This window comes from Hyaena hyaena, unplaced genomic scaffold (assembly GCF_003009895.1).
Source record: "Hyaena hyaena isolate Hyena2069 unplaced genomic scaffold, ASM300989v1 scaffold_289, whole genome shotgun sequence".
NCBI classification, from domain to species: domain Eukaryota; kingdom Metazoa; phylum Chordata; class Mammalia; order Carnivora; family Hyaenidae; genus Hyaena; species Hyaena hyaena.
The window spans coordinates 649,925-794,103 of NW_024080920.1; the positions used below are offsets into that span (position 1 = coordinate 649,925).

At 42.2% G+C, this 144,179-nt stretch overlaps 3 protein-coding genes and 1 non-coding gene across 12 annotated transcripts in view; 2 read left to right on the forward strand and 2 right to left on the reverse strand.

The window, feature by feature from the left end:
• The window catches only part of UBAP1 (ubiquitin associated protein 1), a 61,104-nt gene extending 52,240 nt beyond the window's left edge, over window positions 1-8,864 (reverse strand). Inside the window, exon 1 of one of the 2 annotated variants that reach the window (XM_039247042.1) lies at window positions 8,654-8,864. The gene's annotated coding sequence lies outside the window, so the exon portion shown is untranslated. Of the gene's footprint in view, window positions 1-8,278; window positions 8,442-8,653 lie in introns of those variants that run through there. The other variant, XM_039247044.1, reaches the window with a different exon arrangement.
• Window positions 8,865-41,182: 32,318 nt separating this feature from the next.
• LOC120241770 lies at window positions 41,183-41,287 on the reverse strand. Its single transcript, XR_005530946.1, has one exon. It is a non-coding gene; the product is annotated as a U6 spliceosomal RNA (small nuclear RNA).
• A 16,890-nt stretch (window positions 41,288-58,177) lies between these two features.
• DCAF12 (DDB1 and CUL4 associated factor 12) lies at window positions 58,178-108,211 on the forward strand. Of its 3 annotated transcripts, none has more exons than XM_039247079.1 (9): window positions 58,178-58,442; window positions 60,951-61,205; window positions 81,977-82,183; window positions 83,237-83,297; window positions 87,845-88,038; window positions 89,018-89,083; window positions 90,470-90,632; window positions 92,932-93,110; window positions 93,897-96,056. In XM_039247079.1, the coding sequence occupies exons 1-9, from the start codon at window positions 58,419-58,421 to the stop codon at window positions 94,053-94,055; spliced, it is 1,308 nt and encodes a 435-aa protein (XP_039103010.1). In that variant the 5' UTR covers window positions 58,178-58,418; the 3' UTR covers window positions 94,056-96,056. The 3 variants fall into 3 exon arrangements, with proteins under 3 accessions (XP_039103010.1, XP_039103011.1, XP_039103009.1); XM_039247078.1 differs by lacking the exon at window positions 58,178-58,442 and adding an exon at window positions 59,499-59,852; XM_039247080.1 differs by lacking the exons at window positions 58,178-58,442; window positions 92,932-93,110; window positions 93,897-96,056 and adding exons at window positions 59,289-59,852; window positions 107,648-108,211.
• A 25,783-nt stretch (window positions 108,212-133,994) lies between these two features.
• The window catches only part of UBAP2 (ubiquitin associated protein 2), a 118,845-nt gene continuing 108,660 nt past the window's right edge, over window positions 133,995-144,179 (forward strand). For all 6 annotated transcript variants that reach the window (XM_039247049.1, XM_039247051.1, XM_039247050.1 and 3 more), the window contains exon 1: window positions 133,995-134,051. The gene's annotated coding sequence lies outside the window, so the exon portion shown is untranslated. The remainder of the gene's footprint in view (window positions 134,052-144,179) is intronic.

Here is a 144,179-nt window from a genome sequence, read left to right on the forward strand (position 1 = left end):
CCCCGCGTCGGGCTCTGTGCTGACTGCTAAGCGCTCAGAGCCTGGAGCCTGCATCACATTCTATGTCTCCCTCTCCCTCTGCCCCTCCCCAGCTTGTGCTGTCTCTCTCCCTCTCTCAAAAATAAATAAAACACTTAAAAAAAAAAAAAAAAGATTTAAAACACACTTTTAAAAAAAAAAAAAAAAAAAAAAAAAAAAAAAAAAAAGATATTTTCCTTAAGTTCAGGAAAGGATGAAGGCAAGGATGTCCACTTTCATCACATCTATTTAGCATTGTATTAGAGGTTCTAGCCAGTGCAATAAGACAAGAAAAATAAGTAAAAGGCATCCAGATTGGAAAAAGACAAGTTTTACTTGTCTTTTTTTTTTTAATTTTTTTTTTTTTTTTTTTTTTTATTTATGAGAGAGAGAGAGAGACAGCGTGAGCAGGGGAGGGTCAGAGAGAGAGGGAGAAACAGACTCTGAAACAGGCTCCAGGCTCTGAGCTGGCAGTCAGCACAGAGCCTGACGCGGGGATCGAACCCACGAACAGCGAGATCATGACCTAAGCGAAAGTCGGACGCTTAACCAACTAAGCCACCCAGGTGCCCCAAGTTTTACTTGTCTTTATTCATAGACAGCATGGTCTGTAGAAAATCTACTGGAATCTACAAAAGAGTACTAAAATACAATAGTTTAGCAAGATTGGAGACTCTAAGATCAATACATAACAGTCAACTGCATGTTTATTTTATTTATTTATTAGAGAGAGAGAAAGCTTGGCAGGGGGGTGGCCAAAGGAGGAAGGGGGGGGAGCAAGGGGGAGAGGGATGAAGTAGGGAGAAGGGAGGAGGGGGAGAAAAGGGATGAGGGGGAGAGAAAGGGGGTAGAGGGGGAAGGGGGTAGAGGAGGGGGAGAGAGAAAGGGGAGAAGGGGGGAGAAAGGGGAGAAGGGGGGATAAAGGAGGAGGGGGGGAAAGAGGCGATAGAAGGGGAAAGAAGAGAGAGAGGGGGGAGAGAGGGGGAGACGGGGGGAGACAGGGGGGAGCGGGGGAGAGAGAGTAAAGGGGGGGAGGGGGGAAAGAGAAGGGAAGGGAGAGAGAGAGGGAGGGAGGAAGAATTTAATAAGCAGGCTCCACACTCAGCATGGAGCCTGATACGGGGCTTGATCGCACAACCCTGGGATCATGACCTAACCCAAAATCAAGAGACAGATGCTCAACAGAATAAGTAACCCAGGCACCCCTGAACTTATTATTTTAAAAATGTTTGTAGGGGTACCTGGTTGGCTCTGTCAGTACAGCATGTGACTCCTGATCTTAGGGTTGTGAGTTCAAGTGTGTAGAGCCTACTTAAAAAAATAGAAAACTTTTTAAATTGTAAAATAAATAAAAATGTAGACACGAGGACACTATCAATGAGCATCCCTAGCACCCAAATTTTGACCTCTTGGTATCACTTCTGTGTTAATTCTTAGAGAAATGGTCATTTTCACATGTACAGAAATAATCTGTAAGATTAACCAGTGCCATCTATTGTGTATGAAAGAAATCTTTCAAATATTTTTTTTAACATTTATGTTTTTTTTGAGAGAAAGAGCACAAGTGGGGGACAGGCAGAGAGAGAGGAAGACACAGAATCCAAAGCAGGCTCTAGGCTCTGAGCTGTCAGCACAAAGTCTGGTGCAGGGCTTGAACCCAGGAACTGTGAGATCATGACCTGAGCCAAAGTCAGACGCCCAACCAACTGAGCCATCTGGGCACCGCTATATTTCAAAGACTTATAGTTCATGGGGTGCCCAAGTGGCTCAGGCAGAAGAGCCTGGGGTTGTGAGTTCAAGCCCCATGTTGGGTGTAGAGATTACTTAAATAAAACTTTTTTAAAAATTATAGTTCAGGGGCGCCTGGGTGGCTTAGTCGGTTAAGCGTCCGACTTTCGCTTAGGTCATGATCTCGCGGTTCGTGGGTTTGAGCCCTGCGTTGGGCTCTGTGCTGACTGCCAGCTCAGAGCCTGGACCTGTTTCAGAGTCTGTGACTCCCTCTCTCTCTCTGACCCTCCCCTGTTCACGCTGTCTCTCTCTCTCTCTCCAAGAAATAAATAAAACATTGAAAAATAATAATAAAATAAAAAATAAAAATTATAGTTCATATCAAAAAGCTACCAACCTGAAATGGTTAGGGTTGATCGAAGATGAAACAACTTGTGCATCAAAAAGAATAACTACAGGCAAACATGAGACTCCTGGATCTCAGGGTTGTGGGTTCAAGCCCCATACCAGGTATAGAGATAAAATTTTTTTTGAAATTACTTACAAACAAAATCTTAAGGAAAAAAACATGTCTATAATTATTTCAAACACATGGTTTAAATCCCCAAGTTTATGATAATAATCAAAGAAAAGATCCTTAGAAAACCAACAGTCAAAAAAAATTAAAACCCCAAAAATAGCCTACTATAAGAGATGACTATTACACTTTTTGCTTTGAAATTGGTAATTAGAAAAAAAAAAAGATTCATCCTTTTAATTTTTTTTATTGTTTTTAATTCCAGTATAGTTAACATAGTATTATATCAGTTTCAGGTGTACAATATAGTGACTCCACAATTCTATACATTAGTCAGTGCTCATCATGGTCATATACTCATTTACTCCTTTCAATAGGAACTAAACTTTAGCATAAGCCTGCTACTGAGGAAAAGCTCTTTAGAAAAGAACAATACTACATAATATAAATATGACAAAAAACAGCACGATGCTACAATCTCACAACTTCTAATTAAGTAACTGATTCAAGTATCATCAGTGAATTCTAAACTATTAAGATTTATAGGAAATTTTGGGGTGCCTGGGTGGCGTAGTCGGTTAAGCGTCCGACTTTCGCTTAGGTCATGATCTCGCGGTTCGTGGGTTCGAGCCCCGCGTCGGGCTCTGTGCTGACTGCCAGCTCAGAGCCTGGAGCCTGTTTCAGTCTGTGACTCCCTCTCTCTCTGACCCTCCCCTGCTCACACTGTCTCTCTCTCTCCTAGAAATAAATAAAACATTAAAAAAAAAAAGATTTACAGGAAATTTTATAAGAGAAGGAACAGACTGACACCATCTGAACACAATTAGAATCACTAAAAGTAGGACAACCATTCATTAATATACCTCCTGGTGTGATGCAAACAGAAGTACAGAGCACTACCTATGTCAAAAAATAAAAATAAAAGGGCACCTGGGTGGCTCAGTCAGTTAAGCATCCAACTTCAGCTCAGGTCATGATCTCACAATTCATGGGTTCGAGCCCTGCCTCAGGCTCGGTGCTGACAGCTCAGAGCCTGGAGCCTGCTTTGGATTCTGTGTCTCTCTCTGTTCCTCCCCTGCTCATGCTCTGTCTCTCTCTGCCTCTCAAAAATAAACAAACATTAAAAAAAATTTTGTAAGCAAAAGATTTAAATAAATGGATAAAAATAAAAAACATGAACTAAATCAAGTTTACAATCATTAGATTCCATATAAATATGAACCTTATCTGAACTGTGAAAGGAACAAACTGCCTGTAAAGTAACATTTTTTAAGACAATAAGAGAAACTTGAATATGAATGACATTATATTAAGGAGTTACTAATTGTTCCATGTGATAATAGCATGATGGTTATGTTTTTAAAAGAAAACCTTACCAAAGGTTCATAACAACGTATTTACAAGAAAGTTTCAGGTTTGCTTCAAAATACTTCAGGCACTAGGGCACCTGGCTGGCTCAGTTCATAGAACATGCAATTCTTGATCTCAGGGTCATGAGTTCAAGCCCCATGTTGAGATAGAGATTACTCAAAACAAAACATAAAAAACTTACAAAAAATAGCATGTCTGGCAGAAAAGGTTTCCTAACTATGATACAAAAAGCACAAATCATAAAAAACTGAACAATTCAATTCATTAAAATGATGAACTTTTCTAATACCAAAGGACTATCAAAAGATGGGTCACAAATTGAAAACAGATATTAGTAGCCCATAAGTTAAAAGTAATTAGTACACAAAATTACATATATAAAGAAGTCTTTAATGTTTTATTATTTATTTCTGAGATAGAGAGGCAGCGTGAGCAGGGGAGGGTCAGAGAGAGGGAGACACAGAATCTGAAGCAGGTTCCAGGCTCTGAGCTAGCTGTCAGCACAGAGTCCGATGCAGGGCTCGAACCCATGAACTGTGAGATCATGACCTGAGCCGAAGTTGGATGCTTAACCAACTGAGCCACCAAGGCGCCCCACATATATAAAGAAGTCTTAAAAGTCAATCAGAAAAAGAGAAACAATTAAAAACTGGCAAAGAACTTGAACACACACTTCATGAAAGAAGCACAAATAACGAGTGAAGAAATGAAAAGAGGCTCAACTTAAGGAAATGCTAATAAAAACCAAACAGATACCATTTCAAATGCACCAGATTAGAAAAAAATTTAAAAGTCTGACAATATCAAGTGTTGTGGAGGAAGTGAGGCAATCAAAACACATACTGCTGGCTCTTGACTCAGTAACCACAAGATGCACAATTACCATGAGCCAATTCAGTGACTCAAACACTCAAAGTGTTTAGTAAGCAATTAAGCAACTGATAATGACCAATCCAGAATTATGAGAACACATGCAGACTACTGCCAAATACAAATTTGGCCCTTAATGAACTGAATCCAACCTGACACAGCAATATAAGTAAGAAAACTTAGTCTCTTATCCAGTTTATCCAGTTTATTTTGCTAAGTACAAAATATTCAGGTACTCATTTCCTCCTAGAGTACTTAGTGACTAAAATTTTCATGAACTACTAATCATTCCAGTTACACTATACTACAAAGAGAACCAGTAGTTAATGGCTTTGAGTTCATTCTATGTCTCCCTCTCTCTGCCCCTCCCCGCCTCATGCTCTCTCTCTCTGTCTCAAAAATAAACATTAAAAAAATTTTTTTAAGAATAAAATAGTGGCTATACATTTTCAAACTTTTTTTGTTTCGTTTTTAAAAATTTTTGTAACGTTTATTTTTGAGAGACAGAGAGAGAGGGAGACACAGAATCTGAAGCAGTTTCCAGGCTCTGACTGTCAGCATAGAGCCCAATGCGGGACTCAAATCTACAAACCTCAAGATCAAGACCTGAGCCGAAGTCGGCGCTTAACCAGGTAAGCCAAAGCCACCCAGGTGCCATGGAAATAGTGGTTATACTTTAAATTTACTTGATAGGAATTAGAATGGCCCTGTGACTGCCTAAGAGGGACAAAAGTGTAGCAGACATAGTTTGGGCATTGAAGTTGAATGAATTTGAGTCCTACTCCAGACTCTACCATTTTATAGCTATAACCTTAAATTTCTCAACTTCACTGTCCCTCAATTTCCTCAATACCTAAAAAGCATGTGTACCACAAACTGCCTACCTAATCACAACCCAAAGATTAAGAGATTAGGTAAAGTGCTTAACAATGCCTACCTCATCAGCATAGGCCCAATGTTAGCATACTTCCCCTTATAAATTGTTTTTTTTTATCTTTTTTAATGTTTTTTTATTTATTTCTGAGAGTGAGAGAGACAGCGTGAACAGGGGAGGGTCAGAGAGAGAGGGAGATACAGAATCTGAAACAGGCTCCAGGCTCTGAGCTGGCTGTCAGCACAGAGCCTGACGCGGGGCTCGAACCCACGAGCAGTGAGATTGTGACCTGAGCCGAAGTCAGACGCTTAACCGACTGAGCCACCCAGGCGCCCCTCACCTAAAATTTTAAAACCTAAAATTAAAACTCTCAATTGATAGGAAAATATTACTCTTAATTCAAATTATTTTCAATATTACAAAATTGTGCGGTGCAGGTTAGAAAAGGAATACCTGCTTACTTCTTCCTTAATTGAAAGGCTCTCCTTTATTAGATTCTGGAAAAGACCAGAGATTTTCACTTATCTTCATGATATAGAAGCAGGGATTCCCAAGCTATGCCAAAATCTAAACTCAGTTGATTTCTAAGATTCAATTCGAGATTTTTTTTAATTCTAAGAATAAACTAATTAATATTTAAGGTACTACGTACTAATTTTTGCATTTTCTGAAAAAGCCTATCTAAAGAAAAATTACCTGATTAATGATGAATTTATGGTATTGGGATTTTTTTGGTTTGCATGTGGGAAAAAGTTTACACTTAAAATAATCTACATGTTAAAAATCTCAAAACAGGAGGAGCGCCTGGCTGACAATTGGTTAAGCATCTGACTTACGCTCAGGTCATGATCTCCTGGTTCATGGGTTCAAGCCCTGCACTAGGCTCCACAATGAAAGCCCAGGGCCTGCCTGGAATTCTCGCTCTCCCTCCTCTCTCTCTGCGCCTCCCCCACTCAGACTTTTTCTCAAAATAAGTAAACTTAAAAAAAGACAATCTCAAAACAGCAACACCTGGGTGGCTCAGTCAGTAGGGCACACAACTCGTGATCTGAGGTCACGAATTCAAGTTCAAGCCCCACCAAGCATAGAGCTTACTTAAAAAAGAAAAAGAAAAAATAAATAAATAAAAAAGAAAAAGAAACAAACCTCAAAGCATTCAATTTAGAGATCCGAAAAACTTTATAATACTGGCCATCTATACTCTGGGGTAATGAAAACACATTTGTAATGCTGAAAATACTCAAGAGGATTTTAGTCACTGAATTAAACTTCAGGAATAATCATTTTAAATCCCTTACCACATTCAATTTGTAAAAGATGCACAAAATGAACATTTGTCAGTCTAAGAAATATGAACTAATAACCACTGATAAGAACTGTCTACAGACCTAATATTATCACATCAGGAAACTGTCTTCTTCAAAATAAAAATAAAAAATAAAACATTTCAGGGGTGCCGGGGTGGCTCAGTCAGTTGAGGATCCAACTCTTGGTTCCAACTCAGGTCATGATCTCACGGTTCATGAGTTCAAGCCTGTCAGGCTCTGCACTGACAATACAAAGCCTGCTTGGAATATTCTCTTTCTCTTTCTTTCTTTCTTTCTCTCTCTCTCCCTCCTTTTCTTTCTTTCTCTCTCCCTCTCCCTACCCCCCTCCCCCGCTCACTCTATTAAAATATATAAACTAAAAAAAAATTTTTTTAATAAAATAAAATCTTTCAGGGGCGCCGGGTTGGCTAGGTCGGTAGATGATGAGACTCTTGAACTCAGGGCTGTGAGTTCAAGCCCCACATTACGTGTAGAGGCTACTTAAAAAAATTTTTTTTAATGTTAATAAAAATAATTTAAATAATAAAATCTTTCAGATACACATAAAATATGTCTTGATGAGGTCATGAGTCAAACTGAAACAAAAGAAAAATTCAGGAACTTATATCCACAAACTTTCATTTTCTTCCATTGTCTTCATTTCTAAAGTAACTTTTTCTTCCAACGAGGCCACAGCAAGTATTTGCTGTGCAGTGAAAGAGATGCTCACTAGAGAAGCATTAATGTTCCCATTTCCAAAATGAGAATGACTGACTATGCAACACAGAGTAGACATTAAATGTTAAATAAATAACAGGAAAACTAAATAGAATGGATTACAAATAAAAATTTAATTTATAAAACTCCATTTTATAGGCTAATGCAAGAAATGTAATTCTTTTAGACTTTGAAAACTTCTCATTTTTTGGTTATAAAATAATGCATAAACTTTCAATTTAACTAGTTTGGGACATTGACAAGAAAGAACTAGCTATCCCTAAACATTAAGTGACCTGTTTTTCCCACAATCAAATATGACAAAATTCCAAAGAAAAACATCCACCATGTCAATGCAATCTCTCAAATGCTAATAATTACAACTGAGGAAAAACATTAGTAAGTGGGGTTAGAACATAAAGTATTTAATAGTCAACTAAACTACCAAATCTGGTTTTCTAACACTACATGGTGTTTAAAAACTATCAAATTTTTATTTCAGTTTAATATAAAATGTATTTTCACACCCAGTCATACTTTTAAAAGACAAGTCTGGAAACAAGTACGTGTAGAGACAAACAAAAGTCATTGATCCCTGATAGAGATAAAATAAATGAAGTATAACTTGAGGCTCCACAGGAAAGATTTGGGACTGTTTCTGAGGCCCAGATAGACTATACAGGTCAGTCTCCACCCAAGAAATAAACAAAAGAGGCAAAACAAACATAGTGGAGAAGACCAGACACTGTCAAAGATATCCCCAAAGGCCCCTCACCCAGGCTCTGGTTTCCTCTCTTTCTCCCTAATCTCGACGGCTCGGGAGAACTAAATCTGCATCTCACTTCCCCAGCTCACCCTCAACTCCAGATCACTCACCTTCTTTGCTAAAACCCGGATCCTCCTCCCCAACATCCTCTAATTTCCACCGAGCTCTCACTCCAGCCAGATAGACATCTACTGCGCCTGTCTTCCAGCAAGGTATTAGTTCCCTTAATCCGAACTCATTTTCCGCATCCCATCTGCCCTCCGCCCCTTCAACTCGGATCCCCTCACTCCGACCTTTCTCCCAGAATCCTCCCAAGTCAGGGATTTCTGGCCCCTTCTCCCTCCCACTCCCTCAGCTGTAGCTCCTTTCTTCCGGCTCGTCCTCCAACCTCTTCCCAGGGAACCCTCCCCCATCAGCCTCCCGGTACCGGTCCCCTCCCCCAACTCCGCCCCTCTCCCCTTCTCCCAGCGGGAGGCCCCCCTCACCTGAACGCCGCTGCCTCCGCCGTCCCAGAAGCCGAAAGGTGCTGGCGCCGGCCGGCCTCCCAGGCTCGGTCCCCGCTGAGCTCCTGACGGCCCCTAGGGAGAGCGAACGCCACCACCTCCAACTCTGCCCGCCCCGGGCCAGGCCGTCACCGCAGCCACTGCCAGTACCACCGCCGCCATGTTGAAGTCCTACTTCCCTCCTCCTTCCCCTCACCACTCCGCCTCTTTGGGCGTCGGACGTCAAGGCGCCGCGCTCCACCCTCCCTGGGCCAATGGGAGGAGTCGACGGTGACGTAACTAATCTCTCGTCTACTGCCAAACAACTCTAGTTGCCTGGACCGCTACAATTGGAACGAATGGACCCTGCTGACCCGAAGGGAAGGGGGGGCGGGTCGCTCCGAGGTTAAGGCGTAGAAGCTGGAGAAGCGGCGCAGGTGAGAATCTGAGAGCGTCGAATCGTGAAGGGACGCACAAAGACTTACCAATGAGACCTACTTGGGTATGAGAATGTCAGGCTTCTGGTCTCGGGTCAGTGATCCGATACAAGTCCTACCCTTTCCGGACCTCACTTTCCCCATTTACAAAGATTGGGTTGAAAGAAAACCTCTAAATCTTCCATCAGTTGTGACATGCAACGATTTAAACTAGGTTATCCAATCCCAAATATTTATTGCCTTGTGCATTTATTGCGTGTTTCTTGGAATCCGGTGCATGAAGGATTCATAATCGCATGAGATGAATCTTTGTTCCCAAAAGTTCCTATTTGGTGAGATAAATAGAAGCACAGTTAACTCTAGGAAAAATCAGAGTGATAATGGTCTAACAAGTGCATTAATTGCTCTGAACAAAATGGCTTTTGGCTAAGGGATTAGAAAAGATTCACATCTCTACACTTCCTCTGTACATGAAGAATGTGTGCCCTCTCATGCTCTCTTCAGAGCTCCAGAGAAGATAATGTTTGTGCTTTGAAGGGTGCAGCAGTTTTAACTCACAATGAAAGAAAGTGGCCATTCCAAAAGGGGGAAGTTAAAATAAGCAGAGAATAGCAAATCATTAATTCTGGATTATTCGCCTACTTAATACAATAAATAATGGACAACCACAGAAGGTTTGTGAAAGACTACTGAACTGAAAAAGCTTCATTAGGAGAATTAAAATGGTAGCTGTGAATAAAATGGACTGGAGGCTACATGACAGACTTCTGCACCAAGTAAAAGATTCACACTTGAATCTACTGGGGTAAAGCAGAGACAGCAGGGATGGAGACCAGGGGATGAACTGAACCAAGATTTAAGGAATTGATTCAACAACACTCCCATGTAGAGAACTGCTACATGGGAGAATAAATCATAAGAAAAAGCAAGTTCTGGGGATCTTTTTTTTTTTAACAGAAACAAAAAAGAAGTAAGGTTTATTGAAGTGCTATAGGAGATAATAATGAGGTCAGCTGTCCAAATTAAGATGACGACAAAATTTCCAGAGAGATGTTCAGGAGGGAATGTAAACTTGGAAATTAGAAAGAGGTAAGGAGCAGACATGTGTAGTAAACTGATACTCCTTGAGCAATTAAACTTTTCATTCATCATTCAACAAGCATTTACTGAGTGCTTGCAGTATACCAGCCACTGGGGATAGAGCAGTATATAAAAGAGACTTCTTTCCCCCCAAATTCCTGCTCTCACAGAGCTTATATTCTAGAGGAAAATGACTAATAATAATGGCGATAGGTGTTAAGAGAAAATAAAGCAGAGGAAAGGAGAGAGAAGGTATCCAAGGTTGAAATTTATAAAGGATGGCCAAGGAAAGGTGACATCTGAGCAAAAAACTGAATGAAGTGAAAGAGTTGCAGATATTTAGAAGAAAATACCAACTCAAGAGAACACCAAGTAAAAGGTCCTGAACAAAGGGGAGAATACTGGGAGATGAAGTCGGAGAGGTAACGGGACTAAATCACATAGGGTCCTGTAGATCATTTTAAAGAATTTGGCTTTTACTTTAAATGAGCTGAAAGCCATTGAAGAGTTGTCAGCAGAAAAGGGAAATTATCTTTTTTAGCAGGATCACTCTAACTACTCACTGAGCATAAGCTAAAGAAAGACAAGGGTGTAAGAAGAAAGACCATTCAGAGATTATTGCAGTACTCTAAGCAGGAAATGATAGTCCTAAATAGGACTGTAGAGTTGTAGTAGCAATGAAACTGATTAGAAATGCCTAGGTTCTGAGTACATTTTGAATGTAGAGCAGTAAGAATGTGCTCCCAGATTTGATGCACAATGGAAATGAAAGGACTCAAGGTTTTTGACCTCAAATTCTTGCAGATTTGGCTAGAAGAATGGAAAATCAGATTATTTAAAATTCCTGAGGATAGGACCTTTGGGACACTGACAAATAGGGCATGGAAGAGGAAGCAGGGAAGGAGATGGAAAAGTAGTGACAAGGAGAAAAGGAATTAGAAGACTGTGGTGCCAGACGCGTGAGTGGCTCAGTTGGTTAAGCATCTAACTCTTAATCTTGACTCCAGTCATGATCTCACAGTTTGTGAGTACAAGCCACCCATTGGGCTCCGTGCTGATGGCACGGAGCCTGCTTAAGATTCTGTCTCTCCTTTTCTCTTCCCCTTGCCTGCTTGTGCAGGCTCTCTCTCATGCTGTCTCTCTCTCTCAAAATACATAAATTAAAGCAAAAGAAATTTAAATTAAAAAAAGAAAAGAAAAGCAAGACTATCGTGCCATGGAGGATTAGGAAGGGAAAAACTTTGGGAGGTCTGGGCCTGCGCCTCTTAGAGTAGGACTCTCTCAAACCAGAAACAAGCCTCCCCCATCATATAAGGACTTCCTGAGATTTCCCCATCAGCCTATGTCTCCTGATAAGTAATTTTTCCTTCTCTGCCTTCTTGCTTTAAGTGGGAATCAGGTTTCTGACCATCTACTCCTGGACCAGCCTGCTGTGTCTCCCTGTTCCCCATGGACACAATTCATTCTTTTTTTTTTTTTCTTTTAAGTTGTCTTCTCACCCAGCATGGAACCCAATGTAGGGCTTGAACTCGTGACCCTAAGACCAAGACCTGAGCTGAAATCAAGAGTTGAACACACAACTGACAGAGCCACCAAGGTGCCCCAGACACAAGCCATTCTTTTTTTTTTTTTTTAATGTTTTATTTCTGAGAGAGATTGACACTGTGAACAGGGGAGGGGCAGAGAGAGAGGGAGACACAGAATCTGAAGCAGGCTCCAGGCTCTGAGCTGTCAGCGCAGAGCCCGACGCGGGGCTCGAACCCACAGACCGTGAGATCATGACCTGAGCTGAAGTCGGACGCCTAACCGACTGAGCCACCCAGGCGCCCCACAGACACAACCCATTCCTAAGAAATAGAAATGAAGTAAGGACATCACCTGGAGAAACAAATACTTCACCTTCTTAGAAGTGACTCATACTTGGGGCGCCTGGGTGGCTTAGTCAGTTAAGCGTCTGACTTTCGCTTAGGTCATGATCTCGCGGTTTGTGAGTTCGAGCCCCGCATCGGGCTCTGTGCTGACTGCCAGCTCAGAGCCTGGAGCCTGTTTCAGAGTCTGTGACTCCCTCTCTCTCTGACCCTCCCCTGCTCATGCTGTCTCTGTCTCTCTCTCCTAGAAATAAATAAAAACATTAAAAAAAGAAGTAACTTCACCCTTTTAAAAAAAAAAGAAGTGACTCATACTTGATAATTCCCACGTGTGAATGCTGATGGTAATTCTCTTGGGGCCAGAAGAGGCGGAACAAGATTACCAGAACTCCACTAGCCCCGTTCTGTGTCTTTCCTTCCCAGTGCACCTAGACAGTGCCAGCACACCCACTGTCTAGAAGCAGCACTTCCCGCCAAGGGGCATCAGCTTGCACTCCTCCCACTTTTCCTTTTTTGCTCCTCTACTTCATAAGCTAGGCTTCGTACACCTGTCTTCTTTCCAGAGACAGGAAAGACAGCCACTGTCAATTTTAGCCATCCCGCTTGTACTTAGTCTAACCATATGCCAGACACCATGAGTCTCCTCATGAGTACTATGAGATACTCTTAAGGAGGTCAAGTGAAGGAATCAGACACGTGTACATATAATGATAGTACCTGGCAGAAAAGTTTGTCAGTTCCCTGGGTAGCACATTCTATACCTCAGAAGCAGAGAGAGGAGAGAGTTTGGGTAGACTTGAGAAATAAAGGAGGACTGAATGGAAAATTGAAGGATTTAGTTAGAACTTAAAGAACAGGTGGAGAACGAAGGATGCCTAAAGCAATGAGAACAAAGCAGTTTAGGCACAAACATGGATTCAAGAAAGTTCCATGAAAATTCAGAATCAGTATGGGTATATGTAGGAGAACAGAGGGAAAAAAGGCTGGAAGAGGCTTGGCTTGGGTTTAACAGTTCTAAGGCTATAAATAAAGTCACTGGCAGCTTTTCTCCTGGGAAATTAAAGAGAAACGTCTGGGTAAATCCTTAGAATCTTAGAGGTCAGGTTGAAACCATTTGCCCTTCCCTAGAAGCTCAAGGTAACAATTAAGAATTCAAGTCTGGGGCACCTGGTTGGCTCAATCAGTAGAACATGTGACTCTTGGGGCGCCTGGGTGGCTTAGTCGGTTAAGCGTCCGACTTTCGCTTAGGTCATGATCTCGCGGTTCGTGGGTTCGGGCCCCGCGTGGGGCTCTGTGCTGACTGCCAGCTCAGAGCCTGGAGCCTGTTTCAGTCTGTGACTCCCTCTCTCTCTGACCCTCCCCTGCTCACGCTGTCTCTCTCTCCTGGAAATAAATAAAAAAAAAAAAAAATTAAAAAAAAAAAAAGAACATGTGACTCTTGATCCTGGGGTTTTCAGTTCCATGTTAGGTGTACAAATCACTTAAAAACACAACCTTGGGGCACCTGGGTGGCTCAGTCAGTTAAGCATCTGACTTTTTTTTTTTTTTCTAGGGGAGAGAGAGAGACAGCGTGAGCAGGGGAGGGTCAGAGAGAGAGGGGGAGACACAGACTCTGAAATTGGCTCCAGGCTCTGAGCTGGCAGTCAGCACAGAGCCCGACACGGGGCTCGAACCCACGAACCGCGAGATCATGACCTAAGCGAAAGTCGGACGCTTAACCGACTAAGCCACCCAGGCGCCCCGCATCTGACTTTTAATTTTGCTCAGGTCATGATCTCACAGTTCATAAGATAGAGCCCCACATCAGGGCTGACAGCATGGAGCCTGCTTGGGACTCTCTCTCCCTCTCCCTCTGCCCTTCCCCTTCTCTCTCTCTCTCAAATAAATTAATTAATTAAATGGTTCGATAGAAGAATATGGTTATGGGGCGCCTGTGTGGCTCAGCTGGTTACATGACCAACTCCTGATTTCTGCTCACGTCATGATCTTGCGGTTCATGGGTTTGAGCCCTGCATAAGGCTCTGTGCTGACTGCTTGGAGCCTGTTTGGGATTCTCTCTCTTCCTCTGGCCCTCTCCCCAACTCATACGCTCTTGCTCTCTCTCTCTCAAAATAAATAAAGTTTAATATATATATATGTATAACTTGTCAAGAGGCAATTCACCAAAGAAGAAACACAAATAGCTAGTGAGCATATAAAAAGATGAGCAACATGACTGATAATTTTTAAAAATGAAAAAAGTCCCACTTTTCACCAAATTGGCAAAACCCAAAACAATTACATCCAATGCTGTCATGGATGGAGAAATAAGCATATTTATATGCTGTTGATGGCAGTACAAATTGATAAAACCATTTTTGTGGTGCAGTATGGCAGTGACTATCACAATACATTGTGAAGTAAAAAGCAAGTTAGAGAATAATGCATATTGTATCCACTTTTATAAAAAAGAAACAGCTAGATGTATAGATATAACTATAGACATAGATATAAATGTAGGTTTAGGGGAATGCCTGGCTGGCTCAGTTGGAGGAGCATGCAATTCTTGATCTTGGGGTCATGAGTTCGAGCCCCACCTGTGCGTAGAGTTTATTTAAATAAAAAATAAATAAATAAATATAGATTTGGATATTTGAGCATAGATAACAGACTGAAAAGATACACACCAAACTCTTATTGTGGCTCTGGAGGGAGCAGGACATACCTGGAGGGGGTGGGCAACAGGGCTTAGCACCAAGGAGGTAGGGGAAGTGGAAACCAGAGAAAAGACTGCAGTCACTGCTGGAAGATGCTCTCACAGCTGTGAGAGACAAAGGAGGAATTGCCCTGACTTCGCCCTTCCTCCAGCCCTCCAGTCTCCTGCCGTTGCCTCCTACTGATGGAATCTAGCTAGTATTCAGTTGGCAAAATGAGCTGGTAAATGTAATTTTCAGAACAGAGAATGCGTTCCAAAACAGAGATGTAATGACCAACCTCAAAAAGTTATTGAGTGGTTCACAGAATTGAAGAGAGAGAAGGAGAACCAGATATGAAAAACGAGAGAAAACCTAGTAAAAGAGAGCAAGAAGGCTGGTAAGAGTCACCTGTGAAAGAGTTATAAAAGACAATTCCTTAATAGTAAGTAGTAATAGTAAAAGATAATTGTATTAAATTTGTTTAAATGGTGTGGGTAGGCTGTCCTGGCCCTAAGCTAAAAGAGCCCTGAGATGATATACTGAGGTCTACTGTACACCAAATCCAGTGCTACAGTGAGAACAAAGGTTAAATAATACCAGGTTTCAGTCATCAAGAATCTTTGGAGGAACACAAACATAAACAGACAATTATAACAGTTAATGTCAGCGAGCTTGGAGACAAGACCAGCCAATAGGCTAAACTGTGGCTTTGTGCAAAATGAAAAAAAGTCACGCTCTCCTGAGTGGATGCTATGCCAGGGTATAAAGCTTGGTGAGCTGAGTGCAGCTGGATTTTAACCCTCTCTGGACCCCTCAACCAGGCACTTTTATGGGCACAAAGTACACAGCCATACATCGCTGCCCTATTTAAGGAGGTAGAGACTGACACCAAAGGAAGGAGATCAGAGGCAGCCTGTGAGGATGTGTACCTACCTGTGCAGCAGGGAGCCCCCGAAGCCCAGCCTCTCAGCCCAGAACTTCATTAGAAACCACAGTGATTTCATTTGCTTCTGGTGCTACTAACAAGGAACAAGGAATCTGCAAAGAGAACCCTCTAAAAATTTGGAAAGACTGTTTGGAAGGAAAAATTAACAGATGGTGTTTACAGCTTTGCTTTGGTTTTCCCATCAGAGTAAATGCCAGATGTTTTCTTCTGGTTTCCAAGATAGTGTGTGAGATCAAAAAGGTTCCTTTGCCCAAAAATAATGAAATATCAGAATAAGTATGAGCATGTGGGCAAGTGAATCCTGTGCTAGGTCAGCAAAGTTTGATTTGCTGTTGTGGTGTTACCATTTAGTCTTTTCCTTTAACAGCTTCAGTCCCATAATAGGGGGTTGGCTGGATAAATGCACATGAAACAATGTTAGGCAGCCATTAAAAAGGATGTTATAGGGTTGCCTGGGTGGCTCAGTTGGTTGAGCGTCTCTTGGTTTCAGCTTAGGTCATGATCTCACTGTTTCGTGAGTTTGAGCCCCACTCGGGCTCTGCGCTGGCAGCATGGAGCTTGCTTGGGATTCTGTCTCTCTCTCTCTCTCTCTCTCTCTCTCTCTGCCCCTCCTCTACTCACACTGTTTCTGCCTCTCTCAAATAAATAAACTTTTTTTTTAAAAAAGGATGTTATATAAGGATGTTATGTAGACACAGTAAGATCAGTGGTTTCCAGGAGTTAGGGAAGGGGGATAAATAGGTGAAGTACACAGCATTTTCTAGGGCTTTAAAACTATCCTATGTGATACTATAATGGTGAATGCATGACATTATTCATTTGTCAAAAATCCATAGAACTATACAACACAAAGGGTGAACCTTAATGTAAACTATGAACTTTGATAATAATAATGCATCAATACTGCTTCATTAACTGTAACAAATGTACCATACTAATGCAAGGTGTTAGTAAGAGGGAAAACTGGTGGGGTTGGGGAAATATGGTAATTCTCTGCACTATCTGCTCATTTTTTTCTGTAAATCTAAAACTGTTCTAGAAAGTAAACTCTAAATAAAGGATGTTATAGAAGTATGTAAATATGAAAAAATGCTTATAAAACATTGCTAAGTTAAAAAGAGCTACTAACCATATATTCAATATGGTCTTATTTTTGTAAAATTAGACACATACACACAATATAATTTTCAGTCTGAAATTCTGAAGGACATATGCCAAAATATTTATATGGTTAACTCTTGGTGGAAGGATTATGGGTAACTTGTAATTTCTTGCCTGTTTTCTTATTTAAAAATGCTCTGATAGGGGTACCTGGGTGGTTCAGTCGGTTGGGCATCCAACTTCAGCTCAGGTCATGATCTCGTGGTTCATGGGTTCGAGCCCCGCATCGAGCTCTGTGCTGACAGCGAGCTCAGAGCCTGGAGCCTGTTTCGGATTCTGTGTCTCCCTCTCTCTCTGACCCTCCCCTGCTTACATTGTCTCTCTCGCTCTCTTTCTCTCTCTCATAAATAAATAAATAAATAAAATAAAAATGCTCTGATAGGGGGCACCTGGGTGGCTTAGTTGGTTAAGTGTCTGACTTCAGCTTAGGTCATGATCTTATGGTTGATGGGTCTGAGCCCTGAGTTGGGGTGCAAAGCCTGTTTGGGATTCTTTCTCTCTCCTTCTCTCTCTCTGCCCCTCCCCCACTTGCTCTTTCTCTCTCTCAGTCTCTCTTGCTCTCTCAAAATAAACAGTTAAACTCAAAAAGAAATGCTCTAGGGGTGCCTGGGTGGCTCAGTTGGTTAAGTGTCCGACTTCGGCTCAAGTCATGATCTCACAGTTCGTGGGTTTGAGCCCTGCGTCAGGCTCTGTGCTGACAGCTAGCTCAGAGCCTGGAGCCTGTTTCAGATTCTGTGTGTGTGTCTCTCTCTGACCTTCCCCTCCTCACGCTGTCTCTCTCTCTCTCTGAGAAATAAATTGAAAAAATAAAAATAAATAAATAAACATAAAAAAAAAAAGAAATGCTCTAGGGGAACCTGACTGGATCAGTTGGTAGAGCATGGGACTCATGATTTTGGGGTTGTAACTTCAAGCCCCACAGTTGGGTGTAAAGATTACTTAAAATTAAGTAAAGATTACTTTAAAAAGTCTTTTAAAAATGCTCTAGGGGGCACCTGGGTGGTTCAGTACAGTTAAGCATCCAACTCTTGATTTTGGCTCAGGTCATGATCTCACAATTGGAGAGTTTGAGCCCTGTGTCAGGCTCCACACTGACAGTACCGAACCTACTTGGGTTTCTCTCTCTCTCCCTACCCCTCCCCTGCTTGTTCTCTCTCTCTCTCTTTCTCTCTCTCTCAAAATAAGTAAATATATAAACTTTAAAGAAAAAATGCTTTAGGGGCACCCAGGTAGCTGTCAGTTGAGCGTCTAAGTCTCAGGTCATGATCTTGTGGTTCGTGAGTTTGAGCCCTGCATTGGGTTCTCTGCTGTCAGCACAGAGCCTGGAACCTGCTTCAGATTCTGTGTCTCCTTTTCCCACTGCCCCTTCCTCACTTGCACTCTTTCTCTCTCTGTCTCTCAAAAATAATAAGTAAACATTAAATTTTTTAAATAAATAAATAAACATTTAAAAAATTAAAAAATTAAAAATGCTTTAAAACATTTTTACTACACAAAACACATAAATGTTTTTCCATTGTAAATGATTCAAATGATAGGAAGTGTATTTTAGTACTACTGTGGTGTGCTCCCCAGATCTCCACCCTTCAAAACTGTAGCATTCACTTCCCCAGCTGCTGGGAATGTTAGTGGCTGATAGCTTGCAGTCAAACACCCCAGGCAACCTTACCTGAGAACAGCTTCTTCCTTTCAAATCATGCCCTCTTCCCCAGGGGAACTTAAATTCAAAGACTGATTAGTGCAGGGGTAAAAAGGCCCAATTACCCTGGCCCCAAATAGGAACAATACTGCAGGACCATTGTCTCTCCAATGCTCTTTTTTTTTTTTAAGTTTATTTATTTTGAGGGAGAGATAGAGAGAAAGAGAGAGAGAGAGACCTAGGGGTAGAAGGATACAGACTCCATGTCCAGAGAGAGAGAGAGAGAGAGAGAGACCTAGGGGTAGAAGGATACAGACTCCATGTCCAGAGAGAGAGAGAGAGAGAGAGAGAGAGACCTAGGGGTAGAAGGAGACAGAGAGAACCTCAAACAGCCTCAAACAGACTCCATGTCCAGCGTGGAGCCTGATTTGAGACTTGATCTTACGACCCTGAGATCATAACCTGAGCCAAAATCAAAAGTCAGACACTTAACTGACTGAGCCACCCAGGTGCCCCAACTCCTTCTTGTTAAACATTACTTTCCCCCCTTGCTTGAAGATGATAACAGAAATCTCTGTCCTATTAAAAATGTGTCTCCCCATCTGAATCTATCCCAACATCTCAACCTAGCCATTAGACCAATAACTAGGATTAAGGAACAACACGAATGGCCAAGACATAATAAAGGAGGAAGGAACTATGCCCAACAGAGCTGTAGAACATAGCCAATATATACTGACAGAGGCCAGGAGAATGTAAATGGGACTACATTTTGAGAATTCTGAGGCTTAAGTTGAACCTAACATTGGATGGAGAGGTTATCCGTAGGGAAACATTCTGGAGGTGCCCAGGTGGCTCAGTTGATTAAGCGTCCAACTCTTGATTTCATTTCAGGTTATAATCGCATAGTTTGTGAGTTCGAGCCCAACATAGGGCTCTGCACCGATAGTATGGAGCCTGTTTAGGACTGTCTCTCTCCATCTCTCTCTGCCCATCCCTTCCTCTCTCTCTCTCTCTCTCTCTCTCTCTCAAAAAGAATAGGATTCCTTGAGAGCAAATGAGAATGATAGGACCCCAAAATAATATAGGCCAGATGATAGCGCTTAACCATCGAAAGCAATGTAAATGCAATTATTGTAATAAACTATGAGGTTGGAATGGCAACCAGAAGGGCTTGACTTGCAGAGAGATGGCTGATAGTACACAGTGTTCCTAAAGGCAAGATGGCCAACATAGCAATTAAAATAAATCAAAGGTGGAAGATCAAGGGGCTGAGTCATGATTCATTGCCCAGCTTCTGGACTAGAACCAGTTTCCAGACCTGGAACCAAATGACTAATGGAGAGCCCAAGCCTCCAAGAAGAAGGGCCCTATAACACTATGGCAAGTATAGATGGCAATGATACCTTCAATCTTTCCCCCAAACGGGTCTACTACCATTTACTTGGGCAGCCAGCACAGGGGAAAAGGAAATACTATCCAAGGAAACCAAGGACTGTTAGACCACAGGAATTCAGAAGTCTGAGATGAAATTGATAATAGGGCATCAAAAGCATTATCAGGGTCCTGTAGTTAGAGTGAGGACATATGAACTCCAGGTAATAAATGGAGCCTTGGCCCAGATTCAGTTTGCAATAGATCCACTATGTGCACAGACACACCCAATGGTAATTTCCCCAATTCTCAAATATATAAATTAAATTGACATCTTTGATAGTTAACAGAACTACCACATTGGTCCCATGACCTAAAAAATAAGAGGTAACATGCTAGAGAAGGCCAAGTAAAAATCTTTGAAACTTAGGGGTGCTTGGATGGCTCAGTTGGTGAAACATCTGACTCTTGGTTTCAGCTCATGTCATGATCTTGTAGTTCATGGGTTCAGGCCCCACACTGGGCTCCGTGTTGGTGGTGTGGAGTCTGCTTGGGATTCTCTCTCTCTCTCTCTCTCTCTCTCTCTCTGCCCTTCCCCTTCTCACTCTCTGTGTCTCTCAAAATTGATAAATAAACTAAAAAAAACAAATAAAAAATATTTGAAACTTCCCCTTAACCCAGCCAAGATAGCAATAAAAAGCATCACATCTTGTAAGGAATGACAAATTAGTGATACTCTTAAAGATTAAAGGATGCAGTGGTAGTGGTCCTTATCACATTTTCATTTGACTCAGCAGAATCCTAGACAGACTCTGGAGGATGACAGTGGACTAGACAAACTCACAAAAGTATCATGCTGATTGTAATTGCTATGCCAGATTTAGTATATTTGCTAAAGCAGACTAACATTGCCTCAAATATGTGACCATTGATCTGGTGAAGGAACTATTTTCCATCTCAGTGAGAAAGGAGGATCAGAAACAGTTAACTCTGATGGGGAATGGACAATAGCACACATTTATAGTCTTGCCCCACAACTGTGTTAACTTTCATCCCCACTATCATAATATATTCTAAGGAGACTTGAACTATATGGACATACCTCAGAACCATATTGGTCCCAATATTTTTTATTTTTATGTTTTTATTTTTAAGATTTTATTTTTAAGTAATCTTTACACCCAACGTGGGGCTCGAACTCACAACCCTGAGATCAAGAATTGCATGCTCCACATACTGAACCAGCCAGGTGCCTACAGTGGTCCCAATACTGAAGACAAAATATTAATCTGACTGGATGTGTACAAGTGACAAATGTATTGGAAATCTTTGCAAAGACTTGCATGTTCTTTCAAAGGTAAGAGATAAACCCTATAACAACTCAAGGGCTGATTACAACAGATAAGTTTTGGAGGAATCCAGGGGTGTCTGGGTGGCTCGGTCAGTTAAGCGACCAACTTCAGCTCAGGTCATGATCTCACAGCTCATGAGTTTGAGCCCCACATCAGGCTCTCTGTTGTCAGCAAGGAGCCGGCTTTGGATCCTCCATCTCCATCTCTCTCTGCCCCTCCCCTGCGTGTGCACACTCTCTTTCTAAACATAAAACAAACATTAAAAAAAAAGTTTTGGAGGAGTCCAGTGGTCTGAAGAATACTGCAAAAGCCATTCCCCAGAAAAAGACAAATATTTCATCTCTCCCAATTTTTCCTCAGTTGTGAATACTGCTCTGATCAATGAGTAGGTGACACCAAAGGTTACCAGCTTCAAGTAGGGCCCAGATCAAGGAAGCATTCAGAAACAGGCCCAGGCTATAAGTACAAATAGTCCTGCCATGTGGGCCATACTACCCAGTGGAATTTATAGTGGACATCATGTGGAATTTGTGGAAAGCCCCAATAAAAGAATCACAATCTAGATGACTAAGGTTTTTTTCTTGAAAAACATCCCTTAGCCCCAGTAGAGATGGAGTGTCTGACTATAGGACATCAACCACATGGATAGAGCAGCCCATCATGAGCTTAGTTTGTCAGACCCACCAAGTTATAAGGTCAGGTGGGCCCAGCAGCAATCTGCCACAAAAAAGGGGTGGTACATTCAAGATTAGACATAAATAGGGTCAGAGGACACAAGTAAGCTGCAGAAACAAATGACACAGACTCCCAAGTCATCCACTGCTGTTACATTGGCACCTCTCACTCAGCTTAAATCTATTGCCTATATGCCTCTATGAGGAGCTAAGAGGTTAGCTTCATAAGTGAGTACATGCAGAAAATACTGCAGCTGCCTCTGATAGTAATAACCTGGAAAGACAGTGATGAGGAGAAATTTTCCTAGTTGGTGAACTTTGGCAGGTGGACCATCTCCTTTGGTTAAAAGTGAAGTGGTCTGATGTTAGGATGTTTCCGAATCATGGATAGTTGTGAGTGCCTTTGCTGGCTAATTAGAAATATTGAATGAAAAGGACCGTGACTCAGGAATAAGGAGGTCTAAGGAAGGGGGCAACGGCCTGGCTCAGCGACTGGAGCATATAACTTTTTTTCTTTTTAAGTAGACTCCTCAAGGACCTTGAACTCATGAGCCTGAGATCAAGACCTGAACTGAGATCAAGAGTTGGATGCTTAACTGATTAAGACACCCAGGCATCCTTGGAGCATGTTACTCTTGACCTCCAGGTTGTGAGTTCAAGCCCCATATTGGGTGTTAAAATTACTCGAAAATAAAATCTTAAAAAATAAAAAGGACTAAGAGGGAAGCATTTGGGAGGGCATATGGGTAGGGGAATGAAGCATGAAGATCTTTATATCACACGTGTATTAGTTTCCGCGGCTGCCATAACAAACTGAATGGCTTAAACAACAAAAATTTATTTTCTCACAGTCTGGGGGCTATAAATCCAAGATCAATATGTTGGTAGTTTTGGTTTATTCCAAGGCCTCTTTCATTGGCATACAGATGGCCTCTCCTCTGTGCATGGACGTCTCTAATATCTCTCTGTATGTTTAAATTCTCTCTACTTAATGAGGACACCAGTCAAATTGGATTAGGGCCCATTATAACAGCCTCATTGTAAACTCAGTCATCTCTTTGAGGGCTGTATCTCCAAATATAGTCACATTCTATGGTACTGCAGATTAGGGGGTCAACATGGGAAACTTGTTGCCTGGGGAAGCTTAGTCCATAACAACATGTCAATGCATATAAGAGGGACACAACAGAAGAGTCACAGAACAACCAAGTAAACAAAATGACTCAGCCACTTGATAAGTCAGTCTATCATTGACCACCCCGGAGCAGGTACAATGGTACATAAAGTAACCATAGTGGGAATGAAGACTTTTCATGGGTCTAACAGTGGGGATTCCCACTCACCAAGCTTTTCCCATTTCCCCAAATTTTCTGTCAAAGAAATTTCATCAATTTACACTAAAACCAATGTGTATTAAGGTACTTGTTTTGCCGTTTTCTTACCAACATTTTAGTTTTTTCTTACCAACATTAAAATTACCAATCTTTGGGGCACCTGGGTGGCTAGTCGGTTAAGCGTCTGACTTTGGCTCAGGTCATGATCTCATGGTTTGTGGGTTCGAGCCCCGTGTCGGGTTCTGGGCTGGCAGCTCAGAGCCTGGAGCCTGTTTCTGATTCTGTGTCTCCCTCTCTCTCTGCCACTCCCCGGCTCATGCTCTGTCTGTCTCAAAAATAAACTATAAAAAAATTTTTTAAATAAAAAATAAAATTACCAATCTTTGGGGTGCCTGGGTGGCCCAGTCAGTTAAGAGTTTGACTTCAGGGCCTGGGTGGCTTAGTTGGTTAAGCGTCCAACTTTCGCTGAGGTCATGATCTCTCGGTTCGTGGGTTTGGGCCCCGCGTCGGGCTCTGTGCTGACTGTCAGCTCAAAGCCTGGAGCCTGTTTCAGAGTCTGTGACTCCCTCTCTCTCTGACCCTCCCCTGCTCAAGCTGTCTCTCTCTCTCTCTCTCTCTCTCTCCTAGAAATAAATAAAACATTTAAAAAATAAAAAAAAAAAAAAGAGTTTGACTTCACTCAGGCCATGATCTCACAGCTTGTGAGTTCAAGCCCCGCGTTGGGCTCTGTGCTGATGGCTCAGAGCCTAGAAACTGCTTTGGATTCTGTGTCTCCCTCTCTCTCTCCCCCTCCCCCACTCACATTCTGTCTCTCTCTTAAAAATAAACATTTAAAAATTGTTTTAAAAATAAATAAATTACCAATCTTTTAGGTTTTTGCCAGAGAGGTGGCAAATGACTTTTCATTGGATTTTAATTTTAATTTGTATTTCTTGAGTTTATTGACCATTTGTGAATTGCTTGTTATTACTCCTGCCTATATTACTATGGGATTGTTCCCCTTTTCCTTGAGGATTTGTAAGTACTGTCATGTATTCTATAATTTGTAACTAAACCAAAGTGAGTTATCTCCCTGGTGAGTCAGAAACTGTGTCAGCTTGAGTTGTCCCACAAAGTAAACTTCATTTGCAACAAATGAGGAGATGACAGAAAATAGCATCCAAAGCAATGACTCCCCAGGCAACAGAGGATGGGTTCCTTTTATTTAGAGCTAGGCTGATTATTCATGGAAGGAAGTCTTGTCAGCGCACATAGGGGTGGGCATAAGATTGCAGATGAGCCTTAAGAAAACATTCACACATTGCATGCTGTGTAAATGAGGATTGTGCTCACCTCCTTCTGCAAAGATTTTCGTTTTATAATGAGATAAATGTAGTTATCAGTCATTCTAGAGGCCATTTCATGCACAGGCTTGAGTCAAGGTTTAAATTCAAATTGGTCTGGGTGGTCTGGGCCCGCTGGGGGCCTTGTCAGGTTTGTTTAAAGGGTGGTTTTGCTTTCCATTTGCCTGAGTTAAATGATAAGCTGGAAAGAAGAGCTAAAGGAAAAATATGAGGCAAAGGTCAGTACATACAAGCAAAAGGGGAGTAAAGGTCAGGTCTTGGGGTCTAATTGGGGACAATATTAATCATCTGATTTATTGACGATTTGTGAATTGCTTACTGTTGTTCCTGCCCATTTTACTATGGGGTTGTTCCCTTTTTCTTTCTTTTTTTTTAAGAGTTGTTTTAAAGTTTATTTATTTGAGAGAGACAGCGCAAGCAAGGAAGGAGCAGATTGAGTTGGGGAGAGAATCCTAAGCAGGCTGTGTGCTGACAGTGTAGAGCCTGGCGCAGAGATTGAACTCATGAAACCGTGTGATCATGACCTGAGCCAAAAGCAAGAGTCGGGCACTTAACCGACTGAGCCACCCAGGTGCCCCAAGATTTTATTTTTAAAGTAATCTCTATACTCAATGCAGGGCTCGAACTTACAACTCTGAGATCTAGAGTCACATGCTCTCCTGACTGAGAGCTCCTCCCCTTCTTCTTATGGATTTGTAAGAGCTGTAACATATTCTATACATTAATTATCTGTTAAATGCAATATAAAAATATCACTTGTCTTTTAAGTTTAATGGTGTCTTTTTTTTTCCTTCCTTTACTCCAGCCCAATTAAATTAAATGGATTAAGAATTTATGTACATGTGCCTGGGTGGCTCAGTCTGTTAAGCAACTAACTTCAACTCAGGTCATAAATTTTCAGTTCCAGAGTTCAAGCCCTGCACTGGGCTCTCTGCTGTCAGTGCAGAGCCCACTTCTGATCCTGTGTGGGTGTCTCTCTCTCTGGCCCTCCTCCCTTTTCTCTCTCTCTCAAAAAAAAAAAAAAATTAAAAAAAATTTTTTTAAGTTTATCAAAAAGGAGATTCTAACTTCTACCAGAGGAATAAATGGTACTGGGCTTGCCTTCTGGTGATAAAGAACTAGAAAAATGGACAAAATGTATAAAGCAACTATTTTCAGATCCTGGACTAACAAACAGTGTGGGGCTATGACCCTTGAGAGTAGGAAAACAAAGAAGATGGGCTTAAGCTGCACTTAAATAGGGTGAAACTCCACAAGGTTTGTCCTGGTCAAAGAACTTATCAAAGACAACATCAGATACTAGTTAAGGTGGTAAAGACAGATCTTAACAAGTCATATATTATTGCTATAGAGAAGAGAGTCCAGTATGAATTGAACTCAACTTTGATCAGTACAGAGGTGAATGAGTTTTTTTTTTTTAAGTTTATTTATTTATTTTAAGAGAGAGAGCTTGCTCACATGAGAGGCAGAGAAAGGGAGAAAGAGACAATCCCAAGAGAATCCCAAGCAGGCTACACACTGTCAGCACAGAGCATGACTTGGAGCTTGATCTCACAAACCATGAGATTGTGACCTGAGCTGAAATCAATAGTGGGACGTTTAACGGAATGAGCCAGCCAGGTGCCCCCAAATTAATGTTTTTTAATGAAGAAAAAATACTTCTTCAGATAAACAAAAGCTTAGAGTTTTATTACCCTGAGATCTGCCAAAAAATGTTAAAGAAAGTTCTTTATTTCTTTATTTTTTGAAGGTTCTTTAGGCAAAAATATGATGATGCCAGACAAAAAAGAGAACCAGAAATTGTAAATATGTGGATAAAGGGGCGCCTGGGTGGCTTAGTCGGTTGGGCGTCCGACTTTCGCTTAGGTCATGATCTCGCCGTTCATGGGTTCGAGCCCCGCGTCGGGCTCTGTGCTGGCTGCCAGCTCAGAGCCTGGAGCCTGTTTCAGTCTGTGACTCCCTCTCTCTCTGACCCTCCCCTGCTCACGCTGTTTCTCTCTCTCCTAGAAATAAATAAAAATATTAAAAAAAAAAAAAAAAAAAAAAAAAAAAATATGTGGATAAAAACAAAAGATACATAATCTGTAAATATATTTAAAAGAAAGTGACTGTTGAGGCTCCTGGATGGCTCAGTCGGTTGGGCGTCCGACTTTCGCTTAGGTCATGATCTCGCCGTTCATGGGTTCGAGCCCCGCGTCGGGCTCTGTGCTGACAGCCAGCTCATAGCCTGGAGCCTGTTTCGGATTCTGTGTCTCCCTCTCTCTCTGATCCTCCCCTGCTCATGCTGTCTCTCTCTCTCAGAAATAAATAAAACATTTAAAAAAAATAATAAAATAAAATAAAATTTATTGTCTAATTGGTTTCCATACAACACCCAGTGGTCATCCCAACAAGTGCCCTCCTCAATGCCCAATACCCACTTTCCCTCTCCCTACCCCCCATCAACCCTCAGTTTGCTCTCTGTATTTTTTTATTATTAAAAAATTATTTATTATTATTTTTTAATTTACATCTAAGTTAGTTAGCATATAGTGCAACAATGATTTCAGGAGTAGATTCTTTTTTTTTTTTTTAATGTTTTATTTATTTCTAGGAGAGAGAGAGAGACAGTGTGAGCAGCGGAGGGTCAGAGAGAGAGGGAGTCACAGACTCTGAAACAGGCTCCAGGCTCTGAGCTGGCAGTCAGCACAGAGCCCGACGCAGGGCTCGAACCCACGAACCGCAAGATCATGCAGGAGTAGATTCCTTAATGCCCCTTACACATTTAGCCCATCCCCCCTCCCACAACCCCTCCAGTAACCCTCTGTTTATTCTCCATATTTAAGAGTCTTAGTGTTTGTCCCCCTATTATTATTTTATTTATTTATTATATATATAAAATATATATTTTATAATATAGAAATATTATATTATTTTTGCTTCCATTCCCTTAAGTTCATCTATTTTGTATCTTAAAGTCCTCTCATGAGTAAAGTCATATGATATTTGTCTTTCTGTGACTGACTAGTGTTGCTTAACTTAATACCCTCTAGTTCATCCATGTAGTAGCAAATACACTTAAATTTTATAAATGCTTAATTTGAACTAATCAAGTCTTTACATCTAACATCTACTTACAGGAAATAGAAGAGCAAATTTAATAAGCTCATGGAAGCAATCAGAAAAATCCAATAAATGGGACAATATAAAGGTAATTTGGCCCAGGTTCTTTAACAAGCTAGGGTCATGAAAAGAAAGAGACAGAGAGAGAGATGGAAGGAGGAAGGAAGGAAGGAAGGAAGGAAGGAAGGAAGGAAGGAAGAGAAAGAAAGAAAGAAAGAAAGAAAGAAAGAAAGAAAGAAAGAAAGAAAGAAAGAAAGAAAAGAAAAGTATACTCAAAATGGTTAAAGTTGTGGGGCACCTGGGTGGCTTAGTCAGTTAAGCATCGACTCTTGGATTCGGCTAAGGTCATGATCTCAGGGCTCATGAGATGGAGCCCTGTGTCGGGTCTGCGCTGACAGCACAGAGCCTGCTTGGGATTCTCTCTCTCTGCCTCTCTCTCCTTCTGTCCTGCTTGCACTCTCTCTCTCTCTCTTTCTCTCAAAATAAAAAACTTTAAAAATGGCTAGGGTGGTAAATTACAAAATTAAATTTACACTTTCTAAATTATTATTTTAAATTAAATAAAGTACTATGAAAGTATGCAAATTTATCTGAAGTGTGCTCTTGATTAAATTTACTTTTGACCTATATTGTCACTGTAGGTTAGTATTTTCACCATATCTAAATAAATTAAAAGTTGTGAAAGGAACGCTATAGGTCAACGTGTTTTTGTTTTGTTTTGTTTTTTTCAGATGATCTGTTTTTATTCTACTTTAGAGATATAGATCATGGGGACGCCTGGGTGGCTTAGTCGGTTAAGCGTCCGACTTTCGCTTAGGTCATGATCTCGCGGTTCGTGGGTTCGAGCCACGCGTCGGGCTTTGTGCTGACTGCCAGCTCAGAGCCCAGAGCCTATTTCGGAGTCTGTATCTCCCTCTCTCTCTGACCCTCCCCTGCTCACGCTGTCTCTCTCTCTCTCTCTCTCCTAGAAATAAATAAAAATATTTTTAAAAAATTTTAAAAAAAGAGATATAGATCATGCCCACAGAGGAATATTTGACATATTTGTACAGTTTAAAAAATAACAAAATGTATAATAAAATACATTAATAAATGGAACAAAATAATAATTTTGAATACCCTTGCATGTCCCTCCAAAATCTCATCTTCTCCTCTCCAAATGAAACTACAATTCAGATTTTTGTTATTGCTTTCTAAAATGCTTTTTACCACATAAATGTTTTTCTAAGTAACATATTGTTTAGTTTGGCTTTATATAAATTCAGTCATACTGTATATATTCTTTTTTAAATTTAGTTATTTTTTTAAAGTTTATTTATTTTGAGAGAGAAAAAAGAAAACACACATGTATGTATACTTGAGCGAGGTGGGGAGGGACAGAGACAGAGGAAGAGAGAGAGAAGCAGGCAGGCTCCACATTGTCATTGGAGAGCCCAAATCATGGCTTGATCTCATGACTGTGAGATCATGACTTGAGCCTAAATCAAGAGTGGGACACTTAATGACTAAGTCACCTCGTTGCCCCCACTATTGATTTTTTTAATGATTAGATTTTATTGAAGAAGCTATTGTATCATGAATATGATTTTTAAAATTGGTAGCACAAAAATTGGAATGAATGGCTGGTGCTTTGTGTTTACATGGAAATCAATTGATGATAATGTCTCAGGGGTCTGATGAAGTTACTGTTCAATAAAAGCATCCTCCCAGAGGAGAAGACCTGAACATTTGAAAATAATAAACAAACAAATTTGTAGTACAAAAGGATGTACAGTGAAAAGTAAGTCTCCTTTCCACAGACACCCCTGAATCCTCAGAGTTAACTGATGATATTAATTTTTTAAATTTATTTATTTTATGAGAGAGAGACCAAGCATGGAAGGGGCAGAGAGAGAGAGAGAGACAGAATTCCAAGCAGGCTCTGCACCGTCAGCATGGAGCCTGATTTGGGGCTCAGACCCAGAAACCATGAAATCACGACCTGAGCTGAAATCAAGAGTCAACTGAGCCACCCAGGCGTCCCAGATGTTATAAATTTCTTATGTAAACTTATATATCTCTTTTATACAAATTAACACCTATTACATACAATGTACTTTATTTTTTCTTTCTCTTTTATTAATTTACATTGTATCTTAGAGGTCATTACATATTAAGACATTCTACCTTATTCTTTTCTCTCTTTAAAAATTTTTTTTTAATGTTTTGCTTATTTTTGAGACAGAGAGAGACAGAGTATGAGCTGGGGAGGGGCAGAGAGAGAGGGAGACACAGAATATGAAGCGGCCTCCGGGCTCCAAGCTGTCAGCACAGAGCTCGATTCAGGGCTTGGACTCAGAACTGTGAGATTATGACCTGAGCAGAAGTTGGGTGCTTAACCAACTGAGCCACCCAGGCGCCCCTCTTTTCTCTCTTTTTTTTAAATGTCTATTTATTTATTTTGAAAGAGAGAGAGAATGAGTGGGGGAGGGGCAGAGAGATAATCCCAAGCAGGCTCTGCACATTCAATGCAGAGCCCCACATGAGGCTCGAACTCCTTAACCATGAAATCATAGTCTGAGCTAAAATCAAGAGCTTATTAACTGACTGAGCTACCCATATGCTCCCCCATTTTTTTTTAAGTTTATTTATTTGAGAGAGAAAGAGAGGGCACCCGCGCGAGCAATAGGGGGAGAGGCAGAGAGAGGGAGAGAGAGGATCCCAAGCAGGGTCCACACTGCCAATGCAGAGCCTGGCTCTAGGCTCAAACTCACAAACCATGAGTTCATGACCTGAGCCAAAATCAAGAGCCACCCAGGCACCCCTATCTTATTCTTTTCTAACTGTTTCATAGTATTCCATTTTATTAATGTATCAGAATTCTATCCATTCGTTAATTCAACAAGATTTTGTGTTTTTGTTTTTTTGCTATCTATCCACTATGTGCAGAGACCCATGCAAATAGGTGGGGGTTGGGGGACACTTAGGGAACAGCAAATATAAAAAGGTCTAAGACAAGAATATTCTTAACATGAGGGTGCCCAGGTGACTCAGTCAGTCAAGTGTTTGACTTCAGTTCAGGTCATGGTCTCACAGTTCGTGTGGTCAAGCCTGTGTTGGACTTTGGGCTGGCAGCTCAGAGCTCACTTTGGATTCTCTGTCTCCCTCTCTCTCTGTCCCTCCCCTGCTCACATGCTGCTGTCTCTCTCTAGCCCTCTTTAAATTAAATAAACGTTAAAAAAAAAAAAAAAAAGATTCTCTCTCTGCCCCTCTCCCCATCCACTTGCACTCTCTCTTTCTAAAATAATTAATTAATCAAATATTTAATAAAAAATAAATATAGCTGCCCCCAGGCCTCTATTGCTTCTCTTCCTTTTCCTTTGTGGCCTTAACCCCTTTGCATCAGGGAGCCCCCCCCACCCCTGCCTCTTGGGTACCAGACCTCATGGGACCAGACCCCTTGGGACCACATGGCACAATGGGACCTCTGTTGTACATTCCGGTTGGGGGATGAGCATTGCTATTTAATTACTAATATTATTGAATGCCTTAGAGGAGGCCAACGAGGACCCTTCCCGAGGTTCTCTGGCCCTGCAGAGCCTGACAGTAAAGTATTTGTTCCAGCAAAAAAAAAAAAATAAATAAATAAATAACAAAAATGAAAAAAAAAATAAATATAAAACTGATAAGATTTGCTGATAGATTTGGAACATTAGCTGAATCAACAATGTAGACCTGATTCTAGCCTAAATACAACAAAATTCCACTGTTTATTTAGGCTGTCCTGAAGCACTGGAATACTTTATATGTATTGGTGACATGAGAGTATGAGAGATTACTGGGAGTAGGTAGACATGTAAGAGAGAACTAACATTTCTCTAACATCTGTGCAGTAGTGTTCTGACATTGCAAGTACCAGAAACTGATTCTGTCTAAGTGATACAGAAACAAGAAGTCATTGAAAGGATATGCAGGTACTGACAGTCTTGAAAGAACAGCTGAATCACCAGGCCTTAAACAAGACAAGAACCAGGTGGCTCCAGGAAACCAGGTGACAAGAACTATTGGACAGTCTTTTTATGGTGCCTCCTGGCATGAATCAACTCCAACCATTGTCCATCTCTGATTCACCCTTCAAACAATGCAGATTATAGGAATTAATGATCTGGCTAGCCTCAGTTGGGTCATATGCCCACTCAACTAGGGCAGAAAGGCATCTTGACTGACAGATCTACCATTAGAGTATGGAGTGGGAGAAGAGTAGTTTCCCAGGGAAAAACCAAAATGTGCTACTAGGAAAATGGACTTCAGATAATAGTACTGCCAAAAACAATAGATTCCACTACAACTTAGCATATATTTGGCACACACATACATTGTCTCATTTATTCATCACAATAACCCTATGTGATAGATTTTAATATCTCTTGGAAAGGCTCAGAAGTTATGTAATTTATCCAACCTCATGAAGCAACTAGGCAGTTTAACTAGCATTTGAACTAAGGTCAAAATCTTCCTTTCAAAATCCCTGCCCTTTCTGTTACATCACAATATTCCACTGGGTAGAAGATTAAATTTCTACTCTTCCTGTTTTCCCACGAGTAGAAAGAAGTAATTACTTGCTCTGGGTCTCCTGAGTAGCTTGAATATCCAAGCTAACAGGTTGCAGAGTAGCCAGGGCTCTTTTGGAAGTGAGTGGCTAGCTATTTCCTTTATTTCTTCTATCATTGATTAGAAGAGAAGAAGAAAAAAAATGGGCTGGGAGCCCTGACTCAGGGCTCGTTGACACGACTCTGAAATCATGGCCTGAGCTGAAATCATGAGTGGGACACTTAACTGACTGAGCTATCCAGGCACCCCTCAAATGCTTAATATGTTCAAAGCATAGTGCTTTATATCCCCCTTTGCATTTAATTCCTTTAATAGTCCATAAGATAGACAATATTATTAACCCAAATTTACAGTGAAGGATACAGGTTTAGAGAATGGAAGTCATTGCCCAGTATCACTGATTTTCAAACTTAAGTCCCTGTAACTCCAAAACTGGTGTTTTAAACCACTACACTGCACTGAGTTCTCCTGCCCTGTTTGGACTTAGGCTAGAGGACCTTCCCTTTGCCAGCCACTCTTGGGAGGAGGTGGTCTGTTTCCTCACTGACATAATAAGGGAGTCAGATTTGCTTATCTCTGAAGGCCCTTCTAACTCTGACTTCTGCTTCCACTGACAAGGCAAAGGGCTGAGCTTTATGTTATGCAGAGTTAAATTCTGTGTTATCTGAATTGTTTTGTAAAAATTACCTAAAATTAACATTTGTACAGTGCTTTGTGGAGTACTTCAGAAATCAATTCCTCAAAGGATAGAGGTCCTTGCCTCTGTAACTCCAGGCCCCAGAGACAGCCTAGCTATTAGGTGATTGAATGTGACTCTGCTGATTGTAACTCAGGCCAGAAGATTTACCAGGAAAAGGAGGAACACTTCCAACTAGTGAGAGCAATCGGAAGGAAAAACTCTGTGAACTCATGCTGATTCCCTGGGGGCATCACACTCAGAAACAAAATGAATTTCTCATAAAACACAGACAAAGGGCAAAGTCCTCCTTAATAGACTTTGTGTCCTGACCAATCAGGAGCTCTGAACCCAGAGATGTGGCTTATTCCAGTAAAGAAAGGGGTCACCTGGCTGGCTCAGTCCTTAGAGCATGAGATTCTTGTTGGTGGGGTCCTGAGTTCTAGTCCTATGCTGGGCCTGGAGATTATTTTTTTTATGTTTATTTATTTTTGAGAAGGGGAGAGGGGCAGAGAGAGAGATAAAGGGAGACACAGAATCCGAAGCTGACTCCAGGCTCCAAGCTGACAGCACACAGCCCAATGTGGGGCTGGAACTTATGAACCCTGAGATCATGACCTGAACTGAAGTCGGATGCTTAAACGACTCAGCCACCCAGGTGTCTGTAGAAGTTTTTTTTTTTTTTTTTTTAAATTCATTTTCTAAAGATGGAGAGAGATGGAGCATGAGTGGGGGAGGGGCAGAGAGAGAGGGAGACACAGAATCTGAAGCAGGCTCCAGGCTCTGAGCTGTCAGCACAGAGCCCAACATGGGGCTTGAACTCACGAACCATGAGATCATGACCTGAGCTGAAGTCGGACACCTAATCCACTGAGTCACCCAGGCGCCCGTCTTGAGATGATTTTTTAAAAAGGGGGACTCTCCAGGTGCCTGGGTAGCTGACTCCAACCAACCAAAGTATCCGGCTTTGGCTCAGATCACCATCTCACAGCTGGTGAGTTCAAGCCCCTGGAGCCTGCTTCAGATTCTGTGTCTCCTTCTCTCTCTGCCCCTCCCCCATTTGTGTGCACATACTGGCGTTCTCTCTCTCTCTCAAAAATAAATATGAAAGAAAGAAAGAAAGAAGGAAGGAAAGCAAGCAGGCAAAGGGGGGTCTCTAGAAGACTGAAGTAGAGAGGTGGGGGGCAAATCAGTCTTAGAAATGGCTGGGTAGAGTAAACAGTACCGTATAAAAAAGAAATTGAATAAGAAAAGCAGATCAGTTTTTGCAACAAGCAACTCTCTTCCTTGCCTATTCCTCTTGCAGTCATCTTTAGCTCTATTTTCTTTCTTCCCCATATCCTTTTTAAATTAAGTTTATTTATTTATTTTGATGGGGGAAGGGGCGGAGGGGGAGGGAGAGAATCCTAAACAGCCTCCATGCTGTCAGCAATCTCCCCCATATTTTTGGGAGACTAGGGAAGAGTAGATGAAGTTGAGGGGAAATTGTTGCTGAATGGCAAAAAATCCAAAACACAACAAAAACGTAAACAAAAACAAAAACTGAAAATTTAAACCAATTTTCTCCTCATTCTAGATGATAAGTAGGAATTGGAAAAATCCAATTTTGCTGATGATTTTTCACTGTACGGAATATATTTTAACCAGATCAATATACTGTCCTTACTTGAATTCTGCTCTAATGTCACTAGCTTTTAAGCGTAGAAAAGATATTCCCATGCTCACTCTGATGACTCAGCCTTGAATTTAAGTCAGGTCTGCAAAAGGGAGATAAAGCTGCAAAAGTTTCCATGGGGTGGAGGGGTTTCACTTTTTCAGCCAGAGTAGGTTTCCACCCACATGCAGCTCTTGGATTTTGGTTAGTGGCCAAGAGGGAGCTGATGTCAAATGGTCCTCTGATGTTTGCCAGTCCCCAGGGTATCAGGGGCACAGCTGGGTGGGGTGGGTTTCAGCCTAAGGCTCCATCTCCCAGGCCTCTGAAAAAAGTGATCCCATAGCCAGATGGTAGGGGATGGAGAGTGGGGAAGGCTGGAGAAAGGAAGGATTGGCCAGATTACCACCTGGTTCCTTCACCAGAGCAGGGGCTATGCATCAAAGCATGGCACAGATGGTCTTCCAAGTAATTAGAGAAATTAAATCCCTAGTATCTTTAATCCTTGTATAGCCAGACTGCTAAAAAATAAAAATAAAAATAAGAAGGAAGGGAAGATGTGAAAGCCCTTTGAATCTTTTGAATCTTTACTTGGGCAAGATTCTACATCTTGATGTTCCTTTCCAGCAGCACTAGAGTTTCTCATCTTCCTTTTTTACAACATCCTGAATCATGTTTTCTTTTTAATGTTCATTTATTTATTTTGAGAGCCAGAGAGAGTGCAGGGGAGGGGCAGAGAGAGGAAGAGAGAGAATCCCAAGCTCTGTGCTGACAGCTATGGAGAACAAGGTAGAGTTCAATCCCACAACCATAGGATCATGACCTGAGCTGAAATCAAGAGTCCTAAGCTCAACCAACTGATCCATCTCGTGCCTCTGTTTTGTTTTTTAAGTAATCTTTACTCCTGACATAGGGCTTAAACTCACAACCCCATGAGCAAGAATCCCATGCTCTTCCAACTGAGCCCACCAGGTGCCCCTGGACCTTTGTGAATACTGATCACATCACTACAGAGAGTGAACAATGCCTCTAACAGTGTGATATAGGGAAAGATTGAATGGCAATAGATAAGGCTTTAGTCCTGCCTATGGCAGTAATTTGCTGTGTGTCTTTTGCAACTTGCCTTACCACTTTAAACCTTAAATTCCTCTTTATTTTTTTTTTAATTTTAATGTTTATTTATTTATTTATTTATTTTATTTCTAGGAGAGAGAGAGAGAGAGACAGCGTGAGCAGGGGAGGGTCAGAGAGAGAGGGAGTCACAGACTGAAACAGGCTCCAGGCTCTGAGCTGGCAGTCAGCACAGAGCCCGACGCGGGGCTCGAACCCACGAACCGCGAGATCATGACCCAAGCGAAAGTCGGACGCTTAACCGACTAAGCCACCCAGGCGCCCCTATTTATTTATTTTTGAGATAGAGAGGGAGAAAAATAGAGTGGGGGAGGAGCAGAGAAAGAGGGATACACAGAATCTGAAGCAGGCTCCAGGCTCTGAGCTGTCAGAACAGAGCTCAATGTAGGGCTCGAACTCACAAACCTTGAAATCATGAACTGAGCTGAAGTTGAACGCTCAACTTACTGAGCCACCCTGGTGCCTCAAATTCTTCCTCTTTTGAAAGGGGGTAATATTGGGGCACCTGGGTGGCTCAGTCAGTTAAGTGCCGACTTTGGCTCAGGTCATGATCTCACAATTCGAGGGTTCGAGCCCCGTGTCAGGCTCTGTGTGGACAGCTAGCTCAGAGCCTGGAGCCTGTTTCAGATTCTCTATCTCCCCCTCTCTCTGACCCTCCCCTGCTCATGCTGTCTGTCTGTCTGTCTGTCTCTCTCTCAGAAATAAATAAAACATTAAAAAAGAAAGAAAGAAAGAAAGGGGGTAATATTGTTTGGTTCTCAGAGTTTTTGAAAGGCTCAAGCAGAAAAGTGCTGTGATATTTTGAAAAGCATAAAGTTACAAAGTAGAATATGATTTAACCATTTTTTCTTCTAATCATTCCTTTTTATTTTATTTTTATTTTTTGTAAGTCTATTTTTGAGAAAGAGAGAGATAGAGAGCACAAGTGGGGGAGGGACAGAGAGAGACAAGAAGAGAGAAAATCCCAAGAAGGTTTCTCAGTGCCAGAGTGGAGCCCGACACAGGGCTCAAACCCACAAACCATGCGATCATGACCTGGGCCGAAACCAAGAGCAGGACACTCAACCAACTGAGCCACCCAGGCACTCCATTGTTCTTTCATATTTTTAAATGAATAAATGAATCCCTCACCCCAGATCCTTACTCCCAACAGAAGAAAGTTTAACTGGAAAGTGCAGGGATTTCAGAAGGCACCAAGCTTGAACCGAAATGGATCTGAAAAGATATAGATAATAGGGCCATGATTTAACAAGTTTCACTGGATGCATATGTTTACTCATTCACACAACAAATAAGGCAGAAATGGAGGTGTTCTTTTCTGTTCTACAAGCTTTTCTACAACAGCTTGTAAAGGCTCTGGCCAGCTGCTTTATCTAACTACCATGCTGAGCAATCAGCTGGTGGCTGGGGGGATGGGGGGAAGCAGTTGTTATTCTGCGTTTTCTGCAGGCTTTGGGATGCTGGTTTGGAAGATTTTTAAAAACATTTCCAGTTGCCTGGAAGCATCGTTCACAGGTTAAGATATAGCAAGTAGTTGGGTTTTTTCAGACTAGCAAATATATACATACGTTTGTATATATGTGTATACATATATATAAAGATTTATTTATTAAATAATCTCTACACCCAACATGGAACTTAAACTCATGACCCCAAGGTCAGGAGTCACATGCTCCACCAACTCACTGACTGAGCAAGCCATGTACCCCACAGTAGTAAATGTTTAGTTTAATTAAATTTTATTTAATTATTGTTATTATTTTTATTTTAACTAGGCTCCCCACCCAATATGGGGCTTGAACTCACAACCCTGAGATCAAGAGTCACATGCTCTGCCAACTGAGCCAGTCAGGTGCTTCTAGCAAATATTTTATTTATTGATTTTTAATTTTAAAAAAGTTTATGTTGAGAGAGAGTGCAAACAGGTGCTGGGCAGAGAGAGAGGGAGAAAGAAAATCCCAAGTAGGCCCCACACCCAGCACAAAGCCTCACACAGAACTCTATCTCAAGAACTGTGAGATCATGACCTGAGCTGAAATCAAGAATTGGATGCTTAACTGACTGAGCCACCTAGGCCCCTCTAGCAAATATTTTAAACATTAGTAATAGTGTTAGCTAGGATGTGAGAAAATGGGTACTCTCACAAAGAAAATGTAAATTAGTGGAATCTTTGGAGGATTATGTAGCCATATCTGTTCCACTCCACCCCAAAATTCACGACAGAATCAGACTACAGATGGGAAGAGGGATATCCCTAGATGCTAGAAGGCAATTTTATTATAATTCTTAACATATTTAAAGCATTTTACAATTTTATATGCAATCTTATGTGATCTTTAGTATAATTTAATAACACATATATAATCACATATCCATTTGACGGATAAAGAAACCAGGGTTTAGATTTATCCCCTTGATTTGTTCAGAGTCTCACTGTTAACAAAGGGTGGAGGCAGGATTTAGATCCTTAAATTCCAGGTGGTACCCTTTTCCGAAATAACAAAATGGACAGAATACAAAGGAAGGACCTATTTGCTAGAAGGGACCAACAATACTTTCTGGAATAAGTAAATGTTTTTTAGAAGAAACATCTGGGTGGGGTGCCTGGGTGGCTTAGTCGGTTAAGCGTCCGACTTTCGCTCAGGTCATGATCTCGCGGTTCGTGGGTTTGGGCCCCGCGTCGGGCTCTGTGCTGACTGCCAGCTCAGAGCCTGGAGCCTGTTTCAGAGTCTGTGACTCCCTCTCTCTCTGACCCTCCCCTGCTCACGCTGTCTCTCTCTCTCTCCTAGAAATAAATAAAACATTAAAAAAAAAAAAAAAAGAAGAAACATCTGGGTAGGCATAGCATATGCCAAACAGTTACTCAGGGAGTTGAGAAATGGTTTTGATGTCCCCTGTGGAGTGTAAAAATGTGTTTGATTGCAAGTAACAGAAACTCTACTCAAATTGCAGGAGATTCCCAGACAGAGTAATCAGGGGTGGTTTCTATCTCTTGATTCTGTTTTCCTCAGTGTTAACTATATTCTTAGATAGGCTAAGATATCCCATCCCCATGGGATGGCAAACTGATTCCAGCATCTCCAACCTCATATTCTTCTAGTATAATAACCCCTCCATTATGAAAGCCTTTTCCCCAATAACTCCAGGTTTGGCCAACACTAGATTATGTATCCAACTCTAGAGTCAAATGGCTAGGTCAGCTCCAGGCCAAACCATGTGAACTAAAATTAAAAGTAAAATCAGAAGTCTGTTACCAAAAGCACAGTTACTGTGAATATCAAAATAATACAATACCCTGTAAGGTAATGTGGAAAAGTTAGAAGTTTTGATGAAAAAGAAAGTTTTGATGGAAAAAGAGAACATAAGGCATTTGTGATTACCACATTGAAGACTTCTTCAAATTCTTCAAATTCCTGGGGCGCCTGGGTGGCTCAGTGTTTGACTCTGGCTTAGGTCATAATCTCACGGGTTCATGAGTTTGAGCCCTGCGTCAGGCTCTGTGCTGACAGCTCAGAGACTGGAGCCTGCTTTGGATTCTGTGTGTGTTTGTCTCTCTCTCTTTCTGCCCCTCCCCCACTCTTGCTCGGTATCTCAAAAATAAACATTTAAAAAATGAAAAAAAAAAGATGTATTCAAATCCCCTTTTATGGAAGGAGGGAGAGCTTCCCAGGAACAAGACAGCTCCTTTATTCCCCACAAATTTGATTGCACTAGGAAGACAATCTCCTCTGCTCACTGTGACAAGGGAGATGTGTTGTCCACTGCCTGGACAGATGCCTACTGCCTCACTGTGCTCTGAGGAGAGCTTCTGAGGGAGGAAATGGTTTCCATCCTTAAGGCTATTTTACTGGAAGCTGGAATTAGCAGGAAAAACACAGAAGATATGAGTACATTAGTACATCTAGAGCTAAAAATCTGGAGCCAGTGGGATATGAAAGAGCAAAGGTATGTATATGTATATGTTTATGTATAACTCTAACAAAAGGAGGCTGGACTAAAAGAAAGGAAGGAAAGGAAAAAGAGAGAAGAAAAAACAAAGAGACAGTTTAGTTTTCTAAATAGGCTTCGTATTCTCAATATCTTTCTTCCCTTCTTCCTGCTTTTCTTAGTTAGCATGTTGACTAGACAGAGACAGAAATATTAGTGGCTTAATCAAGGTGAAAATTTCTTTCTCTCCCAGGTGAAAGTCTGAGCTGATAGACCATGAAGACTAGTCAGGTGAGAGGCTCTGCTCCCCAAGGTCCTCCTCTGACTTGTTCTGTCCTTCTTGTTACCCTACCCATGGTATTAGCATTCTCATCCACAAGGTCAGAGTTGACTCACCCTTACTACATCTCAAAGAGGAGGAGAAAGGTTAGCAGCTTCCTATTAAATGTGTAAACTAAGAGTTGGCAAGATCATTTCAGCTGACTTCCCTTTTGTCTAGAAGGTAGTCATATTGTCCTACCCAGATGCAAAAGAAGTAAAAAATGTAGTAGAGCTGGGGCACTTGGCTGGCTCAGACAATAGAGCAGGCACCTCTTGATCTCAGGGTTGTAAGTTCGAGCTCCATGTTGGGTATAGAGATTACTTAAAAATAAAATCTAAAAAAAAAAAAAAAGTGCTATAGCTGACTGCCAAGCACCCAGTTAAGCTAAGGGGAATCTATTATCAACTGAAAAATGGACATTTTGGGGAACAATTAACAATCACTGTCCTTTACCCTTCCAATTAAAGCCAGTTTTTACCCATTGTTCTCCCCTGAAACTTTCTACCTCCTTCAAGAATTAGCTTATGTGACCTCTTTTAAAAAGCCGTTCCAGGGACACCTGGGTGGCTCAGTCAGGTAAGTGTTCAACTCTTGGTCTCAGCTCAGGTCTTGATCACAGGGTTGTGAGTTCAAGCCCCATGTTGGGCTCTGAGCTGAGTGGGAGCCTACTTAAAAAAGTAAAATAAAAAGATATCATTCCAGTTCCTCTTGCTCCACTGAGATCCCATAATTCCTTAGACTGTATGATATTTCAGTTAGATGGGTTCTCATACTAGTCTATGGGTTCCTTGAGGGTGAGGATGAGGTCCAAGTCAGGTCTCTGCCGACTACCACATCTACTACATGGTAGGGCCTAAAAAGTGATTACTAAATTACTGAAACTTCTTCTCTTTTATGGACCTTTCGAGAGTAAGCTGGGAATCTTAGAATGCTGAAAAATTAGAAACCTCTAAATTCTTCAGTGTTTACTTCCTAAAAGCAAGGATTTTTTTTCCACGTAGCCACATTTTTTTCTTCTTCATTTTTTTAATGTTTTTTTTAAATGTTTTATTTATTTCTGAGAGAGAGACAGCATGAGCAGGGAAAGGTCAGCGAGAGAGGGAGACACAGACCCTGAAACAGGCTCCAGGTTCTGAGCTAGCTGCCAGCACAGAGCCCAACGCAAGGCTCGAACCTACGAACCCTGAGATCACCACCTGAGCTGAAGCCAGACACCCAACCGACTAAGTCACCCAGGCGCCCCTATTGTTTTAAATATGGAACACTTCACAAATTTGCCTGTCATCCTTGCACAGGAACTGTGTTAATCCTCTGTATCCTTCCCCTTTTAGTGTATGTGCTGCAGAACCAAGCACTACATAACCACATTTTAAAATTATAATTTGACAGAGATCTCCTTAAATGCCTGGAGGAAAGGAAGGAAGTGAGGGTGGAAAAAAAGGAGCAGATTAGAAAAAGAATCTCCAGGTCTTTGGAGTAACCTGAGTTTGGATCACTCCTTTGTGCTTAGCCAGGTTGTTTACAACTCTGCCTTAACCTCCACTTCCTGCTTGCCCTGAGCCAAAGGGGAAAACTTATAGTCATCTCAGTTCTCTTAGCATGTGTCCTTCTTTCTCCATTCATGTGACTTTCTAGATTGCCCAGTATACCCAGGATCCTTTCAAAGCCCTTGTTTTATCCACCACCCCCCACAAACTCTCAATCCCTGGACTTTCCTCCCAGGCTTTTGGTGTGTCTATTGTTCACCCAGCTGTTATTTTCCACCCAGTTAGCAACAGTTTGTTCACTTGCCTTTCAGTGTTTTAAGAAAAAGTCTGTGTAGCCTTTCTGCCATCATAGAATTCCAAGTTAGGTAAAACAAAGGGAACCTCATTGTATCAGTCCTTCAGGGAAACCCTGGAGAGCTCAGAAAGACAAACTTTATCCCTTTAGAACAAGGTTCACTCTGCCTCTGAAAGAAGCAGGTACCCACACAAAGATGGCAGGAACATGGGCTGCCATCTTAAAGACTGCTGCTACATCTTAGGTGAGTTAAAACACCACAAAGATGTACTATGTTTCAGTGGACTTTCTCCTGGCTAAACATTAACCTGGTTGCTGCAAACTTTTGACTATCTCCCAGAGTTCTGTAAAGGCTGAAACAATTTTTGTTAAGTTTTTTCCAGTGTTTCTGCGGAGGGATGGACCCCATTCTCGGCCATTTTCCCTGATGCCACTCCTATTTCTATGCCTTTCTGTTGTACTTAATCTTTACCTTTTTGTGCTATTCTTCAGGTAATTTCCTTAGAACCATCTTCTAGTTCGTTAATTCTCTCTCTGACGGCATCCATTTAAAATAGTGTATCTTGGGGGCGCCTGGGTGGCTCAGTTGGTTAAGCATCCGTCTTCAGCTCAAGTCATGATCTCACGACTCATGGGTTCAAGCCCCACATCAGGCTCTGTGCTGACAGCTAGCTCAGAGCCTGGAGCCTGTTTCAGATTCTGTGTCTCCCTCTCTCTCTGACCCTCCCCTGCTCACACTGTCTCTCACTCTCTCTCAGAAATAAATAAAACATTAAAAATTTTTAAATAAATAAAATAAAATAAAATAGTGTATCTTGGGGCACCTGGGTGGCTCAGTCAGTTAGGTATCTGACTTCAGCTCAGGTCATGATCTTGTGGTCCATGGGTTCAACCCCCACATCAGGCTCTGTGCTGACAGCTCAGAGCCTGGAGCCTGTTTCAGATTCTGTATCTCCCTCCGCAGCTCGTGCTCTGTCTCTCTCTGTCTCAAAAATAAATAAACGTTAAAAAAAAAACTTTTTAAAATAAAAAAATAAAGTAAAATAGTATATCTTGTAGGGGCGCCTGGGTGGCTCAGTCAGTTAAACCTTGGACTTTGGCTCAGGTCATAATCTTGCAGTTCATAAGTTCAAGACCTGTATTGGGCTCTGTGCTGACAGCTCAGAGCCTGGAGCCTGCTTCAGATTCTGTCCCCCTCTTTCCATGCCTCTCCCCATTGCACACTCTGTTTCTCCCTCTCTCAAAAATAAATAAACCCTAACAAAAAGAAAAAAAGAAAAGAGTCTATATCTTGTTTACTGATATTTTCCTTCTGGTAATATAACAGATAGAAACTTAGCATGTCTGATTCCATAATGCTTCTATTTCCTTTGCTGCTATGATCTATAGCTTAGAAACTTCTGCTTAGCCCTGCACATAGGCATGTTATAGCTAAAATTTGCCAAAACTGCTTTTTACCCAAAATCGACCTCACCCAAGGAGATAAGGAAGTACATACAGAAATGACTATGCCATATTTAAGATTTACAGGAATAACATGTCCAGATTCCTGTATACAAAGATCAGCTGACCAAGGACAAAGAAGTCACATGACTTTTCATGGGGTACCTGAATGGCTCAATCGATTGAGCTTCCAACTTCAGCTCAGGTCATGATTTCAGTTTATGGGTTCAAGCCCTACATTGGGTTCACTGCTGTCAGTGCAGAGCCCACTCCAGATCCTCTGTCCCCCCCTCTCTCTCTGCCCCACCCCTGCTCATAAGCACCCTTTCTCTCAAAAATAATAAACGTTGAAAAAAAAGAAGTTACATGACTTTTCTCAGATGTCTACAGACATCAGTCACAACTTTTGACTTCAACATCCACCTCCCCACTTCTCCTTTTAACTAACATAAAAGGAGCTTGAATTTCATACTGAAGGGAGATGGCTCTTTGGGACAATAGTCCTCCATCTTCTCAGTTTGCTGGTATTCGAAGTAAACTTGCTTTCCTTACCCTAACATCTTGCTTTTCAACTTACTAGCCTGTCATGCAGCAAGCAAAATGAACTCGGACTCAGTTAAAGTAGGTGTACTTTTCCATTTTAGGTAATCTTTTTTCAAATTTCTAATTGACTCATTTATTTATTTTTTAAACTTTGCATTTAAAACAATTTTTTAAAGTTTATTTTTTCAGTCATCTCTACTCCCAATGTGGGGCTTGAACTCATGATCACAAGATTAAGAGTAATATGCCTATTCAACCAGGCATCCCTAAACTTTCCATTTATTTTTTTTAAGACTTTCTTTATTTTTAAGTAATTTCTACACCCAGCGTGAGGCCTAAACTTACAACCCCAAGATCAAGAGTCACATACTCCACCAACTGAGCCAGTCAGGCACCCCAAATTTTCCATTTTTAAATAATCTTAGATTTATGTAAGTTAGAAGATAATACAGAGGGGTGCCTGGGTGGCTCAGTCAATTAAGCTTCCCACTCTTGATTTTGGCTCAGGTCATGATCTCACAGTTCATGAGTTCAAGCCCCACATTGGGCTCCATGCAGACAGTGCAGAGCCTCCTTGGGATTCTCTCTCTCTCTCTCTCTCTCTCTCTCCGTTTCTCTTTCTCTCTCAAAATACATAAATAAACTTAAAAAGAAAAAAGATAATATAGAGAATTTCTGTATACTCTTCACCTACCTTCCCTTAAGGTTAACATTTTACATAACTATGGTATGTTTATCAAAACTAAGAAACTAACATTGATACTATATTATTAATTTTATTCAGATTTCCTCATTTTCATGACTAATGTCTTTTTCATATTCAGAGTCCAATCCAAAATACCACATGACATATAGTTATCAACTCTCTTTAGTCTCCTTCAATCATTGACTGTTTCTCAGTCTTTCCTTGTCTTTCATGACCTTGGCACTTCTGTTTTTTTGTTTGCTTTTGTGTTTGTTTTGTTTTGTTTTGTTTTTTGAGCTAGAGAGAGAGGGTGCAAGTGAGTGAGAGGGAGAGAAAGAGAAAGAGAGAGAAGCAGGGCTCATCCAAGTGGGGCTCAAGCTCACCTGATGTGGAACTCGAATTCATGAACCATGAGATCATAACATGAGCCAAAGCCAGATGCTTAACTGACTGATCCACCCAGGCAACCAACCTTGGCATTTTTGAAGAGTATTGGACAAGTATGTTGTATAATGTCTAGAATGTCCCTCAATTTAGATTTTTTTCTGAGATTTTCTCATTATTAAACTAGAGTTACAGATTTTTGGGAAGAATGCCACAGAGGTGAAGTGTCCTTTATATCACATCACGTGGAGGAGTATATAATGTCAATATGACTTAATGTTATTGAAGTTAACCTTAATCATTTAATTAAGGTGGTTACTGCCAGGTTTCTCTACTGTAAAATTATATTTTTCCTTTTCCATGTTCTATGCATTAGAAATGAGTCACTAAGTCCAGCCTACTCTCAAGGAAAGGGAAATTAATCTCCACCTCCTAGAGGGAGGAGTATCAAAGAATTTATGCTCATTTTTTTTTTTAATGTGAGAGAGAGAGAGTTGGGGAGGGGCAGAGGGTGAGAGAGAGAGAGAGAGAGAGAGAGAGAGAGAGAATCTTAAGCAGGCTCCACACTCAGTGCTGAGCTCAATGCTGGGCTTGATCCCAAGATGCTGGGATCATGACCTAAGCTGAAACCAAGAGCCAGATGCTCACATGAGCCACTCAGATGCCCTAAAAGAACAATCTTTAAAAATTTTCTTTAACATAAGTATGCATTAGATCTTCAAAGGAATAAAAGAGAATAAGAAACTGTATAAAGTATAAAAAAGAATAAAACATTATGAAATGAAAACAGGCAAAAATAAAATACAAACAGGTATATACAAAAATCAATCAATCTGAAGACATATGTTAAAACTATCACAGTAACTAGGACATCTGGGTAGCTCAGTCAATTAAGTGTCTGACTCTTAATCTCGGCTCAGGTTATGATCTCACAGTTTTTGAGTTCTAACCCACATCTGGCTCTGCACTGATGATGTGGAGCCTGCTTGGGATTCTGTCTCTCCTTTTCTCTGCCCCTCCCCAGCTTGTGTGCCCAGGAGAATCCCTGCTTGGAATTTTCTCTCTCTCTCTCTTTCTCTCTCTCTCTCCCTTTGGCCCCTCTCCCTCGCTGGCGTGCTCTCTCTCTCAAAAAAATTTTTTTTGTTTGTTCTTTTACTTTCCTTTATCTGGGATGAATTATTCTCCTGATTATGGAGTTTTTGGTGAGGGGGCATCTGAGCATCTGATTTTTCTACAATGAGTTCTACTAAAGAGTTTAGGAAATTTACTTGCAAACTCATTTTGGAATGGGAAGTTTTGCTGCTTTGTTTTATTTTGTTTTGTTTTTCTTCTCATTGCTCCCACTCCTCCTTCTGGAGAGTTAAAGAACTCCAGTCCCAGGCAGGAGAGGGCAGCAGTTTGTTTCAGCTCTTTTCCTCACCTTAGTCCCTGGTTTTTAGCACTGAGACTGGTTCCTGTTCACTGCTTTGGAGCACTTCTAATGATGGCATGGTCTTTCCTGTGACCAGTCACCATCCAGGAGCCTACCAAGAGTCACCTCATTGAGACCAAAAACACTGTGGGGCACCTGGCTGTCAAGAAAGTCAAGAAAGGATATGATTTTTTTTAAGTTTATTTATTTTTGAAGAGACAGAATGTGAGCAGGGGAGGGGCAGAGAGAGAGAGGGAGACACAGAATCCAAACCAGGCTCCAGGCTCTGAGCTGTCATAGCCTGATGTGGGGCTTGAACTCACAAACACAAGATCATGACCAGAGCCAAAGTCAGATGCTTAACCGACTGAGCCACCCAGGTGCCCTGAGGATATGATTCTTGATCTCAGGGCTATGAGTTCAAGCTCCACAGTTAGGTATAGAGATTACTTTAAAAAAAAAAAAAAAAGAAAAGAAAGAAAGAAAGAAAAAAGAAAAAAGACACTGCTACCATCCAGGAAATCCCAAGGGATTCAGAAACTGTTAGGAACTAGAGTCAAAGACCGAATATTATAAGAAAATATATTCCTCATGCTTCTATCACTTAGGAACTTACAAAGGTTTTAGGAGCTATGTGCTAGGAAGCAGGGACAGAGACCAAATAAATATATTTTCTATTATCTCATACAATTACTTTGCTATATATATATATATATATAATCATGGTGTACACCTTAAGCTTACACAGTGTTTTATGTCAATTATATCTCAATAAAGTGGAAAAAAATTTGATTATACAATCAGTTGAATCAAGTAAGTTGAATCCACACATCTGGCTCTGCACTGATGATGTGGAGTCTGCAAGTAAGTAAAGGATATGATCCTTCATCATGTGGGTAGGCCTTATCCAACCAGTTGAAAGGCTTCAAGAGCAAACAGGTATTCTTGAGGAAGAAGAAATCCTGCTTCAAGACCACAACACCAGCTCTTGCCTGAGAGTTCCCAGCCTGCCCTACCAGTTTTAGATTTGCCAGCCTCCACAATCATGTAAGTCAATTCTTTGGAATAAATTTCTCCTTCTCTCTCTCTCTCCCTCTCTCTCTCTCTCATTCTCTGTCTCTATCTCTATCTCTCTGATACATATGTATATGTATCATATCTCTGATATGTATATATCAGAAGGGTTTATGTATATCCTTCTAGAGAACCCTACCTGATAACAGACTAAAATCTAACAATAATAAAATAATTAATAAATTATGGTGGGGTGCCTGGGTCTCTCAGTCGGTTAAGCATCTGACTTCGGGTCAGGTCATGATCTCGGTTCGTGGGTTTGAGCCCCACGTCGGGCTCTGTGCTGACATCTAGCTCAGAGCCTGGAGGCTGTTTCAGATTCTGTATCTCCCTCTCTTTCTGACCTTCCCCTGCTCATGCTGTCTCTCTCTCTCTCTCTTTCTCAGAAATAAATAAAACGTTAAAAAATAATAAAAAATAAAAGTTAAAAAAATAAAAATAAATTATGGTATATTCTTTTATTGGACTGTTTTTCAGCATTAAAAATCATGTTTTCAAAAGAAATATAAATAACATAAAGACATTTTCAAAATATTATGTTAAGTTAAAGCAATGGAAGACATTAAATCTGAAATTTTATTTTAAAAAAAAGAAACACACCCATAGATGGAAGAAATTATATTCCTTCCATTATATACACACATAATGAAGGAATATCACAAAAGCCTTTGTTGCATTTCTTTCTTTTTTTTTTAATGTTTATTTTTATTTGAGAGAGACAGTGCAAGCAGGGGAGGGGCAGGGAGAAGGAGACATAGGATTTGAAACATGCTCTGCGCTGACAGCAGAGAGGCCCATGTGGGCTCAAACTCATGACAAGATCATGAACTGAACTGAAGTCAGATGCTCAAATGACTGAGCCACCCCAGGTGCCCCTCTTTTTTTTTTTTTTTAATTTAATGTTTTATTTATTTATTTCTGAGAGGGAGAGAAAGCATGAGCAGGGGAGGGTCAGAGAAAGGGAGACACAGAATCTGAAGCAGGCTCCAGGTTCTGGGCTAGCTGTCAGCATAGAGCCCGACTTGGGGCTCAAACCCATGAACTGTGAGATCATGACCTGACCTGAAGTCGGATGCTTAACCGACTGAGCCACCCAGGAGCCCCACCAGGTGCCCCTCTTAATAATGGTCTTAAGAATATTTTCTGGGGGTGGGGCGCCTGGGTGGCTTAGTCGGTTAAGCTTCCGACTTTCTCTTAGGTCATGATCTCGCGGTTCGTGGGTTCGAGCCCCGCGTCGGGCTCTGTGCTGACTGCCAGCTCAGAGCCTGGAGCCTGTTTCAGTCTGTGACTCCCTGTCTCTCTGACCCTCCCCTGCTCACGCTGTCTCTCTCTCTCTCTCCTAGAAATAAATAAAACATTTAAAGAAAAAAAGAATATTTTCTGGGGGCACCTGGGCGGCTCAGTCGGTTAAGCGTCCAACTTCGGCTCAGATCATGATCTCACAGTCCATGGGATAGAGCTCCACGTCATACTCTGCGTTGACAGCTCAGAGACTGGAGCCTGCTTCAGATTCTTTGTCTCCCTCTCTCTCTCTGCCCCTCCCCTGCTCGCTCTCTGTCTCTCAAAATAAAATAAAGACATAAAAAATTTTTTAAAAAATATTTTCTGGACATTTGTTATTGATGCTATTAGAACAAAAATGTTATTCTATAATTGCCTAATGATAAGAAAATCTTTGTTCCACTTTATAAGCCATGTTATTTTTCTATCATTCGTTGATACCTGTTTGTTTTTATGCTAAGATTGCCTTATATTTGAGTCAATAGATATCACTGGTATAAAGTTCTTCAACAAAATTCCTAGATAACATACTCCTAAAATTCTTATATTTCACAATTAGGTATTTGTGGAAAGCATGAAGGAAATAGAATGACACCATAAGATATATATTTCAATTAGCTATTTTTTCTAGCTTTTTCCAAATAAATTGCTTGAGCTTATAGGGGCACCTGGCTGGCTCAGTTGCGGCTCTTGATCTCAAGGTTGTGAGTTCAAGCGGCATGTTGGGTATGGAGCCTAATAAAAAAAAAAATTACTTGAGCTTGTAAGCAGAAAAGTTTCATCTGTTCCTTTCATTTTTCATCTTACCGAAGTTTCAAATGAAAGTAAGATTGTTTAAGAGGCAGGAGGCAGGAGTCAAAAACCAAGGAAATTGATCATTTACAAACTGTATAATCAGTTCCTGAATGACTAGAAATTGTATGTTCTTTTTTTTATTTTTTTAATGTTTTTATTTTTAATTTATTTCTGAGAGAGAGGGAGAGACAGCATGAGCAGGGGAGGGTCAGAGAGAGAGGGAGACACAGAATCTGAAACAGGCTCCTGGCTCTGAGCTAGCCATTAGCACGGAGCCCGATGCAGGGCTTGAATCCACGAACTGTGAGATCGTGATCTGAGCCGAAGTCGGACGCCCAACCAACTGAGCCACCCAGGCGCCCCTAGAAATTGTATGTTCTTAACACAACATCTATCAGTGTGCCCCAAATTATACATAAAATATAGAAATAGAATTTCTGCTCTCAAAGTAGTTGATTCTCTGAATAGTTCAGGTTCTGAATAAAGAAAAAAATATGAGAGTATTAGGAAAATGCTAAAATAAATACCACTTGCAACTTCAACTGGACCCAGATATTTAATGCGGCAGAATTGAAAATAACCTGGAGCAAAGGTCCTGGGTTCCAGTCCTCACTCATCCCCTCTCTGACTTTTTTGGCTTCAGTTTTCTGTAAAAGTATGAGTTTAATGAGATGAGCTTTTTCTATAGCATCTTCCACCTTTAGTAATCTATGCCCCAGGATCTGAAAAGTACTTCCACAGTGGGTGAAATAATTATCATTCACATGCCTTAGAGACCTCTAACATCTTTGAACCATCAGAGAGAAGTTATTGAGTGCTTACCATCTGTCTCTGTTCATGTTCTTATGTCCTCCAGGTCTCTCCTTGCTGTTTTTCTTTGTTATGGTTTATATGAATTAAAATCCCAAATCCTTTCTCCTAACAGAAATGTTTTCCTCTTTGCTAGCCTTTGCTAGCAAGGATAGTTAATTAGCTCCAACACATTAAGGGCAGAGTCATATAGGGAATTGTGGCAACATCTGCTTTGTTTGTTCCAAGGACTTTGTGCAAATAAACAGGAGGAATTTGTTACTAAGCATGTATAACATAACTCAATTTGTCCAAAGTATTGTATATTACTTTATTGTTATTTAATATTCCTGGCAAGACCAAGCCAGGTATAAGATAAGCAGGTCCTGGGTCCTCTGCCCACTGAAGGGCCTCCTTCCGCACATCATATTGTGAAGGAATGGTTACAAGGGTGGGAGTGAAGAAGAATGGAACTGTTGGGGTTTTAATTTAAAGCTATAAAACAGTCTGAAATTATCTTTAAAAAGAGCAATATGTGGGGCACCTGGGTGGCTCAGTTGGTTCAGCGCCCACTCCTGGTTTTGGCTCAGGTCATGATCTCATGGTTTCGTGTGTTCAAGCCCTATGTCAGGCTATGTGCACAGAGCTTGCTTGGGATTCTCTCTCTCCCTCTCTCTCTGTCCCCTTCCCCCTGCTCATGCTGTATCTGTCTCTCTAAAAAAAAAAAAACTTAAAAAAAAGAGCAATATGTAAGGATATACAGATACAGGTACAATCACATACTGAATAAAGCTAGATCATACATCAAGATGTAAACAGTAGATATCTGGAAGATGGAATTATGGGTAATTTTTGGGTTTTGTATCTTTTCTTTCCTTGATTTCCAACTTTCTACTTCGAGCACATATTACTTTTTAATTAGAAAAAAAAGTTATTTTAGGGGCACCTGGGTAGGTCAGTTGGCTAAGTGTCCAATTCTTGGTTTTGGCTCATGTCATGATCCCATGGTTTGGGGGATGGAGCTCCTTATCAGGCTCAGTGCTGACAATGCAGAACCTTCTTGGGATTCTCTCTCTCCCTCTCTCTTTGCCTTCCTCCATCTCTTTCAAAAATAAATTAAAAACTTTTTAAAAAAGCAAAAAGTTATTTTAAATAAGTAAATGGATTTATCAAGGTTTTAGGTACAAATTATTGCTGCATTAGTCTCACAGTTACTTCCCTATACCTATTGTTAAGCCTACTGTGAACATGCTTATAGGACTTGTAAAACATATATTTGACTTACCCTTTGTTCAGTCATTCAACATGTAAGGAGTATATAAAATGTGCTAGGTGCCTTCCCAAACACTAAGGATTTGGAGATAAATAAGGGTATATACTCTACTGTCAAGTAGCTCTCAAGCTAGTGGGACAGACATGAAAACAGATCATCACTGGGGTGCCTGGCTGGCTTAGTTGAGAGAGACGGTGACTCTTGATCTTAGGATCATGAGTTCAAGCCCCACATTGGGCATAGAGATTAGTTAAAAATAAAATCTTAAAAAAAAAAAAACAGATCATAACAATACTGTGTGATAAATTATCCATGAAAAAGTCCCATGAGGGCACAGAGGAAGAGCATCTGAGCAAGTTTGCAAAATGAGCAATGGTAGGAAGGGACCAGTCACAGAAAAGATCATGCTTGAATCCAAGAAATTATTTACTAAGAATGAACGATTCTTATTACATGCTGGAATGAGTGTACAAACAAGGGACACTTTTTAATCTTGGAAGTTTCAAAACGCATTCATTCATTACTTTATCCATTTATTCAACACATATTTGTTGAATGTTAACATGTGCATGTAGAGGCCATTTTTAGGCAAAGCAGCTTGAGTGATGGAATGTAGAAAAGGCCACAGGAACCCCTGGCTGAATACAGACAGGACCACCAAGAGACCCACCTCAAAATATCCATAGGTCCTAACTAGCAAATGGGCTACTTACAACTAGCCACAGTTACCAAAAAAGGGAAGATTCCAGACCTCAGCATACATCTTTCCCCTTTAAGAACAGCCCCCATGCATGTCTCTTTGCAGACAGCATCTTGTCTGCTGCCTCCCCACTTCTTCCTTGAGGTGTATTCAATAAAATTCTATCTCCTTTGTTCTGCCTCAGGTGAATTCTTTCACCTCCCACACCACCAGCTTCTACCTTATCTCACCCCACATTTGGAGGCTCCCATCCGATCAAGAGACACCCCATACAGACACCACGGTGAACTCAGGCACTAGAGATAACAATGATAGCAAAGACATCCATAGTCCTTACTCTCAAGCAGTTTACATTCTAGTGGGGATGACAGACATTAATCAAAAAATCCTACAAATACATGTAAAATTCTAACTGTGATAAGTGCTGCAAAGGAAAAACATACAATACTTTGAAATTGAATAATGGAGGTGGGGGATCACAACTAATCAAGGAGCCCAGGGAACACTTTCCTAAGGCAGTAATGTTTCAACTGAGATCTGAAGGATGACTAAGTACTACAACAGTAAAGAGGAATAGAAAGAGTAAATCAAATGGAGATAAAAGCTGTGCTCAGGCCCTGTGGTAAGAGGGAACATGTTGGTTGGATTGAAAAAGGGTAAGTATGGTTGGAGCTGAGAAAGGAGGAGAAATATGGTAAGAGATGTGGCTGGAGTCAAGTTAGGAGGCAGATCATGCAGGATCTCATGGGTCAGATTAAGCACTTTATTTTTATCCAAAGATCAAGAGGAAGACACTGAAGAAAGTAGAGGTGACCATGGGGAAAGTTTGATCAAATTCGCATTAAAAAAAGAACTATCTGCAGAGTGCAAAACACAAAAGAGGTCAGAATAGATGCATGTGGTCCATCTTTGAGATCTTCACAAATGGTGCAATCAATAGGTGACAGGGCACCTAGCTGGCTCAGTCAGTTGTGCATGTGACTTGTTTTTTGTTTTATGATTTGGCGGGGGGGGGGCGGGTGCCTGGGTGGCTCAGTCTGTTAAGTGTCTGACTCTTGGTTTAAACTCAGGTTGGGGCGCCTGGGTGGCTTAGTCGGTTAAGCGTCCGACTTTTGCTTAGGTCATGATCTCGCGGTTCGTGGGGTCGAGCCCCGCGTCGGGCTCTGTGCTGACTGCCAGCTCAGAGCCTGGAGCCTGTTTCAGAGTCTGTGTCTCCCTCTCTCTCTGACCCTCCCCTGCTCATGCTGTCTCTCTCTCTCTCTCTCTCTCTCCTAGAAATAAATAAAAATATTAAAAAAAAAAAAAGCTCAGGTTGTGATCTCACAGTTCGTGAGCCCCACATCAGGCTCTGTGCTGACAGTGTGGAGCCTGCTTGGGATTCTCTCTCTCTCCCTCTCTGCCTCTCCCCTGTTCATGCTGTCTCTGTCTCTTTCAAAATAAAGAAATAAACTTTATTTTTTAAAAAATTTTTAATGTTTTATTTATTTCTGACAGAGAGAGAGAGAGAGAGACAGCATGAACAAGGGAAGATCAGAGAGAGAAGGAGACACAGAATCAGAAGCAGGCTCCAGGCTCTGAGCTGTCAGCACAGAGCCCGACACGGGGCTGGAACTCACGAACCGGGTGATCATGACCTGAGCCGAAGTCGGACGCTTAACTGACTGAGCCACCCAGGCGCTCCTAAAGAAATAAACTTTAAAAATAAAATTTATTTTATTTTATTTTTAAAAAGTTTTAATGTTTATTTTTTATAGGAATAGAGCAAAACAAGGAAGGGGAAGAGAGAAAGGGAGACAGAATCTGAAGCCGGCTCCAGGCTCTGAGCTGTCAGCACAGAGCCTGATGCAGCTTGAACTTATGAAGTGCGAGATCATGCCCTGAGCTGAAGTTGGACACTCAACTGACTGAGCCACCCAGGCACCCCGCAAAAGATTTTATTTTTAAATAATCTACCCAACCTGGGGCTTGAACTTACAACCCTGAGATCAATAATCATATGCTCCACAGATTGAACCAGCCAGCCAGACACCCCAATGTGCATATGACTCTTAATCTTGGGGTAGTGAGTTCAAGGCCTGCGTTGGGCATAGAGCTTACTTTAAAAAAAGTAAATAGGGATGTCTAGGTGTCTCAGTCGGTTAAGCATCGGGTTATTAATTTCAGCTCAGATCATGATCTCACAGCTCATGATTTCACGCTCCCTCTGCCCTGCCCTTTCCTCTCCCCTCCCCAATTCATGCAGTTGCAGTCTTTCTCTCTCAAAAAGCCAAAAAATTTTTAAAAATTAAATTATTTTAAAAATTAATAAATAAATCGGTAGTGATGTTAATAAATGTGATTTAATTTTGTTTTGTTGAGAGAGTGCACAGCAGGGGAGGGACAGAGGGAGAGAAAGAAATTTTTTTTTTAGTTTTTTTAATGGTTTTATTTTTGAGAGACAGAGAGCTAAAGCATGAGCAGAGAAGGGGCAGAGAGAGAAAAGGAGACACAGAATCCCAAGCAGCCTCCAGGCTCTGAACTGTCAGCACAGAGCCTAAGGAGGGGCCCAAACTCACAAACTGTGAGATCATGCCCTGGGCCAAAGTTGGATGCTTAAACAACTGAGCTACCCGGGTGCCCAGGGAGAAAGAGACTCCTAAGCAGGCACCACACTGAGCATGGAGCCCAACTCTGGGCTTGATCTTACACTCTGGGCTCAATCTCATCATGACTATGAGATCATGACCTGTGCAAAAATCGAGAGTTAGATGTTTAAGTGACTGAGCCACCCAGGTACTCCAATAAATATAATTTAAAAAATAGAAAACAGACTTGGACTAGGGTAGTGGGGAGATGTGAATTGACTCAAAATATTTAGAAGGCAAAATAAATAGGATTTGATGATGGAATAGATGTGTGAGTGTGTGTGAGGAGAGGTTAAAAGAATTGGGAGAGACAAAGGTGATTCTCATGTTTCATATGTCTGGAGAACATTTTTGTTTTGTTTGCAGAGCTGAGAGGTGAATTCAGTATCCTCTCAGATTAATTTCAGCATAGGGTTATGGTTTTTATTTTTTATTTCTTAAATTTTTATTTATTTGAGAAAGAGGAAACGTGCGTGTACACACAGTGGGAAAGGGGCAGACAGAGAATCCTAAGCAGGCTCCACACCGTTAGCACAAAGCCCGATCGATGCAGGGTTCACACCCACGAACCGTGAGATCACGACCCGAGCTGAAACAAGAGTCAGACGTTCAACCAGCTGAGCCAGCCAGGTGCCCCAGGTTGTGTGTGTGTGTGTGTGTGTGTGTGTGTGTGTGTGTGTGTTTAAGTTTATTTATTTCAAGTGACAGAGAGAGCACGAGCACAGCAGGGGTAGAGAGGGGAGAATTCCAAGCAGGCTCTGTGCTGTCAGAGAAGAGCCTGACAGCAGACTTGAACCCACAAAACTGCAACATCATGACCTGAGCCAAAATCAGTCACCCCCCAGGTTGTGGTTTTTAAATTTTCCTTCTTTCTAGCCTGATTGTCTCTTTAAAAATACAAGGGAAGAAATCAGGTGAAAAAATTTTGAATGCTTATATCTTTGTATTGAGGTATACTTAATATAAACTGCATAAATCTTTTTTTATTTATTTATTTATTTATTTTTTAAATTTTTTTTTTAAATGTTTTATTTATTTCTAGGAGAGAGATAGAGACAGCATGAGCAGGGGAGGGTCAGAGAGAGAGGGAGTCACAGACTGAAACAGGCTCCAGGCTCTGAGCTGGCAGTCAGCACAGAGCCCGATGCGGGGCTCGAACCCACGAACCGCGAGATCATGACCCAAGCGAAAGTCGGACGCTTAACCGACTAAGCCGCCCAGGCGCCCCTTTATTTATTTTTTTAAAATGTTTTATTTATTTCTAGGAGAGAGAGACACCGTGAGCAGGGGAGGGTCAGAGAGAGAGGGAGTCACAGACTCTGAAACAGGACCCAGGCCCTGGGCTGGCAGTCAGCACAGAGCCCGACGCGGGGCTCGAACCCACGAACCGAGAGATCATGACCTAAGCGAAAGTCGGACGCTTAACTGACTAAGCCACCCAGGCGCACCTGCATAAATCTTTTTTTAATGTTTATTCATTTTTGACAGAGAGATCGCACGCATGCACACACACAAATGGGGGAGGGGGAGAAAGAGAGAGAGGGAGACACATAATTCAAAGCAGCTCCAGGCTCTGAGCTGTTAGCATGGAGCCTGACACAGGGCTTGAACCCACAGACTGTGAGGTCATGACCTGAGCTGAGTTGGCCACTTAACAAACTGAGCCACCAAGACTCCCCTAACCTGTATAAATCTTAAATGTACAGCTTGTTGAAATTTTACATATGTGTACACTAGTGTAATCATCACCGAGATCAAGATATAGACGTTTCCAGAGCACCTGGTTGGCTCAGCAGGTGGAACATGCAACTCTTGATCTTGAGGTTGTAGATTCGGGAGCCCCACATTGGGTGTAGAGATTATTTAAAAATAAAATCTTAAAAATTTATATATTTATATATATAAATTTCTTGCATACCAGAAACCTCCTTGGGTTCTCTTCGCAGTTAGTAACCACCAAGAACAGTGACTACTCTTTTATTATGAAATTGTAATATAATATGTATTTGGTCTTTGTCCTGATTCCTGGCACAAGAGCTTCTAAAACTCTTGTAATTTTCTAAGTGATAATGGTAGAAGCACATCTTTTGTCATTTTTAATAAGTCCCTCTCAACCATACCTGAGTTTATATTAATGGGATGACTCAGGATGATTTCTTAGCTTCAGGATGGGGGCTGATTGCCAGAGGAACCAACCATGTAATTACAGGTATGGAACTTTCAGTCCTATCCCCTACCCTCTGAGAAGGGGAGGATTATTGATTGAGTCAAGGTTAATGATTTAATCAAACATGCCTTCATAATGGAGCCTCCGTACAAACCCGAAACTATGGGGTTCGGAGAGCTTCCAAGTTGGTGAATATATCCACATATCATGAGGGCAGTGTACCCCATGCTCCACAAGGAGAGAAGCTCCTGTGTTCAGAACCCTTGCCGACCTCACTCCCTGTCCGTCTTCATTTACCTCTTCACTTGTATCTTTTTTTTTTATTTTTTTAATGTTTTATTTATTTTTGAGACAGATATAGAGACAGCATGAGCAGGGGAGGGTCAGAGAGAGAGGGAGACACAGAATCCGAAACAGCTTCCAGGCTCTGAGCTAGCTGTCAGCACAGAGCCCAATGCGGGGTTCGAACCCAGAAACCGTGAGATCATGACCTGAGCCGAAGTTGGACGCTTAACCGACTGAGCCGCCCAGGCGCCCCCATTTGTATCTTTTATAATATCCTTTATAATAAGTTGATAATATATTTATTTTCCTGAGTTCCATGAGCTATTATAGCAAATTATCAACCCTGATTAGGAGGTCATGGAAACCCCCAATTTATCTACTGATTGACATTTGAACTATTTCCCATTTGTGGCTGTTATGAATAAAGCTATGAGTACTCTCATGCCTTGTGGTGGATGTAAACACTCATTTCTGTTGTTACAACCAGAAGTATTTCTGGATCATAAGGTACACATACTTAGCTTATACCAAGTAGTGTCATAGATTTTTGTCCAAATTGTACCAATTTACATGCGCACTAGCAACGTATGAGAGTACCAGTCATTCTACCTCACCAATCCTTGGTATCATCAGTCTTTATTTTTTAAGCTTACTTATTTTGGGGGAGACAGCACAAGCAGGGGAGGAGCAGAGAGAGAGGGGGGACAGAGGATCTGAAGCAGGCTCTGTGGTGACAGCAGTGAGTCACCCAGGTGCCCTGGTATCATCAGTTTTTTAAAAGCAACTGTGGACTTTTAAACTTTCAGGTGAATCTTTATTCCACAGAAATTGTGAGCTCTCTTGGGAGGTGCGTTTGGGGATAGCTCCTGAGATGTCAAGATGAAGTGCACCAACTTTGAGGATGAGCCTGCAGCCTCTGATATTCGCAGAGGATACCAGGATCCAAGTGCTGCCCAGCATGAGTCTAGAGATTCTCAAAAGAATTCCAGACTCTTGCCCAATGGGCACCTGGGTCATCAAGGGCATTGTGAGGCAAGACAGAACTGCAGCAATCGGCTCAAAAAGAAAGCTGAACCACTTCATTCTGTTCATGTCTCTGAAGGGATAGGCCTGACCAATAAGATGGGGCTGCCTTTTCCAAGGTGGCACTAGAGAGTAGTAGCAGTGCCCACTGGGATGGCAGAGGACCTTGTCTCAATCATTTGTTTCAGCTTGGAAAACAAATCCAAATCTTGTAGGCAGAACCTCAGATGGGTCAACAGAGCTCCGTGGAGGTATGAAGGCTGAAGAGACCAGCAGGTAACTGGGCACTATAGCCCGAAGCCAGTCAACCCCAAGCAAGAGCAACCTGCTTCCTCAAGGGTTTCTTTGCCCGAGGAAAAGTGGAAGCCAGCACTCAAATTCCTACAGCATCTTCTGAAAATGGAGGCAAGGGTGATCCTGAAGAAGCCCCCTTACCTAACTGACAAGCAAAACGGCCACTCTACTGTGTGGTTCAGAATTTCACCCAATATGCCTTCATAGAGATGCAGGCAATGGTGGTCTCTTGTTCCTGTCCTCAATTTAGGAGACGTAAGAAACGTAAATTAAGGCGTGAGGCCTATTTCATAAAGCACAAAGACCGTGTGGCCGGCAGGTCGAGGGAATCTAAATGGAGGCGAGGTTGTAGCTTGAGGGAAAGATGACTGAGGGGCTGTTGCAGTTTGGGCAGGGGAGAAGCGGGAGAGGTAGTCAGCAGGGAATCTGGAGACTGAGTGGAGAATGAAGCCTCAGGACTCCCCAGGAGTGGGAAGGCGGGCAGAGGACCAGGGAGCGGCTTGGGCTGGTCGTGCTAGGCAGGGCAAGTACTCTGCAGAAGGAAAGTCGGGGCACGCCGGCCGAACTCCACCTTGCGAGGGTGGGGGAAGGAGGTCCTGCCTCCTCGCACAGAGTCCAGCCCTTGGTGCTGGAGCTCCGTTTGGGATAGGTTCGGAGAAAGTGCGGCGCTCGAAAGGAGATAACCAGTGGCGGCTGCCCAGTAAAGGCGTGTGCTGAGAGGGACTCCTCCTCCGAGCCGGGTTAGTTGGCTTCACTTCCGGGTGCCTGCGGATGAGTAGGCGGGGGTCCAAGGTCGGCGGCCAGAACGCAGATTGCTTTGACCCCAGGTCTTCCACCTCCAGCGGCGCTCTGACGACCGTTGGAAATGCGCGGGCGGCAGCAAAACGACAGCCGCGAACTTACCACTTGCAGACCCTAAACCCCACCCGTGAAGGCCAGCCGGCGTCTCCGTGGCGACATGCTGCGAAGTGCGGCTGCGCAAGGGTGACGGAGCGAGGGCGAAGGGGAGGGGGTGTTTTGGTTCTAGCCGCTCGCCGTCCTTTCAGACTTGTTCTTCTGAAAGGTTCTCGTTTCTTCCTCCCCTGCCCCTTCCCTTTCCCTTTCCCTTTCCCGGCCCCGGTCCTCCCTCCCTCCTTTCCCTTCTGCCTGCCTCCCTGGGTCCGGGCCATTTTCCGGTGTCAGGCGCCTTGCAGTGCGTGGCCCAGGGGCCCAGTATATGACCCGCCGTCTTGCTAACCCTCGCTACCCCCGCCCCATGTGGCTGCGGGGCCGCTGCGGCGCTGCCCACTATGGCCCGGAAAGCAGTTAGCAGGAAGCGGAAAGCACCCGCCTCGCCAGGAGCTGGGAGCGACGCTCAGTGCCCGCAGGTGAGGGCTGGGAGAGGCCGGGACCGGGGTTACATTGCCGAAGCACCTAGAGGAGGATAGGGTCCTAAGAGCAGAGAACTGGAACCCGGGACCAAGGTCTGTAGTCAGAGGTAGGGCAAGAGCGGGGGCTCCAGCCTGTGTGGTAAGGGCTGGGCCACCAGGAATTCGTAGGAGAGCAGAAAGGCCAGAGAGATGAGGAGCTAAAGGGAAACTTGGAAACGGCATACTCCACACAAGACCTGCAGCCAAGAGTGGGGCTTGAGGGGAAACTAGAATCTTGGCTTTGGAGGAAGGGAAACCGTCGTCGACTGGAATCAGGAACAAAACCTCACAGAAGGTACGAGGAGGGAGAGTGAAGTCCACCTCCCTGGTGGGGTGGGAGGGCCGGGGAGCAGAAATGATTGCGACCTTTATATGGGAAGGAGTCTCCCTCTGGCTACCTCAAGCTCTGACGTGGGTTTTTTGGTTCTTGGACCGTTGTAAAAAAACAGCACTTTTCACGTATCATCCTTATGCCTTCCTCTTTGAAGGAGAAGACCTTTGTTGGACGCGTATTCGGACTCTGATTTCCCGTGCCTCCTACCTCGTTAGTGTTTGATTTTTCGAATTCTTCAACTGCCTGGAGCGCGGCACAGGGAGGTGGCCCTTGATAGTGCATCCCTGGAAGGTGTAGGACCCCAGTCTGTCCCTAGTTGCACTTTCCATGCTCCGTGGGGAGTACAGACTGAGAGAGAGAAGGGGACTAGGTAGAGATGCAGCCCAGGTCGGTATAGTAATTATTTGGCCCCTCATTCCCTTCCCTGTCAAGTACAGTTTTAGGGGATTTGAATCCTTCACTCCTAAAAGGCCTAGTAGACCTTTTGACCTCTTTTCTGCTTCCACTCCTTTGTCTTTCAGCCCTTGTTTCGCATAGATTTGACTATGAGCATCATCTTTTCAATGTTGGAAGAGTTAAATTGGACTTTTTGTATTAAAATACCTGTTCTGTTGTATGTAAATCCTGTAGGATGAGTTCTTGGTGATTTCTCTGATACAGGAAGACCCCTCCTTCTGAACGAAGGTAGCCAAAGCCCTAATTTCTAATGTTGCTTTACACAGTTTGGCTGGGATCACTCACTTCACAAAAGGAAAAGACTCCCCCCAGTGAAGAGATCCTTAGTGTACTACCTGAAGAACCGAGAAGTCAGGCTTCAGAATGAAACCAGCTATTCTCGAGTGTTGCATGGCTATGCAGCACAGCAACTTCCCAGTCTCCTGAAGGAGAGAGAATTTCATCTTGGGACCCTTAATAAAGTGTTTGCATCTCAGTGGCTAAATCATAGGCAAGTGGTGTGTGGCACAAAATGCAACACGGTAAGTGACTGGGGTAAGTGAACCTTACCATAGGTCTTGCTCTAGAACCTCTCACTGCTCACTTTGCTCATCAGTTTCTTTTGGGAGGCGATTGCCTTATTCTGCTTTCCATTCCCTCCTATCTGTTGTTAACTTCTGCCTCTCTTTCTGTCCCTTTTCCCACTTCCTCACTTATTTGCTGATAAATCTTCAGAGGAGCCTGTGGGGCTCAAACCCACGAACCGTGAGATCATGACCTGAGCCCAAGTTGGACACTCAACTGACTGAGCCACCCAGGTGCCCCTAAATATTTTTATATATGCCTTTAGCCTGGCAGATAAGACCTAGGTTTCCACTATTATGTATCCCAGATGATGCCCTGAGCATCATTCTTTCCTAAATATTTCCTCTGCGATCCTCTGACTTAAAAAGCAACATAAAAAGTTAAAAAAAAACAACAACTAGAAGCAGTGGAACAGCCGTATGGTGATAATGAATGCAAAGCTTTTTCCAGTGCTTTTTGTATTTCTTGGGACTCTACTCTGTTTCAAAGTAAGGAAAATAAAACAATCTTTGGATGATAAGTGAATATTTGGGGGAAGAAGAGTTTGTGTTGGAGTCTCAATAATAAATTAAGTTTTGATGTATTGAAATTTTGCTAATCAATGAAGCAACTTAAATGTATTAAGTAAGAAAAGTGTACCACAACCATTTATATCCTAAAATAACCTATTAGTTAATGTATCTGCTGGTTAGAAGCTGTTTTTGTCTTGGGTACTGTTGGTATTCATCAGTATTTAACTGAATATATACACAAATGCTAAAAAGCCCTATCATTTCCCAGTTAACTAGCTTCAGGAAATACTATTGAAACTTCTGAGGTATTAGATTATCCATTATGGAAAAAACATCAGATAATTCTGTGAGTCTTTTTGTAGCTTGATTTCTGAAGTGAGAATTACGTTATGCTGTGGGCTAACAGTCAAACTAGGGGCAGTCATTTAACTCCCTGAATTCTCTGGGCATATAATAACATAGGAATAACTACAAGAATGGCCAAGGTATGTCTTAACCATTAATAACATTAGTATGGTCATATATATTTTTAAATTTATTTATTTTGAGAGAGAGAGAGAGTGTGTTGCATGCACTTTTGGGAGGGGCAGAAAGAGAATCCCAAGCATGGCCCATGTGGTCAGCTCAGAGTCTAATGTGGGGCTGAAACTCAAAAACTGCAAGATCATGACCTGAGCAGAAATCAAGAGTCAGATGCTTAACTGACTGAGCCACTCAGGTGCCCCAGTATGGTCATGTTTTTTCTTTTTCTTTTTCTTTTTCTTTTTTTCTTTTCTTTCTTTTCAGTTTATTGATTTTGAGAGAGACAAAGACAGAGTAAGTGGGGGAGGGGCAGAGAGAGAGGGAATCCCACACAGGCTCCACACTTTCAGTGGAGAGCCTGATGTGGAGCTGAAACTCATGAAACCTTCAGATCATGACCTGAGCTGAAACCAAGAATTGGATATTTAACCTGTCTGGAGTTCTCTCTTGTCCAGCAAGAGAGTGGATGCAAGGTTGGAATGTGAGAGAGGCTAATTTCTGGAAGGAGACACGAGCCCCCAAGTAAGGGTCCTTTCTCAGTTTTTATTAGGGTCAGAAGGCTTATAAGCATGATGGACATGCACAAAGAGATGATGAAACCATGAACATTAACTCATGGGCTTGGGGAAAGGTTATTGAAGACCCGTATTAGGGGTTTGGGTCAATAGAAAACAAAGTCCTGGGCAGATGGTTGTTTACAGCAGGTATGAGGCACCACTGTTTACCTAAACTTGCCTAGGGGACAAGAAAGACCTAGCAGGCTACCCCAGGGTCTACAAGACACCTTTCTTTTGCTAATTAGCTCCTCTCAGGGCAACTTCGCCCTGCTGCCCTGCTGCGGTCTATAGCCCTGTTTACCAGTTTAACTATTTTGGTCCTTCCTTCCTGTGAAAGCAGCTTTCTGCTATTGTACTAGTTGGGGTGCGTTCTGCCCTGAATATCTAATCTTGTTTATTTCATTTTTAATGCTTTCATCCTGAGGCTTTTCTATTCCTATATCTTTGTCTTATACTGGGGGACTTTGCCCCGTTTACCTAATCTGTTTTACCTAATCTTGGATGCGTACATCCTGTGGCTTTCTATTTCTTTATGCCTTGTTAACCCATCAGTGTAAGCTGAGGGAGTTCCTAAGCTTATCCCCCACATAACCGGCTGAGCGACCCAGGTGCTCCTAGTCATGTTTTTTCTAAATTACTTAAAGAAAAAGGGGTAGTGTGGGGCACCTGGGTGGCTCAGCCAGTTAAACTTCTGACTTTGGCTCAGGTCATGATCTTGTGGTTTGTGGGTTCGAGCCCCACGTCAGCCTCTGTGCTGACAGCTAGCTCAGAGCCTGGAACCTGTCTTCAGATTTTGTGTCTCCCTCTCTCTCTGACCCTCCCCTGCGCATGCTATCTCTGTCTCTCAAAAATAAATAAAACATTTTTTAAAAAATGAAAAGGAAAGGGGCAGTATAACCTTAATTGGAACATGGGTCTGGAAATCAGTATGGGTAGGTATATTTTCCTGGTTTAGGGTTACAAAATCAGATTGTGTAAAGAGCTAGCAAACGCTAATTAAGAGAATAAGAAGTAGCAGGGACTGTATAGAGCCAAGAGAAGGCATTCTTGGCTCTAGCCAGTTTTCACCATGCAGAAATTTTTTTTCTTTATGTTTATTATTTTGAGAGAAGACAGAGACAGCATAAGTGGAGAAAGAGCAGATAGAGAATGAGAGAATCCCAAGCAGGCTCCGAGCTGCCAGTACAGAGCCCAATATGGGGCTCAAACCCAGGAACTGTGAAATCATGAACCAAGCCAAAATTAAGAGACTCTCAACCAACCGAGCCACCCAGGACTTTTAATTTTTTTTTAATGTTTATTTTTGAGACAGAGACACAGTGTAAGCTGGGGAGGGACACTGAGAGAGGGAGACACAATCTGAAACAGGCTCCAGGCTCTGAGCTGTCTACGTAGAATCTTACACAAAGCTCAAACCCATGAACTGTGAAATCATGACCTGAGCCAAAGTCAGAAGCCACCCAGGTACCCCAGGAATTTTTTTTTTTAATGTTTATTGTTTTTGAGAGAGAGAGTATAAGTAGGGGAGGGGCAGAGGGAGAGGGAGACCCAGGATCCAAAGTGGGCTCTGTGCTGACAGCAGAGAACCTGATGCATGGCTTGAACTCCCAAACTGTGAGATCATGAGCCTAAGTCAGCCGCTTAACTGAGCCACCCAGGCGCTGTGCCGTGCAGGAATTTGAACCTATTGTTAATTTTTCCTTTTAAGGAGAAACTGGAAATCTGGATTTTTATGAGGAGAAGTATTAACCATTTGTGAAGATTATCAAAAATGTGTGGCAAGACCTTTAGGTGTCTGAAAGAGAACTGTGAGATTAAGGTTGGAAAGGTTCATTAGGATCAAATTATGGAAGCTATGGAGTGTCAAGCTCAGATTTTCTTTGTTGGGGAATGGAGAGACAAAACCCAAGGATTTTAAACAGGGAGTGACATGGTTGGAGTACTGCTTTAGGGGAAAGCAGTTACAGAAGGCTAGTGCTGTAGTATAAATGAGAGGTAATGAGGGCCAAAAACAAGACAGTAGTAGCAGGGAGAGCGTGAGGAGGAGACAGATAGCATACATCTTAAGAGGGGTGACTGGGTGGCTTGGTCAGCAGAGCATGCAGTTCTTGACCTAAGGATTGTGAATTTGAGCCCCATGTTGGGCATAGAGCCTACTTTTAAAAAAAAATCTTAAGAGGTACAACCTGTAGATGGTGACATACTCAGATGTAATCCAGAGGATTAAGTAAAAAGTGATACTGCTATCTTGAACCTGGGTAACTAGAAGGATGGCAGGAGAAGTATTGAACAGATTTGAAGAGAAAATGAGTTTAGTTTTGTACTTTCACTTAGTTGAAATTTAAAAGAGGGGTGGGGGGCGCCTAGGTGGCTCAGTTAGTTATGTGACTGACTTTGGCTCAGGTTATGATCTCACAGTTCATGAGAGCCCCACATTGGGCTCTCTCTGTCAGTGCAGAGCCTGCTTCAGATACTGTGTCTCCCTCTCTTCTCTCTCTGCCCCTCCCTGTAGTCTCTCTCTCAAAAATAAATATTTAAAAAAAACACTTAAAAAATAAAAATAAATAAAAGGGGTAAAGACTGAAGTTCATGATTTGGGGACTAGTCATCTATATATATAAGGGATTATTGAAATTCGTGCACTACTGGGGCGCCTGGGTGTCTTAGTTAAGCGTCTGACTTCACCTCAGGTCAGTATTTCACTGTGGATTCAAGCCCCACATCAGTCTCTGTGCTGATGATGCACAACCTCTTTAGGATTTTCTCTCTCTCCCTCTCTCCCTCCCCCGTCTCTCCCCCCCATACTCTTGCACTCTTTCTCAAATAAATAAACTTTAAAAAAGAATTCGCATACTGCCATGGGAGAGAGGGTAGGGAAGACACTTAAAATGCCTATCTATTTGGAGAAAGAGTATGCATGCAAGCAGGGGAGGGGCAGAGAGGGAGAGAGGGAATCCCAAGTAGGTCCCATGCTCAGGAGGTGGGTCAGGGGTGCTGAATGAGGGGGCCTTGACCTCACCACTGGGAGATCATGACCTGAGCCAAAATCAAGAGTCAGATGCAGATGCTTAACCAACTGAGCCACCCGGGTGCCCCAAAAAGTCACTCTTAGGTTCCATAAACCTTGCCTAAAATTGCGAAAATTTCATTATATGTGTATTTCATGGGCATGATGTGGCAAAGGTGGTGTGGCCAGCAGTGTGTAGTTTTCATGAGATTTTCAAAGGGAGTACGATGAGCCAAAAATGAATAAGAGCCATTGATATTGAAAGGGTGGCTAGGGGCGCCTGGGTGGCTTAGTCAGTTAAGCGTCCGACTTTCGCTTAGGTCATGATCTCGAGGTTCGTGGGTTCGAGCCCCGCGTCGGGCTCTGTGCTGACTGCCAGCTCAGAGCCTGGAGCCTGTTTCAGAGTCTGTGACTCCCTCTCTCTCTGACGCTCCCCTGCTCACGCTCGCTCTCTCTCTCTCTCTCTCCTAGAAATAAATAAAAAACATTAAAAAATTAAAAAAAAAAAAGGTGGCTAAAGATAGAACCTTGGAGATTGTCTACATTTATGGAACTGCTACAAGGAGAGCAGGGAGGTCAGAGGAGAACTAGGAGAGTACCAAAAACAATTCAAGAAGGGGGATATTTTGGAGCACCTGGTCGGCTCCGTCAGAAGAGCATGCAAATCTTGATCTTGGAGTTGTGATTTCAAGCCCCATATTGGGTGTAGAGATTACTTGAATAAAAATTTTTTAAAAAGAAAGAGGGCATTTGGAGAGGGGATGGTTTGAAGAGAAGGATAATAATAGAATAATAATATATGCAGAGTTTGAAGTATTTAATTTTAGATTCTTATTTCTCATTTATTGATACCCTTCAGCTAAAGACTATAAGGGACTTAGCATAGTAGATACAATTGCTTATTGCAGTTACAGAGAGCCTACACCAAAGGGAACCATGTAGCCTTTCAGTAAGAGGGTGTTAGAAAGGACTCAGAAGAGTGATTTGGGGGAAGACTTAAGGAAATGGGACTTTCACAGGAAAATTTCCTGTGAAATTATTTTCACCCAGACACCAAGGCATAGCTGATAGTACCAGGCTCACTTCCTACATATCAGGGCTGCTTTCTTTTTGTCACCATCTCCCAAAGCAGTGGTCAGGGGTTTACTGCTAACTTCCCAGATAGACTTGGTGGATCATAATGAAGCAGACAGAATGAATTTGGGCTGCGATTTGCTGTCAGATGGGAGGAAGAAGAACCTTGAGGAGCCTAATTTTGGGGGTGGAGAGGAATGGTAGCACGAGGGTTGAGAAAATAGCTGTAATGTCTTCACTGAGTTTACATATGCAGATTCCTGAAATAAAAGCAGAATATGAGATCCAATTTGAGACACAGGAAAACAAAATATGGTGAAGTGTGGGAGTTTTGCTTTGACCAGATCTTTAATTCATGCTCCCTCATTTCACTATTTTATTTCCCCAAAAGGATTATATCCTTTTAGAAGATACTTTTAATTTTTTCCTTTTTTAAAGATTTTATTTTAAAGTAATTTTTATACCCAACATGGAGCTCAAACCCACAACCAAATGAGCCAGCCAGGCACTACTAGAGGATACTTATAAATTCTTGCAGAATTCCCTGGGCCCAGCCAGGTGTACAGCATTCTTATCTATATGATCCAGTTTTGTTTCATAGGATAGTAATCTGCACATTAGCCATTTTTAAAGTGACATGGTTATTCTCTGCCTAGTAAGAAATGTGCAGATTTATTCCAGAATTAGTCTTTATGTTAGTTTCAGAATATTTGACTCTTTTAGAGGAAGATTTTAGATATGGAAATGATAGAATTGCTATGTTGGCAAGTTCGTCTGCTGGGGCACATGTGTGAAACTGTTTCTACATGGAAAATCATGGAAATGCCTCATAAATTCTAAGGTTTCATACAGAGTTAATGTTAGAAGGATTTAGGAAGAGGAACACTAGAAATAAACTTATGCCCCTTACATGTGAAGGTGCCAGAGTTATTTTTTCCTGCCCTTTTCTGACTTGTCTTCATGTCTGGGAAGGCTTTTCTTGGGTTAGCACAAGTGTGGGCCCCAGGAATCCCATTTTGTATAGTGCATTGCAGACTTAGGATCACTTTCTGTATGTGAAGAAATTGATGGTCAAGAATGTTAGAGCCCAATCAGCAGTCCTATGGAGGGGCTCAAGAATTTTAGGGCAGTTTTCTCAATAAGAATGTTGATGGTGTTTTGGGTCATTTGTTTGTTGTCTGGGACTTCATCTCATATTTTGCAGGATATTTCACATTACTGGTTTCTGCTCTGTATATTCCAGCAGTGCCCCCAACCCTCTCTACCTGTACCCCTAGTGCTCCAAAGAGGAAGTAATTTATAGGGTGTTCAGAGAAGATTTCCCAAAGGAGGAAGAGGCTTCAACCGAGGGGAGGAAGCAGAGGTGTGTGTTTTATAGCCAAATCAAGAATGTACAAGAAAAGTCCCTGAATAGACCTATTTGGCTGATGCAGGGCAGAAACTATAGGGAAAGAGACTGTGACACAGTAACTGGAGAGTTGGCTGACTGAATCCCCCTTGAATAATTTTTGTTTTTTATTTTTTCTTTGGCTCATGCTAGCCTTTTTTTCCCCCCTTAATGTTTACTTATTTTTGAGAGAGAGAGAAACAGTGCGTCAGTGGGGGAGGCTCAGAGAGAGGGAGACAGAATCTGAAGCACAGAGCCCGATGCCAGGCTCGAACTCAAGAACTCCAAGATCATGACTTAAGTCGAAGTTAGATACTCAATTGAGTCACATGCTTGGCAGCATGACCCCTGATATATTTAGGGCCTGTTCCTGGAGCCCTGGAGCCTTGGAGGATGAGGAAACCTGAGTTGCTGAGAACATAGGTTTGCTGAGAGGTGCCTGATATGCCAACTACCTGAGAAAAGTTAATAATAAAACAGTCTAGAGGCACCCCACGTGGCTTAGTTGGTTAAGCGTCCAACTTCACTCCAACTTCAGTTCGGGTCATGATCTCCTGGTTTGTGAGTTCAAGACCCATACTGGGCTCTGCGCTGGTAGGTTAGAGCTGCTTGGGATTCTCTCTCACACCTTCTCTTGCAAAATAAATTAATTAAATAATAGTAATAAAACAGTCTAGTTATTTCAGTTGGTTCCTGCTTTCCTTGAACCCTTCCAAAGCCTGTCCTTCCCACCCCCATGGCCAGTCGCTTGAATGGCTGTCACCATTCAAAGGAATAAAAAAAAGTTCCATGAGCTAAGCATGGCTTCTTTTGTTAGTTTACTTCTTTTAAATTGATGCATATTTGGGGGCACCTGGGTGGCTCAGTCGGTTAAGCGTCCGACTTCGGCTCAGGTCATGATCTCACAGTTCATGGGTTCGAGCCCTGTGTCGGGCTCTGTGCTGACAGTTAGCTCAGCACAGTTAGCTCAGAGCCTGGAGACTGCTTCGGAATCTGTGTCTCCCTCTCTCTCTGACCCTCCCCTGCTCACATTGTCTGTCTGTCTCAGAAATAAATAAAACATTAAAATAATTAAATTGATGCATATTTGATTTCTGATCACTTAGGCCTTTGTTTCTCAGGCATGACCCAGAAACCAGGTGCATCACAGTCACTCGAAGTGTGTGCTTAAAATGCAGTTTCCTGGCCCCTGCTCCAGTATGGATTCAGGTTTCCCTCGGTGAAACCTAGGAATTGACATTTTATTATTATTTTTAAAAATTTATTTACATTTATTTATTTATTTATTTTAAAGTTCATTTATTTTTTCTTAGTACTCTCCACACTCAATATAAGGCTCAAACTCATGGCCCTGAATTCAAGAGTTGCATGCTCTTCTGACTGAGCCTGCTAGGTGCCCCTATTTTTTTTTTTTTTTTTAAGTAATTTCTATACCCAACATGGGGTTTGAACTCATAACCCCTAGATCAAGAGTCCTATTCTCTACCAACTGAGTCAGCCAGGTACCTGAGGAATTGGCATTTTAAACAAGCTCTCAGGTGATTTTTTTTTTTTTTTTTTTACAAATAGTTTATTGTCAAATTAGTTTCCACATAACATTCAGTGCTCATCCCCACAAGTGTCCTCCTCCATGCCCATTCCCCCTCCCCCCCACATCCATCAGTCCTGAGTTTTTGTCAGCATTCAAGAGTCTCTCATGGTTTGCCTCTCTCCCTTTCCCCCACCATTTCCCCCCTTCTTCTCCCCCTTGCTCCTCCATCAAGTTCCTCCTAATCCTCCTATACGTGCAAACATATGATATTTGTCCTTCTCTGCCTTCTCAGGTGATTTTAATGTGAATCACTGGATTAGACTTTATGCCATATAGCAGTACATTTTTGTCACCTTGTTAAATCTAGATCAGTTGTTTGAATCCTCCCTGTATTTTCTAAACTGTATTCAGGGCATAAGTGGGACATCATATTTGATGGATCTGGAAGAATTTCCTTGTAGGCATCTTGGTTAATATCTTTTCAGCAGCCAACAGAGTGTAATTAATTAGATGTCATTTCTGCCCTTTGAGGAAGCCCTTGACAAATGGTTATTTTTCTTTCTTTTTTTTCAAATGGTTATTTTTCTTTCTTTTTTTTTCAAATGGTTATTTTTCTTATTTGCCTGTTCCCTGTCTCATTAATAGACAAAGCAAGATAATTGCCCATTATTTTTCCAGGTCAGATCTTAGTTTAGGACATTAGCTTCCAAGTTCTTGATCTCTTTTCTAGAAGAGTAATATAAGATCAAGAGTCTCAAGGTCTTTCTACTGAGCCATCCAGGCACCCCCAGAATATCCAAATTTATACCAACAAATTTGATGATGTCATTTTGTATTGTATGTTTAGATTCAAAGATTTGTGGGTTGAGTCTGGTTTCCATTTCTTACTAACTTTGTGCCTTTGGAGAAGCCCCAAATACCTTCTCCTAAGCCTGCCTTCTCTCACCTTTAAAATAAACGGAGAAAGTAGTACCTAGCAGAGTAAAACATGTGCCTAAAACATGTGGTTTAGTAATTAATGGAGGCAATGAAGAAGAAGTGGCAGTAGTGATTTGTTGGTCCTAGACTTTAGATGTATTTTTTGGCCAGATTCGGGTGTGCTTAAAGTAAATAGTAAGCATTTCTGTGCCCTGTAAATGGCTTCTTTCTGTATGGCAGTTATATCCTAAGTGGGTTAGACATTTTAATATAATTCATCTAGGGGCGCCTGGCTGGCTCAGTCATGCCACTCTTGATCTCAGGGCTGTGGGTTCGAGCCCACATTGGGTATAGAGATTACGTGAAGATAAAATCTTAAAAAAAGGAAGTATTGGGGTGCCTGGGTGGCTCAGTCGGTTAAGCGTCCAACATCAGCTCAGGTTATGATCTTGTGGTTTGTGTTCAAGCCCTGCATTGGGCTCTGTTGACTGCTCAGAGCTGGAGCCTGCTTCCGATTCTGTGTCTCCCTCTCTCTCTCTGACCCTCCACCGCTCATGCTGTCTCTGTCTCTCAAAAATAAATAAACATCTAAAAAAATTAAGAAAAAGGAAGTATCATTTAAAAATAAATCAATCATCAATATTATATTTATTACATATTGTATAATGATTTATATAAGGAAGTACAATTAGAAAATTATATTTAAATTCCTTATAGAATACAGATAAAAGCAAAATATTTTTCTGTTGGCAAATTAATACCTAGTTCTGATAAAGATCTGGTGAAACAGGTACATGTATACATTGCCACTAGAACCCTTTTTTGACAACAATTTAGCATTACATTTAATTTTTTTTTTTTTTTATGTTTTATTTATTTCTAGGAGAGAGAGAGAGAGCGAGCGTGAGCAGGGGAGGGTCAGAGAGAGAGGGAGTCACAGACTGAAACAGGCTCCAGGCTCTGAGCTGGCAGTCAGCACAGAGCCCGACGCGGGGCTCGAACCCATGAACCGCGAGATCATGACCTAAGCGAAAGTCGGACGCTTAACCGACTAAGCCACCCAGGCGCCCCTAGCATTACATTTCAAAAGTCTGGTACATATTGTTGAATGAAGAGCCTAAAAATATTATACTCTTTGACGTTATATTTTCAGAGTAGAGAATTTATCCAAAAGAAGTCTTTTTTAACAATATTATCATTGGAAGCCATTTTATCTAAATACGAACAAAAAGAGAATACTTGAGTAATTTATGGTAAATCACATCTGCATAATCTTATGAAGAAATTAACATAATTACGAAGACTAATAACATGCAAAGCATTTGATATGTTCAATGTAATGAGATACACAATTCTATCTATGCTTCTTATAGCTATACACAATTATGCATGCACATGATTAAGGACTAAACTGGAACTCGACAAAATGAAAAAACAGATATGAAAAGTGGGGGGCGCCTGGCTGGCTCAGTTGATGGAGTGTGCAACTCTTGATCTCAGTGTTGTGAATTTGAGCCCCATGTTGGCATAGTGATTACTTGATAAAAATTTAAAAAAGAGGATTCTGAGTGATCTTTCTTGCATTTTTTTTCACTGTTAATAAACTCATTTTTTTAAAGTGTCTCTTTAGCTAGGTGAATCTTGTTTTTTCTTAGTCTAAAACAGTGGTAGAATTGGCCTTGCTCATTGCTTGTCTTGTTTGCTGACAAAAATTCAGCATAGTTATATATTATATATCTTTTCTGGGGAGAGGAAGTGGTAGGATATATAGCAACAGGAGTTTCCTTTCTGAGTCACACAAAGAATTTTTTGGAGCTCAAAATAACATCTAGAGAGAAATCTCGCTACTCAGTGGGCAAATATACAACCACATTGTCCTTAAGACTTGGTACTATAATGCTCAGGAAGTAAAAGAGAAATAGGATTATGCAGTAATATCATTGTTTTTAATACTCTTATTGAAAGCTTATAATTTTTTAGTATGCCTGATAAGTAATTAATATGTAACTATAATCTCTCCAGTACTTTATAGTTTAGAGATAGGGCTAAATAGATGGCTTTATAACTAGAAATGCTATAGGGGAAGAAAAAGCTGAGAATAGGGTTGATTTTGGGGTTGTGAGTTTGAGCCCCACATTCGATGTAGAGATTACTCAAAAATAAATCCGAAAAAGAAAAGAATACCCTTCCAATAAATTATTCTTTTAAAAAATCAGTTTATTAAACTTGTTAGATTATAAAACTTGCAAAGAATTATGTTACTTAATTCCAGGATAATTATAAATCTTAGTATGTCCTCCTTCCACAGAATCATGATTCTAGTGGGAAAATACCAGAATTCAGGATCCCATAGGAAGTACCATTGTTAATTTCAGCAAGTCGGTCCATAGCCACCTTTTGGAGGAGCAGTTTATATTCACAATTCAAGAATAAGAGATCTTGGCATAGCACAGGAGCCTGGATTTAGATATAAGGATGTTCATTGCAGTGTTTTATACTACTGAAAATTTGGACACAGCATAAATTAATAATAGGAGATGTGGGGTGCCTGCTAGCTCAGTTGGAAAAACATGATCACTTAAAAAAATCTTTAGGGGCGCCTGGGTGGCTCAGTCGGTTGAGTGCCCAACTTCTGCTCGGGTCATGATCTCATGGTTCGTGAGTTCAAGCCCCGTGTTGGGCTCTATGCTGACTGCCAGCTCAGAGCCTGGAACGTGTTTCAGATTCTTTATCTCCCTCTCTCTCTGACCCTGCCCTGCTCATGCTGTGTGTCTGTCTCTCTCTCTCAGAAATAAATAAAACAGGGGCGCCTGGGTGGCTTACTCGGTTAAGCATCCGACTTTCGCTTAGGTCATGATCTCGCAGTTCATGAGTTCGAGCCCCGCGTCAGGCTCTGTGCTGACTGCCAGCTCAGAGCCTGGAGCCTGTTTCAGTCTGTGTCTCCCTCTCTCTCTGACCCTCCCCTGCTCACGCTGTCTCTCTCTCTCTCCTAGAAATAAGTAAAACATAAAAATAAATAAATAAATAAATAAATCGACTAATTTGGAAGCTGTTACTGCTATATTAAATAAAAATATATAAAATAATATGTGACATCACATTTTTACAAATGAAGAAATATACATGTGACTGAGTGTGTAGTAAAGGGCCTGAAAGAAGGTATAGAGAGTGAGTGGTAGGGATATGGTAGTTTTTATTTTCTAATATCTGCTTTTCTGTGTTTTATAAACCTAGGATGTGTTATTTTTATAATTGGGGTCCAAAAATGTTCTATTTATTTACTTTTACTTTTAATTTACTTTGACAGACAGTACGAGTGGGAGAGGAGCAGAGAGAATTCTAAAGAGGCCCCACACTGTCAGTGTCAAGCCCACCACGGGTTTGAACTCAAAAACCATGAGATCATGAGCTGAGCTGAAATCAAGGGTCAACCACTTAAGTGACTGAGCCACCCAGGTTCCCCAGTCCTCTTACTTTAAATAACCACATGATCTTTTCCTTTAATATACTTGGAATTGAAACAATGACCTAGGCTTTCTGGTGTCACAACTCTTCTAGGTCCTAACAATCTGAAATATTTGTAGATGTGGAGTCTTGATGTTGTTCAAGCACCATACGGAGCTCAGCCACATCCTCAACCTCACACTGCAGCAGGATGCAGGTGGGCAGGGAACTAGCTTTTACAGGTGGGCCAGACAGAATGCCTGATTTTCCTGGCCATCGTTGGAGTCCTGAGTATAACTCATTATCATGATCCTTTTCTTATATTGTGCAAGTCATATGTGTTCATTGAGAAAAAAATTAGGATAACTGGAATTATGTTTTTATTTATTCTGAGAGAGAGCAAGAGAATGAATCCCAAGGATTGTGGGGCTTAATCCCAGGTCTACGAGTTCACAACCTGAGCTGGTATCAAGAATCCGAGTTTAGGGGGCAACTGGGTGTCTCAGTCGGTTGAGCGTCCAACTTCGGCTCAGGTCATGATCTCACGGTTTGTGGGTTCAAACCCCACGTTGGGCTCTGTGCTGACAGCTAGCTCAGAGCCTGGAGCCTGTCTTCAGATTCTGTGTCTCCCTCTCTCTCTGACCCTCCCCTGCTCACACTGTCTCTCTTTCTTTCTCTCTCAGAAATAAGTAAAACATTAAAAAAAAAAAGTCCGAGTTTAACCAACTGAGCCACCCAAGTGCCCCAGGAATTATGTTTTTAAAAGCTATTCACTTAGAGATGCCCAGCTGGGTCACTCAATAGAGCATGCAACTCCATCTCAGGGTTGTAAGTTTGAGCCCCACATTGGATGTAGAGATTACTTAAAAACAAGATTTTTTGGAGGCGCCTGTGTGGCTCATTCAGTTAAGCGTTCGGCTTCGGCTCAGGTCATGATCTCACGGTTCATGGGTTCGAGCCCCGCGTCGGGCTCTGTACTAACAGCCAGCTCAGAGCCTGGAGCCTGCTTCAGATTCTGTATTTCCCTCTCTCTCTGACCTTCCCTGCTCACACTGTCTCTCTCTCTCTCTCTCAGAAATAAATTAAAAAAAAAAAAAACAAGATTTTTTTTAAGGCTTTTTTATTTGATACCATAGCGTGAACAGCTTTCCATGTTAATAAATATTCTCTACTCCAGCTTTTTTTTTAAAAGTAAACTCTACCACCAACAAGGGCTTGAACTCATGACCCCAAGGTTAGGAGTCACATACTCTACTGACTGAGCCAGCCCCATTCTTAAAAGCTGTATAATAAATAGTCCACTGTGTGGCTATACCCAATTCCCTGTGGTGTCTCGCTATTTAAAAATTCATTTTATTTATTTACTTTTAAAAGATTTTATTTTAGGAGCTACCTGGGTGGCTTCATTGAGTGTCCTACTCTTGATTTCGGCTCAGGTCATGATCTTGCAATTCATGGGTTTGAGCCCTGCGTAGAACTCCATGCTGACAGTGCAGAGCCTGTCTGGGATTCTCTCTCCTCTTCCTGCCCCTCCTCTGCTTGCGTTTGTGCATGCTTTTTCTTTCTCTCTCAAAATAAACTTCAAAAAAAAATTTTTTTTTAAGATTTTATTTAATTTTTTTAAAATTTTTTTTAAAATATTTATTTATTATTGAGAGATAGAGAGATACAGATCATGAGCTGGGGAGGGGGAGAGAGAGAGGTGGAGACACAGAATCCAAAACAGGTTCCAGGCTCTGAGCTAGCTGTCAGCACAGAGCCCGACGTGGGGCTCGAACCCATCAACCGCGAGATCATGACCTGGGCCGAAGTCGGACGCTCAACCGACTGAGCCACCCAGGCACCCCTTAAAGATTTTATTTTTTGGGTACTCTCTGTACCCAGTATTGGGCTCAAACTCTCAGTAGTTATATATGTTCCACCAACTGACCCAGCCTGGTGTCCCCAGATTAATACATTTTAGTTAAAACTATTCACCCATCATTATTTCCTTAGCATAAGTTCTTAAAATTATAGGCTTTACACATGTTGAAATTTTTGATCCATACTATCTATTTTCTGTTGTTTTTCTTGGTCTTGGCCCTCTCTTTTGCTCCTATTCATTTTCTTGGTTTGAAATAGGAATGGATTCTTCTGCTTTGATTTTGGTCATCTTCCCTTTACCCAACTTTCAAGCAGATGTAGGCTGCCCACTTGGCTTTTTCTGACTCCGTATAGTATCTTGATGTCTGTGTGACCTATGTGGATTTGTTTTCCGTTATCTATTAGGCTCTAGCTAAAATACTTAGGAATTTTAGAAACTTTATGAGCCCCTTCATTTTATTTAAGCCACCTTCATCTGTCTATGTATGCACATTCATGTGTGTCTACATATACTATACATGCATTCAGAGATGTACTCTCTAAACTTACAGTCTTCCTGATTGTAAGGCCTTTGCTTTCTTTTTTCCCCCTTTTATTCTAGAATGTAAGCTGCAGGGAGCCATTTAGATTCAAACTTACCTTGCCGCACTGCTAGTTCCTGGCAGGGATCCCAGTAGGTTAATGTGGAGCAGCTCCATTCTGGGATTTGTTACAGGAACCACATGAAGCCTTGGCCCCTTGTCAGAGAGCTTGGGGAAATCTTCTGTGGCAGCTCATCCCTTTCCCTTCCTTTAGAAAATAAAAGTTTCTGTTCCTTACATGGTGCTTTGTCATTCCTCTGCAGGAGTGAGGTTGGGGGTAAACTCCTGGTTTCCTGGACCCTCTAGAGACCCAGCTGTTAACTCTTTCATTCAAATATTTTCCATCAAGTGTAGATGAAACTACACCATACAGAACTAAACAAACATTAGGATAGTGTATTACTGGGGCACCTGGGTGATTCACTTGGTTAAGCATCTGACTTCAGCTCAGGTCATGATCTCACAGTTCAAACCCTGCATTGGGCTCTCTGCTGTCAGTGCAGAGCCCGTTTCAGATCCTCTGTCCCCCTCTCTGCTTCTCCTTGACTCATATTCTCTCTCTCAAAAATAAATAAGCATTTAAAAAAATAAAGAATAGTGTATTTTTTTAGAATGGCATATCGCTATTGTTACTTGTTAAGTACTAATTATGTGCTTAATGCTGTGCTAGACGCTTTACGTTTTATTAGATATTTTAGCAACCCTAGAGGTAGATATTCTAGTTTTATAGATGAGAAATAAAAAAATAGATTAAATGATGGCGTGCCTGGGTGGCTCAGTTAGTTGGGCATCTGACTTCAGCTCAGGTCATGATCTCATAGTTTGTGAGTTCAAGCCCTGCATTGGGCTCTGTGATGCCAGTTCAGAGCCTGGAGCCTGCTTTGGATTCTGTGTCTCCCTCCCTCTGCTGCTCCCCAGCTCACACTCTATCTCTCTCTCTTAAAAATAAATAAACATTTAAAAAGTTTAAAAAAGAAAAGAAAGGTTAAGTGATTTGCCTAAGATCACACAGCTAATAAGTAACAAATTTGGAATTCAATTCTAGATTTCTCCAAATTGGAGAGGTTGGACTTAAGACTTTCTTAGACATGAATAGTTGAAACATTTTCTCCACACCTTTTCTGGATGGCAGAAATGAACCTTTGTTTTAAGACAAAGGAATGGCCTGACACAGTAGACTAAAATAATCTGTAGCCCATCCTCAGATTCCATAGGAGAAACTTGGATCTTTCCAGATTGTAGGTCAATTTACTCTTGTATCTTATCACATTCCCTTAGTGTACAGAGAAGATTCTCTGCATCAGTGCTTCTCAGGCATTGGTGTACCTGGAGATCTTGAGAAACTCCAGATTCTGATTTAATATGTCTAGGGCATGGCCTGAGATTCTTGGGTTCTAACAAGCTCCCCAGTGCTCCTTTGGATAGCAACGGTTTAGATCAGTGATTATTAATCCTGGGCAATCATCAGATTAACCTGGAGATCCTTGAAAAGAAGTCGGTTTTACAGGCCCCAGAGTTGGAAATTGGATTTTAGGATAGGGCCTGGGAATTGCTTTTCTTTTATAGTTTTTCTTAAAAAAAAATTCCCCAGGTTACTGTGATAATTAGGGAATCATTGGTTTAGAAGGTAACATGTTATGGATGCATTGTCTCACAAAACACAGAGGTATAAGTGGGCAGTTAATTTTGCTTCATTAGACATTTCAGAGGGACTGTGTTTGTTAGAGGTCATTTGCTCTAAAACAGTAAGAAACCCACTCATGCTTTTTGTTTTAATTTTTCTTAAATGTTTTATTTTTGAGAGGGATAGCAGGGGAGGGGCAGAGAGATGGGGACAGAGGATCTGAGGCAGGCTCTCTGGGTCTGCACACTGACAGCAGAGAGCCCAACGTGGGGCTTGAACTCACAAATTGTGTAATCATAACCTGAGCTGAAGTCAGACACTTAGCTGACTGAGCCACCCAGGCACTCCCCCATTCATATTTATGGAAGGGCTATTATGCAAACCCCAAGAGCAGGAAGTATCTGTAGATCTCAGAAGGAAACAGAGCTAAGAATTGGAAAGTCGTTAGGAACTAAGGATGTCCATACTATCTTTCTTCTGTTTCCTTCTCTCTGGGGACTGGCTTTGGTAGAAATTGGCCATCCAGGCAGTTTGGTCTCTGCCACCAAGCCAGTTTCATATTCCTGAAAGAATCTGATCAGTCCAATGTAGCCCCTGGACTGGTTCTCCTTGAGCCAGGAGGCCACTTCTGGACAATTCTCTGGTCTGGAGATCTGGAGATTTGATGACTTACATCAAACACACACTTACAGGGCCCCACTCTCAATGTAGGAATATGGGGTCCCCCTAACATTGTTGGTCAGACTTCCTGAAAGGTGTCTTCTACAAGTGCTTTTATATATATATATATATATATATATAGCTTTGCATTGTTGGGGTAGGATTACAGAACTAAATAAGATAAATCCCCTGATCTTTAAATTGGGAGTGCATTACTAGCTTATTGCGGGAGAGAGACAAGGAAAGATTTTAAGTCAGTGTGATATGGTCTGAGTATGGTGGGTAGAGGGCTATCTGGGAAACCTGCAAGAGAAAAACTTAACCAGCCTGGATATTTAGGGAATATTCAGAGAGGACATGTCTGAACTGAATCATGAAAGATAAGTATGTGCTGGCCAGATACAGAAAAGAGGGGAAAGCAGTTGTGGCATTGTGAACAGCATGAGCATGAAACAAAATAATTATATTTCTTTGAAGATTTTGGGGTAAATAATAATTAATAAACCATTATTTCTAGAACATGAGGTCCATGACAGGTCTCTAGAGAGAGAGGTTGGTGCCAGGTTGAGGAGTTAAACTCCATGATATGGAGTTTAGATAAAGCGGAACCAATTGATATTTTTTCTTTTTTTAAAATGTTTGTGGGGCACCTGGGTGGCTTAGTCGGTTAAGCGTCCGACTTTCGCTTAGGTCATGATCTCGCGGTTCGTGGGTTCGAGCCCCGCGTCGGGCTCTGTGCTGACTGCCAGCTCAGAGCTTGGAGAATGTTTCAGTCTGTGACTCCCTCTCTCTCTGACCCTCCCCTGCTCACGCTGTCTCTCTCTCTCTCTCCTAGAAATAAATAAAACATTAAAAAAATTTAAAAAAAAAAAAAAAAAAAAGAAAAAAAATAAAATGTTTGTTTATTTTTGAGAAAGGACTAGTGGAGGAGGGGCAGGGAGAGAGGAAGACACAGAATTCAAAGCAGGCTCCGAGCTGTCAGCACAGAGCTTGATGTGGGATTTGACTCAAACTCACGAATTTTGAGATCATGACCTAAAGTCAGAAGCCACCCAGGTGCCCCCCCATTGGAAAATTTTAACTGACATGGGAGAATTGCCATTTTTATGAAGATGATGCATTACAGTGTGAAGAATAGTTTTGATGGTGGCCTTGACTGAAGGTAGAAAGATCAGTTGCCATTGTCCAGAGAGGTGATGAGAAAAAAGAATGGAAAGGTAGGAATCAACAGTGAGAATATTTATGTAGATTTGGTAGGTCTAGATTGGATGATGGGAATGTGGGAGGAGTTGAAGACAGAGAAATTTCTTTTGCACATAATGAGCTTATTAATTATTATGTTATTATGTTACATTATGTTATGTTATATAGCATGCACAGGCAGGGGAGGGGCAGAGGGAGAGGAAGGGAGAGAATCTTAAATAGGCTCCACACCCACGATGGAGCCCCGACTCTGGGCTTGATCTCACAACCATGAACCACCTGGGTGCCCTGGACATGATTGAGTTTAAAATGTCTATGGAGCACATCAGCAGTGTTTCCTGTTAGGTTGGGAATCTGCCTTAAGTAGTTCTCGGGGCTTATATTACAGATTTGGGGGAGGTTATGCCCTCCCACTCCACCTTTTTAAAATTTTTCCTTACTCTCTGTCTGGCACTCTTTTTTTTTTTTTTTCTCATTTATTTTGAGAGAGAGAAAGAGAATGTGAGTGGGAGAGGGGCGGAGAGAGAGAGAGAATCCCAAATAGGCTTTGCACTGTTAACACAGAGCCTGACCCCCAGGCTTGATCCCAGGAACTGTGAGATCATGACCTGAGTCAAAATCAAGAGTTGGATGCTTAACTACTGAGCCATCCAGGCACCCCTCTCTCTGGCAGTTTTATTCCAGATGCTCCTTCCCTTATATTTATATTTAAACTTAAGGCCTATCTAGTTTCTCCTTTCCTAGATCTTCTTGCACAAGCAGTAGGTTACTTTATACAAAGATTTGACATGATTTGGCTTCATCACGAGAACTGCTGAGAGGATTTTAAGCTGACTTCCTAGACTAAGGTATATGATGGCAGAGATTATTCCTCTCTCGTGCATAGACACATTGCTAGCATCTAGAACAGTACTCGGTATTTTAGTTGGTACTGAATAACTGAGTGGAAGAGTGAATCATTTAATTCTATAAAGAGTTTATTAAAGACTTAATAGTTTATTAAAGATTGTTCTTTGTCTGAGACTGATCTTTTCTGTAAAACATTTCTCTTTTCTGTAAAACATTAAATCTTGCAGAGTGGCAGGGAGTTAGTCTGGAAAAGAGATAGAGAAGAGCATTTCAGGCAGAAGCAGCAGCATGAACAAAGGCATGGGGGCATTGAAGTGAATGTTGTACGTGCTAGAGAAAAGCAGTTAGACAATTAATAACTCTTACCTTGTCATATGTCTCAGGTCAGTCCAGCAAACCTAACATTTATAGCACATTTAATAGTGGTTATGATAGGTTCTAGGAATTGTTTACAAGTAGGTCCAAACTGGCAGAAAACCTTTTTTTTGGGGTTCTTTAAGTCCATAGTCTAATGAAAGTCCTTTTTGAAGCTGCCTTTCTTTTTTTTTTTCAGCTTATTATTTATTTTGAGAGAGAGAGTGAGTGAGTGAGCAAGGGTGGGTGAGCAGGAGTGGAGCTGGGATAGAGGGAAAGAGGAGGGAAAGAGAAAAGAATCCCAAGCTTGGGACTGGGGCTTGATCTCAGGAACTGTGAGATCAGTGAGATCATGACCTGAGCCGAAATCAAGACCCAGATGCTATCTTTGAATCCCAGGCAGAATTTACTGCTTGTTAATCTGTGTTTGTGTAGTATATTATACCTGTCTCTGTTATATTTTCTTATTTTCTTATTTCATTTGACTAATAACCCTGACTAGGCCTTTAACAATTTCTAGGGTCTAATATGTAGTAGAGATTAATCAAAGTTTGGTGGATAATTAAATGAATGGTTGTTTGTACCCAGGGTTATCCACATTAAAGAGAAACTGTGTCATCTTCTTTATCCCTTTTCTTGTAGCTATTTGTAGTGGATGTGCAGACAAGCCAGATCACCAAGATTCCCATTCTGAAGGACCGGGAGCCTGGAGGTGTGACCCAGCAGGGTTGTGGTATCCATGCCATCGAACTGAATCCCTCCAGAACTCTGTTAGCCACTGGAGGAGACAACCCCAATAGTCTTGCCATCTACCGGCTGCCTACACTAGATCCAGTGTGTGTGGGTGATGTAAGTTTCCCCAGAAATTGTAGTTAGAGGTAGCCTTGTTTTTAAACAGAACCAGCTAGGTAACATGGTCCCCCTTCCACATGTCCTCTGGGAAGGAACAGCTTCCCCTAGATTTCTGCTAATGGGGGTGAGGTGAAAGGGTAGAAATATCAAAATGGGGACTGAATTCCACGTAGGGAGTATCTGGTATATTGAGAGTGTGTGTTTGTAAAGGGGTGAGCAACACTCAGGGGCCAGCACCAGTGGGTTGGTGTTTGAATCCACAATGTCCACACATCTCCCACTGCCCATAGTCAGCAAAATTTATTAAATCACCCATTCAGCAACTATTTATTGAGCTTTCTATGTCCAGTCATTGTTTTAGACGCTGGGGACATGCAGTTAATAAAACAGAAAAGCCTTCCACCTCATGAAGCTTCTGTTCTAGTGTAGGGATATAAACCAATATATAAACCAATAAATATTTACCAGCAGTCTGTCAGAGTATGATAAGTGTCATGGAGAAGAGTAAAGCCTGATTAAAGGGATAGAGAGAGTGGTGGAGAATGCTATTTCAGAGGGTGGTCAGAGAAGTCCTCATTGATAAGAATGACATTTGAGCAGGGAGACATAAAGGAAAAGATGTCTGGAGGAAGAGAGTTCCAGACAGAAGGAACAGCAAAGAGGTCAGTTATAATTCTTGTACCTGGAAGGTACAGAGTAGAGTGGTAGGATGAGGTTAGAGGAAGAAGAGGTGGGTGATTGTGTGTAGGAGCCCTAAATAAGATATCCAGAGGTGGCAGGCCGGAGCTTTGTGTCCATCAGACATGTTCATTGCTCATAGGAATGCCAGTTTTATTCCAGCTTTGAGCTCCTCGAGACAGAAGTTAAAACTTGTAGGATCCTGCCCTGTGGGTTAAGATCATCAGAGATCACTTTGTCATTTTTATAAAGATATTTTCAGTCAGACTATATGCTTTTCAAGAGTATTCATTGTAATCCCTATTTTACTAATTTCTTTTTTTTTTTTCCCCATCTGTCTCTGTACCTATCTGTTCCTTCTGCCTCTCCAAGGATGGACACAAGGATTGGATCTTTTCCATTGCATGGATCAGTGATACTATGGCGGTATCTGGTAAAATTACCCTTTTATATGGAGTTTTGGTGTGGCAGGGAGGGAGGGAGGCTAGAAATTGAAAAGGGATAGGTAGTAGTGCGATTAGAAATAGCCCAGTAAGCAGATTATCAGCCAGGGGCCAGGAGATCTTATTTCCAATATTGGCTCTTTCTCTGACTTACCATGCGTCCTTGGATAAGTCATTTCCCCTGTATATTCCTGATCTGGAAAGTAGAGTTTTACTGGCATTCTTCATTTATTATTCATATTCTGCTTTGTTCCCAAAAGTATATATGATGGCATGTTAGCTGCAAAGATTTTGTGGGGCTTCATTGTGACAATCTTTCTGAAAGTGTTTTTGGAAAAGTTGATGTTAGTATTAGGAGCAGTTATTTTCTGTATAACTATATAACATGTTTCTTATTGATAAAAGCTGCATAGAAATGGGACAGTTTTTTCTCAGGGGTAGAAGTCAGAAAAAAACACATAGAAATGAGTATAGAGAAGATAATAAAGAGATACACAAATGCTTACTTGATACCCACAACAGCCTAGAAAGTAGGCTCAGAGTGCTAACCAGTTTTGCTGGGCACCCATAAATAAAATCCAATCCCTAGTTCTAGATTCCCAAATAAAAATAATCCTAATAGTTGCTAAATTAAGTACCTCACATATGTTATTTCATATTATCCTCAGAATAATACTAAGAGGTTTGCATTATTAGCCTCATTTCAAAAATGAGAAACTTTAGATTCTGAGAGGTTAGTATAACTTGCCAAAAGCCACACTAATAGTGACAGATGGACTCAGATCTGAATCCAGATCTGATTTCAAAGCCCATGCTTAGAACTGCTACTAACAAAACTAAGGGAACATAAATATTTCTTCTTTCAATTTTTTGCAAGGCAATAGTTACCCAGGAGTGGTTCAGAAGCTTTTGGATTCCCTGTCATTTGCCTCCCTGGGGAATGAGAGCTGTTTGAAGGCAGAGGCAGAGTCCTGCCACCTTTATCATAGGGATTGCCCATATGACAGTACCCTGTACTAAATGTGGTGTTGGGAGCCAGGACTTGACTTTGGTTTGGAGGCCTCCTATCTCCTTGAGATACCCTGCCAACATCCTGTTTTTGAGCTGTTGACTCCCAAGTCTACATTTTTATGAACATTATAACAGCTTTTTTTTTTTTTTTAATGTCTTTATTTTATTTTGAGAGACAGAGACAGAGAGCGAGTGGGGAGGGGCAGAGAGAGAGGAAGACACAGAATCCAAAGCAGGCTTCAGGCTCTGAGCTGTCAGCACAGAGCCCAACACGGGGCTTGAACCCACGGACTGTGAGATCATGACCTGAGCCGAAGTCAGAGGCTTAACTGACTGGGCCACCCCGGCACCCCAGAATATTATAACAGCTTTTAAGAACTTGGGCTCTGAGGGCACCTGGGTGGCTCAGTTGGTTAAGTGCTTGGACTCTTGATTTTGGCTCAGGTCATGATCTCATGGTTTGTGGGTTCGAGCCTTGTGTAGGACTCTGCATGGGCAGTTTGGGCTCTGCTTGGGATTCCCTGTCTCCCTCTCTGTCTTTGCCCTTCCTCTGCTGGCACTGTCTTTGTCTTTCTGTCTAAAATAAACATTTTTATAAAAAGGACATAGGTAAGATTAAATGAAATAATACATAGTGGCTGCTGTATTAAAAATGGCCAATACTTGTTAACCATTGTTAATGTTAAGCTTGATGATGAATATGAACTCCCCTTAACATTCTACCTCAGATTCTGCATATTCATACTCATGATCTTTCTTGCAAGATCCCCTCCTCCCCATGGACATATATTTGTGAATGCTCCCACCTTCCACACAAGTGCACAGCAGAAAACTAAAACTCCTCTTATGGTCTTCAGTCTCCTTAGATTACCAAGCCATGGTTATACTGCTTTTTTTTTTTTTTTTAATTTTTTTTTATTTTTATTTATTTCTAGGAGAGAGAGAGAGAGAGAGACAGCATGAGCAGGGGAGGGTCAGAGAGAGAGGGAGTCACAGACTGAAACAGGCTCCAGGCTCTGAGCTGGCAGTCAGCACAGAGCCCGACGCGGGGCTCGAACCCACGAACCGCGAGATCATGACCTAAGCGAAAGTCGGACGCTTAACCGACTAAGCCACCCAGGTGCCCCGGTTATACTGCTTTTTAAAGTATGCCTTATAAACATTGTATGTCATGTATACTTAAATAATTAAAAAGAAAAATCCTTTTACATACAGTTTCTTTTCTCTGCTACAGTGCTCATTCATCATCAAGATCTTGAATTACCCTAGTATCCTTCCATATTTTCTCTGCTTCTGTACTTGTCTTCTCCTATCCAGTCCTCATGATGCTATTTTTGCTAATAAATTCTTTATTTTTCTTTATTCTAAAAGTAATGTGTTTATTATAAGAAAATTTTTAAATATAGATAAGCAAAAAAGGAAATAAGAACTATCTTCAATATCTCTACCCAGAGGTAACTATTAATATTTTGAAATATAAGGGGCGCCTGGGTGGCTTAGTCGGTTAAGCGTCCGACTTTCGCTTAGGTCATGATCTCGCGGTCCGTGGGTTCGAGCCCCGCGTCGGGCTCTGTGCTGACTGCCAGCTCAGAGCCTGGAGCCTGTTTCAGTCTGTGACTCCCTCTCTCTCTGACCCTCCCCTGCTCACGTTGTCTCTCTCTCTCTCTCTCTCTCCTGGAAATAAATAAAACATTAAAAAAATTAAAAAAAAAATTTTGAAATATAACATGTTGATAGAGTATAGGTATAATTGAACAGTTCATTGTAAAATTCTATGAACATTTCACTATGCTTGAATTTTTCCTAATAAAACTTGTATAGTTTTATTTTTTAATCTGTCTTATAAATCATGCATAATTCTCCAGATGCGTCCTCCTCTCCCTGGCCTTTTCTATATTTCACATGTAATAAAACTTCTGCTTTGAATCCCTGCTCATCAGCATTATGATGCAAACAAATTGGTGGCACCTGGCTGGCTCATTCACTAGAGCACATGACTCTTGATGTCGGGGTTCTAGGTTTGAGCCCTGTGTTGCGTGTAAGGATTACTTAAAAGTAAAATCTTTAAAAAGAAGGATGCAAACAAATTGGATCATATTTCTCCTATGTTAGATAATTTTTTACTATGAAACATTCAGGAGATTTGCAATATGGAAAGGGTACCTTCTAGTTTAAAGGAGAGTTGGCAAATAACTTTACTGGAAAGGAATTTTAAAACATGATTTTTTTTTTAAGTTTATTTATTTATTTTGAGAAAGAGAATGTGTTCTTGTGCATGCAAGCAGCAGAGGGGCAGAGAGAGAGAATCCCAAGCAGGCTTTGCACTATCATTGCAGAGCTCAGCTTGGGGCTTGAGATCACAAACCATGAATCATGACCTAAGCCAAAATCAAGAGTTGGATGCTCATAAACTGACCCACCCAGGCACCCCCAAAACAGTATTTTTTAAAAAATGGTTTTTAAAAAATGGTCCTTGATTTTCTATTTTATGACTATACCATCACCTTATTCTTGTGGGACATACAGATGTTCTGAATAAACATCTTTTTGTATCTGTCTTATGATAGTGCATTATTCCTAGATGGGAACACAGACTTTCTGGGTTTTGCTGCAGATTGCTCAGTTGTCCACCAGAAAGATGGTCCCATTTTAGCTTGCCACCAGCAATGTATTCAGGGCTCAGTTCAAAGAAAAGTGTTCTTAGTTTTTTAAGTGCTTCATTATTGTTTTCTAAGGAAAACTCTTTTTTTTTAAGTATTCATTTTATGTAAAACAGTCATCCTTTTTTGGTTTTTTTTTTAAGTGTATTTATTTTTAGTCGGGGAGGGGCAGAGAGAGAGGGAGACAAAATCAGAAGCAGGTTCCAGGCTGTGAGCTGTTGTTAGCACAGGGCCCAGTGCGAGGCTCAAACCCACGAACTGTGAGATCATGAACTGAGCCAAAGTCAGATGCTTAACCCACTGAGCCGCCCAGGTGCCCCCAAACATTCTTAATATGGGAATTATGGTCCCTGTAGGTCCATGGAAAGCCTTCAAGAGGTTCATGAACCTCCCTAAAATTGAATGTACATTGTGGTGTTTTGTGTAGTTTTCTAGAGAAAGGGGTTTTTAATATTCCTAAGTGTCTCAGAGGCATACAAGACTCAGAAGACATTAAGCACCATTGAGGTGGAAGTTCCCAAACCCTAGTGCCCAGCAGACTTCACCTGTGCATGCATGCCCAAGTGACCTAAGCATTTGGCTTGGAAAATTACTGAGCTTACTCAAAACTACATAATTCTCTTGGAAAATTTCACCAACGGTTAAAGGTTATATTGTAATTCTTATACCTTAGTTGAATCATCCTCTTGATGTACCTATTAAAATATATGCTGTTCTCTGTTTAGTGGTGGGCCCTCTGACCAAGTGTCAGAACATATGAGGATGATGCACAAAGAGCTAGACTAAGAAAGCCCATCTTGGTTTCTGTAGGAGTGTCTCATAGAGATTTGGTTATGTCTGACATCTGTGGTTTCCTTGTTCTGTAGGCTCACGTGATGGCTCTATGGGACTCTGGGAGGTGACAGACGATGTATTGACCAAAAGTGATGCAAGGCACAATATGTCGCGGGTCCCTGTGTATGCTCACATCACTCACAAGGCCTTAAAGGACATTCCCAAGGAGGACACAAATCCTGACAACTGCAAGGTCCGGGCTCTGGCCTTCAACAACAGGAACAAGGTATGAGTTTGCCAAAGAGGAAGGCTATTCCTCTTGCTTTAGCTTCTTGGTTTAGATCTTGGAAGATTCACTCCCAAGATTTCTTTCCAAGTCAGTCCTTGTTACATAGCTTAGTTCTGAGCCTATGGAGAATTGAAGGCTGAGGGACGCTGGTGAGAAATTATAACAGAGATTATAAAACTCTCATCCCTTGCATTGAGCTCTGCAGTATTTCTCTGGATGGTCCATATTTGTGGGTCAGCCTCTCAGAGTTTCCCCGGGGCCACTCTGATTTGACTGTCTCTCATTTGCACATGCCTTTGCAGGTACTCTATTTTGGGTGTGATTTTCATATGTGCCTCTGAAAGCAATCACTTTTTTGTCTTTGGTATTCAGTTTCTTTTCATTCTTCACTGCCTATTAACCACAGTGCCAGCAGGTCTTACCTAATCATGGAGTCAGATCTGATGCTGGCAGTATTGAATGTTAGGGTGGAGACTCAGAGCCAGAAGAGGAGAAAAGTTCCCCAAATCTGAATCAGGCCACATTTGAAGGATAGTTCCCTTAGCCTCCTATCTCCTGTCCACAGTTGTGGCTTAGAGGTAGATTTAGATCCTCCACTCATAGAAGCTCTTACACTGAGATTTATGAAACTGTCCTTCATGTGTGGGCTCTACTATAACTATCCAATGAGACGTCATGGGAATGATTGCGTAGTAGGAACTTTTTGAACCAACGTAAATAGGTGTTTACGTTATTGCTAGAACCTTGCTGGCTTCTTAAATTCTCCCAAGCAGCAGCCTTGATTTAATAACACTATCCAGCTGCATTCCATAGCGTGAGATAATGGACTGACAACCGTTGGCCCCTGTGCTGGAATCCTCATGGGATAAGAATGAACCTGGGAGGACCCCAACCTTCAGGGTCTTCCTCTGCTTACGACTGTATATGTTAGTTACTACGGATTGAAATATAACTTGTTTTTTCATTGCTCTTGTAGGAATTGGGAGCAGTATCTCTGGATGGTTATTTTCATCTCTGGAAGGCTGAAAATACACTGTCAAAGGTGTGATGAACGTTACTTAGTGGTTTTACCTAAAAATTTACCTTTTGGTTAAAATAGATTTATTCTCCCGTTACCTTTTCATTCTTGTCTAAAGAACCAGTTTTCCAAGGGTCTGGCCATGTTACTGCACAGTGAATGGAATTCTGAACCTGACAATGCCTCTCAGATCTTTTAAAGAGATCAGAGGCTGGGGTGCCTGGGCGGCTCAGTTGGTTAAGCACCGGACTGCAGCTCAGGTCATGATCTCACGGTTCATGGGTTCGAGCCCCACAATGGGCTCTGTGCTGACAACTCGGAGCCTGGACCCTCCTTCATATTTCTGTGTCTCCCCTCTCTCTCGCTGCCTCCCCCCCCCACACACACACACGGACACCCAGCTCCTGCTGTGTGTATCTCTCTCTCAAAAATAAATAAACATTAAAAATAAATAATAAATAAAGAGATCAGAGGTGGTGATTCTTTCACATTGCGAGGACCGAGAGATTCCTTTAACTAGCAGTCCTCCAGTCTGCAAGGCATTTAAGTATTTGCTTATGGATTATTCGCTGTTTGGCGTGTTACAAGGGCAGGAAAACCTAAAAGTTAGGAATCACTGGCAACTGAAAATTAATTAAACTAAAAAACCATTTTTGAAATGATACGTAATGAGAATATTTGTAATCTTTACAAGCAACTTTTGCATAAAGTCAAACCTACCTGTGGTTTATTTGCCCTCTTATCCCAGAGGCCTTTGCTGCGTGTTACTTCTGTGATAGACTTCTTTCCCAAGAAGCAACAGAGCTTCAGGAATTACTCCTTCATGTCAAGCAGCCTTTGAGCCCAACTGACCTTGCTTGGTGCCTTACATGCAGTTGCCACCTGCTGAGGATTGACTTAATGACAAGGATCCAGAGTTAAGGCTGAGTAGTGTTGCCTGGGGTTGAGCCAGTCCCATGAGTGTACTTTCTGTAGTGTACAACTCTCATATAATTGGGGAGCTAGGCTGAGGATAGGCAGAAATTAGCCCCTTTATCTGAAAAGTGGTGAGGAGGGTGCTGGCAGAGAACAGAGTCTTACCTTGGCTTTAGTTCCCTGGGGTTACCCTGGAAATAACCTGTAGGTCTAGGCTTTTCTGCTTCTGATTATTTAATTCCAGCTTAACCTTTTTTTTCCCCCTAATCAGGCCTCTTCAGTACCAGATCATCTTCTTATAGTCACCCTCTCTTTCTCTTATTTACTTTGGGGTGGAACAGGGCAATATTTTCTTAATCAGGGCTTGTCTTTTTGTCTCTGACTTTGTATGGCTTGTGTATGAAGGAAGCCAACACAAGTGGGCATCTAAGAACAATGCCCTATAGTACATTCTCTGGTATTGCCATGTGTGCATCACTCCTCTCTCTGTTTCAGCTCCTCTCCACCAAACTGCCATATTGCCGTGAGAATGTGTGCCTGGCCTATGGTAGTGAATGGTCGGTATATGCAGTGGGCTCCCAAGCTCATGTCTCCTTCTTGGATCCACGGCAGCCATCATACAACGTCAAGTCTGTTTGCTCCAGGGAGCGAGGCAGTGGTAAGAGTCCTGCTATGCCCCTGAGGCTTATAGCTGCATTGCAGATGGGTTTTGACTTTCAGTTTCTATGTTGATTTCCAAACAAGAATAGTGATCTTTATGGAACCTGGTGGAGGTGTTTGGTAACACTTGGAGGGAGCTTAAATACCTGCAAATGGCAACAGAGCTTCAATCCACAGGCAAATTTGTGACCATAGAAGCCTTCAGTGGAAACCAACAGTCAGGATATTGGTGGTTTACATATTTTTTCAGAGATCTTGACTTTCTGTTGTGTGGTAGTGTTTAGCTGCTGCCCTGTCTGAACTGTAAAAAACATTTTATGCTAAGGGATGATGTGCAGTGAGGAGTTTATAGAGGGCATGAGGAAACTTTTGAGGGTGATGGATATGTTCATTATTTTGATTATGGTGGTAGTGTCATGGATATATACACATGTTAAAACTTCAAATTGTATATTTTAAGTATGTACAGTGTATTGTTTGTCAATTAAACCTCAGTAAAGCTGAAGAAAATAGTTTAGATCCAATGACTAGGTTAATTATAGCTTCATCCTCCTGTCTTTTATAGCATATTTTCTCTGACAGCACTCTTTATCAAGGAATAAAAAGATTATGTTTGTAATGTACTTTAAGATTTCAGAATATCTTTATCTGAGATCTTACTTCATCTTACCTAGAACCCTGTAGAAAGCAGGTAGGAAAAGGTATGTTTAGTGTTACCTCTATTTTATAGATGAGGAGACTTGAGACTCAGACCAGTTAAATACCATTCTCCGTGTCTTCTGGATTGGTGGAAGAACAGCCAGGGACTAGAATCCAGATCATTCAAGTTAACAGAGTGTATTTTCTTCATCTCACTTTGTTCCCCTTCTCCTACAAAAATGTAGCTACATTATCTGGGAGTCCTAAAAGGCACAATAAGAATTACAGTTTAGCTTCTCTCTTTCAAGTTGTGTTTATTTTCATTCAGATATTGCAATAGTGGCTTTTGTTTAGGGTTTGTTTCAGTCGTTATTAAGATGCTCCTGTTTAGTGCAGAGAGAAATAATGTGTGTATTGAGAGTTATAAGGGTAATTAGGGTTGGCTGAAATGATGTCTGCAGTGAAACGCTTTAAGACAGGCACACCTGGCCAGCTCAGTGGATAGAGCATTGATCTTGGTGTTGTAGGTTCAAGCCCCATGTTGAGTGCAGAGATTAGTTAAAATTAAAAAAAAAAAATTTTTTTTAAGTTTTAGGGGCACCTGGATGGCTCATTTGGTTAAGCATCCAACTCTTGATTTTGGCTTAGGTCATGATTTCATGGTTATGAGGTCGAGCCCTGTGTCAGGCTTCATGCTGAACATGGAGCCTGCTTGGGATTCTCTCTCTCCACCTCTCTCTCTCTCTGCCCCTTCCCTGCTGTCTCTCAAAATAAAAAAAAAATAAGTTTTTTAAAATTAAAAAAAAAAGAGTTTTTAAAAAAATAAGTAAATAAAGCTTTAGAGGTGCCTGGGTGGCTTAGTCAGTTAAGCATCTGACTTCAGCTCGGGTCACCATCTCCCGGTTCATGAGTTCGAGCGCCGCATCAGGCTCTGTACCGATAGTTCAGAGCCTGGAACCTGCTTCAATTCTGTGTCCCCTTCTCTCTCTGCCCCTCCCCTGCTCACACTCTGTCTCTATGAAAAAAATAAAAACATAAAAAAAAAATGAATAAAGCTTTAGTAAGAGACTGTGGTTATTGTTACAGGAGTAGCTTTCATACCTAATAAGGAAATACTGATTCCACAAATATTATCAAGCACCTCTTATGTGCCAAGAGACATCTTTGTACCCTGTGCACTTCTCTGATCCACAGACATGATACCAGATAAAGACCTCTTACAGTGCCATGGTAGGGGTTTTAGGTCAGATAGGAAAAAGTCCTTATTAATATAATGATTTGTAAATATGCAGGTTATCCTGTTTCAGTATAGGTTAGAAACACAGTGAAGAAGAGGTTAGAGCTATGAAAGATAACTCACAGTAAGTCTAGGGGAGGCAGGGAGGTTCAGGGCACAGTTAAGGCTTAGGCTAAAAGATCTTAGGCATCATTTGGTCTCTGGTATTTCCCTAAGGCTTATGGGAAGGTTCCTGTTAGTGCATCAATTAGCAGTGTGGCACCAGCATTCTCAGGCTTTTGCATGAGATATACCTGCCATGGGAAAGGCATTGTTCGGTATGTGGGTGCCACCATGTGAACTCAATGCTGGAGAAATTCAGGTAGGCAGACCATCAAGTATGTGCTCTCCCTACTCATTCCCCTTTCCTTTTCTCTCTCAGGGATCCGGTCAGTGAGCTTTTATGAGCATATCATCACTGTGGGCACAGGGCAGGGCTCCCTGCTGTTCTATGACATCCGAGCTCAGAGATTCCTGGAAGAGAGACTCTCAGCTTGTTATGGGTCCAAGCCCAGACTAGCAGGGGAGAATTTGAAACTAACCACTGGCAAGGGCTGGCTGGTGAGTAAGCCCCTGCCTGACATGGTTACTGAACAGTGACAAAAAAAATTGTCTTCCATCTACCTACCTGCTTCCACCCCCACTGATAACACCAGCTACCCACATACTTTTTCACTGGTAAGAGCTACTCCTTAGAGGGACGCCTGGGTGGCTTAGTCGGTTAAGCGTCCGACTTTCGCTTAGGTCATGATCTCGCGGTTCGTGGGTTCGAGCCCCGCGTCGGGCTCTGTGCTGACTGCCAGCTCAGAGCCTGGAGCCTGTTTCAGAGTCTGTGACTCCCTCTCTCTCTGACCCTCCCCTGCTCACGCTGTCTCTCTCTCTCTTCTAGAAATAAATAAAACATTTAAAAAAAAAAAAAAAAAGAGCTACTCCTTAGAGCAGAGAAAGGTACTTTCCCTTGGTTTTGCTACTGTGTCTACATATCTGTGGAAAAACTGCAGCCCAGTAAGACACACTATTGACTTAGGATTACCCCCAGGTGATGATAGAGTAGAAGGAGAAGGAACCCCCCCACTGTGGCCGCTACAGAATTATTATTAAAGAGTTTGGTTCCAAGTGTCCTGAGAAGACCTTAGGTTTGTACAGCAGTTCTTCAGCCTGTTCACTTCTCCCTAACGTTCGTTTGGAAACATGAGGCTCCATTTCCCATGAGCACCAGTCTCCTGACATCAGGTTAGATGCAAAACCCTCTCCTCTTAAGGAGACCAGAAGGCATTCCTGTCCCTTACTACCCCCTTTTCTGCCCCGTGACCTAGAGGTGTTAACAAGTCTCTTTTTCTTCCATAGAATCATGACGAAACTTGGAGGAATTACTTTTCGGACATTGATTTCTTCCCCAATGCTGTTTACACCCACTGCTACGACTCGTCTGGAACGAAACTCTTTGTGGCAGGAGGTCCCCTCCCTTCAGGGCTCCATGGAAACTATGCTGGGCTCTGGAGTTAATGACAACTAACTCTTTCCCAAAATGCAGAGATTTACACTAACTTCCATCCTTAGTTTCCTTGTTTCTTTTGATTTTCTTCCAATTGTGTGAGGCCCTCATTTTAGTGGGAACACGAGAGTTTGCCTATGGTTTAGGCACTTGACAGGAAACTCGATACAGAAGTCTGAAGTGTTTTTTGTTGTTTTTTTCTTTTTTTTTGCTTTTCATAATCAGAGTTTTTTCTGTCTTTTCTTTCTGGCTTCTCAACCAAACATTGTTAATTCTTATTTGTATTTTTTCTTTAAGTGACACACACTCTCCCCTCTCTGGCTTCTGGCAGAGGCTGGTATAGTCATTCTCAAGCTTACTTCACTCTTGAGAGGTAGGGTTCCTTTATAATTATATGGTTGCTGTCAGACTTTCTGTGAAAGTTTGGGGGCTGTGTGTGTGTGTGTGTGTGTGTGTGTGTGCGCGCGCGCGCATGTGTGCGTGTGTGTGTGTGAGAGAGAGAGAGAGAGAGAACTTGTATGCCTGCAGATTCTGTGTGTCACTGAAATTACCTGGAGTAAGAATTACTTGTAATTAAAATATTTATAAAAGAAACAACTTTATTCACAGAGTCAGCTTTGGGACTAGTCTTTATCTTGTTTTTTAAAGTCTAACAGCACTGATTAAGTAAAAACAGAAAGAAAAACAGTCACCACCAGGAAAACTCTTTGAGTTAGATTGCAGGCTTCCTGGTGACTTTCTAGCCAGGACTCCAGGGTGATCCGTCCCCTACCTGTCTTCCTAACCTTGTGTTCCCCAAGTGAGAACACTTCTGTGTGTCATTTCCACTTCAACTTCCCATCTACTGAGCCAGTGGCCACTCTCCTAAAACATCAGGGTCTCCAGATGCAATTCTGGAGGCTGCAGAAGTCTTGGTAGAACTTGGTAAAGAGAATCCCTATCCCAGTCTTCCTTTTCCTTCCCTCAAACAAGACCTGATACGGTATCTCAGGGGCCTGGAGCAGGAGGCCTTACGTCTGCTAAGATTCACATACTCAGTCCCCTTGGCTTTGGGGAGAAACTTCTCCTTTGCCTTTCTTCTGATCTTCCCAGTGGGTTTTGCTTTGCTTTTCTAAATTGGATTCAGTCCAGGAGGGTGGGGGTAAGCTGGGGGTTTATCTGTGTGTAGCTTCATGTGTGGAATGTTCATTTTCTTATTACAGTGGGGCTGGGGTTGAAGCCACCTCTCCCACTCTGTTGCTTAGCCCTGGGGGTGGTGGTGGGTGGCCTAGAACCAGCAACATTGTGCATGTAAAAGCATTGATGTGATTAGTAATTTGTTCCTCCCTTGAACTGTGTTTAGTCAGGTTTTGAAACTTGCAGGCAACTGGCTGACCGTGATGTCCAGTTATTCCTTGCTTTTTACGCATCATGTTGCAGATAGCAGCTGTTCCCACCCACAAATTCCTCCTCCATTCTAAGTACATACTCTGCTTCTGTTAACAGCCCATCCTGGGGGAAAGGAAAAGTCATTTATTCCTGCACTCTCGTTTCTAAATTGCCCTCCCAGTTATCCCCCTCTGCTCTGGGTGTAAGTGGGGAGATTGAAAAAAAGAGTGCCTTCTCCTTGGTAAAGGGGGCTGGTGGGGAGGGGAGACAGCAAGTCCACCCTATCTTGGTGATACAAGCCGCATACCACAGGTTCTAGAATTCTCATCTTCTAACCTAGAGAAATAGGTGCTATAAACAGGGAATTAAGTAAAATGCTGGATACTATAGATCTTTTAATTGTCTTAATTTTTTTTCTATTCTTAAACTACAGGCTGTAGATTTCTTAGTTCTCACAGAACTTCTATCATTTTAAACCAACTTGTATATTTAAAAAAAAAAAGATCTTAAGTAGGATGTTTTGTACTGTTGCCAGACCCTCTTCTGTGATGGGTAATACGTTTGATTGTTTGAGATTTTGTTTTTTAAAATGTAGCACTTGACTTTTTGCCAAGTAAAAAAATAAATATTATTCCAGTTGCAAAGTGGTTTGAGTGATTATGTATAGCCAAAACGCAGCAGGGAAATAGCTCCAAATGACTGGTTAGAAGTTTACCTTGAGGGGCTAAGATTGCTTGGAACAGAAGGGGAACAAAAGAGTCCTCTCAAAGCTAAAGGCAGGTCAAGTACAGTCACACAAACACTAAGACCTACTTGCTCCTGGTCCCCAGCCCTGGCCAAGGATCATTTATTCTGGGGTCCAGTTGAGAATGAACTCAGCCAAGAGGACACAGTGACCAAGGTGAGTGATGCTACTCCCAGAACTGGTTTGGGGCTGTTGCTGAGAGAAGGGCAGACTGCTGAATCATACCACCCTACTCACCACCAATCCTGGAAGATCCATCGGGACTGGGCCACAGAGGCAGGCAAGGCAATATATTCCTCTGTCACATGACACTTGTTCCTCACCAGGCAAGCTAGACACAGCTGTCCTTTGCACCTGCCTTGGAGACTGACTACAGAATATAATTCATACAGGCATCTACCTGCATGGTCAAAGGCCACAAAACAGGAAGGGGGCGGTGAATTAAATTAGTTGAGGTAATTAAGAGGGCTTCATAAAGCAGAAAAGCCTTTTCCAAGATGAAATTTTTAGAATTTCCAATTCATGAGATAGTGATGGGTGTTTGCAAAATGTTCCTTGGTCAGATTATTTCTGGGAAATTCAAATTTAAACAAAGACCTGCTTTTTCCCAACCTCAGGTTTTGGTTACTATGGAACTCGTGTCCACAGAACATGCTCAGAGAAAGGTGTTGGGATCTGGGTGGGGGACCTGGCCTAGGCTTCAAGCCTCCATGGAATCTTGGCCTTGCTCCTGTTTTCCAGCCAGACTTTCCAGCAAAGTATGTATCTTACAGAAAAGCTTTGTGGACTTTAGAGGGTCCCTCCCTTTCCTGCCAGTCCCAATTCCCTTGCCGTGAAAGAACTTCCTTGTTCTCCCTCAGGCCACATGCCTCATTTTATGTTCTACTCGCTCCTTCCATCATCCTTGGGTCCTTTTACAGAAGGCTTTGGAACCGAATTTATGCTCTCAGTTCCCTACCCCTGCCACTTCAAGAGTTGACTAGTATTAATCAGGCTTTTAGTGTGTTTTTATTTTTTTTTAATTTTTTTTTTTAATGTTTTATTTATTTCTAGGAGAGAGAGAGAGACAGCGTGAGCAGGGGAGGGTCAGAGAGAGAGGGAGTCACAGACTGAAACAGGCTCCAGGCTCTGAGCTGGCAGTCAGCACAGAGCCTGACGCGGGGCTCGAACCCACGAACCGCGAGATCATGACCCAAGCGAAAGTCGGACGCTTAACCGACTAAGCCACCCAGGCGCCCCAGTGTGTTTTTATTTTTATTTATTTTTTAAAGTTCATCCATTTATATTGAGAGAGCACGTGCATCTGTGAGAGCAGGGGAGGGGCAGAGAGAGAGGGAACGAGAATCCCAAGCAGGGCTCTGCACCACCAACACAGGGCCCAACATGGGGCTGGAACCCAGGAACCATGAGATCATGACCTGATCTGAAACCAAGAGTCAGAGGCCCAACCAACTGAACCAGGTGCTCCTTTTGTTTTGCATTTTTTAAAAAAGGAATCTCCAGGGGTGCCTGGGTGGCTCAATTGTTTAAGCATCCTACTTCAGATCATGATCTTGTAGTTTGTGAGTTCCAGCCCCACATTGGGCTCTGTGCCGACAGCTCAGAGCCTGGAGCCTGCTTCAGATTCTGTGTTTCCCTCTCTCTCTGCCCCTCCACTGCGCACACTGTCTTCTCTGTCTCTCAAAAATAAATATTAAAAAATTTAAAAAAAAAAGTAATCTCCACCCCACATGGGGCTCAGACTCATGACCTCAAGATCAAGATCAGCTCTTCCGACTGAGCCAGCCAGGCATCCCTGGCCTTCAGTGTTTCTGATTAACCTGAAGATTCCCAATCTAGCCTCTCTGATTCAACTGCCATCCAGACAGTTCCTAGAGCAGGTACCCAGAAATAGCAAGTCAGAATATTAAGATTCTTAGCTTAGCATTGGAGTCAATTGGAAAAGTCAGCCTATGACCCAAGTGCTTTTTTCTTTCTTTTCCAATTGGCTGATGTCTGGAAGCCAACAACAGGTGGGGGTTGGCAGGGGCTATCATTCAGTGTTACTTAGTTTTAGCCACATCTCATTCATGCTAGTGTGCTGAGATGGCTGGAAGCTTTAAGGTAGAAACATGGGCTAACTCCGGAACCACCAATAAGGACAAAAGAAAGTTCGAGTTTCCTGACTTTTTTTTTTCCTGTCCTTACTTCTGCTCCTCCAAATAATAATCCAGAGAAATAAATGTGAGACATTTTATGCTACCACCAGAGAGAGGTGTGAGCTGATGGGGTTGTAAGCTCTTTTGTTTCAGCTCTCCAAGACAGGGCTCTGAGCTGTCTTCTCAAATTCCTACTGGGTTAAACCTCACATCTGAACACTCCTCTTGATTAGTGTGTAATTGCTGAAGTCAGAATTTTAAAAGGATAATAATACTCATTAGCTGAGCTCAGTGTCACATGTTTACTGCATTTCTTGGTAAGCACTGTTCAGAGCTGTAATTAACATCCCTACTGCTATGGATAGGAAGAAAACAAATGATCAACTTCTCTCACTTGTAGCTACCTTTTCCTTAACTGGTGGCAGCTTGAACAGGGGACTGGAAATAAGGCTCCAGGGTCAAGGCCATTGCCCATTGCAGATAACACTGTGCTGAGTACCATGGTCTAGGGTATGGCAGTTTGGGCCCTGTAATGTATGTGAAAAACATCCTTCATCTTCACCACCACCACCCTCTCTGCTCCTCTAGGCTCTTTTGTGAAAAACAAAATTATTGCCGCAACCACCATGGTTAAATTTCTACCATTTGATCTTTCTTACCCCCTGGGGGAGAGGAGTGTTCTATCACTGATTAGAGGTACCGTTGCTATTCCCTGAAGGGGGATACATGCCACTCCCAAGTGCTGACCAACTACTCTGGGTAAGTGGACCCAAAGGCAAGGGTATGAGTTCTGTTCTAGTTCTACTGCACCTGCTTGTGACCATGACTTTGAACAAGTCTTTTCCCCTCTTTAGTTTTTTCATCTTCTACAATGAAGAGTTCAGATTAGTATTAGATTTCCCGGGTCCTTAGCACCCAAAACAACTATTCTAGTTCAGGGAAGTCTAAGAAGAATAGGAAGCAATCCTTCCCCTCAAGCAGTTTATCTTCAAAGCAGGTAAGTATAGCAGGGCTTGTTAAATTTTGTTATGTGTCTTATTTTCCTGATGATTTCTAATAAAACATTGAGTATTGTGGATTGGATAGTGTCTCGCCAAAATTCAAATCTACCCAGAGCATCAGAATGTGACCTTATTTGGAAATAGGGTCTTTGCAGATATAAATAAGGTAAGGATCAAGAGGAGATCATACCAGGTTAGAGTAGGCCCTGCAGTGAGAGTTTCCTATATAAGATAGAAAAGGACATACAGGGACACACAAGACAACGTGAAGAGAGAAACTGGGTAGAGTGATGAATTTCTAAGCAAAGGAATTCCAGCACCCACCAGAAGCTGGAAGAGGCCGGGAAAGATTCTCTCCTAGAGCCTTGGGAAGGAGCATGGCCGTGCTGACACCTTGATTTTGGACTTCTGGCCTCCAAAACTGTAAGGGAATGGATTTCTGTTGTTTTAACACCACCAAATTTGTGGGAAATTGTTTTGGCAGCCCTAGCAAACTAATACAGGAATATTCTGAGGAATTTTCAGATATCAATTTTTATAAAATCAGATTTGAGATTTAAGAAAAAAATTCATTTTGTGATAATACAAAGATGAATGGTACTCATAATAGTGCTAAGACTTGCAAAAGCAAAAACTAAAGCCCAGAACCACACTTGAATTGCCTCCGCCTGGCTCTTTCCATTCCCGGACCAAGGCAGTAATCACCCAAACTGCTCACCTCTGGTTGCTTTTTCCTACCTATCTCAAATTGTCTGAACATTTTAAAAAATTTGTTTTTAATGTTTATATTTTTATTTTTGAGAGAGAAACAGTGTGAGTGGAGGAGGAGTAGAGAGAGAGGGAGACACAGAATCTGAAGCAGGCTCCAGGCTCTGAGCTGTCAGCACAGAGCCCAGGGTGGGCCTAGAGCTCTCAAACTGTGAGATCATGACCTGAGCTGGTTGGACGCTTAACCTACTGAGCCACCCAGGTGGCCCTGAACATTTTTAACTTTTACTCAAGGTCATCTTTTCACAGTGCAGATTGTCTTAGGATGCCTTCCCATCCTGAATTTATTGGCCAATCACACAGTTCTCTGCAGTCCTGTCTGCAGCAGGAGATAATAAGAGATCTAGCTAAAGCCTGTGATTCCTAAACTTGCTTTACTATAGAATGGGCCTTGTGCCTGCTGGTGCAAACCTAGAGTTACTAGCCAGGGTGTGAGAACAATCCCTAAGGATCAAGGACACATGAGTCAAAGACAGAATGCATGAGTCATTAGATAAAGTTACCATTGACTGTATTGTTTCTAGGCTGCTAGTTAATCTATCTGGTGGTTGTGGTCTTCATTAGGAAACCTTAACCTATCAAAATGGATTTGTTGTGTTGAAAAATTATTGATTTTATCTATTGACCCAGCAGTTTCACTTTTGGGAATTTTATGAAATGCTCTAGGCAAACATGCAAGATAGACTTATAAGGATGGTTTGTCATAACATTATTATAAAAACAACAACAACAACTTGGAAGTATCCTAAGTCTATTAATAAGGAAATGCCAAATGAAAATTTAAAATATTTCTAAGTTGGGGTACCTGGGTGGCTCAGTTGGTTAAACATCTGACTTCAGCTCAGGTCATGATTTGCGGTCTGTGGGTTTGAGCCCCACGTCAGGCTTTGTCCTAACAGTACAGAACCTGCTTGGGATTCTCTCTCTCTCTCCGTCTTTCTCTGCCCCTCCCCTACTTGTACTTTCTCTCTCTCCAAATAAATAAATAAACTTAAAATATTTACAGGTCAATCTCATCACAAAATGAGAGACCACCAGGGGCACCTGGGTGGCTCAGTCAGTTAAGCATCCAACTTTGGCTCAGGTCATGATCTCGTGGTCCCTGGGTTTGAGCCACATGTCAGGCTCTGTGCTGACAGTTCAAAGCCTGGAGCCTGCTTCGAATTCTGTTTCCCTCTCTCTGCCCCTCTCCCGCTTGCACTCTGTCTCTCTCTCTCTCAAAAATAAACATTAAAAAAATTTTTTTAATATACTGGTCTCCATCTCCAATAGACACAGAATGTTTAAAAAAAAGAGAGAGTGAGAGAGACCACCAGATATTATGTGTATTATGTGCCTCCTGATGGGTTGCAGGAGAAAGTTTCATTTTTTGTGGGTTTTTTAATGTCTTTTTAAAATTTATTTTTGAGAGAGACAGAGACAGAGACAGAGTATGAAGGGCAGAGGGGCAGAGAGAGAAGAAGACACAGAATCTTAAGGGGGCTCCAGGCTCTGAGCTGTCAGCACAGAACCTGATGCAGGTCTCAAACTTATGAACTGCAAGATTATGACCTGAGCTGAAGATGGATACTAAACTGATTAAGCCATTGAGGTACCCCTCTTTTGTTTTTGTTTTTAAGATTTTATTTTTAAGTAGTTTCTACACCCAATGTCAGGCTCGAACCTACAACCCTGAGATCGAGAGTCACATGCTCTGGGGCATCTGAGTGGTTCAGTATGTTGAGCATCTGACTTTGGCTAAGGTCATGATCTATTGGATCTCTTGGTTCGTGAGTTTGAGCCCCATGTTGGGCTAGCTGCAGAGCCCACTTATCTGTGGCCCTCATCTGTACTCTCTCTTTCAATCTAAAATAAACATGGGAAGGAGCGCCTGGGTGGCTCAGTCGGTTAGGCATCCGACTTCGGCTCAGGTCATGATCTCACGGTTTGTGGGTTCGAGCCCCATGTCGGGCTCTGTGCTGACAGCTCGGAGCCTGGAGCCTGCTTCAGATTCTGCATCTCATTCTCTCTCTGTCCCTCTCCCACTTGTATTCTGTCTCTCTCTGTGTCTCAAAAATAAATAAATGTAAAAAAAAATTTTTAAATAAAATAAAATAAAATAAACATGGGAAAAAAAATCTTAAAAAAAAAAAAAGAGTCATATGCTCTGGGCACCTGGGTGGCTCAGTCAGTTGAGTTTCTGACTTCAGCTCAGGTCATGATCTTGTGGTTCTGAAGCTCAAGCCCTGTGTCAGGCTGTCTGCTGTCCCCACAGAGCTGGCTTCAGATCCTGTCGCCCTCTCTTCCTGCCTCTCCCCCACTTGCGTGTGTGTGCTTGTTCTCTCTCTGTCTCTCTGTTTTTCTCTGTCTCTCTCTCTCTCATTCTCAGACACACACACACACACACACACACACAAATAAACAAACATTTTTATTTTATTGTTTTTTTAATTTTTTTTTTTAATGTTTTATTTATTTCTAGGAGAGAGAGAGAGAGAGAGAGAGCGTGAGCAGGGGAAGGTCAGTGAGAGAGGGAGTCACAGACTGAAACAGGCTCCAGAGGCTCTGAGCATAGCAGTCAGCACAGAGCCCGATGCGGGGCTCGAACCCATGAACCGCGAGATCATGACCTAAGCGAAAGTCGGACGCTTAACCGACTAAGCCACCCAGGCGCCCCTAAACAAACATTTTTAAAAAAAGGCACATGCTCCACCAACTGAGCCAACCAGGTATTCCTGCAATAGGAAGTTAACAACATTACCTAAGAAGTGTTCTTGCCAGAAAATCAAACTTGATCTGAACAAGCACAGATCTATCAGTTCTCAGAAAACACAGTGACTAGAGGAATATATCGATGGTATAATAGGGATGCAAGCAATCAAAGTCAGGATGTAGAGGAAATGACCTGTTTTTTTCCCAACAAACAAGTAGCAAGGACAACTGTAATAGATTAAGGAAGACTTCAAACAGATGTATCAAGCAAATGTAATGCATAGATGGTGTTTACATCCTGATTCAAAACAATGTAAAACAATGCTACTGTAAAAAGAAATTTAACACTGACTGGATTTTAAGTAATAATAATGGTTGTGGGGGCATCTGGCTGGCTCAGTAGGTAGAGCATGTGACTCTTGATCTCAGGGTCATGAGTTGGAGCCCCATGTTGGGTGCAGAGATTACTTAAAAAAATTTTTTTATGGGGCGCCTGGGTGGCTCAGTCGGTTAAATGTTTGACTTCGGAGGGGCACCTGGGTGGCTTAGTCGGTTAAGCGTCCGACTTTCGCTTAGGTCATGATCTCGCGGTTCGTGGGTTCGAGCCCCGCGTCGGGCTCTGCGCTGACTGCCAGCTCAGAGCCTGGAGCCTGTTTCAGTCTGTGACTCCCTCTCTCTCTGACCCTCCCCTGCTCACGCTCTCTCTCTCTCTCTCTCCTAGAAATAAATAAAAAAAAAAACATTTAAAAAAAATAAATAAAAAAAAATAAATGTTTGACTTCGGCTCAGGTCATGATCTCACGGTTCTGGGTTCAAGCCCTGCATCAGGCTCTGTGCTGATGGCAAGCTCTGCTTCAGATTCTGTATCTCCCTCTCTCTCTTACCCTTCCCTGCTCGTGCTGTCTCTCTCTCTCTCTCAGAAATAAATAAGACATTAAAAGAAATTTTTAAAAAATAAATTAAAAAAATTTTTTAAATAATGATTGTTACTTTTTCTAGGTATAATGATATGGTGGTTATGTTTTAATTTATTTTGTAAATATTCTTTTTTTTTAAGTAATCTCTACCTCTAACATGGTGCTTGAACACTTGACATCAAGATCAAGATTGCATGCTCCACTGACTAAGCCAGGCAGGTTGCCCCATGGTTATGTTTTTTAAAAATCCTTTGCACTTAGAGATATCATATTTATGGATACAATAACATGAGGTCAAGAATTTGTTTCAGGGGTGCCTGGGTGGTTCAGTTGGTTAGGCATCCCACTCATGATCAGGTCATGATGTCACGGTCATGAGATCAAGCACTGCATTGGTCTCTGAGCTGAGAGTGGAGCCTTCCTAACATTCTCTCTCTCTTTCCGGGGTGCATGGATGGCTCAGTCAGTTAAGCACCTGACTCTTGGTTTTGGATCAGGTAATGATCTTATGGTTTGTGGGTTTGAGCCCTACATCGGGGTCCACACTGACAGTTTGGAGCCTGCTTGGGATTCTCTCTCTTTGCCTCTCCCATGCTTGTGCTCTCTCCTTTTCTAAAAGTAAAATAAATCTTTAAAAAGGAAGAAGAAGAATTTGTTTTAAATAATTCAGAAGCTTAAGGGTGCCTGGGTGGCTGTCGGTTAAGCGTCCGACTTCGGCTCAGATTGTGATCTCACAGTTCGTGAGTTGGAGGCCTGTTGTCAGGCTCTCTGCTGTCAGTGCAGAGCCTGCTTTGGATCCTCTATCCCCCTCTTTCTCTGCGTTTCCCCTGCTTGTGCTCGAGTGCACCCTCTCTCTCTCTCTCAAAAACAAACATTTAAGTATGTCAGGTTATTGGGTGACTGGCTATTATCTATCACTCTTCCCTACTATCAGTAGGTCTGACTATGTCTTGTGCATTCTCACATCTGTTCCCATTTGCTATATGTGAGAAACTACAGTATAAAGGTTATGGGAGTGAACGGCATTTAAAAAAATAATAGTAATTCAGAAGGTTACATTTTTTTACAGCATTATGTTGATAATTGTTGAAGCTGGTAGATGAATATATGGGGGGTCATTATACTAGTGTCTCTAATTTTGTAGTGTTAGAAATTTTCCATAATAAAAAATTTTTAATGATATGTACAAGTAAATATATATGTTCTTTTTTTTTTAAGTTTAATAATTTATGTTTTGAGAGAGAGAGCGTGCACACAAGCTGGGGAGGTTTAGAGAGGAGGGACAGAATCCAAAGCAGGCTCTGTGCTGTCAGTATAGAGCCTGATGCAGGGCTCAAACTCATGCACCATGATTTCATGACCTGAGCTGGGAGATCAAGAGTCAAATGCTTAACCCACTGAGCCACCCAGACACCCCTATGTGTTCTGACATAGAATGATTGCTCAGATAATATTATTAAATAACAAAGTAGTTACAAACCACCTTCTAAAGCAGGATCTGTTATAAAATTCATGTCTATATTGAGGTATAGGAAAAACCTAAAATGTTGTCAGTATAATGTCAATAGTGGGTCTCTTGGCAGCAGAGTTTCAGTGACACCTTGTATCTTCTTATCAAGTCCTTAAAATGCCCCCCACCAGTTTTTTTTTCAACATGTGCTGATTGTGAATAAGCACTTATAATAAAGGATAGTGGACAGAGAATATTGATGCTCCTTTGCTCAAAAAGACTAAAACAGGGGCACCTGGCTGGCTCAGTTTGCAGAGAATGCGACTCTTGATCTCCAGTCTTGAGTCCAAGCTCTAGGTTTGTTGTAGGGCTTACTTAAAACAAACAAACAAACAACTATGGGGTGCCTGGGTGGCTCATTCAATTAAGTGTCCTACTCTTGATTTCAGTTCAGGTCATGATCTCACAGTTCGTGGGTTTGAGCCCCATGTCAGGCTCTCCTCTGGCAGTGTGGAGCCTCCTTGGGATTCTGTCTCCCTCTTTCTCTGCCCCTCCCCTGCTTGCACTCTTTATCTCTCTCAAAATAAAGAAGCACTTAAAAAATAAATTATTACTTAACATTATTCAAACCTTCAAAATAGGGTCAATAAATTCAAGGAGACTGTGATTAATTTAGTTTATAATTCAGCAACATTTGCTGGGCAAAACTATAATGGTATATGTGGAGAGTGGAATGGATTTCTCTTAAAATAAATAAACAAATATTAAAAAAGAAAAAACTAACTAAAACATTCATTTCCCTTTCCTTTGGTATGAAGTTTCTGTTAGGCCAGCTAGCTCATTCATCCTTTCAAATCAAAGGGCAGTTTTCCTTTTCAAAACTGTTCTCAGTCAAATAAGAAATTACAACAAACTCCTGTCAAAATAGTCTTCTCAAAATTCTTCCATGATCACACCTCTCCATAGGAAGCCTGGCTTTCTGGGATCTTTCCAAGCACAGACAAATACAGGATTGTCCTAAGAGACACAGAAACTTATGGGGAGACTGGGTGAATTCCTTTGGGCCCGTGAATCCAGCATACACCCAGTAGGGGGAGCAAGAACTTAGTTCCCAAACTCTAGAGGTATCACTTCTGCATAAACTCAACATGGAGTGTGAGCAAAGATACACACAATACATGCTTTAGGGGGCAAGCAGAGCTGTAATGTCAGTCTTTTGGGGAAGGGTTTTTTGTTTTGTTTCTGTTTGTTTTGGGGGGTTTTGTTGTTGTTATAATGAACTTTTCAGAGTAGCAATCCTTGAACCAAGCTCCCCTTTACATTTATGAACAGATACAATTTACAAAAATATACACACACAACTTCTCAAAAGTATGTGTGTACTGTGCATGCCATGTGGTTTAAAGTTAGTCAGGAGGCAGCTTGGAGAAAGAATGCTGGATCTGAGATTGAAGTTCTTAGTTAAATCCTTTCTCTAATGATTAACCAGCTCTTTGGCTGTAAGCTGTTTGAATCTCTCTGGGCTGATTGTGAACTTCAGTGATAAGGGATGTGAAGGTTCTTTGAAATAGAGCACAGCTATAAAGCGTTCTCAGGGCTCCGAACAGCCTGAGCCATCTGTTGAGATTTCACAGTCCCAGGAACATGGCAGATCTCCCTTCCAGAAGCTCAGTCCAAATAACCTTGACCACAGGGCAGCCAGGAGCCTGAGTAACACTCGCTGGTGTTTACTTAGACAAAAAGCTGCAAGTCCTCAAGCATCCAGTCAGTTTTTTACCTAAGCAGGAACCACGAGCCTCTTTATCCCTCCTGGTTGCAACCTCCCCTTTTAACCACAGACAGATGAGAGACTTAGCTATACTGCCCACATGGGAGTAAGAATCCATGTGTGACACTTCCCCAAAGACACTGGAGACCTAAACCACCCTGGAGAGAGCTGAAATCGGCCCTGTGAGACACAGAGGCAGCTTCTCAGATAACACTAAGAATTCTGCTAGGAGCTGAGCTGGTAGAATTGGAGGAAGGCCTCAGGGAAAGAGGCATTGGTACTCATACTTCCCCTACTCCAACTTCTGGCCCAGCTGATCAGGGTTAGGGGGTGACCATCAGGGCCTTTCCCCCACTAGCAAGGCCTTAGCAGCTACAGGTCCAGGTTGGGTCCACCATGTGTTTGGAGTCAGGTGCTGATTTGTGTCTTCCCTGCGTTCTTGCCCAGTCCCAGGGCTCTGCACCTTCCATAGCTAGCTGTGGCTCCATTTGGGGACAGTAGTTTTCTGCAGGGGCTATTCCTCAGCAGGGCAAGTTCAGGCCTACAGGAACTGGTTTAACTTGCTTCTGAGAGTCATGACTCCACCCCAGACTCCTTTGGCTTCAGGGAAGGGAGTTGGAGGGGTGGAGGAGGAGGAGACAAGATACAACTAAAGGGAACCATCAAGTCAGGAAATCCCTGGAGAAGTAAGTTTACTCTGAGGGAGGAGAGGGTCCCCCAGGCTTCCCTGAGGTTCCACCAACCTATCTCTTCACAGGTCCCAGGACAGAGACTCCAGCCTCTCCTATAGTCAGCGTCACTCCTGGTTCTCCAGGATGTTGTGCTCTTAGAGAATTCTTCCCTGCCCATCACCACTGCACAGGAGCAGTCACCTAATGGTCAGGACTCACCACCTGTAAAACTAGACTCCCGTTCCTCAAGGTCAGGACTGGACCTGTTGTCCGAATCTCCACCAGGTCTGTGTGGAGTCAGCCCCTGGAAGCATACATCCACCTCTCCAATCTTCTGTTTCCATCAGTGTATGACAGTTCAGTGCCCCAACTTTCAGCTTTCTTGTTGTATCTTATGTTCCTGGCGATTTTGCTGTGTCGCACACCTCAAGGCCAAGTTAGGAGGGCATAAACAGCATTGTTTGAAATCCCAGTAACTTAAATGATGATGAATATGTTTTCCTTGTCCCTGGCTTCTGATTATGTATGGCCAGTGGAGACTAGGAGGAGGGAGAGGGCCGTGAGAGTGTTTAGGCCCCAGCATACACTCCACCTTCCGAAAAGCAGAGTCCCTGCAGACCTGTTATTTTGGCTCAGGTCATGATCTCATGGTTTGTGGGATCGAGCCCCATGTCAGGCTCTATGATGACAGTGTGGAGCCCCACTTGGGATTCTGTCTCCTTGACCCCCTCTCCCCTCCTTGTCCTCTCTCTCTCTGTCAAAATAAATAAACATTTAAAAAATAATAAAAATAAAATAAAGTAACACTTTTTTAAAGGCTTCCTCGGGGTGCCTGGGTGGCTTAGTCGGTTAAGCGTCTGACTTTCGCTTGGGTCATGATCTCGTGGTTTGTGGGTTCAAGCCCCGCGTCGGGCTCTGTGCTGACTGCCAGCTCAGAGCCTGGAGCCTGTTTCAGTCTGTGACTCCCTCTCTCTCTGACCCTCCCCTGCTCACTCTCTCTCTCTCTCTCTCTCTCCTAGAAATAAATAAAACATTTTAAAAAAATAAAAAATAAAAAATTAAAAAAAAAATAAAGGCTTCCTCATATCAATAAATGGCCATTTCCCAGTGCGGTGTGTGTGTGTTTAGGTGTAACTTATGTAAAATAAAATGCAGACCTATTAAATATTCAGTTCATTGCATTTTAACAGTGTATACACCAGGCAACCACCTTTCAATATAAGACACAGAACATTTCCTTGACCCCAGAAAGTTCATTCAACCCTCTAACCAGTAAATTTCCATCATGGCTCCCAACCTGCCTTCCCCCAACCACTTTCTGATTTCTTTTCTTTTTTTTTTTTTTAATTTTTTATTTATTTCTAGGAGAGAGAGAGACAGCGTGAGCAGGGGAGGGTCAGAGAGAGAGAGGGAGTCACAGACTGAAACAGGCTCCAGGCTCTGAGCTGGCGGTCAGCACAGAGCCCGACGCGGGGCTCGAACCCACGAACCGCGAGATCACGACCTAAGCGAAAGTCGGACGCTTTACCGACTAAGCCACCCAGGCGCCCCTACTTTCTGATTTCTTTTTAATGTTTATTAATTTTTGAGAGAGAGATAAGAGAGAGAGACAAAGGAAGAGACAGAGTAAGGGTGGGGGAGGGGCAGAGAGAGAGGGAGACACAGAATCCAAAGCTCCACGCCGGGCTCTAACTCACAAACCTGGAGATCATGACTTGAGCCAAAGATAGACGGTTTACAGACTGAGCCACCCAGGCGACCCTCTGATTTCTTTGAAGTCAACGGTGTCTCAGTCTTCCTAGTTGCTCAGGCCGAAAACCCTGAAGTCATCATTGACTCATCTTTTGCTCTCACATCTGACATCAGCATTTCCTGTCAGGTAGATTTCAAAACATATCTAAAATCTAACTGCTTCAAAAAACTGTGTGTATATATACATAGTTGTATCATATATATATTTGACAACAAAATACAATAAAATAAAACCTACCTGCTTCTCATCAACTCCACTGCTGTATCCATCTTCCAAGCCACATCATCTCTCACCAGACTGGTCTCCAGCTTCCTCACATTCCCATGCTCTCCCCCTACAGTCTATTCAAACAGCTGCCTGAGTGATCTTTTAAAAATGTAAATGGTCGGGGTGCCTGCGTGGCTCAGTCGGTGAAGTGTCTGACTTCGGCTCAGGTCGTGATCCCACAATTTGTGGGTTCCAGCCCCACGTCCAGCTCTGTGCTGACAGCTCAGAACCTAGAGCCTGCTTGGAATTCTGTGTTTCCTTCTCTCTCTGCCCCTCCCCTGCTCACGCTCTGTCTATCTCAGTCTCTCAAAAATAAATAAATGTTAAAAGAATTGTTTTTTAAAAAAATGTAAATGGTGATGATACACCTGTGTAAAACTCTCCAATGCTTACTGTTTCTTAGAGTAAAATGGACCTCAAAGTCTCTACTATTTATTTGGTCTACAAGGTCCTCTCCACCTTTTGGATCTCAATCTACTCTTCACTGGCTTACTAGGCCCTAGCTAAGCCAGACTCTTTGATGTTCCTCTGAACGGACAAGCACATTCCTACCACACAGCCTTGTCCTTGCTGGTTCCTCCACTTAAGATGCTCTGCACCTGACTCACTCATTCAGTCCATTCAGTTTTCTGCTCAATGGTTATCTTATAGAGACTTTCTCAGATTGCCCGTGCAAAATAGCCTATTTTCCTCTTACACTCTGACCCCAGACTACTTATGATTTTCCCTAGTCCTTAACACCTCACATTTATTTGTTTGCTGTTTGTTTCTCCCAATGGTTGTGATAGTAAAATGTTCAACAACTAGCTCTCTAAAATGTATGAACGAATATATATATGCACAATTTTATTTATAAACTTTACTGATATAAAGTTGATAAGACACAATTTGCAAATAATAACAAAACATACTTTTTATTGTAAATTCCATATATTCACTGAATGCTTTTGTTGGTGTTTGCCAGATTCTTGTAACCATAGCCAATCTATCTTGCAACAAATAAATGTAGCTCCAACATAAATGTGGTTGATATTTTCACTTATATGTGGGGTATTTTCCAACACCATCAAGCAATTCCTTAAGTTTCAGGTGTACCCAGACTGGGTATTCTACAATTTAACTCAATTTTGACACTATCTACTTGTGTCAGTCCTGCAAGATTGTCCCTACTTCAGATGCCAGCTGCAAGTCCAGGTTGTCACTCTTGCTTTTGACTCACCTGTTGTAAACCAGAGGTTCCCACAACCTCCTCTTTGGGTTCAGTGAACTGTTAGTACAGCTCACAAAGCTCAGGGAAATATTTACTTACATTTACTAGTTTATTATAAAGGATAGGGGCACCTGGGTGGCTAGGTCAGTTAAGCACCCAACTCTTGATTTCAGGCTCAGGTCATGATTTCACAGTTCGTGAAATTAAGCCCCACATCAGGCTCTGCACTTACAGTGTGAAGCCTGCGCGGGATTCTCTTCCTCTCTCTCTGCCCCTAACCTACTCACTCACTTTCTCTCTCAAAATACATAATTAAATTTAAAAATTAAAAAAATTAAAATACTATCAAGGATATTATAAAGGATACAGGTCAACAGCCAGATGAAGAGGTATACAAGGCGAGGTCCAGAAGGGTCCTTGAATACAAGAGTGAAACTGGAATGCACTACTTTCCTAGCAGATGGAGCTCATCAAATCTTCCCTTTATCCTTTGGTCAGTGGGTGAAAAGTTCCAACCTTCTAATCCACTAGGTCTTTCTGGTAACCAGCCCCATCCTGAGGCTATGTAGAAACCACCCCCTCCCCCCAACTCACATTAGCATAAACTCAGTTGAAAAAGAAAAGGCTTCTTTTGAATAACAAAAGACATTCTGATCACTTGAGAAACTACAAAGGTTTTAGAACTGTGCTGGGAACCAGGGACCAAATATATACATTTCTTATGACACAGGGAAGTAAAGCAAAAGTTTAGGAACTTCACTCATTTATTAATGAAGTGACCAACTTCCTTGCCAAATTGAATAATAGCTTTTGTATACTGGAAAAAAAGATTTAATATTTCTGTATTCACAGTGTAACAGGTATAAACATGACACAATTTTAAGTTTAATTTGCATGATTAACGTATTTTGTCTCTTTCTTGAGTCCAGTGAACAAAACAAGTACTGATTTGTAGCATTTGCTGATTCCTGTAGTGTAAATAATCCCAACATCACCTATTTTAAACTATCAACATGATGTTACTGAACACAAGTAAGGAAGAAATGCACAGTATAGTTTTCTACTGCACCTATACAAGAGCATGTATAATAGTGAAACTTCTAGAAGGAAAAAAATTTGAGTATTTTTTCAAAACAATTTTATTTATTTATTTATTTATTTATTTATTTATTTATTTATTTCTGAGAGAGAGACAGCGTGAGCAGGGGAGGGTCAGAGAGAGAGGGAGACAGAATCTGAAACAGGCTCCAGGCTCTGGGCTAGCTGTCAGCACAGAGCCGGATGCAGGGCCCAAACCAACAAACTGTGAGGTCATGACCTGAGCCAAAGCGGAACGCTTAACCGACTGAGCCAAACAGGAGCCCCACAATTTTTTTAAATTTTAGAACATGAGCAAGGAGAGGATAGAGGGAGAGAAAGAGAACCTTAAGCAGGCTCCACGCTCAGCACAGAAACCAACATGGGGCTCAATTCCACAACCCTGCGATCATGACCCGAGCTGAAATCAAGAGTCAGACGCTGAACAAACTGAGCCACCCAGGCACCACATGAATTTGAGTATTTTCTTCCTTTATTTTTAGTATAACTTATTTAATTTTTAATTTATGTAATTTAATTTTTGACAACTTGCAAAATTCCTGAAAATCTAGCAGCCGGCTCTTATGAGCCCACAGCTCCAGCACACTATGTTTTCCTTACTAGGCTGTAAGCTCCAGAGGATAATGTGTAGTGAACTCAATAAATGCTTTTTGAATCAATGAATGGAGGTAATTTTAGTGGAATTGGTTCCTTGCCACCTAAAGTGCTTGACTAAATTTTGGTAAGGGGACGTAGGGGAGTGAGCACCATTTGAGCTATTATGCCTTGTCTAAGGAAATCTGGAAGTAGGTTGCATAAAGGGGGTAAATTTGTCAGGGAAGCTTGAAATCTCCAGATTGGGGATGAAGAGAGTGGAAATGTCCATAACATTATCACTTCAGTCATCCCCCACAACACCACCCTAACTAATTATTATTATTACTGTTGTTGTTACTATTATTTTAATGTTTGTTTATTTTTGAGAGAGAACATGAGCCAGGGAGGGGCAGAGACAGAGGGAGACAGATGATGTGAAGTTCAAACCCACAAACTGTGAAATCATGGCCTGAACCAAAGTTGGATGCTCAACTGGCTGAGCCACCCATGTGGTAGGAACCCCTCCCTATGGAGAAAGAAAAAAATGAAGAAGAGAGGAGAGAAGACTTCAGGGTTACCTAGATATGGGTCCAGCTGCCTACATCCCCCATGTTCTTGTAAACTGAAACAACTTAATCAGACTGCATGTTTATGTGTGTTACCATATATGGGAGACAAAGAAATAGAAAATGTATAAAAAAAACTATGCCATATGATGTGGGCCGATCAGTTCTTTTGGGTACGAACCCAACTGAGCGGTGCCGGCATGAATAAAGTTGCTTCCTGGAAAGAAAAGCCTCGGTGTCACGACTCTCTGAGCGAGAATCTTGCAACACCCAGGCACCCCCTCCCCCAACTACTAATTTTAAAAAACACATTTCTGCTTACATCTCTGACAGGTCTTGCAGCCTTCAAGATAAAATGCTAAATTTTATCTAGGCCCTTCACGTTTCCACCTTAATCTCTATCACTCCATTCTTTTTTTTTTTTTAATTTTTTTTTTTAATGTTTTATTTATTTCTAGGAGAGAGAGAGAGACAGCGTGAGCAGGGGAGGGTCAGAGAGAGAGGGAGTCACAGACTGAAACAGGCTCCAGGCTCTGAGCTGGCAGTCAGCACAGAGCCCGACACGGGGCTTGAACCCACGAACCGCGAGATCATGACCTAAGGGAAAGTCATGACCTAAGGGAAAGTCGGACGCTTAACCGACTAAGCCACCCAGGTGCCCCTCTATCATTCCATTCTTAACCCCATATCCAACCTTACCAAGCCATTCACCTTCCTCTGAACATGCTTTACACTGTTCTGTCAGCAGACCTTTGCCTGTGCTATAGTCCCTGCCAGGAATGCCCTTCTACTACTTTCTAACCCAGGGAAATTTCCATCTTTTCACATCCTGCTTGCATAGTTTCTCCTCTCTGATGCTTAGCTGGTACCTCATGCCCTCTGGCATAACTAATTTTCTATTTCCATATACTTAAAGAATTTACACTGCAGAGATGTTGGTCAAAGGGTACAAACTTTCAGTTATAAGACGGATAAATACCAGGGATCTAAGGTATAGCCTGGTGACTATAGTTAACAATTCTGTATTGGGTACCTCAAAGTTGCTATGAGAGCAGAACTTTAATGTCCTCACCATAACAACAACAAAATGGTAATTACATGAGATAAAGCATTTGTTGACTAACTTTATTGTGGTAAACATTTAGCAATATGTATGTATATCAAATCATCATATTGTTATTGTTTCTTGGCCTTTTAGCTAAGATCAAGTGCAAATCATCATATTGTACGCCTTAAATTTGCACAGTGTCATATGTCAACTAGAGCTCAGTGAAGCTGGGGGCGGGGGGGAAAAAAAAGAATTGACGTTATCTGTTTCCTGGCCAGATTATGAAAGTCTTGAGGACAGAATCTGATTCACTGTCTCCCATCACTTAATATAGTCTCGATCATTTATCTAGCAGGCAACAACAAGGGGCAGCTTAGGGATAGGAAAGTTTAACAGCTAATTTCTCTGGGCCTCAGAGCTCCTCTTTAAAAGAAGGCTAATGTTTCCTTGCCTGCCAGGAAGTTGAAGTTGATGAGCTCATAGTCATTTCCCAGATACATGACCTACTTCACAATTTTCCCTAGAGCAGAGCCTCGTATCAAAAATGTTGAGAAGCACTGTGGTTTTATCCTTTAACAAAAAGGCATTTGATCTTTAAGAAGACAAGATTAAAAAATAAATAAACAAATGAATAAATAAATAAACCAACAGGTGTAGCCATTCTGTCCCTGCCAAAAGCCGTAATGAACTATCTTTGGCCCTGAACAGGGCCCAAGCTGCTGGGAGATTAGTGTTTGGCTGGAGAAATGTCAGGAAAGTCTGAGCTGAACAGGTTAAGCCCCCTCCTTCCCTCCTTCCACAGCCAAGCAGGGAATTATACTCATGTTTATCAGAGCAGGTTTCTCCTGGTGACTACCATGTGTATGTTCTTGGAAGCTCAACAGGAAAATTTTGCTTAAGTTCATTTAGTAATTACAAATTTACATGGGGCCTGGCTGGCTCAGTTGGTAGAGCATGAGACTCTTGATATCCGGGTCCTGAGTTCAAGCACCATGTTGTGCATAGAGTTCACTTCAAACAAACAAAACAAAACAGAATTGACATGCAAGTGAGTGCTCAGTGAAAACATTCTTTATGTAGGGGCGCTTGGGTGGCTCAGTCAGTTAAGCGTCCCACTTCGGCTCAGGTCATGATCTCACGGTTCGTGGGTCAAGCCCCGCCTTGGGCTCTGTGCTGACAGCTAGCTCAGAGCCTGGAGCCTGTTTCAGATTCCGTGAGTCTCTCTCTCTCTCTGACCCTCCCCTGCTCATGCTGTCTCTCTCTCAGAAATAAATAAAACATTAAAAATAAAAAAAAAAAAAGAAAGAAAATATTCTTTATTTAGCGACCACAGCTGGCCCACCCTTGAGTTGGCAGAACTGGTGTCACATCAGCAGAGGATCTGAGGGGGTGGCCTCCGCACCTAAAATATCTACCCCTCCACCTGTCACTCAGTGTCTCTGAGGAGGCCTTTCTGCTTCTAGAGACCCTACTGACATTCCAGTTCCTCTGGAAAGAGCATTTTAGCAGGGATTAGTAACAGGAGGAAATAAATTCTTTAGCCTAACATTCAACACATTATACAATCAGATGCTACTAACCTCTATAACTTTATCTTCCACTACATTGATCCCAAAGAACTTTACCTTAAGCCAAACTGGTCTTTGAGCCTACCTTGCATTTATTTCCTCTCTGCCTACTGTTAACACAACTTCCCTTGCCTGGAATTCCTGCCTGCCTGAAATATCTTGTCATTCATCCCCCTCTAGACTGTCTCTCTTCCTTTTCTCAGTAAATGTTTATTTATCACCTACTATAATGAAGCTCTGTTTCAGGGATTTTTTTTATTCATAGCACCCAGAACAGAGCAGGGCATGTAGTAAGCATACAATAAAACTTGCCTCTTACTCTGCTCATCTGTAGAATTTGTTAGATTCTATTTGGATATGCAGATGACTGGGTGTAGGTTTCTCTATCTCTTTTGTAGGCAAAATGTAGAAATACAAGAGGGAATTTTACAAGATAACTGTTTGAAAGCATCACTCTTCATTTTAAAAATATTTAATGAGGGGCACTTGGGTGGCTTAGTTGGATAAGCATCTGCCTTCAGCCCAGGTCGTGATCTCATGGTTCCTGAGCTCTAGACTCACATCGGGCTCTCTACTGTCAGTGCAGAGCCTGCTTTGGATCCCCTGCCCCCTCTCTTTATGTCCCCCCCACACACACACTCTCGCTCTCTCAAATTAAATTAACAAAATTAAAAATTTTAACTCAGTCGGTTAAGCATCCAACTCTTGATTCCGGCTTAGGTCATGATCTCACAGTTCAGGAGATTGAGCCCCATGTTGGGGCTCTCCCTCTCAAAATAAATAAATTTTAAAAATAATATAAAATCTTTAAAAACTACTTCGTTTAAACAATAATACTTCAGAATTACTCTTGGTAAGTAAAAGTAATTTTTGTAAACATTTTGCACTAGGCTGGCACTTCACACAGTATAAAAATTTTAGATTTTTTTCCCTTCTCCTTATTTATTCCCTAAAGTTTATTCATTTATTTTTGAAAGAGAGGCACCTAGGTGGCTCAGTCGGTTAAGTGTCCAACCGGCTCAGGTCATGATCTCACAGTTCGTGGGTTCCAGCCCCACACTGGGCTCTGTGCTGACAGCTCAGAGCCTGGAGCTTGTTTCGGATTCTGTGTCTCCCTTTCTCTCTGACCCTCCCCTGCTTGTTCTCTGTCACTCTCTGTCTCTCAAAAATAAACATTAAAAAAATTTATTTTTGAGACAGAGAGAAAGCACGAGTGAGGGAAGGATGGAGACAGAGGGAGAGAGAGGATCCCAGGCAGGCTCTGCTTCATCAGTGTAGAGCCTAGCTTGGGGCTCAGTCTCACCAACTGTGAGATCATGACCTAAGCCAAAATTAAGAGTCCCACACTTCAGCGACTGAGCTGCCTAGGCACCCCTTCTCTTCTCTTTAAACTATAAGCATTGCTTGTGCCCACCCAGAGATGCTAAAAAGCCAACAAAAAAACCAACAAAAAAAAAGAAAACAAAAACAAATAAAACTACAAGCATTTACTGAGACCCCTCTCTGAGTATCATGAGGGAATTTAGAACAAGTACAAAATATGATTTTCTGCTAATTTACAGTCTTTGATTAGTTAGGCCACACATATGAAGAGTTAGTAATACTGTGAGACTGGAAGGGTTAATAAGGACTGAGATACCCTGGAGAGGAAGTGGAATCTGTGTTTTGGGAAGCAAGGTGTTGGAGAATAGTGAAGGGCATGAAGATCTTGGGATGTAGGAATGGAGGAGCTGCAATGAATAGGAGAGAAAAATAAAGTGGGAAAAGTTGGAAGAACCAGATTAAGAAGGGCTTTGAGAAGTAGGCAGAATTCTTTTATATTTTTTCAAAGCACAGTGTTGAATTTTGAGCAGAGGAGTGACATATTTAAAAATATAATTTCTCCATGCATTTAAAATGCACTCACTCTGGGTGCTTGGGTGGCTCAGCCAGTTGGGCATCCGACTTCTGCTCAAGTCATGATCTCTCACTCCGTGGGCTCAAGTCCTACATCGGGCTCTGTGCTTACAGCTCAGAGCCTGGAGCCTGCTTCTGATTCTGTGTCTCCCTCTCTCTCTGCCCCCCCCCGAAATAATAAAAACACAAAAAAATTTTTTTTAATAAAATAAAATAAAATGCACTCACTCTAGGGGCACCTGGGTGGCTCAGTTGGTTAAGCATCTGACTTCAGTTCAGGACATACTCTTGCAGTGGTGGGTTCTAGGCTTGTATCAGACTCTGTGCTGACAGTGTGGAGCCTGCTTGCTCTCTCTCTCTCTTTCTCAAAATAAAACAAATAAACTTAAAAAAAGTTATTATTAAAAAAATAATAAAAAATTAATGGGTTTTTTTTTTTTATTTCTAGGAGAGAAAGAGAGAGGGAGACAGCGTGAGCAGGGGAGGGTCAGAGAGAGAGGGAGTCACAGACTGAAACAGGCTCCAGGCTCTGAGCTGGCGGTCAGCACAGAGCCCGACGTGGGGCCCGAACCCACGAACCGCGAGATCATGACCTAAGCGAAAGTCGGACGCTTAACTGACTAAGCCACCCAGGCGCCCCTGGAGTGTTCTATTCTTAATCATCTGTATTAGTTTGCTAGCATTGCTCTAAGATAGTACCACACACTGGGTAACTTAAACAACAGAAATGTTATTTTCTCACAGTTTTGAAGGATAGAAATCCAAGATCAGGATATTGTCAGGGTTGTTTTTTTTCTGACTCCTTTCTCCTTGGCTTGTAGATGGCTATCTTCTCCCTTTGTCTTCACATGGTCTTGCCTTTTTCTCCCTCTACGCACTGACATCAGTGATATTGGATTACTGCCCACACCAAGGACCTCATTTAACCTTAATTACCCTTTTTTTAAGTTTATTTATTTATTTTGAGAGAGAGAGAGAGAGAGAGCAAGTGAGGGAGGGGCAGAGAGATAAAATCCCAAGCAGGCTCTGCACTGTCAGCTCAGATCCCAATATGGGGCTTAAACTCACAAACTGTGAGATCATGACCTGAGCCCAAACCAAGAGTCTTTCCCTTAACTGACTGAATCACCTAGGTGCCCCTAACCTTAGGTACCTCTTTAAAGACCCTATCTACAAATACAGTCACATTTTGTAGTACTAAATTAGTACTTTGGCATATGAATTTGAGGTGGACACAATTCATCCCTTAATTTATTATATTCATATGTCTTGGACTCATCTCTTAAGAGCATACAGCTTTAAGTACAGCTCTAAATATTTCATTTAGACATTTTTTAAATCATGTAAGACCTGAGTATTAAAGATAATTTGGGGAGCACCTGGATGACTCAGTTGGTGGAGCATGTGAATCTTTTTTTTTTCTTAATTTTTTAATGTTTTATTTATTCCTGAGAGAGAGAGAGAGAGAGAGAGAGAGTGAGACAGTGTGAGCATGGGAGCAGAGAGAGAGGGAATAGAGAATCTGAAACAGGCTCCAGGCTCTGAGCTAGCTGTCAGCACAGAGCCCAGCATGGGGCTCCAACCCATGAGCCGTGAGATCATGACCTGAGCTGAAGTCAGACGCTTAACCGACTGAGCCACCCAGATGCCCTGGAGCATGTGAATCTTGATCTCTGAATAGTGCATTCAAGCCCCACACTGGGTGTAGAGATTACATAAAAACCAAATCTTATTTTATATTTTAGCCTGGTGTGAGTCCTGTATTACCTTCCATCAATTTTTTTTGGACCTAAAAATTTTTCCCTCATTATTAACAACCCAGTACTGTGTGTGTGTGTGTGTGTGTGTGTGTGTGTGTGTGTGTGTTTAATATCCTTATTCCTGAGCTATGTCAATTTCTTAGTCTGAATAGACTGGAATTATGGACTTTGTTGTTAAGACTGATATAGGACTTAATATTTGTATATTTTGTGCTGCCTGCTTGGCTGCACAGTCGGCCAAATTGTTTCCTTTATTTTTATTATTTTTATTTTTATTTAAAAAAATTTTTTTATGTTTTTTATTTATTTCTAGGAGACAGAGAGAGCGAGCATGAGCGGGGAGGGTCAGAGAGAGAGGGAGTCACAGACTGAAACAGGCTCCAGGCTCTGAGCTGGCGGTCAGCACAGAGCCCGACGTGGGGCCCGAACCCACGAACCGCGAGATCATGACCTGAGCGAAAGTCGGACGCTTAACTGACTAAGCCACCCAGGCGCCCCATGTTTAGTTATTTTTTTTAACGTTTATTTATTTTTGAGAGACAGAGAGAGCGTGAGAGGGGAGGGGCAGAGAGAGAGGGAGACACAGAATCCGAAGCAGGCTCCAGGCTCTGAGCTGTCAGCACAGAACCCAGTGTGGGGCTTGAACCCATGAATTGCAAGATCATGACCTGAGCCAAAGTTGGACATTTTACCAACTGAGCCACCCAGGCACCCCTGTTTAGTTATTTTTGAGAGAGAGACAGACAGACAGAGAGCAACCAGAGGAGGGGCAGAAAAAGTGGGAGACACAGAATCCAAAGGAGGGTCCAGGCTCTGAGCTCAGCACAGAGTCTGACAGGGGGCTAGAACCCACAAGTCATAAGTCATAAGATCATGATCTGAGCTGAAGTTGGCTCCTCAACTGACTGAGCCACCTAGGTGTCCCTTTATTATATTTTAAATGTTTATTTATTTTTGAGAAAGAGGAGGTGTAGGGACAGAGGAGAGGGAGAGAGAATCTCAGGCAGACTACATGCCCACTGGGGAGCCCGATGTAGGGCTCCACCCCAGGAATGTGTGAGAACATAACCTGAACTGAAATCAAGAGTGGGAAGCTTAACCAACTGAGCCACCCAGGCACTCCAAAAATAAAATCTTAAAAAAAAAAAAATTTATTTCTTCTTGATGCCATGTTTTCTTTATTTTTTATTTTATTTTTTTAATAGTTTATTGTCAAGTTGGTTTCCATATAACACCCAGTGCTCATCCCCACAAGTGCCCTCTTCCATGCCCATCACCCCTCTTCCCCTCTCCCCACCCCATCAGTCCTCAGTTTGTTCTCAGCATTCAAGAGTCTCTCATGATTTGCCTCCCACCCTCTCCCCCACTATTTTTCCCCTTCTTCTCCCCCATGGTCCTCCGTTAAGTTCCTCCTAATCCTCCTATACATGCAAACATATGGTATCTATCTTTCTCTGTCTGACTTATTTCGCTCAGCATAACAGCCTCAAGTTCCCTCCATGTTGCTACACATGGCCAGATTTCATTCTTTCTCATTGCCATGTAGTATTCCATTGTATAGATAAACCACATCTTCTTAATCCATTCATCTGTTGATGGACACTTAGGCTTTTTCCATGTTTTGGCTATTGTTGAGAGTGCTGCTATGAACATTGGGGTACATGTGCTCCTATGCATCAGGACTCCTGTATCCCTTGGGTAAATTCCTAGCAGTGCTATTGCTGGGTCATAGGGGAGTTCTACTGTTAATTTTTTGAGGAATCTCCACACTGTTTTCCAGAGGGGCTGCACCAGTTTACATTCCCACCAACAGTGTAGGAGGGTGTCCGTTTCTCCACATCCTCACCAGCATCTAGAGTCCTCTGATTTGCTCATTTTAGCCACTCTGACTGGCGTGAGGTGGTATCTCCGTGTGGTTTTGATTTGTATTTCCCTGATGAGGCTCTGAGCAAGCTGTCAGCACAGAGCCCGACGTGGGGCTCAAACCCACCAACTGTGAGATCATGACCTAAGCTGAAGTCAGATGCTCAACCAACTGAGCCACCCAGGTGCCCCACCCCTAATGCATTTTTTAAAGTTTATTTATTTTGGGAGAGAGAGAGTGTGAACAGGGGAATGGCAGAGACAGGGAAGGAGAGAGAGTCCCAAGCGGGCTCCGAAATCAAGTGTTGGATGCTTAACTGACTGAACTGCTCAGACGCCCCAGTCCTTTAATCCATTAAAATTTTTTTTTGTGTGTATGGTGTAAGAAAGTGGTGCAGTTTCATTCTTTTGCATATTGCTGTTCAGTTTTCCCAACACCATTTGTCAAAGAGACATTATGTCTCTTTAAATATGAACCAGGAGCTCTGGGTAATACCATTATTTTTAGTCTTTATTATTTTTTTAAATAGTTTATTTATTTATTTTGAGAGTGAGCAGCTAGGGAGAGGTAGAGAGAGAATCCTAAGCAGGCTCCGGGTTGTCAGTGCAGAGCCAGACACTGGGCCTGAATCCACGAAACACGAGATTGTGAACTGAGCTGAAATCAAGAGGATGCTTAACCAACTGAGCCACCCATTTGCCCCTACTCTTTATTGATTTGATAGATAAAATGCATGTTACTGTTATAACTCACTTAAAAGATTGTGAGGCAAAATATTTTTCCATGCTTGATTACCTCTATTCCCTCTTTTAGGAATTGTTGATAAGCTTTGTCCATTTATCTACAGAAATTTCAGTGTCTTTGTCAATTTGTCTGAGCTTTTGTTTACAGTAAAATATTAATTATTCAAAAATTTGTTTTGTTTTTCCCCTCAGATCTACTGTTTAGTTTGAAATTTATTTTTGTTTATTAAAAAATATTGTTTTAATTTAAGTAGTCTTTACACCCTGCGTTGGGCTCAAAGTCATGACCCAGAGATCAAGAGTTACATATCCTTCCTATCAAGCAAGCCAGGCACACCTGAAAAATTTTAAATGTTACATAGAAAATTTTCTGTTCAAGGGGCACTTGGGTGGCTCAGTCAGTTAAGTGTCTGACTCTGATTTCAGCTCAAGTCATGATCTCATGGTTTGTGGATTTGGGTCCTACACTGGACTCTGTGCTGAAAGTGCAGAATCTGCTTAGGATTCTCTCTCTCCCTCTCTTTCTGTCCTTCCACACTTGTGTGTGTGCGTTTGGTCTCTCTCTCTCTCTTTTTCTCTTTCAAGATAAATAAATGTTTAAAAAGAGTCCTCTATTGGGGCACTTAGGTGGCTCAGTCGGTTGAGTGCCTGACTTCTGCTCGGGTCATGATCTCATGGTTTGTGGATTTGGGTCCTACACTGGACTCTGTGCTGAAAGTGCAGAATCTGCTTAGGATTCTCTCTCTCCCTCTCTTTCTGTCCTTCCACACTTGTGTGTGTGCGTTTGGTCTCTCTCTCTCTCTTTTTCTCTTTCAAGATAAATAAATGTTTAAAAAGAGTCCTCTATTGGGGCACTTAGGTGGCTCAGTCGGTTGAGTGCCTGACTTCTGCTCGGGTCATGATCTCATGGTTTGTGGATTTGGGTCCTACACTGGACTCTGTGCTGAAAGTGCAGAATCTGCTTAGGATTCTCTCTCTCCCTCTCTTTCTGTCCTTCCACACTTGTGTGTGTGCGTTTGGTCTCTCTCTCTCTCTTTTTCTCTTTCAAGATAAATAAATGTTTAAAAAGAGTCCTCTATTGGGGCACTTAGGTGGCTCAGTCGGTTGAGTGCCTGACTTCTGCTCGGGTCATGATCTCATGGTTTGTGGATTTGGGTCCTACACTGGACTCTGTGCTGAAAGTGCAGAATCTGCTTAGGATTCTCTCTCTCCCTCTCTTTCTGTCCTTCCACACTTGTGTGTGTGCGTTTGGTCTCTCTCTCTCTCTTTTTCTCTTTCAAGATAAATAAATGTTTAAAAAGAGTCCTCTATTGGGGCACTTAGGTGGCTCAGTCGGTTGAGTGCCTGACTTCTGCTCGGGTCATGATCTCATGGTTTGTGGATTTGGGTCCTACACTGGACTCTGTGCTGAAAGTGCAGAATCTGCTTAGGATTCTCTCTCTCCCTCTCTTTCTGTCCTTCCACACTTGTGTGTGTGCGTTTGGTCTCTCTCTCTCTCTTTTTCTCTTTCAAGATAAATAAATGTTTAAAAAGAGTCCTCTATTGGGGCACTTAGGTGGCTCAGTCGGTTGAGTGCCTGACTTCTGCTCGGGTCATGATCTCATGGTTTGTGGATTTGGGTCCTACACTGGACTCTGTGCTGAAAGTGCAGAATCTGCTTAGGATTCTCTCTCTCCCTCTCTTTCTGTCCTTCCACACTTGTGTGTGTGCGTTTGGTCTCTCTCTCTCTCTTTTTCTCTTTCAAGATAAATAAATGTTTAAAAAGAGTCCTCTATTGGGGCACTTAGGTGGCTCAGTCGGTTGAGTGCCTGACTTCTGCTCGGGTCATGATCTCATGGTTTGTGGATTTGGGTCCTACACTGGACTCTGTGCTGAAAGTGCAGAATCTGCTTAGGATTCTCTCTCTCCCTCTCTTTCTGTCCTTCCACACTTGTGTGTGTGCGTTTGGTCTCTCTCTCTCTCTTTTTCTCTTTCAAGATAAATAAATGTTTAAAAAGAGTCCTCTATTGGGGCACTTAGGTGGCTCAGTCGGTTGAGTGCCTGACTTCTGCTCGGGTCATGATCTCATGGTTTGTGGATTTGGGTCCTACACTGGACTCTGTGCTGAAAGTGCAGAATCTGCTTAGGATTCTCTCTCTCCCTCTCTTTCTGTCCTTCCACACTTGTGTGTGTGCGTTTGGTCTCTCTCTCTCTCTTTTTCTCTTTCAAGATAAATAAATGTTTAAAAAGAGTCCTCTATTGGGGCACTTAGGTGGCTCAGTCGGTTGAGTGCCTGACTTCTGCTCGGGTCATGATCTCATGGTTTGTGGATTTGGGTCCTACACTGGACTCTGTGCTGAAAGTGCAGAATCTGCTTAGGATTCTCTCTCTCCCTCTCTTTCTGTCCTTCCACACTTGTGTGTGTGCGTTTGGTCTCTCTCTCTCTCTTTTTCTCTTTCAAGATAAATAAATGTTTAAAAAGAGTCCTCTATTGGGGCACTTAGGTGGCTCAGTCGGTTGAGTGCCTGACTTCTGCTCGGGTCATGATCTCATGGTTTGTGGATTTGGGTCCTACACTGGACTCTGTGCTGAAAGTGCAGAATCTGCTTAGGATTCTCTCTCTCCCTCTCTTTCTGTCCTTCCACACTTGTGTGTGTGCGTTTGGTCTCTCTCTCTCTCTTTTTCTCTTTCAAGATAAATAAATGTTTAAAAAGAGTCCTCTATTGGGGCACTTAGGTGGCTCAGTCGGTTGAGTGCCTGACTTCTGCTCGGGTCATGATCTCATGGTTTGTGGATTTGGGTCCTACACTGGACTCTGTGCTGAAAGTGCAGAATCTGCTTAGGATTCTCTCTCTCCCTCTCTTTCTGTCCTTCCACACTTGTGTGTGTGCGTTTGGTCTCTCTCTCTCTCTTTTTCTCTTTCAAGATAAATAAATGTTTAAAAAGAGTCCTCTATTGGGGCACTTAGGTGGCTCAGTCGGTTGAGTGCCTGACTTCTGCTCGGGTCATGATCTCATGGTTTGTGGATTTGGGTCCTACACTGGACTCTGTGCTGAAAGTGCAGAATCTGCTTAGGATTCTCTCTCTCCCTCTCTTTCTGTCCTTCCACACTTGTGTGTGTGCGTTTGGTCTCTCTCTCTCTCTTTTTCTCTTTCAAGATAAATAAATGTTTAAAAAGAGTCCTCTATTGGGGCACTTAGGTGGCTCAGTCGGTTGAGTGCCTGACTTCTGCTCGGGTCATGATCTCATGGTTTGTGGATTTGGGTCCTACACTGGACTCTGTGCTGAAAGTGCAGAATCTGCTTAGGATTCTCTCTCTCCCTCTCTTTCTGTCCTTCCACACTTGTGTGTGTGCGTTTGGTCTCTCTCTCTCTCTTTTTCTCTTTCAAGATAAATAAATGTTTAAAAAGAGTCCTCTATTGGGGCACTTAGGTGGCTCAGTCGGTTGAGTGCCTGACTTCTGCTCGGGTCATGATCTCATGGTTTGTGGATTTGGGTCCTACACTGGACTCTGTGCTGAAAGTGCAGAATCTGCTTAGGATTCTCTCTCTCCCTCTCTTTCTGTCCTTCCACACTTGTGTGTGTGCGTTTGGTCTCTCTCTCTCTCTTTTTCTCTTTCAAGATAAATAAATGTTTAAAAAGAGTCCTCTATTGGGGCACTTAGGTGGCTCAGTCGGTTGAGTGCCTGACTTCTGCTCGGGTCATGATCTCATGGTTTGTGGATTTGGGTCCTACACTGGACTCTGTGCTGAAAGTGCAGAATCTGCTTAGGATTCTCTCTCTCCCTCTCTTTCTGTCCTTCCACACTTGTGTGTGTGCGTTTGGTCTCTCTCTCTCTCTTTTTCTCTTTCAAGATAAATAAATGTTTAAAAAGAGTCCTCTATTGGGGCACTTAGGTGGCTCAGTCGGTTGAGTGCCTGACTTCTGCTCGGGTCATGATCTCATGGTTTGTGGATTTGGGTCCTACACTGGACTCTGTGCTGAAAGTGCAGAATCTGCTTAGGATTCTCTCTCTCCCTCTCTTTCTGTCCTTCCACACTTGTGTGTGTGCGTTTGGTCTCTCTCTCTCTCTTTTTCTCTTTCAAGATAAATAAATGTTTAAAAAGAGTCCTCTATTGGGGCACTTAGGTGGCTCAGTCGGTTGAGTGCCTGACTTCTGCTCGGGTCATGATCTCATGGTTTGTGGATTTGGGTCCTACACTGGACTCTGTGCTGAAAGTGCAGAATCTGCTTAGGATTCTCTCTCTCCCTCTCTTTCTGTCCTTCCACACTTGTGTGTGTGCGTTTGGTCTCTCTCTCTCTCTTTTTCTCTTTCAAGATAAATAAATGTTTAAAAAGAGTCCTCTATTGGGGCACTTAGGTGGCTCAGTCGGTTGAGTGCCTGACTTCTGCTCGGGTCATGATCTCATGGTTTGTGGATTTGGGTCCTACACTGGACTCTGTGCTGAAAGTGCAGAATCTGCTTAGGATTCTCTCTCTCCCTCTCTTTCTGTCCTTCCACACTTGTGTGTGTGCGTTTGGTCTCTCTCTCTCTCTTTTTCTCTTTCAAGATAAATAAATGTTTAAAAAGAGTCCTCTATTGGGGCACTTAGGTGGCTCAGTCGGTTGAGTGCCTGACTTCTGCTCGGGTCATGATCTCATGGTTTGTGGATTTGGGTCCTACACTGGACTCTGTGCTGAAAGTGCAGAATCTGCTTAGGATTCTCTCTCTCCCTCTCTTTCTGTCCTTCCACACTTGTGTGTGTGCGTTTGGTCTCTCTCTCTCTCTTTTTCTCTTTCAAGATAAATAAATGTTTAAAAAGAGTCCTCTATTGGGGCACTTAGGTGGCTCAGTCGGTTGAGTGCCTGACTTCTGCTCGGGTCATGATCTCATGGTTTGTGGATTTGGGTCCTACACTGGACTCTGTGCTGAAAGTGCAGAATCTGCTTAGGATTCTCTCTCTCCCTCTCTTTCTGTCCTTCCACACTTGTGTGTGTGCGTTTGGTCTCTCTCTCTCTCTTTTTCTCTTTCAAGATAAATAAATGTTTAAAAAGAGTCCTCTATTGGGGCACTTAGGTGGCTCAGTCGGTTGAGTGCCTGACTTCTGCTCGGGTCATGATCTCATGGTTTGTGGATTTGGGTCCTACACTGGACTCTGTGCTGAAAGTGCAGAATCTGCTTAGGATTCTCTCTCTCCCTCTCTTTCTGTCCTTCCACACTTGTGTGTGTGCGTTTGGTCTCTCTCTCTCTCTTTTTCTCTTTCAAGATAAATAAATGTTTAAAAAGAGTCCTCTATTGGGGCACTTAGGTGGCTCAGTCGGTTGAGTGCCTGACTTCTGCTCGGGTCATGATCTCATGGTTTGTGGGTTCGAGCCCTGCATCGAGCTCTGTGCTGACAGCCAGCTCAGAGCCTGGAGCCCGTTTCAGTTTCTGTGTCTTCCTCTCTCTCTGACCCTCCCCTGCTCATTTATTTTTCTGTCAGAAATAAATTTAAAAAACAAAAAAAAAATTTTTTTTTAAAGTGAACTCTACCCATGGGGCGCCTGGGTGGCTTAGTCGGTTAAGCGTCCGACTTTCACTTAGGTCATGATCTCACGGTTCGTGGGTTCGAGCCCTGCGTCGGGCTCTGTGCTGACTGCCAGCTCAGAGCCTGGAGCCTGTTTCAGTCTGTGACTCCCTCTCTCTCTGACCCTCCCCTGTTCACGCTGTCTCTATTTCTCTCTCAAAAATAAATAAAACTTAAAAAAAAAAATAAAACCCTGAGAGTACATAAATATGTGAATTGATATTGTTTTGTAAAACATTTTGTTTTATTTTATTTTTTAAATGTTTTTTTATTTCTGAGAGAGAGAGAGAGAGAGAAAGCGTGAGCAGGGGAGGGTCAGAGAGAGAGGGAGATACAGAATCTGAAACAGGTTCCAGGCTCTGAGCTGGCTGTCAGCACAGAGCCTGATGCGGGGCTCGAACCCACGAACCGTGAGATCATGACCTGAGCCGAAGTCGGCCGCTTAACTGACTGAGCCACCCAGGTGCCCCACATTTTCAGTTTTATATAGGTGTGTATTTATTTCCTCTTGTAGATTTTGTAGGTTTCAGTCAAAAGGGATTAAAATAAAAAAGACTCAGGGGCACCTGGGTGGCTTAGATGGTAGAGCATGCAACTCTTGATCTTGGGATCGTGAGTTTGAGCCCCACAGTGGGTGTAGAGATTACTTTAAAAAATCATTTACTTAAAAAAAGTCATTTCCAGGGGTGCCTGGGTGGCTTGGCGGGTTAAGTGTCCGACCTTAGTTCTGGTCATGATCTCACAGTCCGTGAGTTCAAACCCCACATCGGGCTCTGTGCTGACAGCTCACAGCCTGGAGCCTGCTTCGGATTCTGTATCTCCCTCTCTTTCTGCCCTTCTCCCACTTGCTTGCATGTGCATGCGTGTGCACTTTCTCAAAAATAAGAATAAAAAAAATTTTTAAAATCATTAAAAAAAAAAAGACTCAAGGACAACATTATATTGAGTTCTTTTAATCATCCAGATAATTCTTTGAGGGAGTTACTGTGATCCCCATTTTGCAAATGAGAAAACTAAGACAGGACGAGTTTAAGTACTTTGCCTAAGGTAACACATTTAGATTCTTCTAGAACAGGGATTGGCAAACTTGTGTGAAAGGCCAGACAGTAAATATTTTAGGGATTGTGGACTACATAGTTTCTGTTATATTCAATTCTGCTATTGTAGCATCAAAGTAGCCATAGACAACACACAAATGAATAATCATGGCTGAGTTACAACGGAACTTAACAGACTAAAATTTGAATTTTGTATGTTTTGTGTGTCATAAAATGTTATTCTTCTGATTTTTTTTAAGTCATTGAAAAATGGCTAATAAGAGGCACCTGGCTAGCTCAGTCAGTGGAGCATATGACTCTTGATCTTGGGGTCATGAGTTCAAGCCCCAAATTGGCATAGAGTTTACTTTAAAACAAAGCAAAAAACAAAACAAAAACATTGCACTTGGGGCAATTGGCTGGCTCAGTTAATAGAGCATGAGGCTCTTGATCTCAATTGGTGAGTTTAAGCCCCACAATGGATACAGAGCCTACTTAAAGGAAAAAAAAAAAAGGCTAACAATTCTTAGCTAGTGGGTTGTAGAAAAAAAAGGAGATAGATTGGCTTTGGCCACAAATTGTTTCCTGACCTTTGTTCTAGAATACAGGACTTCCTGAATTTCTCTAGAACCTAAGCCTTCACCATTGACTAGGGTTATATAAGTACTGATGAAACCAAATAATGTTCTTCCTAGTAATAGTAGTTCCTAATAGTTCTTATAGTCCAGTTATTTTCTGAGGACTTTCATATGCAGTATCTTGCATGAACCTGGCAATGCCATATAAAGTAAACAGAATTTCACTCCTTTATGTAGATGAAGAAACAGGCTAAAAAAGGACAAGTTTATAAATTAGTAGAGTTAGGAGGGAACTGGACTTTTAGAGAAATAAGACACAATAGTGTTACAGGGAGTCTTTTTGGCTATTCCTCCTAGGTCCCACACAGTGGCAGTATCATTAACTGTTTATTGCTTTCAAAGATCAGCATGCCCGCAGCTCAGCTGCTTTTAGGAATAAACATAACTCAAAAAACTGATGGCATATTCCAAATTGTTATATAGTCATTGTACTAATTTTCAGCCAAGCAAAACAACATCAACAGCACATTAACACCTCTGGAGGAAAATCTTCACAAGAAGCCAAATTCTGTTTTTTCAAGTTTGTTTATTTATTTATTTATTTATTTTTTAATGTTTTATTTATTTCTAGGAGAGAGAGAGAGAGAGAGAGAGAGAGAGACAGTGTGAGCGGGGGAGGGTCAGAGAGAGAGGGAGTCACAGACTCTGAAATAGGCTCCAGGCTCTGAGCTGGCAGTCAGCACAGAGCCCGATGCATGGCTTGAACCCATGAACCACGAGATCATGACCTAAGCGAAAGTCGGACGCTTAATCGACTAAGCCACTCAGGCGCCCCTATTTATTTATTTTTTTGAGACAGAGAACGGTCAAGCAGGGGAGGGGCAGACAGAGAGAGAATCCCAAGCAGGCTCTGCAGGGTCATTGCAGAGCCCAACAGGGGGGTAGAACTCATGAAACTGTGAGATCATGACCTGAACAAAGTCAAGAGTTGCACCCTTAACTGATTTAGTGACCCAGGTGCCCCAAAGCCAAATTATTTTAACATTTATTATTATTTTAATACATTCAACATGGGACTTGAACTCATCACTGTGAGAAATAAGCCCACTGACCCAATCAAAGGAGGGATTCTAAGACTTGGGAGCACAGTGAAGTGAGGCTTTAATCAACGTTCTTGCAAGAGCGGATGCCTTGATGTACAGGCACAGAGGAGGAGGTTACAGCAGGCAATTTATCTCCTAGCCTGCAAGTCCTTCCCCTGATTCCTCATTGGCTGAGTACTACAGACGTTATAGCCTTACCTGGAAGTCTCCTATGCCCATGTAAGGCAAAAAGTAGTCTTACTGGAACAAATGTACATTCCTTGAAGTGACACAGACTTCAGTTCTTTGGTGCACGCTCATTGCAAAGCCTGTGAAAATAAGTCCATGAAGTGGAGAGGGGAAGAACCAGGAAGTGAAGTGTCTAACAGTTTGGGACTCCATTGTGTGTGTGGGTGGGGGTTGGGGGGGGAAGTTCATACATATTTCCAATAAGCTGTAACTAGACAGTACAGCTTTTATTTGGTATTTCTGAAAATGAATCATCTCCCTTATTTCTTACAATGACCCTTATGTTCCACCACAGGAGCCACCCAGGTGACCCCAACAAGCTGAATTCTCATCAGAACGCTGCTGGTGATATGAAACATAGGTAGAATATTGGGTGATCCTATGGTTAATATGCATTAAATACCCATGTTTATGTGCTGAAGGGAGAGACCTGCCAAAGGGACCAAAATGTTCTATGCTATCCTTTTCCCTGCATGGTGTATATTTTTTTGCTTCTTAAAGTTTTCTTTCTTTCTTTTCTTTTTTTTTTTTTAATGTTTTATTTATTTCTAGGAGAGAGAGAGAGAGACAGCGTGAGCAGGGGAGGGTCAGAGAGAGAGGGAGTCACAGACTCTGAAACAGGCTCCAGGCTCTGAGCCGGCAGCCAGCACAGAGCCCGACGCGGGGCCCGAACCCACGAACCGGGAGATCCTGACCTAAGCGAAAGTCGGACGCTTAACCGACTAAGCCACCCGGGCGCCCCGAGATGGGCCTCATCTGATTTCACCACCTACTTTATTGCCTGCCATGTGTACAGACTTAACAACCCAGGCTTCGGAGAGTTTCTCCAGTGTATTTCCATCATATTATGCTCTCACTTTAGTCCAGCCAACTGTACTCAAGCAATGAAAAACCGGTGAATTGGATGATGATGTTTTTGGCGGTCACAGGATCTGAAATTAGTTTTAGAGTCAATGTGTCAGAGTCAGGCTGCATGGAGATGGGTGGTAGTGTTCTCCCTTAGGGGAACCTATTGTGAGAGGATAGTTTTATTACATCCAGGTGGTAATAACTATTATCAGTGAGGTTTTAGGATTTTGATGCCCTTATTTTTTCTCACTGGCCCTAGGTCCTAGGTAGGACTTCTCCCTTGCTAAGTGATAATTTATTGACAGCACCCAGCACAGTATGCCTGGTACAGAAAATACATGTTTTTGAATATAATTATAGAAGAGGAAATTGAGGGACTGAAAAGGTAACATAGTTTGTACAAGTGACAGTTGTAACACATGGTCTCTTTTTTCTTTCTTTCCTTTTTTAAAAAAAGTTAGTTTTATGTATGTGCTTACTGATTAATTATAATCTCTAAACCTACCATGGGGCTGGAACTCAAGACCCCAAGATCAATCACATGCTCTTCCAACTGAGCCAGTCGGAGCCCTGGCCTCTCTTAAAGTTTATCTTCAATTAATATGCAAGTAACTTCGTCATGTAAAAAAATCAAAACTTTAGGGATGCCTGGCTGGCTCAGTTGTGAGACCGTGTGACTCTTGATCTCAGGGTTGTGAGTTCAAGCCTCACATTGGGCATGGAGCCTAATTTAAAAAATTAAAACGTTATAGATTAGATTACAGTCCCTTTTGACTAGCACCCTCAATCACAAACCCTCCTTCCCATTTCTCAGAGACAGATCCTGTTATCCAGTTTGTATATACCCTTTCAGAATTGTTTTCTTGTACTCTTTCAATTAAGTCTTTGCCTTGTAAGGGTGGTTTTATCTTTGACTCTCCCACACATTTCTATAAAGCAGTAATACAAAGAGAAGGAAGACTGAACTGACCAGGCACAATTCCAGCTCACTGTCAGAAAGGGAGAGATAAGATACATCTACACATGAATGGTCATGATAATAAGTTTTATTTGTTTCAGCCTGAGCATTCTTTGATCAATTCAGATGAATAACAAAGGCCTCCCTTGAACTGAGCAGGAAAAGTTTCAATTGTTATTCACCAAGTAATTTAACCTACAACAGTCTATTAGTAATTAGCATGTTAGTAAATAGTATAGTGCTCTGCACAAAGATCAGTATATGCTAACTTCCTTCCCACCTTACTTTTGTGCCCAAAGGGTAATATACCAGGTGTGAAAATAATTACTACCATTTATTGAGGGTTTAACTACGTGCCAAACAGGTATTTTACATGATCTCATTTAATTTTCACTATGTGGTGTAGTGGTGTTATCACAAAGGAAAGCTCAAATTGAGGTAAGACCTGCTTTATTCCAAAGTCCATGTACCTAACCTGCCTGGGATAATGCCTTCAAATTGGTCAGCAAGCGAGCACATACTTTAAACTCTAAAACAGTATGCTACAAGTATAAAACATTACCCTCCTTGTGCTTAATTCTTGGAGTTACAAAAGATCTTTCTGAGAGGAAGGGGTTATTCATTGTCAGGAGACGGAAAATCTGGTTTGGGTGTCTTCAGCCAGAAACACCTGAGCCTCTAAGCCTTTTTCCTTCTTTCCTTCCTTTTTCTTTCTTTCTTCCTTTCTGAACCTCTAAGCCTTTTTCTTCCTTACCCTTTTTTTTTTTTTTTTTTTAGTATTTTAATCTGAAAATAATTTCTTCACCCAGCCTGGGACTCCAACTCACAACCCCAAGATCAAAAGTCGCATGCTCTACTAAGCGAGCCAGCCAGGAACCTCTCTAACCCTTTCTTTACAGGGGCAATCCCTGCCTCAAAGTGTTGATCACAAGATTTAGTAAAAATGTTGTATAAACCACTGACATCAAGTAATCAATCAATAAACATTACTTAATTTACTTATAAGGAGCTTCGTAAAGCAGAATTCCACCCTCGCATTTAACAAGATATTAGCCTTCCGCTCTGTTAAAGTTCCTTTTAAAGCCTGCTCCTCCACTGGGGTACCTGGGCTAGCCGTTGGCGTTTTCCCGCGCAGGGGGCGGGGCGGAGCGCGAGCCCGGGAACGTGGTAGTGGAACCCCCCCCCCGCCGGAACTACATCTCCCAGCAGGAACCGCGCTCAGCCACCTGGCAAGCGGAGCTCACTGGTATTAGTCTCAGAAGCCAGCGCTGGCCGTTTCCCGTTTCCACCTTCCCTTGGCATTAAGTCATAAACGCAAGGTCTATGAACTCGCTAGGGAAAGACTGCAGTAGCGGATACCTCTGCTGTGCAGCGGAATAGGAATAGTATTCTCAGGGTTTGGGAAGCTCGGCCTTCTTTGAGTGGTTGGACCACATCACGTGATGAGACGAAGGCAGCCGCAGGAGAACGACTCCTGGTACCTTGTGAGGTCATCACACCGCGACTACACGCTGCAGTTGTTGGCATCCTGGATCGTATGTTGTACTCTCCTCACAACTCCGAGTACGGTAGCTCCTGTAAAATCTTCCTTACTTGCGCTTTCACGTTCTTACTTTCGCCCCGGCGCTGTTGGCCTCTCCTACCAGCCTTGGGGAAGGCTAGGGGAAGCAACGCGCTCTGTGGGCGGGCTGAGGAGCGGCGCGCTTGCGACGCGTAGTGGCTCCTCCTTCGCCCGTGACGTGGAGGTCACGTGACGGGACGGGCCGCCTCTGCCGCCGCCGCCGCTTTGTAAGAGGCACATTGGCAGGTAACGAGCGGCGGCGGCGGCGGCAGCTGGTCGCGAGTCCAGCGAGAACAGCAGCGGTAATTGGCACCCTCTTTCTCCTTCCCTGTTCCAGAGCCCTGAGCGTGGCAGCGTGCGCTTTCTAGTCCTGGTCCTGCTCTTCTTTCTTCTAACCCTCTTCATACTGCCCCAGCGCCCACTCATGAAGACCGGGCCAAGCTTTCCTCGGCAGCTTCCTGCGTCCTCAGTATGCCCAGGCCCGGGCGTCTTCCTTCCTCTCGCCCGTGGTCGTCCTGTGCGTCTTCCTGCCTACCCCTGTCCTAGCCGGTCTGGCCCCACCCAACCCCAGGGGGCGCCTTCCCCTCCCCCCTTCGGGTTTCTGCCCTGGAGGGTGTGGTTTTTTCTCCCACCTCTTTCCCTCCCTGCCTGTCCGCTGGAGCTCCCGCTCATCCCCATCCTGACCACCGACCACCTTTCCGTTTTCACGCCTGTCGCTAGTCTTGGGACTGGACATCTTAGAGCCCAACTTCTGCGCTCTGTAGCCTTTCCGGGCGTACTCGGAGGAATAGTTAGATTCTACACCTTTTCATTTTGGAAGGTTTTGGTGTTAGACTCTGGGGACTCCGTTTTCCTCCTCAGTCTCGGTTCCTCTAGTCTGGTGTCAGAGGTTTTTTTTTTGTTTTTTTTTTTTTTTTAAATGTTTTGAGAACGCATTGTAGTACATACTCAAAATGTTATTTTTCCCTTAGTGTATTATGTCTGTCTTCTTTGCTTCTGAATCACTTTCCCACTTGGCTTTTCCACCTTTTCCCCTCGGTTTTCAATCTGATTATTTGCCCAGGCATCTTGAGTGCTATCACTCTGGTCTCCTACTCTTTTCTCTGTAGGAGTTAATCCTGTCATCGTTCCTGTTATTTTCCTGTTTGAAATAATCTTGTAGTTTACTACTTCCTCTGTTGGATATTGGTTTCTACTTCTATTTGAGGTATATGGTCGGTCAGTATTTAGGCTAATTGTCTTTCTTTAGCCCCTGTATGTCCTAACAGTTGAGAGCTTTTGAAGGTCTTTATTAGGTATCCAAACATCATCTTTTATTCGAAGGGCATATATAATTAACTTTTTGGGTGAACTCAGGCCTTTTGTATTTTCACTTCAGTTATGGTATACTTTTTAAACCAGGAGTTATGTCAGTAGGTAATGTGTTCCTCACTTTTTGTCACCAATTGTATATCCTTATTTTTAGTGTCAGTTTGTCTAATCAAAGTGGAAGGAAGCTCTCCTGTATCCTAGGGGTTAGGTGCCTCGATTGGGATGATACCTGTCTGTTTCAGGAAAGAGAATAAATTCCGCTCTCTGGAGATGATAAAGTTGTCTGGTCCACCAATATTTCTTACCTGCCTGCAGGACCCTTTGGCTCAGGCTGTCATCTTCCCATTGCTGCGAACACTTGTATTACTAGGCAGAAGTGATTAGTTTCCCACACTACTCTCTGCTTGCTTCCATCTCATTTTTGTTCTTTATGGATAGTTCACCTGTGTGATGAAATCCCCCCCACCCCCAAGCCTGCATGATTTCTCATTTGCTTCCTGGTTGCTTCTGACCCTCAGAAATTCAGAGAAGGGAGGTTTTTGTTATGATTGAAATATGGCTGGACGTGGTGGCATAGCAATGAGGCCATGGGAAAGGGTTGTGGTAATTGCCTCTCGTGCCTATTTCCTGCCTCTCTGGTTTCCTCTGGCCTCTGTCTTTAAATGTGGGCTGGAACAGCAGCAGTCACACGGAGCTGCCTTTAGAACAAGGGTAGAACAACAATAACAACTCTGCTTCCCTTTCCTGGTAACTGATGAAGCCTGTGCAGTGCTCACCAGTGGTGTCTCTTGGTATTAGCCTTAGTGACTTTTATTGTTGAGAGACAAATGGTAGGAGAACATGGAGAAGAATGGGTTAATTTCAATATGCCCTATGCATTAGTTATCGTGGGAACTGGTTGTTCTCTATTCCTTTAATCATACACTGTATGTAGAGTATAAACCAGTTCTGAAGTTTTGAACTGGTCTGAAGTGGAGCGTTTTCTTTGAAAGTATTAGTCTTGAAGTATTGATCCTCCAGTCCTTTTTAAAAATGATGATTTAAGAATTTTTGTTGTTGTTATAAGACACTTTTTTTTTTTTGGTGTAAGCCTATTATAAAGGACTGATGAATGCCTGCTCAAAAGAAGGAGTCTGCATGAATTCACAGACTGTGAACTTCCTCTGTTCTTAAATCTATCTTATTTTCTTTATTAGTCTTTACAAGGTCAGCAAATACCCATTAGCTCTTAGTTGAGTAAATGGAATGCCCTTTAAAAGCAGAGTGCATGGCACCCGTGTTGACTGGTAGGGTGGTGGATCACTGATAGGCCTTGGAAGCAGTTGTTTTCCCCCCACCCCACCCCAAAGGAGTTGGAGATGTAACTTGAAGGAAGGCAAAGAGAGGGAAGATTTATAGGGAATATCACCATTTAAGCGTCTAGTTGGTTTTGAAATAATTTTGACCCAACCGTCAGGTATTTAGGAATGAAATCTTTTTTTTCATTCTGAAGCCCAAGATTTATCAGGTTTGTTTTGACAGATAGGCATACTGCATATATTGATATTTTCTACTTTTTTTTTTGAGATTTATTTACAGAAGTCTTTCAAAGATCCTGCATGTCCTGTATTTTTTCTTATTTTATATATGTATTAAAAAAATTTTTTTTTAAGAAAATATTTTTATTTATTTCTAAGAGAGAGAGAGACAGTGTGAACAGGGGAGGGTCAGAGAGAGAGGGAGACACAGACTCTGAAATAGGCTCCAGGCTCCTAGCTGGCAGTCAGCACAGAGCCCGATGCCGGGCTCGAACCCACGAACCGCGAGATCATGACCCAAGCGAAAGTTGGACGCTTAACCGACTAAGCCACCCAGGCGCCCCTAAAAAATTTTTTTAAAGTTTCTTTTGAGAGAACTGAGAGAGGGCATGCACACAAGCAGGGGAGGGGCAGAGAAAGGAGGAGAGAGAATCCCAAGAGGGCGCTGCGCCGTCAGCACAGAACACCATGTAGGGCTTGATCTCACAAATCCTGAGATATGACCTGAACTGATAGCAAGAGTCAGAAGCTTAACCAACTGAGCCACTCAGGTGCTCCTTGTATCTGTATATTTTAATTTGAGAGAGTGGGGGAGAGGGACAGAGGGACAGATTTTTATTTATTTTGAGAGAGAACAGTGCACTCGGGCAAGAGAGCAGTGAGGCGCAGAGAGAGAGGGAGAGAGAAAATCCCAAGCAGGCTCCATTCTCTCAGCATGGAGCCCAACTCAGAGCCACCTAGGTGGCTTAGATGGTTAAGCGTCCGACTTCGGCTCAGGTCGTGGTCTCACAGTTTGTGGGCTCAGGCTCTGCATCCGGCTCTGTGCTGACAGCTCAGAGCCTGGGGCCTGCTTCGGATTCTGTGTTTCATTCTCTCTCTGCCCTTTCCCCATTGTGCTGTCTCTCAAAACAAAAACAAAAACAAACAAAAAAACCCCTGTGAAGTCATGTCCTGAGCTGAAATCAAGAGTAGGATACATGGGGTGTGTGGGTAGCTCAGTTTGTTGAGCGCCTGACTTTGGCTTAGGTTATGGTTCTTGAATTTGAGCCCTGCATCAGGCTCCCTGTTGTCAGCACAGAGCCCACTTTGGATCCTTACCCCCCTCCCCCCACTCTCTTTGCCCCTCTGCTGCTCATGCTCTCTTTCAAAACTAAACAGAAAACATAAAAAAAAAGAGAGTAGGACACTTAGTCGATTGAGTCACCCAGGCACCTGTGTCCTGTATTTTATTTTTTTTAAAAAAAGTAAATTAGGGATGCCTGGCTGGCTCACTCGGTGTAGTAGGCCACTCTTGATCTCAGGGATGTGAGTTTGAGCCCCGTGGAATTAATTTATGAAATGGGACTTGGATAAAGGAGTAGGTATTTCATTTAAGATTACACGGGGTTCTTTGAAAGGGTGTTAGGAGTGTGTAGCTTGTTTTTCTTTGGAATATTAAAAGTAATGGAACATATATCTGATTGGGTTTCAAACTTAAAAAAAATTCAGTACATGAAGATTTTCAAGGATTTAAAGAGAAGAGAATTTCATTTGGATTTAGTTCCAAGCTTACTGTTGCTGTAACCTTGTTTCTTGCTATTAGTGTAGTATTATTATTAACCTGTTTTTAAGTAAAATATCACATAGGAACGATCTCATTTAAAGTTATACTGTATGCACACAATCTAGTAATACTTACAATGTTACTGTTTACTCAAATCTTTTGACATATAGTCTTAATCTTCAGATCAGTCCTAGATACTCTGTGTGAAGACTTTTGGAAGCTCAGAGTTCCAAGGCTTCAGAGTTCATCTTGTGGATGATATCGTTCTCCCTCTGTATCTTTAATTCTCTCCACTCCCTCTCTATTTTCTTTTTCTTTTTAAAAAAATTTTTTTTTGTTTTGTTTTATTTATTTCTAGGAGAGAGAAACAGCGTAAGCAGGGGAGGGTCAGAGAGAGAGGGAGGCACAGAATCTGAAACAGGCTCCAGGCTCCGAGCTGGCAGTCAGCACAGAGCCCGATGCGGGGCTCGAACCCACGAACCGCGAGATCATGACCTAAGCAAAAGTCGGACGCTTAACCGACTAAGCCACCCAGGCGCCCCTCTATTTTATTTTTCTTGGTGTGTTTTCTCTCCGTTTTATTTTTCTGCCTCCTTGTGCCCTTTCATCCCCATACAAAAACATTCTAACACTCCGTGTCAACTGAGGAGGTTGTAGGCCTTCTAACTGACTGTACTTTCCATCATAACATGCTGCATTTTGGATAGGCAGAAGAAAACCTAAAATATCTTTGCAACGTCATGGGTTTGGGCAAGGTGCATGGTGCTTCCTGTATTGTGTGTCTGTCTGGCTGGAATGTGTGCTCTTTTAAGGGTGGGATTTTTCATTTGATAACAGTGTTTAGCATTGTCAAATCATTAAACAAGAGAGTAAGTGGGCTTAAAAAAATAAAGGTTTAGCTGAAATAGGGTTTAGGAAAAAAAGACTGTCTTTAGGATTGACTTGATAAGCCTAATATATCATAATTTTTAGACCCAAATCAGTTTTTTCTTCTTTTCTCAAATTTCCATCTTACAGAATGTTTTAGGATCAGACTGTTACTATTCTACCTAAGAAAATACATTTTAGAAAATTTGAGAAAATTAAAAGATAAAAATGATGGGACGCCTGGCTGACTCAGTTGGAAGAGCATGCAACTCTTAATCTTGGAGTTGTGAGTTTGAGCCTCACGCTGGGTGCAGAGATTACTTAAAAAAAAAAAAAAGATAAAGACTTAATATGGTTTAATGTTTCAGTGTAAATGTTTTCTTTTCTTTTCTTTCTTTTAGTTTATATTTTGAGAGAGAAAAAGAGAGAATCCCAAGCAGGCTTTACACTGTCAGAACAGAGCCCGATGTGGGATTTGAACGCAGGAACTGTGAGATCATGACCTGAGCCGAAATCAATAGTTGGATGCTTAACCAACAGAGCCACTCAGGCACCCTGATCCTTTTTTTTTTCCCTTTAAGTAAAGTATTACATACTCTGAAAAGTGGAGTAACACTTTTTAAAAAATACTTTTAATTTTTAAATGTTTATTGGGGCGCCTGGGTGGCTTAGTCGGTTAAGTGTCCGACTTTCGCTTAGGTCATGATCTCGCGGTTCGTGGGTTCGAGCCCCGCGTCGGGCTCTGTGCTGACTGCCAGCTCAGAGCCTGGAGCCTGTTTCAGAGTCTGTGACTCCCTCTCTCTCTGACCCTCTCCTGCTCACGCTGTCTCTCTCTCTCTCTCCTAGAAATAAATAAAAACATTAAAAAAATTAAAAAAAATTTTTTTAAATGTTTATTTCTGAGAAGGGAGGAGGTGCAGAGAGAGAGGGAGAGACCATGCTCTGGGCTGTCAGCACAGAGTCTGATGTGGGGATTGAACTCACAAACCATGAGATCATGACTTGAGCCAGAATTGGACATTCAACCCACTGAGCCACCTAGATGCTCCTAGAAAATATTTTTATTTATTTGAGAGAGAGAGAGAGAGAGAGAAATTGTCAGCAGGAGTGGGGCAGAGAGAAAGGGAGACAGAATCCCAAGCAGTCTCCTCACTGTCAGCACAGAGCCTGAACCATAAGTTATGACCTGAGCCTAAGTCAAGAGTTGGAAGCTTAACCGAGTGAGCCACCCAGATGCTCATGGAATAGATTTTTTTTTTTTTTTTTTAATTTATTTCTGACAGAGAGAGAGAGAGGCAGCATGAGCAGGGGAGGGTAAGAGAGAGGGAGACACAGAATTAGAAGCAGGCTCCAGGCTCTGAGCTGTCAGCACAGAGCTGTCGACACAGGCTTGAACCCACTAACCGTGAGATCATGACTTGAGCTAAGTCGGACCCTCAACCGACTGAGCCACCCAGGCGCCCCGGAATAAATATTTTTATACTTAGTGATTTCTTATTTGAGAAACAGGATACATGTTAGAAAAGGTATATGAGATATAAAAAGACATGTAGAGTTTTCTTTTTTTAAAAAATTCTTTAAATGTTATTTATTTATTTTAAATATTTTTTATTTATTTCTAGGAGAGAGAGAGAGACAGCGTGAGCAGGGGAGAGTCAGAGAGAGAGGGAGATACAGACTCTGAAATTGGCTCCAGGCTCTGAGCTGGCAGCACAGAGCCCGACGCGGGGCTTGAACCCATGAACTGCGAGATCATGACCCAAGCGAAAGTCGGACGCTTAACCGACTAAGCCACCCAGGCGCCTCAAATGTTTTTTATTTTTATTTTATTTATTTATTTTTTTAAATGTTTTATTTCTAGGAGAGAGAAAGAGAGACAGCGTGAGCAGGGGAGGGTCAGAGAGAGAGGGAGTCACAGACTCCGAAACAGGCTTCAGGCTCCGAGCTGGCAGTCAGCACAGAGCCTGACGTGGGGCTCGAAAACTATGAACCGTGAGATCATGACCCAAGCGAAAGTCGGATGCCCAACCGGCCAAGCCACCCAGGCGCCCCTGTTTATTTTTGAGAGAGACAGCGCAAGCAGTGGAGGGTCAGAGAGAGAGAGATACAGAATCTGAAGACAGGCTCCAGGCTCTAAGCTGTCAGCATAGAGCCCAACATGGGGCTTGAACCCACAAACTGAGATAACACCTGAGCCGAAGTTGGACGCTCAACCGACTGAGCCACCCACACACCCCTAGACTTTTCAGAAACGAGTAAAATGACTAGCCAAGAAGTAGAACATTACTGTTTCCTGAAAAGTCCCCTGTCATCTCCCAAGGCATTCCTTTCCCTCTTTCCCAGAGGTAACCATTATCCTACCTTTTTTTGTTGTTTTTTAGAGTAATTTATATTCTATATAATCCATAACATACATGGTTTATAGTTGCCCATTTTCTTTTCTTTTTTTTATTTCTGAGAGAGAGAGACAGACAGACAGCTTGAGCAGGGGAGGGTCAGAGAGAGAGGAGATACAGAATCTGAAACAGCCTCCAGGCTCTGAGCTAGCTGTCAGCACAGAGCCCGACTTGGGGCTCGAAGCCACCAACTGTGAGATCATGACCTGAGTCAAAGTCGGATGCTTAACTGACTGAGCCACCCAGGTGCCCCCATTGTTGCCCACTTTCAAGCTTGCTTCATTCATTCGTTCATTCATTCATCGGAAACTATACCCCCAATGTGGCGCTTGAACTCATGACCCTGAAATCAAGAGTCCCATGCTGTACTGACTGAGCCAGCCAGGTGCCCGTCAATATTGATTTAAATGGAATTATATGATTCTTCTGATACTTCTTTTTCTCTTACATGTTTTAGATTCATTCGTATTGGTTTTTATGGTCAATCATTTTCAATAGTATGGTACTCCATTGTAAAGATGTGCTACATCTGCGGCACCTGGGTGACTCCTTGAGTTAAGTGTCCAACTCTTAATTTCAGTTCAGGTCATGATATCACCTTTCCTGAGATCAAGCCTGGAGCCCCAAGCCCAGCCCCCGGAGAGATTCTCTCTTTCCCTCTCTGCCCTTCCCTTGCTGGCTCTTGTCTCTCAAAATAAATAAGCAAACATGGAAAAAAAAAAAAAAAAAGGATATGCCACATCTTACTCTATTGTGATGGATGTTTCCATTTTTTTGTGATTAGAAATTTTGTCTCTGTGAACATTTGCACCTGACCTTCCCCCTAAAACAAACTGATTTTTCAAGACTATGTAATTGGGAGTGGAGTTTTGGGTTGTGTGTGGAGTATGTGTAACTTTACTAGGTGATCTCAAACTGTGTTCTACAGTCATTTATTTCTGAGAGAGAGAGAGAGAGGGGCAGCATGGGTAGGGGAGGGTCAGAGAGAGAGGGAGACACAGAATCAGAAGCAGGCTCTAGGCTCTGAGCTAGCTGTCAGCACAGAGCTGTCGACACAGGGCTCGAACCCACGAACCGTGAGATCATGACCTGAGCGGAAGTCGGACGCTTAACCGACTAAGCCACCCAGGCGCCCCGAGGCTGAATGATTCTGAAAGTAAGGTGAGCCACCCAGGTGCCCCCGTACAGTCATTTTTGATTAGGCTCTTCATCTGAACTACAGAACACAGAAAATTATTATTTTTTCAATTATCTTGAGGATGTTAAACATCTGATACCATTCTAGACGCCTAGGGAAGATATTTAATTCATATATACAATGAATACCTTAGACATCAGAACTTAATTCCCAAGACTGAATTGATAAGTTCCACATCCTTACCTACATTTGGTATTACTTTAATTTTTAAAGGTTTTAGGCAATTCTAGTGGTATGTTTTAGATACATCTTTTTGAACATCACACAACTGGATTTTGTTTTGCTAACATATCCTGCAGATGTCTCTTAACTGGCACATGGGAACTATCAATGTTAAATATAATTAAGGATATTTTGTATATATCTCTGCCATCAAAGTCTTCTACATGCCTGGTCGTTACTGTTGTTCTGTCCTTTTTGTAGTTTTCATTCTTCTGTTTGGCTTCCTTCAGATTTTTTTTTTTTTTCTTTTTTTGAGAGAGACAGACACCATGAATGGGGGAGGGCTGAGAGAGAGAGAGGGAGATTGAGAACCCCAAGTAGGCAGAGCCCAGCATAGGACTTGAACCCACAGAACCCTGAGATTATGACTTGAGCTGAAACTAAGAATCAGACACTTAATCGACTGAGCCACCCAGGTGCCCGAGAGCATACGTATACCTTTGACTTGGAGTCAATACTTAATATTTTGCTACATTGACTTTTTTCTCTACCTGCACATCTTTTGAGGCTGAATGATTCTTTTTTTTTTTTTTTAAATATTTTATTTACTTCTAGGAGAGAGGGAGAGAGAGAGAGAGACAGCGTGAGCAGGGGAGGGTCAGAGAGAGAAGGAGTCACAGACTGAAACAGGCTCCAGGCTCTGAGCTGGCAGTCAGCACAGAGCCCGACGCGGGGCTCGAACCCACGAACCGCGAGATCATGACCTAAGCGAAAGTCGGACGCTTAACCGACTAAGCCACCCAGGCGCCCCGAGGCTGAATGATTCTGAAAGTAAGGTGAAACATCTTGACGTTTATGCCTGAGTATTTCCTAAGCAAGCATCTTTCTCTCTTTTTAAATGTTTATTTTTTTAAGTTTATTTGTTTTGAGGGGAGAGGGGGCCGAGACAAATCCCAAGCAGGTGCTGTGTTGACAGCGTGGGGAGCCTAGGATGGGGTTTGATCTCATGAACTGTGAGATCATGACCTGAGCCAAGATCAAGAATCAGACACTTAACCGACTGAGCCACCCAGGTGCCCCAAATAATTTATTTATTTTTTGAGATAGAGCATGCGTGGCTGCGTGTGAGAGTAGGATAGGGGCAGAGAGACAGGGAGATGGGACCCAAAGTGGGCTCTGCTCTGATGGTAGAAAGCCCAATGTGGGGTTCCAACTCACAAACTGAGATCATGACCAGAGAGCCTTAAGTGAGCCACCCAGGTGCCCCTCCTAAGCAAATATCTCTACAATAAAGGGCTTCTCTTACAAATAATCACAATAACATAGCCATACCTAGGAAATTAATATTTATTTAATAATATACATAAGAAGTAATAGTAATAATCTGATAAAAATTCATATTTACATTTTCCAGTTCACAAAATGTCTTTTGTAAC

Coding starts and splice junctions, on each gene's coding strand:
- DCAF12 (XM_039247078.1), top strand. CDS start 59,775: ATGGCCCGGAAAGCAGTTAGCAGGAAGCGGAAAGCACCCGCCTCGCCA. Junction 83,298..87,844: donor TGATACTATGGCGGTATCTG/GTAAAATTACCC, acceptor CTTGTTCTGTAG/GCTCACGTGATGGCTCTATG. Junction 90,633..92,931: donor CTCCAGGGAGCGAGGCAGTG/GTAAGAGTCCTG, acceptor TTTCTCTCTCAG/GGATCCGGTCAGTGAGCTTT.